Source organism: Gastrolobium bilobum, unplaced genomic scaffold (assembly GCF_033153095.1).
Source record: "Gastrolobium bilobum isolate Gb01-03AN ecotype WA unplaced genomic scaffold, APGP_CSIRO_Gbil_v1 utg22497, whole genome shotgun sequence".
Classification (NCBI taxonomy): Eukaryota; Viridiplantae; Streptophyta; class Magnoliopsida; order Fabales; family Fabaceae; genus Gastrolobium; species Gastrolobium bilobum.
Window position 1 is genome coordinate 4,586 of NW_026895676.1, and position 144,179 is coordinate 148,764.

General features: G+C 33.2%; 4 protein-coding genes across 11 annotated transcripts in view; 3 read left to right on the top strand and 1 right to left on the bottom strand.

The window, feature by feature from the left end:
- Positions 1-5,138: 5,138 nt before the first annotated feature.
- Positions 5,139-34,924, top strand: LOC133289161 (callose synthase 3-like). 5 transcript variants are annotated; one of them, XM_061487054.1, is made up of 43 exons: positions 5,139-5,376; positions 5,984-6,084; positions 6,712-6,836; positions 6,913-7,006; positions 7,163-7,273; positions 7,363-7,479; positions 7,607-7,699; positions 10,122-10,213; positions 10,507-10,633; positions 12,902-13,039; positions 13,161-13,237; positions 13,329-13,460; positions 14,852-14,954; positions 15,065-15,182; positions 17,528-17,699; positions 17,820-17,862; positions 17,995-18,047; positions 18,140-18,200; positions 18,901-18,982; positions 19,061-19,110; positions 19,186-19,272; positions 22,226-22,360; positions 22,452-22,546; positions 22,651-22,735; positions 22,810-22,970; positions 23,154-23,277; positions 23,369-23,469; positions 23,557-23,689; positions 23,778-23,929; positions 24,536-24,645; positions 24,746-24,877; positions 25,011-25,079; positions 25,210-25,396; positions 25,474-25,630; positions 27,353-27,472; positions 27,551-27,669; positions 27,789-27,872; positions 30,893-31,005; positions 31,108-31,337; positions 31,421-32,218; positions 32,303-32,353; positions 33,996-34,181; positions 34,504-34,924. In XM_061487054.1, exons 1-43 carry the CDS (start codon positions 5,181-5,183, stop codon positions 34,750-34,752), a joined length of 5,763 nt encoding a protein of 1,920 aa, XP_061343038.1. In that variant the 5' UTR covers positions 5,139-5,180; the 3' UTR covers positions 34,753-34,924. The 5 variants fall into 5 exon arrangements, with proteins under 5 accessions (XP_061343038.1, XP_061343030.1, XP_061343027.1 ...); XM_061487046.1 differs by having other exon boundaries at positions 13,329-13,422; positions 14,832-14,954; XM_061487043.1 differs by having other exon boundaries at positions 17,528-17,862.
- Positions 34,925-47,805: 12,881 nt separating this feature from the next.
- LOC133289189 (callose synthase 9) lies at positions 47,806-108,721 on the top strand. 2 transcript variants are annotated; one of them, XM_061487074.1, is made up of 53 exons: positions 47,806-47,904; positions 48,183-48,253; positions 48,532-48,736; positions 49,749-49,846; positions 50,490-50,653; positions 53,141-53,237; positions 54,858-54,968; positions 55,047-55,172; positions 55,933-56,022; positions 56,702-56,799; positions 60,005-60,122; positions 62,237-62,362; positions 66,436-66,512; positions 66,638-66,716; positions 67,817-67,933; positions 68,080-68,182; positions 68,434-68,557; positions 68,690-68,879; positions 68,990-69,042; positions 69,278-69,338; positions 69,509-69,590; positions 69,687-69,736; positions 70,744-70,830; positions 71,003-71,088; positions 71,233-71,257; positions 71,481-71,575; positions 71,676-71,757; positions 72,462-72,622; positions 72,742-72,862; positions 76,173-76,270; positions 76,434-76,524; positions 76,603-76,763; positions 76,836-76,945; positions 78,559-78,693; positions 79,708-79,776; positions 79,854-80,031; positions 80,153-80,267; positions 82,988-83,107; positions 86,738-86,853; positions 86,943-87,026; positions 87,117-87,229; positions 91,709-91,761; positions 91,823-91,999; positions 92,739-92,786; positions 93,198-93,356; positions 94,325-94,438; positions 94,512-94,600; positions 98,016-98,171; positions 98,246-98,348; positions 99,896-100,015; positions 101,432-101,482; positions 101,572-101,754; positions 108,297-108,721. In XM_061487074.1, the coding sequence occupies exons 3-53, from the start codon at positions 48,535-48,537 to the stop codon at positions 108,531-108,533; spliced, it is 5,703 nt and encodes a 1,900-aa protein (XP_061343058.1). In that variant the 5' UTR covers positions 47,806-47,904; positions 48,183-48,253; positions 48,532-48,534; the 3' UTR covers positions 108,534-108,721. The 2 variants fall into 2 exon arrangements, with proteins under 2 accessions (XP_061343058.1, XP_061343067.1); XM_061487083.1 differs by lacking the exon at positions 47,806-47,904 and adding an exon at positions 47,969-48,040.
- Positions 108,722-127,323: 18,602 nt separating this feature from the next.
- LOC133289203 (uncharacterized) lies at positions 127,324-135,192 on the bottom strand. 2 transcript variants are annotated; one of them, XM_061487103.1, is made up of 10 exons: positions 135,012-135,192; positions 134,725-134,904; positions 132,332-132,412; positions 131,513-132,142; positions 131,197-131,417; positions 130,808-131,068; positions 130,492-130,560; positions 130,254-130,326; positions 129,724-129,780; positions 127,324-128,402 (listed from the first exon to the last, which is right to left on the bottom strand). In XM_061487103.1, the coding sequence occupies exons 6-10, from the start codon at positions 131,061-131,063 to the stop codon at positions 128,372-128,374; spliced, it is 486 nt and encodes a 161-aa protein (XP_061343087.1). In that variant the 5' UTR covers positions 131,064-131,068; positions 131,197-131,417; positions 131,513-132,142; positions 132,332-132,412; positions 134,725-134,904; positions 135,012-135,192; the 3' UTR covers positions 127,324-128,371. The 2 variants fall into 2 exon arrangements, with proteins under 2 accessions (XP_061343087.1, XP_061343079.1); XM_061487095.1 differs by having other exon boundaries at positions 130,808-131,123.
- Positions 135,193-144,099: 8,907 nt separating this feature from the next.
- Positions 144,100-144,179, top strand: part of LOC133289216 (nucleolar complex-associated protein 2) — a 6,624-nt gene continuing 6,544 nt past the window's right edge. The window contains exon 1 of one of the 2 annotated variants that reach the window (XM_061487116.1): positions 144,100-144,179. This exon is cut by the window's right edge and continues 18 nt beyond it. The gene's annotated coding sequence lies outside the window, so the exon portion shown is untranslated. The other variant, XM_061487124.1, reaches the window with a different exon arrangement.

Below are 144,179 nucleotides of genomic sequence, written 5' to 3' on the forward strand. Positions count from 1 at the left end.
CAACACAAAATTGCATAAACTCATAAAGACCAACACATCACCTGCAGGTGCATCCTCCATCTCAGCATCGTGGTGGAATGGGATCTCAGGTGGTTCTGGTGCCTTCTTCCACGTCCAGATACCCGCTCTGTTCGGTAGGATCCCACACTGCTTCAGGAGCCTCTCACCAAATATAGCATTCCAGCCTCTGGCGATCTTCAAGGTCTCTTTTGCCATAGGCACTCCAAATCTATGTAGAATCTTCTGCACCAGAAATGCAAAAGGCAATTCAGCCTTCTTTGACTTGGTTGCCTTCCACATCAGTATGCATATGTAATGCCTCCAGTTCACCTGCTGACTGTGAAGGAGGGCCCACAGGATGACAAAGTACCCTTCCAGCACCTTTGAGTGATTATGCGAGCGCTGGAAAATAATATGTGTCACCACATAATGAAGAATGCGAGCAGAAACTGACAAGTTGCTAACAGGATAATGAGCAAAATGACCGGGCTCAGCGTCTGCCCTCCTAGTCTCTGTAACAATGGTCTCCCGGTTATAATCACCAAATATATGATGGCTGTCTCCATCATATAGTGCTGCTCCTGTGACACCATCAAAATCGAACCCTAGTAGCTCCGTCCAGATAGGAGCAGTCATGATGATATCAATCCCGCAGACACGGGAAGTCAGCTCGCCTTGCGAGTAGCCAATGTTCTGGTAGAAGGCTCTTACCATAACCTCAGAGTATGGGCACCGCATCTCCGCCAGGTGAAGTAAATGTGTCTGCTCAAGAAGCGGCACAATGTCAAAATGCTCTAAGTTGAAGAATGCCGAATCCAGTGATTTCGGTTCGCAGATCTTCCGGGTCATGAAAAACTTCACGAACTTCTCGTGTGAAGGTATGTCATCCTCAAACAAATATCCGAACGTCAAGTCCGGAGCCTGACTCGAAGCAGCCTGGGGCTGAGAGGATGACGACCCGTCGTGACGACTCTTGGTTCTTCTCTCGGAATGGGTCACTGGCAGCTTTGAAACACGTCGAGAGGTCATTGTGTCACACTATTAAACTGAAAAAATAACCAAAATCAGAAATTAGATACATGTTAGGGTTAGGGTTAGGGTTAGATTCAGGGTTAGGGTTAGGGTTAGGGTAAGCGTATGACATAGAAATTGATAAAATAATTCGGACAGAATCAAATGATATAAACGAAAATACAATGAATCAGAACAGAAATCATAACATAATTGAAAAAACTGAAGAAAAAAAATGCACCTTTGATCGATTTCAATCGGTAGAAGGCAGAGAGGTTGCAAGGTCCGCGAATGATGATCAGAAACAAGACGAATTGGTGCAAGATTATGCCTGAAATCACTCCTCCAGCAGCTCTACTCGGGTACCCCTTTTGTGGGTTTTCGAAATGGGGCTGCTGGGGTATTTTAAAACCCTACCGTCGATGTTTACCCGGGTACACTGCTCCATACCCGGGTAAATAATTCAACCATTTTCCCAGATTCAAGAACTCTACCCGGGTACACCCCTACATACTCGGGTAGATAAAAAGTTTCAAAAATTACCCGGGTAGGTAATGGTGTACCCGGGTAGGCTTCGTGGTCAACGGTCAAACAGGGGCAGATTGATGTTATGTTTGTTGGGGAGGGTAAATTTTCGAAATAGTTTTGAATGAAGGGCAATTTGGTAATTAGTTATTAATTAAGGGTCATAAGGGTCAAAAGGCCGTTATCTATGGACTATGATTATGAGGTATTCCTCCTAGAGCATTCATTAATTCATAACTTGCATATTCACGGTTGTCTTTTTCTTTTTTACAAACCATTTGTATCTGGTCACATTGAGTAATCCAGGTTTGAGCTGTGTAAGTTCACGAGTTGTATTTTTAGGAATTCAACTCGAAATTACTAATTAAGATAAAGTAATTTTGTGTCAATTAATCCACATGTATGGTAATTGAGCATCACCATTGATCAACTCGAAATTATCTAGTATTAACTTACATTATATATTTCCAATATGTCAATTGAGCATCACCATTGATCACCAAACTATAAGATCCAACAAAGTGTATTCTTGTATTTCAGATATCCTTGATAAACACATGTAATATTATTGTGTAGTGAAATATGTTTTTAAAGTATAATAATTAACTCAAAGTTCATAATTGAAGCTATGTATAAAAATTTCAATTTACCAAAAATTAAAAGTTTATTATCATAAACTTTTAAGAAAAAAAGTGATTAAAGGATGATGTTTTCAAATACTCACATTATAACTCAAATCTTATTTAAGCGAAAAAAAATTAATGCAGTATGAAGGTGCTTTTTAAGCTTCTAATTATTAAAGAAACTTGGAAGAACGTCACAATCTTGGGAGCAATTATGCGTATAAGAATTGAGTTATAAGAAAAAAATTAGATTGACAAAATATTAAAATCAGATGCACTTTATATAATCATCAAATTCTTTTAAGTCTTATTTTTAACTTTAGTTTAAAAATAACTTTTAGTTTAAAAAAAATTGATGCAATCATTAATCTTTATCCACAATCAATTCTTTTAGGGCTTGTTTGGAGCACTTATCATATCTTATTTTTATTTATTGTTTGGTGGATCAATATGATATGATTAGTTTATCATATTGCTTCATTTTATCCTATTCAACACATGATAACTTGTCATGTTGGGGAAGCTAGGTTAGGATTGGATAGAATAGCAATGATGTCTCATATCATCTAAAAAAATGTAAGTTTCACTCGACCAACAACGTCTAACCTTTCCACTTTTAGCAAACGACGATGAGCGACTAACTTCCGGTGGAGATTCTCTTTGTTTTAAGTCTCTTTATTTTAAGTTATCTCCGTTTTTCTTTTCTTCTTTTTTCTTAAACTTTTCTCTCTGTTTTCTACTCTATCTTTTTCTACCAATCTCTGTTTTTGCTTAACATGGATTTGGAGTTGGAACTCTGGTATTATGTCATGGAAGTATCTAAAGTTATATGGAATTTTTTTCTCAAGAACTTTGCCTATAGTTCCTTTATTATTGTTGCATGCCACCTATTTGAGAACCTTGGTTATTAATGACATTTTGCTCTTTTGGTAAGCTGGTTATTAGTAACTTTATTACTCTAATTACTTGAATTGAATGAAACATGATTTTTGAATGATACAAAAGTTAATAGTTAAATGAAACATCATTTTTGAACTATGATACATACAATATAGGAGACAATTTTTAATGCTTAATTTTTTAAATTTATTTAGTGAGGATATAATTTTTAATATTGTAAATTTTTTTGAAAGTTATTTATGTATTTTATTTAAAATTATAATTTTTAAATTTTAAAATAATTTAAAATAAGAAATAATATGTAAATAAGCAAAAAAAAAAGTTTAAAAATATCATCTGAAATTATATTATTGGGGGTATTTCTATCTTTTTGTGTGTGGTGTATTTCTATCTATTTATATTATATCATGCACAATATGGTTCACCCCAAACTCTAGATAGGATAACATTATCTTATCAAACTACTTGTCCAGTACACATTAGACTCATAAGATGTGCATGATAACTTTTTCGGAATATTTTTTTTTGTTCGCGGGAGCTGAAATGGATAGAAAACTCATTTGGTAAAATTGGTTTATTTTTTTGTTCTCCGGATTAATCGGTTTAATTTTTATGCTGGGGAATAGAAAAAAAATTATTATTTTTATTTTCGGGCACAAAATGAGATACAATTACTGCTCTCAGCCTCTCACCACCTATGATGCACGGACACGGTTACGGGACATGACACGCCGACACGTTAATTCTAAAAAATATCATATTTCGACACGTTAGGCCACGTTTTGCTATTAAATAAAATTTTTAATATATATAATATAATTTATATTTAATACATATAAGAGTCCATAATAAGTCATATAACCAATCAAATATTTAAATTTCATAACATAAATATAAATATAAATATAAATAATTTTTCGTACTCTGTTAACTTTTCATGTCAAATTTCATAAGAAAAAAATTAATTTATAAATTATTTCTTTTATATTTAGGTAACAAAATAAAATTAAGATTTAAGAAAAAAACGCGTCCGAGCATGTCCGAAAACGTGTCCGAGCGTTGACTACGTGTCGGAAAAAGTTGCCTGCGTGTCAGAAAAACATGTCAGAACGTGTCGGAGAGTTGACTACGTGTCAGACGCGTGTCCAAGCGTGTCCGTGTCGAATACGTGTCCGACAAGCAAATTTTAAAAAATTTGCGTGTCCGTGCTTTCCAGGTCACCACCACCACCATGCCATAAGCACGCGACCGCCACCACTGCCACCATTACCACCATCACACTATCGCCGCCGCCGCTACCACCACCATACCATGTGAAAAAGAAAATGATGATCCAGAAATTTTTTATGCTTGATAGGAATTATTTTTATTATATTATTTGTTGTGTTATCAAATGCAATTCTTATTTTCGGAATAAAAATAAAACATATTATTAAACACATTTTTTTTTCTCAAAAATTATTTCAAGACATACAAATAAAAAAAATTATTTCTTTTAAAAAATAATGCCACAAAACAGAATAATTGTTATGTATACCCATAATTTCATATCTTATCTAATTCTCTTTTTCTATCTATTACTATCATATTATATCCACCAAACCAACCGTTAAAATATATTAATTGAAAAAAGCCGTTACTGTTTAAAATTCGAATCAGGAGCTGAATGGCACAATCGTCATTTTGACAAAGATATTGTACATTTTCATTGGATTCCCAAAAGAACTGGACCCACTACTTGACTTGGCTTGACTCTGGTTCAAGCATCAGTGTGCTCTGTGTCCGCAATAGCAACTTCTTCACTAGCTCACGCGCACTATCTACTTTATTTTGTTTTGTTTCCACTCTCACGACTCTCTCTCTCTCTCTCTCTCTTAGGGCTTCTGCTTTCACTGCAATTCTTCTCGGTAGTTCTCATTTGTAACTAGTTACCTTCCTCAACGCAAACCATCATTTCTTCGCATTCATTATGCATTGTTATTTTTACATGCAAAGTTTTATTTTATTTTTCTCTCGTTGCAGGATGCTGAAACCAGAGTCTTATCTTTCACTTTGTGTTTGTATCTGCTCTCTGCATTGTTGTTTTTGGTGAATCGAAAGGGAGGTTAGATCTGTGGGAAAATGTCGTCGAGGGCGGGGCCGTCTGAGCCACCACAGGGGCCGCCGCAGAGGCGGATCACGCGGACGCAAACTGCTGGGAACCTTGGTGAGGCGACATTTAACAGCGAGGTCGTGCCTTCATCTCTTGTTGAGATTGCACCCATACTTCGCGTTGCTAATGAGGTTGAGAAGACACATCCCAGAGTTGCTTATCTATGTAAGTTATTCTTATTTTACATTCTCAACTGTTATGTTTTGGCTTTGCTTGATTGAAAGAAACTCGTGTTCACTGAGATGTGTCTCGTGGAGTTGTGGCTTTTGTTATGTTGATTAGGATGTAGTTTCAGTATAGTATAACTCACTGTCTCAATGCAAGCCACAGTAGCATAAGCTCATGCACGATTTACTATGTTTCCATGCAAAGTCCATTTACTATGTCTTTTGTGCGGTTTCATGCGGGATACAAATCCTTGTATTTTAGGAGGGATATCAATTCCCTTAATAGTAAAAGATTAATTATAATCGGTTTTAATATTTTGTCAATTAGAGTTGATTATTGGTGTAATCTCACCCTATTGGAAAATGGAATATACGAAATACCATTTTCTACAATAGTATCCTTAGATTTTGCTGTGTGCTTATGCTTGGATGAAATTCTATACGTGCTACTACTTAGTTTTGTATCTGTGCATTTCCTGCATAGGCTTTTGTTAAGTTTTCTAAACCTTTGTTTCCTGAATAACTCTTCATTGTGTGCCATATAAGCACCTTCATTATTTATTGGTGCTATTTCTATTTGAGGGATGTGTATTTTGCTCTTGTAGGCCGGTTTTATGCATTTGAGAAAGCTCATAGGCTGGACCCCACTTCAAGTGGTCGTGGTGTTCGGCAATTTAAAACTGCCCTTCTTCAACGTCTAGAAAGAGTAAGTGTTAACATGTTTTCTTTGCACAAGATACACTTATTGTGTTTCTTTTCCAGTAATCTTTTATGGTTTTGCTCCTTTACTCCACAATAATAAGGATGGACGAATAGATCATGGTTTTAAAACTGCCTTTTTGTTGCTCAATGCTCATGGAAGTTTTGCAATAATTTATTCCTCTATCGAGGAAAAGAAACTTCATAAATCAATGTGTGGTATCTTCTTGAAATTCAGTTGTTGTATCCTTTGGCATTATCATTTTTTATAACTGAGGAAAATTTAGTATTGAAAGGAAAAATGAATCAAGTTCTTCATTATTATCTAAGTAGTTGGATCATACAACATGTTTATAACCATGAGTGGAAAGTTGGCAATAGAGATCTAACATGCATTAGAAGTCTAACATTTAATGCTTTCTGTCTCGGAAATAGATCAATGGTATATCAAATTGAATTCAAACTGTCAAAATCTCCTCAACATCTAATTTACCACGCTTTTTTCCGTTATGTATAATGAGTGAGAATGGTTGCTCCTATCAAGATTCTGAGGTGGCAATGGCCTCAACATTAATTTAAAGTATTTCTTGTTAATTAAATATATCTTTTATCATTTTGTTCCATTTTTTGTTAGGAAAATGATCCAACATTGAAAGGAAGGGTAAAGAAAAGTGATGCTCGTGAGATGCAGAGTTTTTATCAGCATTACTACAAAAAATATATTCAAGCTTTACAAAATGCTGCTGATAAAGCTGATCGGTATGTTGTCTAGAATAGATAATGTGCAATAGGATATGTTCTGTGACTAGTGGTGACTTTGTCTTCTTACTTTCAGTGCACAGCTTACCAAGGCATATCAGACTGCTAATGTTCTTTTTGAGGTTTTGAAGGCTGTTAACATGACACAATCTATGGAAGTTGATCGTGAGGTTATCTTTTCTAGCTCCTATGATGTTATCTTCCTATTGTTGTTCCCTTTTATGTGAACCTTTATCTGTATTTAATTTAGCTGTTTATAATTTGCATTTGCTTTATAATTTTGATTTTCCTTTGTCTTTATGCTTCCGCCATTGGCATTGTAACAGATTTTGGAGACTCAAGATAAAGTTGCTGAGAAAACCGAGATCTTAGTTCCGTATAATATTCTTCCTCTTGATCCTGATAGTGCAAATCAGGCCATAATGAGATTTCCTGAGGTATGATCTCCAGTTTCATATATGTGTGTGATATTCTGGTCATCTTTTTTTCGTTTGTAATAAAAATACATATACATCACTCTTCACAGATCCAAGCTGCTGTATTTGCTCTTCGTAACACGAGGGGTCTTGCCTGGCCTAAGGACTCCAAGAAAAAAAAAGATGAGGACATTCTGGATTGGCTTGGGGTAATGTTTGGGTTTCAGGTAAATTACAGTCTGAAGCTGGTAATCTTTTAATGTATCTGAGTCTTGTATTTTTTAGTAGAGCATGACTTCTTCATCACTAACAAATCCAATGGGACTTGTTTGCCACCTCTTGTAAAAAATACAGAAGCACAATGTAGCAAATCAGAGAGAGCATTTGATCTTATTGCTTGCAAATGTGCACATAAGACAATTTCCCAAGCCTGATCAACAGCCAAAGGTCAGGGTTTAATTGGATCATTTTTTTCCTCTCCTTTTTGATTTAAATTTCTGTACAGAATGTTGTGTTTTTTACCTCCATTTTTTAATATATATTAAAGGGAGCACCTAGTGCTTTTAATGTGTTTTTTTAGTTTCATATTGAAGGTGGGTTCTCTATGGCATTCTCAATTTAGTCATAAAGTTGAATGATGAATACACTTTCTTACTGCTAGGAGGGTGGGGGAAGGATTTAGCTCTGGATGATTATGATGGAACCAGACAAATGCAACAACAATTTAACAGTAAATGAACAGGAAAAAATACTTCTATTACTCAATAAGACTTTGGAGATACATGTTGTGATAGTTAGTATCCATAATAACGAAAGAGAAACAGAACATTAACAAACTCCATATTCTTCCTACAAACTTCAACAGATAACGATTACAGACTCCACTACTGGAAAATGACTAAAGAAAATGGCAATGCAGAAAGATAAATCAAAGGTCTCAAATCACCCTCAAAGCCAAAGACATAGGTCTCAAGAGATCCCCAGAGATCTTTTTCCCAATTCCCATTTCAGTGAATACATACCTCCCTACACTACACACTGCCTACATTTTATCTTACTCACAGAATATTCTAGAATAACTAACTAACTGACCCACTTAATTTTAGGCCCATCAGATTTCAATTTCTATTGTTAAAATGGGCACTTTACACGAGCTGTCGAACTTGCGTAAATTAAAATAATCAGGTTTATAAAATCTTTGTAGTAAAATGTAAACCTGAATCGTCTCACAAGGAAATTGCAGAATGTTTATATCTCAATTTAAAAACAGAAAATAAAAAGGGGGATTTTTGTTCTATTCAAATTGAAATAAAGCAAAACGTAAAGATTGGGAATAAAACGAGATTAATTAAAACAATCAACCTAGAATTAGGATTCCATAGACATTTGTCATTGGACAATTGATTGCCAATTTCGTGGTTGACCCTAAACAATTTGGGATCCTTGCAATTGTTTAGGAAATCCCTCTCTAAGCAATCGCCTAGTGTTTGGTTGAATGCGGTGCGTCAATTTATGCGATCGTAAAATATTAGCCCGATTAATTTGAGATCATTGAGTTAATCAACCTAACCACTAAATCTAGTGATTATTCTCTTCCCAAGAACGCGATCGTGTATCTCAGATTGAACATCCACAATCGCGCGATGTCAACCTGAGTTGGAAAGAGAAACGAATTTGGTAAGGGGGAAGCACAGTTCTTTTGTATTAAACCCACATCCAAGCCGGGTTAGGGCTCCATTAATTTCGGTCCATAGACAAAAATAAAACTGAAACAATGGTTTTGGGCCTCAAAAGAATTGAGTTCTAATTACAAACTTAAATCCATGTAATTAAATAAAATTTCAGCAACTCGTTTTTGACTTGGGCTCTATCTTTGACTATCATATTGTCCGAACTGGGCTTTTATGTCTTCATAACATTTGTAGCTCTCTGAATTAGCTACAAAACGCAACAAGAATGGGGTCAATCGGACACCTGTGGAATGTGTTATGGTCAAAATACTGCAGTAACCCAAAGCTGGAAATTAAGGACGGAAATAAATTAAACCCAATAAAAAGCCAAAATTCCAATTTTACCCAAAAGACCATTATTTACATTCCAAATAATCTATGAAGCACCGACACTTCAAAATCCCTAACGTGTCGTGTCCGACACTTTTCGACACTCGCCGACACTTCGACACTTCCCGACACTCCAATACTCGTTGCAAAGACTCAAAAAAGGTTGAAAGGTTACATTGCGTTGTATTTTGAGTTCCAACTATTAGATTTGTTTGATTACGATTACTATTTTATTGAGTTTAATATAAACATTTGGGATATCTTATGTTTCTTTGCAAAATTGATGGGTATTATAAGTTTAGCTTTATTTTTTTGTTAAATTATTGAATATTAAATATAATATACACTACATAAATTAAAAATATTATATAATATCAAAATGTGTCCTAACGTGTCGAAATTTAACATTTTTTAGAATTAACGTGTCGGAGTGTCGTGTAGTGTCATATCTCGTGTCCCGTGTCGGTGCAACATAGCAAATAATCCTAAAATACTAATCAAGAGTAACACATAAGTGCAATAAATTATCAATTATCAGCACTATAAAGATGAATGGCGATATGTTACTATGCAGAAAATTATTTCTTCTTGGCTCTTGCTGGAAATGGTTTCCATGCTGCATGCATTTCATTTTTGAGGAGTTAAACAGTTGTGCAGCATACAGTTGTTGCTCCTCTATATTCCATTTTAATGGCAATATATCTTCGTCTGGAAACCATATACTTAACTAATCTTTTTCTTTCCATTAGAATATTCATATATTGATTTATGTTAAATCTGCTTGTAACTTTTACATATTATTTGCTTAGTTGGATGAACGTGCACTGACAGAAGTGATGAAGAAACTTTTCAAGAATTACAAAAAATGGTGCAAGTATTTGGGTCGGAAGAGTAGCCTTTGGTGAGAGTTTCTGATCTCATAATGTCGGAAGATTTTATAACTTCTCTTTTGTTGACTAGGAGCTTTTGTACTACATATGGTGACTAGAAACATTTTAATCTTGTTTTTCTATTTTAGTCGTACAGTTTATTTCATGATGTTAAATCAGTATATAGGCTCTTAAATTTAGTTGTGACTTTCAATTCTGAATCTGGATTCTTATTTGCAGCTTCTTTTAACTCTTGTTATCTAGCTTTTCATTATATGTTTATTTCAGCTTCTCATGCAACATATCTCATGGATGCATATTGCAGGTTGCCAACCATACAGCAGGAAGTGCAGCAGCGTAAATTACTATATATGGGTCTGTATCTTCTAATATGGGGTGAAGCTGCCAACCTAAGATTCATGCCAGAATGCCTTTGCTATATCTATCACCATGTAAGCTTTGTAACTTAAAAACGGACCTATGATGTTTATTTACTATTCCAGCACTCTATTTTTATAGTTGTGTAAGTTCCAAGTGAGGTTGTTAAGAGTATTTTTTTTGGCTTCATCTTGTTTTAATTTTTGTATATGTTTTGATACATTTGTGCTGATGAGTTAAAAATGGAGTTGCTATTGGATATTCAAATCCGTTGTCAAACAAAAATTCGCTAACAAATTTGTGTGTGCATGCGTGTGTACCCATGCCCGCATGTTTATGTCTATGTTTTTCCCTTTGATCTACCTAGGAACATAGATTTCAAATCTATTTCCTTAATTTTTTTGATCGTGTTATCCTTGATGTCCCGTTTATCCTCTTTGCTGCAGTCTTCTTGTACCCTTTTGTTCCATATATTTTAACTTGATAAAACCCCCTGGGTTTGGACTTTGGCCCATTAACAGTTTGCCAAGTTGGAGTTGTTGGGAATACTGTAAGCAGGTTGATAATATTGCGAGGGATGCAGTCCAACTTTGTTAATTTATTGTTATGCATTTGTTATAGTCAGTCTATGTAATAGACATGTATTTCAACATATGCCTCACATTATTCAACCTGAGAGCCAGGTTGATGAGAGGCAATTCTATTTGTCCTGGTGGAAGCACTGCCCACCCGGTGATAAAATCCATCTGAAAACTGTGTCACCATTTGGGTTTCCGATGTGTCTTGCTGTGAAGTTTCTCTGGCAACTGTCCTAGCTGCTAGCCACTGTTTGTTGCCGACCATCATCCACTGCATCCGCTGCCGAAATTTTTTTGTGAGATTTCCGTTTCTTTTTCAATGCTGATCACATTGAGGATATCCCAGTTGCAATCTGGCCCGTCATACCTTGTCCTGGCTGCAGCTTGGCCCATTGGTCGTTGTCCCCAATGCAGCCTTGCTCTGTCATTCAATGTCTTGGCTCATTATATTTTTATTTTTTATTTTTATTTTTTAAAATATTTTGTTCTCCCGGCATAAACTTTTCAAAACCCTGTCCAATCTATATATGAGCATTTCTAGTCTAGGTCTCAGCTTTAAGTAGATATTTCTAAGGATATTTCAATGGAGTGTTTGTGAGCTGTATTAACACTGTTCTCTAGTTAGAACAGTTTGAATTGCAGATTTCTATATCTTTTGAATGTGAAAGCGCTTTTTATTAAAGCTCAAACATGTTTTAACTGTTCCAATTGCAAAGTCCTCATTTTAGGCCCAAAAAATTCTGAAGCCCTTACCAAATGGCTTCATAAGAGCTTTGTAGATTACATTCATATTAAATGAACTTGCAAATACGTGTCTTTTAACTGGAAAAAAATAAAATAGAAAAAGAGTTTGTGTTAGTTGATGTTTTAACCAAGGTGTAATTTAGAAACAAGGCAAATTCCCTATACTTCTTGAGTCATTTAGCACTAAAAATTAATGCAGATAACCTTTCTTTTTATTTCCTAGTGATATTGTCATATGAGTCGAGCAGATAGGGAAATTCTCTAAATTCTCGTGTATAGAAATTTTCAAAGACCAACTAACCGAAAAGCCCAAGCTGTTAGTGCAGGTCCAATACTATTTTTGTATTTCTAGCATGCCCTCTCATATAATAGCGTTTTGGGTGAGTTTTTGACAATGCACAAGCCTCATTTCATGTTTTGGTTTTGGGTTTGGGGTTGAAGAATTTACAGGGCAAGATCCAATATAAACAAGAAAAAAATAGGAAATGAAAGAAAGAATGATTCTTTATTGATTAACAGGAAAAAGTACAAGGACAGAATACAAGAGCAAGCTCATCTCAAGGGCACTCCCCTTTACACACAGATTTCTCCGTCAATCTGCAATACAACCAAGATGCCTTCCTAATGGAGATAGACTCTTTGTATACCCTTACCCCTGTTTACCGCCTGACTTCCAACAAACTAACTGACTTGTCATCTAAGAATAACCACCCTACTTCTACTTGAGTATATTCCTGTGGGAATATACTTTTCAGACAGATAGCGTCTCCCTTCCTGGATTGCTATGCATAACATTTTATCTTGAAGAATGTGGCAGCATGAATAGAACTTCTTAGTTCTTATCACTTGGTCATAGAGGCCCAAGAAATTTTTTTCTCTAACACGTACATTTGTTTGTCCATATGATTTTGGCATTTCTGAATTCTGACATTGTTTGTATTGAATGAAATATTTTTGGTAACCTACTGCATTGTTGAATGTTGACATGCTTTGGGTTCTTTTTTATGGTGCTTCTTGTAGATGGCTTTTGAATTGTATGGTATGCTTGCTGGCAATGTTAGTCCAATGACGGGAGAAAATGTCAAGCCAGCCTATGGAGGTGAAGAGGAGGCTTTCTTAAGGAAAGTTGTAACCCCCATATATGATGTGATTGCAAAGGTGCTTTCTGCCATTGTTTATTTTCTTTTCCTCCATTTATGTTTGTCAGCACACACTACATATGATATTCATATTATTGATAATGTCTCTTAAAAAAATTGATAATTGCTTTGCTCAATAGGAAGCTGAACGGAGCAAAAGGGGGAGGTCAAAGCATTCACAATGGAGGAACTATGATGATTTAAATGAATATTTCTGGTATAATTAGCCGTTTCTCATTTTTTTTTTTGGTCCTTTACTGTTTATTATTTATGCCTGTCTGGGTTTTAGTTTTTAATTGCAATTATAGGTCAGCTGATTGTTTTCGGCTTGGTTGGCCAATGCGTGCTGATGCTGATTTCTTTAGCCTGCCAGTTGAGCAGCAAAATAGTGACAAATCTAATGTAAGCATTGATTGTGGTCTCTCTCATCTTCTGACTGTGTTACCCATTATAAACATTTATTTTCTCTCAATATGGGCCTGTGGGAATTCCGGGGAATTTATATATTTGGGGATCATTTGCAGACAGATTTTTCAGTATATATGCTCCAGAGCATGGTAGGCTGATGCTTTCCCATGTGGACGTAGTGGGAAATCAGCCTTACTTCTATTATTTGATAGCTGCTGTTGATGGTGAACATGGAGGGGAAACACAACAAAAAGAGAGAAATCTAGGGAGAGTGCGAAAGAAAAGAGAGAAGAAATCTTGGGTTTGATTGATTGTGTTCTAGTTGTTTTGTTCTTAAAACTATTTTGTAGAATAGTTATGGAAATAGATGTTTTCTGTGTTTTTTTTGTTTTGAAAGTTAAAAATCAAAACACAAAACAAATACAACTCAGACGTGTTCTCTAAATTTGATTTAAAAAAAAAAGTTACAATTTTACTTTTTTTACAAAACAGGCCTTGTCAAACAATTTTTTTTTGTTTTTTTGTTCTGAAAACAAAAAAACTGTTTTTAGAAACAGTATTCAAACAGGGTCTTTAGATCTGAAACTTATGATTTTATTTTCTCTGAACTTTTACATGGTTCTAGACTTTTTGGACCTGGAATCTATTAGAGTTTGTAACTGATTCTGTTAGAAGCAGTTACCGACCTTGTTACTCTTTTAGAGTTTGTTGCATACGTCAGAAATAGTTAGGAGATTCTGTTTGTAGTTTCAAGACTAAATTATTCTGAGTAAGCTTATTCTCTTACAGCTGCTGAAGAGATTCTAATATAACACCCCTCATAATTTAGTTGTAGTGCTATTACATTGGTGCTATATTTTTTCATAGAAGAGTTGAGCATTTCTGAAATTTATTTGCAAGTGAATGGAGATACCATTTGCTTTTATGACACGTTTGGTGAAGTATGATACTTAGGCTTTCTTTGAATTTCCTTCTGGGTGAAAGCCAACTTGTTGTAGTTAATGTGATAAAGCTTTTAAAGGAAATGATTCTTATTTTCTCAATCTTCATCCTCAACTTAGATTTTATTTTATTAATTGGGTACTTTTATGTTTTATAAAACTTATTTCTTGGAGAGAAAAAGTTGTTTCCAAAATTGACTGATTACTGATGTATATATGCATGATATATTGACTGATAACTGGTTATGATATTTAAATTCAATAGTTCTAGGCTTTAATGTTTGGCTGAAAATGGGAAGAATGTCTTATGTGCTTGATTATCATACTGATTTAAAATGTTGAATGGGTGCTTTTTATAATCCTCACTATCATATACGAGTAGATTCAAATAGTTACTGCTGAAAGCCTTAAACTTATATGTGCCACTGAATTTTAAGCCTTTCTGTTAACTTAAATTTACAGGATAGCAAGCCAGTTAATAGGGACAAATGGGTTGGAAAGGCGAACTTTGTTGAGATAAGGTCATTTTGGCATATTTTCAGAAGTTTTGATCGCATGTGGAGTTTTTTCATTCTCTGCTTACAGGTATTGATATTTTTTGCCTTGTTTTGCCCATCTACCTCCATGTGAGTGATTTTTCCCTTTAATGTCATGCTAAATGAGATCCACCTCTGAAAGAGCTAATTTGTCATTAGGCTATGATTATTGTTGCTTGGAATGGGTCTGGAGATCCAAGTGCAATCTTTAATGCTGATGTTTTCAAGAAGGTTCTTAGCGTGTTTATAACAGCTGCTATATTGAAGGTTGGACAAGGTACGTGATAGCCAATTTTACGAGCATATATATTGCTGGCAAATGCTATCCGATCACCAGTTTTATCCTTTTCGTATATATTAGATTATGTTGCTGTATAAAATTGTAGCCTACTGCACTTTGACCTTGATTCTGGAGCCATTTGTTCTTCTGATCTTGATGCTTGTCTAGCATGCAATAGTACCAATGGCCGGATGAAGATTAATTCAGTGAAAGTTTTTGGGTTTTGTTTGCTATTAAACAGGCTCTTGTAAAATGTTTCAAGACAGTACAGTTTCTATAGACAAGTGAAGTGAGTAGAGAGAGCCAGTGAAGAAGATTGAAAAAATGGTGCTAGAATTTACTAGTGGAGAAAATATGATGGGTTTTGGAAGCATTCTTCTCCTATTTTTATAATCCTAAAATTTTTCCCAATTCACAAGTGACCTCCTTGATAGGAATATGTAATGACTATAGGCTAGCCTACAGGCTGTGTAATTTTGATAAAATAGTGTTCATTAATTGAAAGGAAAAGGTCGTTGTAAGATTCCCAAATTTCTAACAATTTATAATAACATAAAATTTCTAAAATCATAAACAACTCCGAAATTTAAATTAACCAAATTTGGGAAATGTTACAAAAGACTAAAGTTTAACTAAGGGGGCGTTTGGTATAGGATAAATTTTTTTTATTCGGGAATCACGATTACTGGGAATATGGTAAGAAAAATAGTTTTCCGGGAATATTACCAAAAAGCTGTTTGGTAGGCCAAAATATTACGGGAATATTGGTTTAAGATTCCTGAGTATATGTTTGGTTGGTGATAAATATTGTTGGGAATATGGGGAGAATTTACAAAAGTACTTTTGTTGAATCCTGTTGAAAGCAATAGTACCAATATCTGACTTTTTTTGCGCAGAGGAAGATGAAATGGCGCATGTTGTTTTTTCCTATCCGAAAATAATCATCAAATATAATAATTTATTCATTATCTCTATTTATTCCCAAAATAATAAAGTTTCCAAAAATACTCTAAATACCACATGTATTAATTTAAATTTAAAATTACCTATAAAATTTTCATACAAAACTAATCTAAGAACACCTAGGGATTAGGATTACCTGTCTCCGTGTTTGATAACTTATAGAAGGAAAAGTGATTTGGGAAGAGAAACGCGGTTGGTAGCCAAAGAAAAATAACAAAATAAAATAAAATAAAAATTTGAAATAAAAGAAAGAGGAGAAGAGGAGAAGAGAAATGCTCACGATTGAAAGTGATTTGGTTTGGTTAGTCTGAGCCCCTATTTATAGCTGAAGTTTTGAGCTTAAGATATGGGCTTCGTAGAATTTATTTCCTTTTATTGGCTAGGATATTTCTGACTCATAGATGACTCATCTTATCTAATCAAATAAAGTATGCTAATTCATGATTGACTCATTCTCATCCATCAAATGAAGTATGCTGACTCATCCTAATACAATGCATTTAATGTTATGATATGCATAGGGATAAATACTATTATTATGTTCTTAATTATTACCAAAATAATCATTCACACTACCAATCAAATGATAATATCATTAAATGCATAAATTGCTATATATGACCAATCAATTAATAATTCAAATAATTATTATCACAATTTATCATTAGTTCTAATACTATATATATATATATATAAATATATATAAATTTACATTATTATTATTACTACTAATTTATAAATTGATATATTTATCATTAGTCCTAATACTATATATATATATATATATATATATATATAAATATATAAAATATATAAATTTACATTATTATTATTACTACTAATTTATAAATTGATATTATTATTAATTTATTATTATCATAAATTACTATTTACCCTGGGGTATTACAGTCATGCTAAATTGGATAATATATCCTCTAGGAAGTCAAAACTAAATTCTTTCATCTAGTACTTTTATCCAAAGTGTATTATATGGTAATGGTTACGTAAGAGATATTTCTTTGATTTACTGGGGGAAAATGATGGCTCTTTTGAGTAAGTATACACTTTAGTTAGTAGTTAATGTCTTGGGTTTTGTTGCTTTTGGAGGATTCTTTGTCCAATGCATTATGCAGTTGGACTTTTCTACTCTTGCCTGAATAAGATTATCTTGTTAGTCAGAATCTCTGGTTGCAATGAGTAGCATTATACTATAACTGAAAGCAGCCAATATGTGCAAGTAGCAAAATTTCACAAAGTACCGTACTTTCTTTTTGAAACCTTTTAACCTTTAGGTTTTTCCTGTTTGAAACAATCTTGTCATTTCATAAAGTGCAGGATGCTTATGGTTATCTATTCCTTTTTTATGTTCATGTCGACAGCTATTCTAGATGTGATCCTCAGTTGGAAAGCACAACGAAGTATGTCAATGCATGTTAAGTTAAGATACATTCTAAAAGTTGTTTCAGCTGCTGCATGGGTGATTGTTCTATCAGTAACTTATGCTAATGCCTGGGACAATCCTCCTGGCTTTGCTCAAACCATCCAAAGTTGGTTCGGAAGCAATTCAAGTTCACCTTCATTGTTTATTATGGCTGTTGTTATATACTTGTCACCAAATATGCTAGCTGCCATGTTGTTTTTGTTCCCGCTCATTCGTCGTTTTCTTGAGAGGTCGAACTATAGGATTGTAATGCTAATGATGTGGTGGTCACAGGTAGGTGATATGACAACTTTGTTTTGTATCTATATCTTTTAGTTTGGTTCACCAAACAACAGTTGTTTAGTGCCGTTGCAACTCAGATATACAGATTCTAACTTTGTGGTTTTGATGCTTTATAATCTGCAGCCTCGTCTCTATGTTGGTAGGGGGATGCATGAGAGCATATTTTCCCTTTTCAAGTAAGAATCTATAGTTTAAAAAGTTTCTTTGTTGTGAATGGTGTAACTTTACCAGGAATCTGATCTTAATGTGTCATCGATTATAATTTCAGGTACACGATGTTTTGGGTTCTCCTTATAATTACAAAGTTAGCGTTCAGTTACTATATAGAGGTGATTCCTTTTCATTCATGACTTTTGGATAAGTCTGTAATCTCCTCTACTTTTTCGTATTCATTTCCAGAGTTTCCCACAATTGTGGGAATGAATATGTGCAACTTTTTATTTGGGTATTAATCATCCTGTCTTGGATCTTGTATTTTTGATAAACCACCATTGTAAATTTGATTGAACTTTCAACCATATCTTTTATAGTAATCATTTAATTTAACTTGTTCTACTGTCTGTCTGTTGCTATAGCCAACCTTGTTTATGTAAAAAAAAAAATCTTTCATATTTTAACAGTTTGTATCTTTGCATTATTTAAAGAGGGCGAGTTTAGAGCATTAGTAAAATTGTTCCTTTATGACTGAAAGGTTACGGGTTCGAATCCGGAAAACAGTCTCTCTTTACTAATATGAAAGGGTAAGACTGCGTATAAGGATTGCCCTCACCCCTACCCTTTCTAGTCGAGATTTAATAGAGTGGTTGTGGTACTCTTTATATTTCTGTAAGATAAAACCTCTGGTGGGACCTAGAAAGCTATACCACACAAGCTATCTTTGTTTCTTTAAAAGAATCAACTAATTTTGCTTGTATAACTATCTTTATCATTTACTACAAAACCTAGACCACACTAGCAATCCTTGTTTCTTTTAAATAATTGATTAGTTTTACTTGTTTGAACGGTCTGTATCTTTCATTCTTATTATAGATAAAACCTCTCGTGGGACCTACAAAATCTATAATGAGTGTAAAAATCTCGACTTTCCAGTGGCATGAATTCTTTCCCCGTGGTAATAAGCTCGAACACTTGGATTTTTCATTTTATTTCATTTTTGCACAAATGAATTTATAAGTTTTGTGCTATGCAGCTCGAAAAAATCTTGGTGTTGTAGTTGCACTCTGGGCTCCAATTATTCTGGTATGTGTTTTGATTACCTGATTCAGTTACTCTTTTAATGTATATTACATTATGATCTACCCTTTTTTTTCTCAGGTATACTTCATGGATACCCAAATTTGGTATGCCATATTTTCTACTTTATTTGGTGGTATTTATGGGGCATTCCGTCGCCTCGGAGAGGTTAGTAGATTGCCCACTCCTATGATCTCTTTTTTAGTGGTTTGTTTTGGATCTTTTATTTTTGTTGCTTTTTTTATTGTTTGTATATTTTGGACTTGGTTGGAAATCTAAAGTGTGAATGCATTTTTCTATATGATATTTGCAAATTCTTTCCTCAGCTGACCTTTTTACCCTGATAGCTGGGCAGTTCTTCATGCAATAATTTTCTATCCATAGAGGCAGTCATTTCTGTTTGGTTGGATATAATCATTGAACATTCCTTGATTCTCCTTATGAGGGTATACCATATGTTTACCTCATTATTTTCTTTTCAAGTTACATCTGTCGTCGTATTAAAAAGCTGTAAAAGCGATAATGTTTCTATCCTATGGTTTTAAAGATTTTCCTTTGGTTTATGAATTTTTATACTAATATGCTGTGCACTTAAGATGTTTGTGGAGTGACTTGTATGTATGTATATATATTTCAAATTTGTTCCGAACATGGTAGAATTGGAGTTCATTTTGCTCCATAGTTATGATTTAGATAGATCTTCTCCTAGCATCTTTTGTTGCGATCATAAACTGGCGGCACATCGCCGGAAAACTCAAAGTCCGGCCATTGTTAAAGCTTGTTAGAGATATATAAAACTATTAATGTGGCCTCACCCAATAGCTTAATCTTTTGGGTTGATTTAGTTCTTTACATGGTATCAGAGCTTCTATTTCTCGGGCTTGATCCTCACCGCCCCCCACTTTCTATTGTGAAATTTCTGAGCACAGGTAGGTGGGCCTGTGCATTGTCCACCCTTCAAGCCTAGTGGGCTCTCATGTGAGGTGGCTGTTAGAGATATATAAATCATTAATGAGCCTCCCTCACAAACTTAAGCTTTTGGGTTGAATTGGTTCTTTACATGGTATCAGAACCTCTGTGTCACGGGTTCGATCCTCACCGCTCCTCACTTTCTATTGTGGAATTTATTAGCATAGATAGGCTGGACCTGATGCATCATCTACCTTTCAAGCCCAATAAGCTCTTGTGTGAGGAGGTGTGTTATAGAATAGTATAAACCATTAAAAAGCCCTCACCCAAATGCTTAAGCTGTTGGGTGAGGCTACATTAATGGTTTTATATATCTTTAACACGCCCCCTCACAAGAGAGCCCATTGGGCTTGAAAGGTGAATGATGCATCAGGCACAACCTACCTGTGCTAAGAAATTCCACAAAGAAAAATATGGGGTGGCGAGGATCGAACCCGGGACATCGAGGCTCTGATACCATGTAAAGAAACAATTCAACCCAAAAGCTTTAGCTAGTGGGTGAAGCTATATTAATGGTTTTATATATCTCTATCTCTGGGGAAATCTTGTGACCTGGAGAAGTAAGAAAGAAATAGTTGTTTCCCGGAGTAGTGCAGAAGTAGAATTTTGGGCTTTAGCCCATGGTATTTGTGAAGGAATTTGGTTAAGACTCTTTCACGAATTGGAGATATCTTTTTCTCTACTTGTCAGAGTGTATTGTGATAATAAGGCTGCTCTCAGTATTGCTCAAAATCTAGTTCACCATAACAAAACATGTGGAGGTTGATCGCCACTATCAAAGAAAAATTAGATGATGGAAATGTGTGTATGGTGTATATTCCTACCAAAGAGCAGACTGCAGATATCCTGACTAAGTGCCTACACCGGCCAGCCTTTGAAGACCTAATTGGCAAGTTGAGAATGATCAAATATACCTCCCAACTTGAGTGGAGGAAATTAGGATTAAAATCTTTTCGCTTTTATTTCCTATTAATTAGTGATTAGATAGGATAGGGCTGATGACTCATTGCTGAGTCATTCTTATCCATTTTTTCTCGTTTACTCTTTGTAAAGAACCAATTCAACCCAAAAGCTTAAACTTGTGGGTGAGACTATATTAATGGTTTTATATATCTCTAACACGCCCCCCTCACAAGAGAGCTCATTGGGCTTGAAAGGTGGATGATGCATCAGGCGCAGTTTACCTGTATTAAGAAAATTTCACAAGAGAAAGTGGGGAGCGATGAGGATCGAACCCGTGAGACCGAGGCTCTGATACCATGTAAAGAACCAATTTAACCCAAAAGCTTGAACTTGTGTGTTAGGCTATATTAATGGTTTTATATATCTCTAACACTCTTGTATATATACCCTATAAGTGTGTAACAATTCAGAAAAAACCATTTTTTTCATATTTCAATAGTTCTCATATTCTTTGGGTATCACATTCGTTTGTTACAAAATGATAGTGCTTTATTGTTATTATTTGCTTTTATTTCTACTAAAATTTTCTTGTGGCCAGTTTCATTTATGCTGCACCATCATCTATAGGGGTTGTGTGTTGTTTGTTTTCTTTGCTCTTTTGGTTTTAACACGTACAATGAGATGATACTTCTGATTATTATATTATGGATAGTTAGACTTTGTTATTTGGGATTTATGGTTTATTTATTCGTATTTTGGGATTTTGGAACTTAGTTGTTTGGGTCTTGGGATATCTTTTTCCATGTTGAATATTCTAGTTTTTGTTTGGTTTAGTCTCTGGTTTTCCTGCACTGGTAGAACTGGTGAGTATCTCTTGCACTGCATGGTTTTTTAATTTCAGCTAAAATTTAGGAAAACATAGAGTAAAAGAGAGGTGTTTGACATTGAAATGAGGATATGCATGATTAGATTGAATGAGAATTTGAAATTTTAAAGAAGAGAAGTTAAGAAAAGAACATATCATTATTTGAAGAGTCCAATAAGAAACTAACCAACTTTCAAGTAAAAGTACTATAATAGATAAGGGTGCATCAGGGTTGTTGTGTTTTAGGGATTCCAGCTTTAAGAATGAATTGTTTATCAAAGAAGTTGTGTGTTCCTGAGATTTTTTACATCATTCCATGCTGAACATATATCAGTTTTTCTTTTTTCAAACATTGGCAATCATTTCATTGTTTACTGATTTCAGATAAGGACACTGGGAATGCTTAGATCTCGTTTTGAATCATTGCCCGGTGCCTTCAATGACTGTTTGATCCCAGAGGAAAATAGTGAGCCAAGGAAAAAGGGATTGAAAGCCATTTTATCTAGCAGATTTGATCAGGTTAATCATTTTATCATCACTTTCGTAAGCTTGTGGTTGAAAATTAGAGCATCTTTACTTCAAATTACATTACCTTGGCTTATTGATGCAGATCCCATCTAACAAAGATAAAGAAGCTGCAAGATTTGCACAACTGTGGAACCAAATAATCACTAGTTTTAGAGAGGAAGATCTTATCAGTAATAGGTGATCTGCGGGATACATTTATGTTTCTGGTTTATGATCTTCTCTCCCTAGATAGAGTACCGTATTTTTTGACAATAATGTGCTGAGGTGGTTATACTATTCAGGGAAATGGACCTTTTGCTTGTACCCTATTGGGCTGATCGTGAGTTGGACCTTATCCAATGGCCTCCATTTCTACTTGCCAGCAAGGTTATTTATTTTGATTTATTTTTGAAACTTTCCTACGTTCATGTCCATTAAGCAATTCTGTATGTGCTCCATAGATTCCAATCGCATTGGATATGGCTAAGGACAGCAATGGAAAGGACCGAGAGCTGAGAAAAAGAATTGATCTTGACAACTATATGTCCTGTGCTGTTCGGGAGTGCTATGCTTCATTTAAGAGCATTGTTAAGTACTTGGTTCAAGGTGACCGTGAGAAACAGTAAGTCTATCAATGCAGTATAATGTGGTGGTTTGTGTGTAACAATACTTTCTGAATGATTTTCTTTGGTAGTAAAACTTTTTGAAGCGACTAGCTTCCTCAATTTGGATGCTTTATCATTACAACTTCTGATTTCTGAATGGTTCTTTGTTTATATGAATTTGTTGGTACCTTTTATTTCAGGGTTATTGAATACATTTTTTCTGAGGTAGACAAACATATTGAAGCTAATGACCTAATAAGAGAATTCAGACTGAGTGCACTTCCTAGCCTCTATGGGCAATTTGTTGAGCTAATCAAATATTTGGTAATGTTTGAACACCCTTTCAAATTTGAGTACATTATAGTTTGTAATATGTAGCTTGTCAATAGCTTATCCAGCTCTTTGGTTATTGCAGTTAGACAATAAGCATGAAAACAGGGACCAAGTTGTGATTCTATTCCAGGACATGCTGGAGGTGGTGACGAGAGATATAATGATGGAGGATCATATATTCAGGTGATGATACATAGATACCAATGTCTACTTCTTTAAAGGGCATCTTCTTCTTTCTGTGATTATGATTGTATCTTTTTGCTTGGATAGCTTGGTAGATTCAATCCATGGTGGATCAGGACATGATGGAATGCTTTTCCTTGAGCAACAACACCAGTTATTTGCATCTGAAGGGGCTATCAGGTTTCCGATTGAAGTAGTTACAGAAGCTTGGACGGAGAAGGTTTGTTACTAATTGAATTATTCTGCTCAGAGTTTGAATAGTGAAGTGCATATCTGATGACCTGTTTACCTCCATTTTATGTTTGTAGATTAATAGGCTTTACTTGCTGCTTACGACAAAAGAATCTGCCATGGATGTACCATCTAACTTAGAAGCCAAAAGGCGTATTTCTTTTTTCTCAAATTCACTGTTTATGGATATGCCTACCGCACCCAAAGTTCGCAATATGCTTTCATTCTCGTAAGCTTTCTTTTAGCCCTATTTCTTCCATGCTTTTCTGATAGAAGTTGTGAAGCAGTTAAGTTAAAGCTAGCAGAAACTCTCTTTCCAAAATGCAATTTACATTATGTTAATCTATTCCTTTCAATGCAATATTGTTGACCCAAGATTCAAACTATGTAACATATTGTTTGTTTTCTCACCATTTATGTATACTTATGCCATAAATTTGTAAGTGAAGCATTTAAAGATTTTAAATCTATAAAGTACCTATATGACAAGTTTTAGTGGTTAAACTTTTTATGGAATATTTAATTTTGTGAAAGCCAAGACATATTTTATTGTATGGTTTAGTTTGCTTGTCATAGTGTGCTTTTAGGAATAAAAAATTCATGGAAGATGGCCAAAGGAAGAAACAAAGATTGTACTACTAATTAAATTTTTTATGGTTGAAAGTTGTCTTAATTTTTTTCTTAGAATTTCAGCTTGAAATTTTACCCCATGGAATTATAAATTTAATGGGTATGTATATGAATTGAGACTGAACTACTTCTAAAAAGAAAAAAGTCCTTATAGTTTAGGTGCACGTAGATCTTATTTTAATATTTTGCGTTATGGATTTTGCAGGGTTTTAACACCATACTACACAGAAGAGGTTCTCTTTTCCTTGCCTGAGTTGGAATCACCCAACGAAGATGGTGTTTCAATTCTCTTCTACTTGCAAAAGATATTTCCAGGTTCACCCTTACCCATAAATTCATATGTTGCTTAACTGTGAAAGTTCAAGGGATGGGTATCAATGCATTTTCTTGGTATTTTTTGGTTTTTGGTACACAGATGAGTGGAACAACTTTCTTCAGCGAGTGAATTGTTCCAGCGAAGAGGAACTTAAAAGTATTGAATCTGATGAGTTAGAAGAAGAACTTCGTCGCTGGGCTTCATACAGAGGCCAAACTTTGACCAGAACTGGTTCTTTCTCTCTCTCTCACTTGCACACAAACACAAGTTTATATGCAAATTCCTTACACTTATGTACTACCCTAGAATGTCAACTGCTTAATGCTTACCATTGCAATTGATTGAAGTATTCATACTGATGCAGTTAGAGGCATGATGTACTACAGAAAAGCTTTGGAGCTCCAGGCTTTTCTTGATATGGCCAAAGATGAAGGTGACTGTTCATGATTAAATGATTTTTTGTTAGTTGCTTGTAATTTAGTTGAGAAATTATTAGTCAATGAAATTTGTTGCTTGAATTTTTTTATTTTTTTTTCCCTGAATGAAACATTGTGAATGGGCAGATTTGATGGAAGGCTATAAAGCAATAGAAAATTCAGATGATAACTCAAAGGGGGAAAGGACATTGTGGACACAATGTCAAGCAGTAGCTGATATGAAATTCTCATACGTGGTATCGTGCCAACAATATGGGATTGACAAGCGATCTGGTGCTGCTCGTGCACAGGACATATTGAGGCTTATGACAAGGTAAGTGTCCAAGGTTAACAGTACTGGCTTGATGTTTGGTGTACCTATTAAATGGTTCATATGTTTTTATTTGGCAGATATCCTTCACTTCGAGTTGCCTATATTGATGAGGTTGAGGAACCTAGCAAAGAGAGACCAAAAAAAATCAACAAGGTTTATTACTCTTGCTTGGTGAAGGCTATGCCAAAATCCACTAGTCCTTCAGAGACAGAGCCTGTGCAATATTTGGACCAGGTATGTGGATTTTGATAAATAAAGGCTGTAAATAATTCTTCCATCCTTTTTGCTACTAGTAATTTGTTTTTGATAGAAAAAGAGGTTTCTATTGCAGATAAAGGAGGGAAAATACAACCATAGGAGGATATAAAATCCTCCACTCTAAAACAGCAAAGTTTATCTGCAACATAGAACCAAAAAACTAAAAATGCAGCAAGGCTGCCAAACTCTTTGCATATGAGAAAATAGCAAATCCCTTGAAGAAGCACCCACATGCAAAATAACCAAAACAAACTTGACTTCGTAACTTCACACTCCTCAATTTGGGCAGAACTGCCAATATGCCACTTTTTTTTCATAATTTTTTACCAATATGCCACGAGATGGGAATTATTTCCCTAAATACTACATTTTTTCAATCCCATTGATCCCACGAGCAGGGTTGTTTTGCCACGTAGCATAACACCGTTCCTCCTATATTCTAATAATTACTAGTATTAATGACAATTTTACGATTGATTTATTTTTCTTTCCTAATTTGACGAGAAAAGAAAACTCATGCAAATAATTATTTTGATAAATTAACTAAATTGACATGAAATTTATTGAGTCAATAATTAAGAACATAAATAATTCTTGTTTGATGATTTTTTGAAATCACTGCAATTTCAAAAATGTAAATTGATTGTCAATAATGAGAACTTCATTATTATTTTATTTCTTTCCTAGTTTGCTGAAAAAAATGCTCACATGTAAACAAATTATTTGATAAATTGATCAAATTTACATTATTATTTTGGATTAAATTGAAAACTGGCATATATATTCATAAAGTCAAGTAATATTTAAAACAAAATAAATAATTCTCATTTGGATGCAATTTTTTGAAATCCCTGAGAAAATTAAAAATTCACATTTATTATTAATAATATGACAATTTGACGTTTCATTTTTTTCCCTGATTGTGCAAGAAAATTCCATCCCCTTGGGGGCAGTCCTTTTTCGGAATACGGAAAGAAAAAGAAAAATCAATAATCATATTGTGATTATTGATAATAAATGTGACTTTTTTGAAATTTCAGGGATTGCAAAAGATTGTGTTTGAATTCGAATTATTTATGTTTTAAATATTTCTTGATTTAAAAAATTTATCCTAACTTTCGTTTTAACTAAAATTTTCAATTTAATTGAAAATAATAATTCTGGTGGAATAAGTTTGTTTTTGTTAGCAAAGTATATGAATTATTGTAGATTCGTAGTTGACGGTTTTTAGTTAACTCCTTGATACTTTATTGATTGATAACAGATCAAGCGTCTAGACACACGGTTTCTATCAAACACTCGTTTTTATCAGGCTTTAACAGTGCCCAATGTCGGTCTAATTGTAATGTTGGGTTCAGCTTTTGACAAGCTAACATCCTAGCCACTCATTTTAGTTTACATTCGTATATGAATATTCTATTTTTATGTTTAATTATTATTGTGAACATTTATAATTATCCTGTGATTGTATAACAATATAACTTATAAGCGTAATAATATGTAATCTAACTTTTATAAAGAAATAATGGTTTCCCATTTTGTAATTTCAAGCTAGGAAGTAAATAGTTAATATTATTTCCATAAGCCAACTATTCAGGCCTTGAATTGTTGCATAAGCCAACATTCTTTTCCACTCCATAATATTTCGTTCATCAATCATGTCTTGGTTCATACTCTCCATTTGATTGTCTTAATCAGGTCATATATAAAATAAAGCTTCCTGGACCAGCTATTTTGGGTGAGGGTAAACCGGAAAATCAGAATCATGCCATCATTTTCACTCGAGGAGAAGGCTTGCAAACAATAGATATGAACCAGGTATGATACTTGTATGACAAGAGATTAAAGTTGTTAGGTCCGATATCATTCCATGTGATTAAGTTGTCTTTTTAATAGGACAACTACATGGAAGAAGCTTTAAAAATGAGAAATTTGTTGCAAGAATTTCTTAAGAAGCATGATGGGGTGAGGTTCCCAAGCATTCTTGGACTTAGGGAGCATATATTTACTGGAAGGTAAAAGCATTTTTTTTCTTATATTTATCTATATTTTGTGCTGATTAATTTTTTTTCTTTTGTAACTAAAATTTCATAATTTATGTGTCCCTGACTATTGTTTTGCTCTGAGATTTCAGTGTTTCTTCTCTTGCATGGTTCATGTCAAATCAGGAGACCAGTTTTGTGACAATTGGTCAGAGATTGTTGGCTAATCCACTCAAGTAAGTTCTCTTTCTTGTGCTTCTTTCTTTTTTGTTTTTCTTGTTACAAAGAGGTCTATGACTTAAAAAGATGAGTAGGGAAATTATGGTCTATGCACGGGACAGAAAAAAAAAAAATCACGTGGCCAGTACTAGTGGATTTGAGTCTAGTGACATGGGTGGTGAGTGGTGACCACCGAATAAATGCCTTGATCATCCTCGTTGGACAACATCTAGAAGCTTGAGCAACCTAATACAGATAAAATACTACTCTTTAACCCTCCTCTCAAGTTGGACCATAGATGTTGTTGTAAAACTTCCACATCTTTTACTATTTTTTTTTGGTGAAATATTCACAGTATATCATTATATTTATTGTAAATATTTTGTTTCTATATATTAGTTATTATTTTGGGTAAGCAATTATTTAATTAGGTTTATATAATTGTAACACCCAAAATTTCTAACAATTTTAACAATAACAAAATATTCCTATAATAGAGAAATTGTCAAAAATAACATTTAATTATTTATTCATATTACATAAATATTGCGGAAGCTAAATTAAAATTCAATTTGGGAAAATGTTACCGTCGCACCTGTAACAGGGACAAGTGCAAGGCTGACTAAAGCATAATCTTATTTCAAAATATATTCGACGTAAACATTTAAAATTAAAATGTTAATTCAGAATCTATATATCTCATACACTATATATCTCGTACATTTATAAATCTTAAGCCTAGTTTGAAAAGTATGAGATGTTATTCTCACTTCTCACTGCTCTTCCCAAAGTATCATAATTTCTAGAATTATTCAATAAGATCCATATACATAATCAGTATTCATATCATAATCATAATTTTCAAATTTATTTAATAAGATCCATATATTGGACATAAATCAATTTTCATATCATATATCGCACATAATCATAATTTCTAAAATAATAAAGTTTTCCAAAAAAATTCTAATTATTACATGTAATAATTTAAATTTAAAAGTTACCTATAATACCAAACTAACCTAAGAACACCTAGGGATTAGGGTTATCTGGTGTCCGTGTTTTTGGATAATTTCTAGATTGAAAAGCGATTTGGGAAGAGAAGCCCGGTTGGTAGCCGAAGAAAAATAATAATAATAAAATAAAAGTAAAAATAAATTTGAAAGAAGAAAGAGGAGCAAAAGAGAAAAAGAGAAGAGGAGAAATGCTGAAGATTGGAAGTGATTTGGTTTGGTTAGGCTAGGCCTCTATTTATAGTTGAAGTTTTGGGCTCAGGGGTCTCGTATAATTATTTCCTTTTCTTTCCTACGATTATTTTCCTTTTCTTGTTAGTTTTATTATGGCTCAGAATATCTCTGACTCATTTACTGACTCAAGGTTGACTCATGACTAATTCATCATATCTAATCAAATTAAGTTTGTTAGAGTCATCGTAATCCAATCATATTCCCAATCAAATGATACCAATCAATTAATAATTCAAATAATCACAATTTATCATCAGGCCTAATAATATATATATATATATATGGGTTCGCTTTTTCTGCAGTTATTGCAGATAAGTTATCTGTAGTAAGCCCAATATGATATCGTTTTGGGGTGGAAATCATAGTGTTTTTGTAATTTTAATTTTTTTCAGGGTTATTATAGTTTTTATAATTATAATTTTTTAATATTTCAATCCCATAACGATGTCGTTTTAGAAGTAAATGCAGATAATTTATCTGCATTAACTGCGTAAATATTTTTCTGTATATATATATAATTATTACTACTAATTTATAATTTATATTTATTATTATTTTATTGTATTATAAATTACTATTATTTTCATGGGATATTAAAATAATAGATCAAAACTCATATAATATTATTAAAAAAAATATTCAGTATTTTCTTATTTCGACATTCAAGTTGGTATCTAGCTCCTAATCTAGGAGAGCTCGCTTCTACAAAATAAACCTTGGTCCGCCTTGCATTGTAGCAGCCACGTTTGAAGTCGATTTTTGACTTCCTAGTTGTTCCTTCATTGCGCTCAAAAACTCTTATGTTTTTGGACTTCATCGAACCCTACAAGATATAGCCACTTGTTATGAATTGAAAACCAGAAATTTTTCTACCAAACTGGAACCATTTCTATTGCAGAATACTATGGGATCCTTAATGGGCAGTGGATTGAGCTGGACCAATAACTAAATATTATTTTTTCTGAATAGTTCTGTACATGGGCTCAATCTATTATATAGACCTAACTAAATAATTACTTGCTAAAACAATGTTTAATCTATATAAACTGAATATTTACAAAAGTTACAATCATATACAATGAATATTATGCGGTAAGGAATAGTAAAGATGTGAGACTTTTACAACACTCTCTTAAGTTAGTGAATAGATATTTATCATTCCCGACTTGTTGGTAAGATCTTGGAACCTCTCCACAGGAAGTCCTTTACTTAACACATCTGCTAGTTGCACCCCTGAACCGTGATTGGGCCATAGTTGAGTTTCTCCTCTATGAAATTCAATGTGTTTTGTTCTATTATGTTGAACTGGGTTATGAGCAATGCTAATGGAAGATTTGTTGTCACAAAGCAATTTCATAGGAGTTTCATATTTTATTGTAAGATCATCCAATGTAATCTTCACCCGTGGTAGCTCAAATGTTAACCATTGCTAGCTTCTTTCGAATATAAACTATTGTTATGTCGAAAAGCTTTTGAGAAGAGGTCTGCTTGCTGTTCTCCAATCCGAGTACATTTTATGCAATAAGTTCCTGCTCAAGCTATTCACAGACAAAGTGACAATCCGTGTACATAGAATAAAAACAGACCAAGTACTAACTGATCAATGCCTTTAAGTAGTCTTCGATAACAAAATAGGCATATAAATGTCAGGAAAATTGGTGCAGTTATTTTGTTACATTATATTTTTAGATCTCCATTTCTCAGCCTTCATTAAACTTCTTTTTTCCATTAGGGTACTCATATTTTTTATGGAAATGTGTAATCCATTTTCATTTTATATGGTTATTTAGGGTTCGGTTCCACTATGGCCATCCTGATGTCTTTGATAGGCTTTTTCACCTCACAAGAGGGGGTGTTAGCAAAGCCTCAAAGGTTATCAATTTGAGTGAAGATATTTTTGCTGGTAAAGTGATGCCCATTTCTCCTCTTTCTTTGCTTTATGCTTGATTCTTTCCTTTTCTTTTTAGGTACAATCTCCATTTGAATTTTACTGTGTTATTTGCAGGGTTCAACTCTACACTCCGGGAAGGAAATGTTACTCATCATGAGTACATACAAGTTGGGAAGGGGAGAGATGTGGGTCTCAACCAGATTTCCATGTTTGAAGCGAAGATAGCTAATGGCAACGGAGAGCAAACACTGAGTCGAGATGTATATCGACTTGGGCACCGTTTTGACTTCTTTAGGATGTTGTCATGTTATTTCACCACAATTGGATTTTACTTCAGTACTCTTGTAAGTTACCACCAAAGTTAACTCCTACTTAGTTCTTATTTCACTAACTTCTGATCTTTTTTTACTCTTTAAACTTTGAGCAGATAACTGTTCTCACTGTATATGTGTTCCTCTATGGTCGCCTTTATCTTGTTCTTAGCGGCCTTGAAGAAGGTTTAAGTACACAAAAAGCCATTCGTGACAATAAGCCTCTTCAAGTGGCTCTTGCTTCTCAGTCCTTTGTTCAAATTGGGTTTTTGATGGCCTTGCCCATGTTGATGGAAATTGGCTTGGAAAGGGGTTTCCGAACTGCACTTAGTGAGTTCATATTGATGCAGTTGCAGCTAGCTCCTGTTTTCTTCACATTTTCGCTTGGGACAAAGACTCACTATTATGGAAGGACATTGCTTCATGGGGGTGCAAAATATAGACCTACCGGTAGAGGGTTTGTGGTTTTCCATGCTAAATTTGCTAACAACTATAGACTTTACTCCCGTAGCCATTTTGTCAAGGGTATTGAGCTCATGATTTTGCTTATCGTATACCAAATTTTTGGTGATACGTATAGAAGTGGTGTTGCATATCTTTTGATTACCATATCGATGTGGTTTATGGTGGGCACCTGGCTTTATGCTCCCTTCTTGTTTAATCCTTCTGGGTTTGAGTGGCAAAAGATTGTTGATGATTGGACTGATTGGAATAAATGGATTAGCATCCAAGGAGGAATAGGTGTAACACCTGAAAAAAGTTGGGAATCCTGGTGGGAGGAGGAACAAGAGCATCTCCAATATTCAGGAATACGCGGAATCATAGCCGAGATATTGTTATCTTTACGCTTTTTTATCTATCAGTATGGTCTTGTTTATCACATGAGTTTTACGAAGAAAACAAAAAGTTTTTTGGTAAGTTTTTAACTCGTGTTGTTCCCTTTTTCGAATTATTTCATAATTTGGCATATTGAATGGATATCCTTTTCTTGGCTACAGGTCTATGGCATATCATGGTTGGTGATCTTTCTAATTTTATTTGTGATGAAGGTTAGTAACAAGCTGCTATGTATCTTACAAGACATGTTAAAAAATTTCGTGTAATGTATGATTTCTTAATATAAACGTTGTATACATTTTACTATAGCCTTTGCTCATTGGTGGACAGTGTGGTAGGGTATCTCGTATAACTTAGCAATGAAGCAATAGGTTTGTTCGCTGTCTTGTCTATATAGACAGTGTTAGAATCCTACAATCTATGTTGCATGGACACTTCAAAAAACTTGAAGTGTCGATGTACACGACACACTCTGACAAGGTTAGTAACAAGCTGCTATGTATCTTACAAGACATGTTAAAAAAATTCATGTAATGTATGATTTCTTAATATAAACGTTGTATACATTTTACTATAGCCTTTGCTCATTGGTGGACAGTGTGGTAGGGTATCTCGTATAACTTAGCAATGAAGCAATAGGTTTGTTCGCTGTCTTGTCTATATAGACAGTGTTAGAGTCCTACAATCTATGTTGCATGGACACTTCAAAAAACTTGAAGTGTCGATGTACACGACACACTCTGACATGGTGTCCGACACATGATCAACAATCCTGACACGTTGACCAATCCAACACGTGAATTTGACCGTGTCCGACACATGAAAATGAACGTGAAAGTGAAAAAAGGTGGAAATGTGAAACTCCTTTGAAAAAAGGTGGAAAAGAGTAACATAGTAACTACACCTCTTTTGCCTTTGGAACAACGAAACGAGGCTGGATTGAGACACAAAGGTCGGAGCTTGTGGCTAGAGAATGGGGAGGAGGCGCAGCTGATAACTGCGAAAGGAGCGAGGAAGTCGGTGGAGAGAGATTTCCTGATAGAGGGGGAGGAAGAGTTCATGGCTCGGATAGGGCTTGTGATTCGAGATGGAGACGGCAACGCCAGCTTTGGTTTATTGAGTGCGAAGCTAGAAGCTGCAGTTGCAACCTCTCCATGGCTCAACTGTGAGATACTAGAGCTCGAGCAGAATGGGGAGGAGGCGTTGCTGATAACTACGAAAGTAACGACGAAGTCGATGGAGAGAGATTTCCTAATAGACACGGAGTAAGAGTCCATGGCTCAGATAGGGCTTGTGATTTGAGATGAAGACGACAACGCCAACATTGGTTTGTTGTGTGTGAAGCTAGAAGTTGCGGTTGCAATCTCCATGGCTCAACTGTGAGAGATTGGAGCTTGAGCAGAAGCAACCCACAACTTTGAAATACGTGTTCTTGGGCTCATTGAATTGGGCCTCGCCCCTTTTCAATTAGGCCTCAAGCTCTATTTTATGGTTTGCCTCATTTTCTTTATGAACATGACCTTGTCACTGGGGCTAGCTCACTATTATCTTTGTATTAATATATGAATATTTTTTGGTTAAATTGATGGGTATCATCAGTTTTATTTTTTTTAAATTATTGAATATTAAATATAATATACATTATGTAAATTAAAAATATTATTTAATATTAAAATGTATCTCAACGTGTTGAAATTCAGATTTTTTTAAAATTAATGTGTCAAAGTGTTGTACAGTGTCGTGTCATGTGTCGGTGTCGGTGCTATATAGTCTACAATACATACAACATTTCTTTCTTATTATCTAGCAAATTTTTGCTTTCTTTCTGATTTTCATTTTTCCATATTGTATCAGACGGTGTCTGTTGGGAGGCAGAAATTCAGTGCAAATTTTCAACTTGTCTTCCGGCTGATCAAGGGATTGATATTCTTAACTTTTGTCTCGATTCTAGTCACCCTGATTGCCCTTCCTCATATGACAGTGAAGGACATTGTTGTTTGCATTCTTGCCTTCATGCCAACTGGTTGGGGAATGCTACAGGTGAATGTTCTGTCCTTGTTTTTTCTCCGTACTAAATAATTTACTAACTTGGAGTGTATGCTATATCCTCATCTATGAAATGATGTCTGAATATGAGCCAGAGAGAGATTGAGCTCATTAACTTCTATGAAATAAACTTAGAAAAATGTAGAGGATGAAATTGTGCACATCAAATTAGCGAAGCGCTTGTATGCAATCAATGTTAGTATAGTATAAATTATTAAAGTTAGATTTATTGTACAAGTGCATTACTTTTTTTTCCCTCAACTTGCTCGTGTTTGGCTGTGGTTTTCCTTTTTATTGTTTTCATTTTATTCTGCAGATTGCCCAAGCATTAAAGCCTCTAGTACGCAGAGCTGGGTTTTGGGAATCAGTAAAAACTCTAGCTCGTGGTTATGAGATTGTCATGGGTTTGCTTTTGTTCACTCCTGTTGCCTTCCTGGCTTGGTTTCCTTTTGTATCAGAATTTCAGACCCGTATGCTGTTCAACCAAGCATTCAGCCGAGGTTTGCAAATTTCTCGTATTCTTGGAGGCCAAAGAAAGGGGCGCTCTTCTCGCAACAAGGAATAGTTTGTCTATTCACTGTAGTCGCCATTTCCTTGATTGCAGTAATAGCTCGATCAACGTTTCCTGTAACAATGGTAATTTTCTGTAACAATGGTAAGTAATTTGTAAGTTGTAATTAAGAATGGGATAAGTCTTATGCTTCAATTATGTGACAGTCATTTGATGATTGCGAACACCAGTTAAAGTTTTTTCAATTTAAATTTGTCCTGAAAAAAGAAACCAAAAGCAGCATAGATGAATGCAAATTTCAATGACCCGTTTACAAAATTAGTTTTAAAATACTACACTTGTTGGTCCTATAGACAAAACTGCAAAAGATAGTCAATATCCTAGTTTCCATGACAATCAAGGATAACTAAACAGATGCTAAGAAACTCGAACCGAGTACCTGAGGCTAAAGCCTGGTGAGGTGATCCGGTTCCCCGAGTCCCTGGGGGCCTGAAACTTGAAAAAGGATCGTACAAAAAATATTCAATAAATTAGTAGGAAAAATAAATAAATTGAAAAAACCAATGCAGGGAACAATTTTGGGGCAAACATTACTGTCGTTCTTGCACATTTTTGGAAAACTGAAAACAACAATGCATTTTCGAAAATCAAAATATGAGCTCGTGGAGAAGAAATTGACATCAAAGCAAGAACTAACAATCTCCAACATTTGTCCAAGTGGGATTTATCTATGGTGCAATTTAATTAATTTAAATGTTAAATTGATAAAATTAATTTAAATTTTAATATTGAATTTGAAATTTAAATTTAAATATAATCATGAAATTAAATTTGATGAGAATGGAGAAAATTAAGGAAATTAATTAATTAATTAGATTGATTAGCTCAAAATAAGAAAATCAATTATAATTAAAGTCATTATGTGGAAAGTTTTGTCCCTGTAATTCATACAATGATTTAAATTTGAAAAGTGTAAACTTTTCATCTTAAGCATGTTTTTAAAAAAAATTAGTCTGGGCTAAGTGAGATTTGATCCATGGTGCAACTTAATTAATTTAAATGTTAAATTAATAAAATTAATTTAAATTTAAATTTTAAATTTTAAATTTGAATTTAAATATAGTCATGGAATTATAATTGATAACAATGGAAAATATTAAGGAAACAATTTAATTAGATTGATTGTCTCAAATTAAGAAAATAAATTATAATTAGAGTCATTTTGTGAAAAGTTTTGCCACGTGTAATTCATATAATGATTTGGATTCTTTTGAAAAGTGTAAATTTTTCATCTTAAGCAAGTTTTTTTAGATATTAAATTTTATGCGTCATTGGCCAAGTGAGACTTGATTCATGATTCAACCTAATTAATTTTAATTTGAATTTGAAAATTGAATTTAAATATAGTCGTAAAATTATATTTGATGACAATGGAGAAAATTAAGGAAACTAACTAATTAGAATGATTGGCTCAAATTAAGGAAACCAACTATAAATAGAGCCATTTTATGGAAAGTTTTGCACGTGTAATTCATATAATGATTTGGATTCTTTTGAAAATTGTAAACTTTCCATCTTAAAAAGTTTTTGAAAAAAATTAAATTATATGCGTTAGGGGCCAAGTGGAACTTGATTCATGGTGCAATCTAATTAATTTAAATGTTAAATAAAAAATTAGTTTGAATTCTAATTTTGAATTTCAAATTAAAAATTTGAATTTAAATATGGTCATGAAATTAGATTTGATGAAAATGGAGAAAATTAAGAAAATCAATTAATTATATTGATTGGCTCAAATTAGGGAAATCAATTAATTAGATTGATTGATTCAAATTAGGCAAATCAATCAATTGGATTGATTGGATAAAAAAAAAAACTAATATGATTGAAATGTGATGGGGCGCTAACCAAGAGGTTGATTAGCCATCATAATTAGTTTTCATTTTTTCTTAATTAAATGAGACACTTTTCTTATTTTGTTGCATCCAAAACCCTAACCGGAAATTACTCCATTCTTTGGAAAGTTGGCTTCTGTGCACATATTTCTTCTATTCTCTGTCTCTTTTTCTTTTTCTTCTTCTCAAATTGTTGATCTTAATCTTACCAAGGAGGATTGGAGGATTAAGGTTAGGGTGGTTAGGAATTGGAAGGTTTCTAATTTGTATCGGAAAGATTTTGATGACAATGTGGACATGGTTCTATTGGATGAACTGGTAATACTTTTGGTTTCAATTTGGCATAACTGTTGCGAAATAATATAATTTGGTTTTCATTATTTTATTAATGTGTGCGTTTTGTAGGGTGGAAAGATCCATGCTACTGTGAAAGGTTCTTTACAAGCCTGGAATAAAATTCGTGAAGGAGATGCCTATTTTATAAGAAATTTTGGAGTTGGTTTAAATAGTGACAATTCTAGGCCAACTAGGCATGATTTTCGTATGTCTTTCAACTTGAGGACGAATGTTAAATTGATTGTTGTACTTTTCCTGCCAATGGATTCGATTTTGCTGATTTTTACATTACCGAGAAAGAAGCACCTGCCTATCCTTATTTGGTAGGTAATATGTTTTTTTTCTCTGATATTACTCACTTATTTATTTTGTTTTCTAGATTATCATTGGTTTACTTTCACGAATTAGGGAAGTTTGCGGGCATGTTGTCTCTGGTAGAAAAACAGTGAAGGACATTGTTGTTTGCATTCTTGCATTCTAGTCACAATATCCTTCCCCAACTTTATTTTATGTGAGAAGAGAAATAACTTTCCGATATAAAAAACAACATTTATATATAACAATTGAGGAAAGATATTGTGACAACCAAGTTGTGTTACTAACAAGTGACTACCAATCAATCTCACCGTTAGATTGATTATGTTGATCTAACGGTTATATTTATTTCCATCTTTGTATGGTCATGATTCTCCATATTTAAAGTGAAAGCATTAAATATGGGAAATCATAACCATACAAAGGTAAAAATAAATATAAAGTATTAAATTTGGGGAATCATGACCATACAAATATGGAAATAAATATAACCGTTGGATCAACATAATCGACCTAACGGTGAGATTGATTGGTAGTCACTTGGTAGTAACACAACTTGGTTGTCACAATATCCTTCCCCGTAACAATATGCCAGACTTCTATTCATAAAAATATTTCAGACTTTTTCAACTAATATAGTTTTCTCAAGTTGTAATAGGACTACGTATGATGGGGATTTTAAATTTATATTGTTTTCATTACAATATATATTTTTGCAATCCAAGTTGTCAAAAATCAAAAATAAAAAAAATTCTCCTCCATTATTATAAGCCCATTTGGATGGTTTTTTTTTTTAAATTAACTTTTTATTATTTTCTTTTTTACAATGAATTTTTAATTTATTTTTTTTATGTTTGGATAAAATAGATAAAAAGGACTTTTAAATAAAAAAATTATTTGTTTGTTAAAATTCATAAGCATTTTTATATATTAAATTACTACAAAGGATACACAATGGTAGTGGGATGGAGTAGTTGGAGTGAGTTAAGATAAAATTGAATTTTGAAAAAATTATTTAACTTTTAACTTCTCCCTTTTTTTTTCTTTCAGAAGCAACAAATCCTGATTTCTAAATTTTTTTTTTTTAATTCAAGTTTTTTAAAAAACAGCTATCTGAATATATGAAATCAATGTTATAAGAATCAGACCGATCCGGAAACCGGTGAACCGGTCATGTAATCGGTTTGATTTTCATATTGGACCAGCCATGTTACAGAACCGGTGTGACCCGGTCGGTTTTCGTAAAAAATCGGTGACCCAGTCGATTCAACCGGTGATCCGGCCCAGTCTTTAAAAAAAAATTAATTTATTTTCATTCATTAATGTCTTTTTTTATTTTACTCTCAAACACAAATGGTTTGTCTCCTTTTGAAATATTTGAGCGATTTGTATCTTATTAACCTACATAGATTATGTACCTACAACACTAATATTATCTTGATTATGCAATATGCAGGAAATTTTGATTTGATTTATAGTTAGAGATGTCGTTTACTGAACCTGAAACACTAGTATCACAAATATTACATGCTTGATTGATCTTTTGTTAGACAATAATGTGTAATTTATTATTTTCATATTAAAATTGTAATACCCCATATTTTTATTAATAAAATAATAATAATAATATAATAATATTAATAATACACTATAAATTAGTAGTAATGATATATATATATATATATATATATATATATATATATATATATATATATGGTGATAGATAACAAAGTATAATATTAATTTTATTTTTGATAAAATTATTTTGTGCGATATGAGTGCTATTGGAAAATGATTTTGATACTTTGTAATACTCTAGATTATTTATAATAAAATAATATTAATATGTACACATATATATAAATGGGTCAGGATCATTTTACACCAGTGTAAGTTACACTCTCAATCTTATCCGTTGATTCCATTTATATCTAACGGCTAAATTTTTTTAGTAATGTGAGCCATTGAATACAAGTGGATCAATGGTCAAGATTGAGTGTAAGACTTCTAACTCTTACACCGGTGTAAGAATATCCTGCCCCATATATATATATATATATATATATATATATATAAGATGATAAATTGTAATTAATTGGATTATTAATTGATTGATGACTTAAGCATTAATGATTGATTGGTAATATTTGATTGATAATGATTGATTGGTAATGTTGATTGGTAATTTGATTAGATATGATGAGTCAATCATGAGTCAGCCTTGAGTTACCAAATAAGTTAGTTGTATTCTGAGCCATAAAAAAAAAAAATTAATAATAAAATAGTGTATGAAGCCAATATCTAAGCCAGATACATCAATGAAGAATAAGGAAATAAATGCACGAAAACCCATATCTGAACCCAAAAATTCAACTATAAATAGAGGCCTAGCCTAACCAAACTAATTCACTCTTCAACATTTCTCCTCTACTATTCTCTCTTCTTAGTTCAAAAACTTAGTTTATTTTATTTTACATTCTTCTGGTTACCAACCAGTTCTCTGCCCCAAATTACTCTTTTCTTCTAGAAGTTAGCAAAAACGGAGACCAGGTAATCCTAATCTCTAGGTGGTTGTAGATTTGTTGTATATGAAATTTGTTGGGTATAATCCTAATGCTTTAGAAATAATAGATTAACTTTTATAAGAAATTTTGTCTAATATAATATTGATCCTTAGGGCGTATTAAATTAGGTTTAAATGAAATTTGGTATACGTAATGCTCTAGGTGAATGTAAGATAATTTTATATTGTTACAAAAAAAAAAGAAAAAGAAAAGATAATTTTATATTAAATTTGTTGAATGTAATCTTAATCCTTAGAAAATCTTTGGATGCTTTTATATATTATATGTAACCCTTAGGGTATTTAAATTAAATTGTTTTAACCTCTAGAAATTAATTGGATTAATTATTGGATTTTGGCTTTACTCTAATAGATGTGAATATTTGAATTCTGATTCGAAAAATTATGATATGATGATTGGATTTGGGTTTTACTCTGGTAGATGTTAAATATGAAAATTATGATATTACTGGGTAATGGATTTGAAAATTATGATGGATTTGAAAATTATGATATTCTTGGATAATGGATTTGGAAATTATGATGATATTGAAATATTGAATTTGGAAATTATACTATTGGTAAATTATGAAAACTATTTAAGGAAATTTTCCAATTATGAGAATCGTGACAAGATTGAATTGATTATGTATGTGATTGAATAAATTAATAGTGGGAGGATAGCTTTGGGATGGTAACTCCCAAAGTGATGAACACAACCTTTGGGCTTTATGCCTCTGATATTTATTTGATGTGACAATGATGTTTCTGTTCTTCCCAAAGTGGTATCCGGCAACAGTGGTTATTTCCCGGGTACTAGTAGCAACTTTGGGAAGAGGTGTGCACACTAGGATTTGATATTTTGATGATGGCCAATTTTGATGATACGTGACTGGCAACCATGGTTATTTCCCGGGTCACGGGGTAGACTGGCAACCGTGGTTATTTCCCGGGTCTACCATGGTTCTCTTCCCACTAAATATAACGAACTTAAATATTATTAATAATGAAATTTGTTATTTGATTTGATTATGAAGAATGTCATTGAGTTGTGAATATTATCATATTATGACTAATGTTATGCTAAATATGTTAGTTGATAATTACCAAATACATCAAATGAACTTAATAAAGATAAATATTATATAATGGAATTTTGATTATTATATTGATATTTGATTTGATTAATGTGGAATTGATTTGAACACTATTTGATATTTGATTTAATTTGTTATTAATTACATTAATCGTATTTTGATTGGGATTATCAGCTTTGCTGACTTTTGTGTTTGTTTGACTGCAATGATCCTGCGACTGCGGGGGAGCAGATTTTCAGTGAAACATGTTGCAAAGGATGGGGCTAGCTGTGGGCAGTGAGGATCACGACTCGGATATTTCTAGCTAGTTTCTAAGTTTAGAAATTTTATGAGATTTAAATAAATGCATAAGACATATCTCCTTTATTTAAACTTTAGTCTTTGGTTTTATTTGAATGTAATAGAGTTAGCCTTGCACTTGTCCGGTTGTCCCTATACAAGTGCGGCGGTAATGTAACACCCTGTATATATCCGGTAATGTTATCATAATATCGTATTAAGCTGCGCTTAATTAAAATGCGGAATTACTTTTTCTTTTCAATTATGATGCCATTAACATTACCAACTTGCTTAATAATCAATTAATAAAACTTCGCCTGTATGTAATTGCAATAAAACAGCTAACTGGAATACCTTATAACATAGATAATATAAATGTGGCTCTTGTCACGGAACTACAACAACGTAGACCGGACCATCTAACAGTTTATACAACTCCAAACTACAAGTACTAACAGAAGGTGTCATGGACAATCCCCATGCTCACTCAAATAAGACAACATGCCCAACCTCAGTCTCAACAACATCATAACATAAATAGCGGAAAACATAAACAGCATCCAAATCCAGACATGCTAACAAATAAGCAGAAACAACAAAATCAGCTAAGCTCTGACCTCCCGCCGCCTGAGGCATCAGTACCCATATTACCTGATCCTGAAATAAGCATTCCCCAAACGTGGGGTAAGATCTCTAATCTAGAAATCTCAGTAAGTCAGTGAGTCCTCAAGGATCTTCCACCCCAAGCTCACTTACATGCGCAATATAAGTTCAAAAGCAGTTTATCATTTATCATTTCTAAAACAATGCAATGCAGCAGATAATCATGCCATGTGTGTCAATACTAATCTACTGGCCAGAGACAGTGCAGGTATACGTCTATCACCTACACACCGTGCAAGTACCACTTGCATTCACCCCGGTACACCGTCTTGTATGGCGCTACATACTCAGGCTTCCCGTCAAGATGAAACAACACATGCATATTAAAAGCCATTACATGTAAAGTTCAATCAACATATCAAATATCCAAAAGCATGTACACAACATGCATAAACCATACCCCATGGGACATGGTGGAACCACAACATGGCTAAACCGAGGACACGAAAGCTTACCTTACAAGCTAACTCCAAAAGCCAAGAGTCAACAGCTCAAAGTCCAAACACAGCAGATTCACAATCTGTTATGGACCAACAATACATCAACAACATGCACCACAAGCATACAATATTAAGACAACGCCTTATCATTACGTTTTCACGTCTTAAAGCTTCTAACAAAGCCACAAGCCCTTAATCCCATGATTCTGGCTTAGTCCATTAAATACAGAAGTTCAACTTCATCAATCTAGGGTCCACAAACCCCCAACAGCCTACTGTACACACAACACAGCTACTGTTCTACGAAATCCCAGAATATCCGGATATTCCTCGGGGCCATATCCGGATATCTCACTGGACATATCCGGATATGCAATATTCGGATATCCAGAATCCCATATCCGGATATCTATTATCCAGATATCCCAAAACCCCATATCCGAATACACATATCCGGATATTCCACGGGCTGATATCCGGATATTTCACGACAGAATGCAGTTTCTGCATTTTCGTGAAGATATCCTTCCAAGGTTGGGTTTTTACCGATTTTAAACACCTAAACATGCATTTCTAGGTGTGTTCAACATTACCCCACGACAAGTTATCATCTTTTGACCTTAACATGCATCAAGCTTTCATTTTTAAGCATTAAACTCAAGATCCAAGGTGACAAGGCTTACCAAAGCTCAAGACAGAGGTTGGAGGTGCTCTTGGAGCTCACAATCAGCTCCCAAGGTGCTGACTTCAAGGGTGTACGAAAATACCACCCAAGCAAGGATCTTTCTTCACAAATGAAGCTCCTTGAAGCCTCACAAGCCAAGCACAACACTCCTCAACAAGAATGCCACCAAACCAGAAAACACCTCAGCTCCCACAACCACCACAACTCTGAAAAGGTGCTCATTTCACACTCACAATGACCACTCACACAAGGCTCAAGTGTTTGGAGGTGAAGAAACCAAGTAAGATTGACACTTGATCTCCAAAATGGTGAAGAAAGCTCAATGGAACAGTAGCAACTGACCAGCCACTCCAGTATTCACGTAGCAACAGAAAACCTAGGGCTTTGTGCCCTTAACAAGGGTATTTATAGCCACTTAGCCATAAAACACACAGTATTAACTTAATTGCTACGCTTAGCATTTTAATCCCAAACTTTGGATTATGAAACTACATAATTTTCTAAGATTTATCTATAATTTTCTGAGCACTTTTCCGGTACTCGCTTTTCCAAGCCAATACCGATTTTCAGCACCAGTTCTCATTATCTGGACTTAAAACTCGTTTTACAAGTCCTACATATTATTCTAGTAATTATCATGCACTTACATTAATTTTTCGGGATACTTTTTCGGCACGCATTTATACCGACTAGCAGAACCGGTATCTGCACTTTTCTTTCGAAAAACGACTTTCAGCATTATTACTCACTAACTATAATTATTAAAGCCTCATAATAATTATTAGAGTCAATTATGGAATCATTTCCTATTTTCTCGTAATTTATTAATTAAATACCTTAATTAACGGTGCGGGTTCTTACAGGTAACACTTCCCAAATTTGATTATTTTGAACTTCCGATGTTATTTATAAAATTATTGAATTTATTTATGCTATTATAAAATTTTAAAATTTGGGGTGTTACAAAAATATTTGAAATTTGTATATTTTTTACAAGTATTTAAGTATATTTATGGATTTTTTAATATAAATTGTAGATTTACATATACTTACCTGGTCATACAGTTGAACCAGTGACCAACTGTTTGAATCGGTGACTCAGTGACCCAATACCTCGATCTGGTCAATAACCGGGTCGGGTTTAATAATATTGTATGAAATAACTCAAATTTTTGTTTTTTGAAAAAGCAATTCTTTTTTAAAAAAACCCATCCCAATGCACACATGTTATGTATTAAAGTGTTTTTTTCTACGAATAAATATCATAATTTCCCCATATTTATATTATATTTTATGCCACATGTAGGATAAGATTTCATGTAGATGCGGATACATGTATATTATGAATAATTTGAAATACTGATAAAATGTAAAAAAATATCTTAAAAATGAAATCGTAAAAGAAATATACATGAGTAATTAAAGTAGAATCTAAATAGTTATAAATTAAAAGAAAAGTATTTAAAATTGAACAAGTTTAGACTTATAAGGAAGACATGTATAATTCATTTTTATATTAAAAATTTAGTATAAAGTTAATTTTAAATTAACGCATGCCACTTTATTATTTCTTTTTTTTTGAAAAGAATACACTACGAGATCAAAGATTAACTTTTGCTTTATTATATAAGGGTATATTTATATATACACGAAATTAATATATAATTAAAATATTATAAAATGAAATGATTTAATGATTCTCGAAACAAACATATAAAAAAAGGAGAAGGATATTGTGACAACTAAGTTGTGTTACTACTAAGTGACTACCAATCAATCTTACCGTTAGATTGATTATATTGATCCAATGGTTATATTTATTTTCATCTTTGTACAGTCATGATTTTTCAAATTTAATACTTTATATTTATTTTCACCTTTGTATAGTTATGATTTCCCATATTAATACTTTCACTTTGAATATGAGAAATCATGACCATACAAAGATGAAAATAAATATAACCGTTGGATCAACATAATCAATCTAACGGTGAGATTGATTGGTAGTCACTTGGTAGTAACACAACTTGGTTGTCACAATATCTTTCCCCATAAAAAAATATACTGTTTTTAAAAGAAGTTGTGCTCAAACAAGGCAACAAAAATTATATATTACTATTTTAATAAATAATTATAAATATATAATTGTTTCTAAACTTTTTACATATCTATTGCACTCATTTACGCCTAAATCAGAGTAATCATTCCTCTTAAGTTAGGCGTGGCTTGTCTAGTGTTGACACGTGACATAAAAATATCAACTTACGAACCGTTAAACTTTGAAAAGCCATAATTTTTGACTTAGATATCCAAATCAGGTAATTTTTTTTTGATTCCGCATGACTTTTTAAGATCTACACAATGACATCTCATTTGACATATTTTATCTCTCACAAACATAGTTCAAGTTTGCAATAATGGTATTATTAAATGTGAGCAATGTGTTCATACAAATATATATACATGTTATCAGCAATGTGATTTAATATCAGATTGGATTCTGAGTTTGTGATTTAATATAAAAAATAAACAAAGATTTGATTTGTGATTTAAATTAAAAAAATCAGTTTTTTAATTTTTAATATAAAAAATAAATAAAGATTTGATTTGTTATTTAAATTAAAAAAATCTAAAAATTTATTATTAATAAGGAAAACAAAATAAAGATTTGATCTATGATTTTAACTCAAAAATCAATTTGAAAAATCTGTATTAATAAAAAAAATAATTAAATAAATATTCTGAATCTCTAAGAAAGAAGGATTTTATTTTTGAAAACCATTCAGAGGATATAAGCTTCCATCGAATCCAGCCATTGATTCGTATCAGAGATGTTTCCAAATTTTAGAGTTCAGGATTCAATTTCAGGTTTAATTTTCTTTTCTTATATCCATTAGTCCCTTTTTTATTTTTCTTTTAAATGTATTTATTTTTTCTTTCTCTTAGACATACATAATTTAAAGGGCTTTAAAGAAAAAAAATCATAAAACAGAAGAATGTAATTCACGATATATTCGATAAAAGTCATAAAAAAGTTAGATATGATTCACGATATGAAAAATCGGTCAAATAATACACGATATGTATTGCAATTCAATAACTTTATACACTATTTTTTTTAAACACTTGGAAGAAAGTATATATTTTAATATGATATTAAGTATCCTTATTTATAGATGGACTAATTCACTTTGGTGCCATCTTTTCTAGTACCATAGTTGTAAATTTGAACTATATTTGTTATAGATAAAATATATCAAATGAGATGTCATTGCGTAGATCTCGAAAAGTCATGTGAAATCAAAAAAAAAATTATCTGATTTGGATACCGAAATCAAAAGTTATGGCCTTTTAAAGTTCTACAATTAAACTGTTAATTTTTAGTGCCACGTGTCAACATTAAACGAGTCATGCCTAAATTCGGCGTGAATGCCTTGTTTATGCCTAACTTAGGCTTAAATGGTTACGCCTAATTTGGACATAAATAAGTGCAGTATATTCATTATTAGATTTAAAATAATAATTTATTAAAAAAGTAATATTTTAATTTTTTTCCGTTAACTCATTTAAAATGTTACTTTTAATTTTACAAATTGAATCAGACAAGCACCCATCCAATTGTATTTAGCTTAATCTTTAAGTTACCCTGGTCCGTCATCATCGGGTTTAAGACACGGATTCTTTTATAGAAAATTGTTTGTGATTTAAAATGACAAAAAATTATGTCATTTTAAGACAGTTATAGACACAGAAAATTTGAATTTTAAATTAAAAAAACTACCCACTTTCTCTCACCCATGATTTCCATTTTTTTATCTCTCTCTTAAAATGACATAACTTATGTCATTTAAAATGACAAACAATAGACCTTCTTTTATTATTTATCTTCGTTTCTTTGTGAGTTTTACTTTTGACCTTTTATTATCCGCGTCGTGGGTTTGATTTGTTTGACAATTAGACCCTCCCCAACCCAAACGCCATTGCGTCTGCGCACGACGCGTAGATCCAGTTTCCCACTCCTCCGAAGAGAGCACACGAGTTGTGCAATAGCATCTTATATTATATTAGAGTTAGTCTATTATAAATAATTAAATAGAATAAATCAAGATTTTTAAAAAAATTATTTAAAGAGTAAATTTATTTACAAGCTGACTTATATTATTTTATTATTTTAAATAAAATAAATAAAATTATTATATTAATAATTTTAAATAAAAAATAATATTATTTTTTAATTATTAAATATTTAATAATTTTAAATAAATTAATAAACTTAATTTTTTTTTAAATATTAATCATATCACACTATGAAGCACCGACACTTCAAAAAGTCTAACGTGTCATGTCCGACACTTTCCGACACTCCGACATTCCCCGACACTCCAACACGTGTTATAGAAATTCAAAAAAAGATTCAAAGGTTGCGTTGCGTTTTTAGTTCCAACTATTAGATTCGTTAGATTATAATTATCATTTTATTGAGTTTAATTTAAATATTTGAGATATCTTATGTTTCTTTGCAAAATTGATGAATATTTTAAGTTTAGTTTCATTTTTTTAAATTATTAAATATTAAATACAATATATACTACATAAATTAAAAATATTATTTAATATCAAAACATGTCCAAATGTGTCAAAATTTAATATTTTTTAAAATTAATATATCAGAATATCATGTCACAATTCCGTGTCAATATCAGTGCTACGGGACCTAAGTCCAAATGAAACATAGGAATTTTTTATACAAACCTAACTATTTAAGTAAAAACCTAATCTCCTAGCCTATTTACTCCCAATTTCGCTTATTTTCTTTCCCCGTTTTCTATATCTACGCGGCTTTTCAAACAAAGAAAGCAATAACCGCTTTTCTTTATTCAGAGACTGATTCTGCTCTTTTTCTACTCGGAACCCTACCCTCAGGGTTTTTCAGGTTCTCCATTTTCCTTTTCTTTGCTTATTCTTCCTTTTCGCTTCGTTTTCTTTTCCATCATAACATTAACTGCGGAGATGGAAGATGTTCGATCTTGTGTTTTTTTCTTAAAAAAAAAAATTTAATTTTCCCAAGGGTATGAAGCTTATTTCAGTTTGAATCATGTGATCTCGTGTTTATATAAGGAATGACGGTTTTTGAATTTTAATTGTTATGCTTATAGTTTCCGGTAGCATTTTATATGATTTATAAAATATGGAAGAAATTTTTTCTTTCAGCTGATTGCCTACTGGTGCCACTGATTTGATGTGATTGGCTGAGGTTGAAGTGGATCCACTTGATTCAAGAGGTATAAGTACCGTCAAGCATGTGACACTCATTTGATGTTTATTTCTTGAGTTCAGTGGACTCTTTCTTTCTCTCTCTTTCTTGGTTTTGGTTATTTAACTTTCTTGAAAGACACCTCAGAAAAGTTTATTTCCTGTAAGCAATTCAATGACCGAACCTTTTAACAAATATTTCACTTTCTTTACGTTGCTGGTCCTTTCAATTTGTACGGATGCTCTTTCTGCAAGAATGGTTTTTTGTTTTATATTGTTTTCTAAATTATTGTTTTGTTTTACGTAGACAATGTCTCGAGTTGAGGAACTTTGGGAGCGGTTAGTCCGTGCTGCATTGAGGAGGGAAAGGACTGGTGGTGATACATATGGGCGACCTGTTGGTGGAATTGCTGGAAATGTACCATCCGCGCTCGCAAAAAATAGGGATATTGATGAAATTTTAAGAGTTGCAGATGAAATTCAAGATGATGATCCTAATGTCTCTAGAATATGTATGTTCTTCACTGCGTGCTTCATTTTCCTTATGTATTTTTTTTACTTTAGCTGATTTTTATTCCAAATTTTATTTTTGTGATACATAGGATGGGTTATTTGACGTTGAAACTATTGTCAACTCACTGAATGTTTATATCAGCAAAACAAGAAAAAAGAGGAGGAAAATTAAAAACAAAAAATAAAATTACCTTCTTTCTTGGCTGATTCAATATAAAATATTTTGAAATTGAAAATAAATTCAACCAACGAGCTACTGAAAGTAATGCAATCAGAGGCTTTCTGAAAGTAATGTGGGTTTGAAAAACTTGGTAGTTGGATATGACTAAATTCAAAATTTCACTGTGTTGTGGTTCACTTGGGTTCGAATCTAGGAGCAGTGGTAAAACTGTTCCTTCATGACTGAAAGGTCATGGGTTCGAATCTAGGAAACAACCTCTTTGCAATTATGCAAGGGTAAGACTGTGTACAAAGATTTTCTCCATCCTACATTCGCTAGTCGGGTTTAACGGGAAGTGGTTTTTCAGGAAACAGTCTCTTCGCAATTATATAAGAGTAAGGCTGTGTACAAGGATTGCCTCCACCCCACACTTGCTAATTAGGTTTAACGGGGAGTGTTTTTTTTTTTTTTTTTTTTTGTGTGGTTCACTTGGGATCCATTGATGACAGCTTTATATAAGCTGTAAATTTCTTGGTGTTGTATTTCATTATCAATATTTATATTTTATACGTTTCACTATCAGTACTTCTTTGTTCATGCTATTTCATTTCAAGTGCTCTATCTGGTGCCCATTTTTCATGAAAAGGCAGCTATTATAAGGTCTTTGCTACCTTCCTTGCAGCGTCATGGTTTATAAGTCATTTGAAGTTTTATCTCTGTTTTCTCAGCTATTATAAGTCCTTTTGATTCAACTATTTTTGTTTGAGAATGCCAATATATACTTTAATTTGATCATTGAAATTTTCTATATACCTATTCTTTCTTTTAAATAATTCATATTTTTTTTGCAGTATGCGAGCATGCGTACTCGCTCTCGCAAAATTTGGATCCTAACAGTGAAGGCAGAGGAGTTTTACAATTCAAGACTGGTCTGATGTCTGTCATTAAGGTATGTTTTTATAGTCTGGTTTTATGTAAAATAAAAAGTTCTACTTGGAATACTTGGGTTGTGCATACTGGTATTTTTATCTGTCTGTGACTGTGTGGTGCTCGATTGATATGATACAATTTTGCTGCATGGTCTCTCAAGGCTGACTTTGATAAATTTATGTCATGTAGCTTCTTATCTAATTGCAGGATTGGTATTTCAATTTATTGCACAAACTTTGCCTCATAGTCATTTTATTAAATAGTTCACGGGCTGCTGTTTAGTGCAATGTTGTCAGGATCTTTAGATCAAACTTCCTTCATTTTTTTTTCTTTCTGTAGCTTTTTTTTTTAAATGTTTCTGACTGAACTTTGCTTTACACTATAGTTTGGGGTGAAAGCTCTACCATAGTTATTAAGATTTCATCAATTTATTGAGATATGCATACCATTCTTGTGTAATTGTTTTACAATCTACACGTCTAAGCTGTAATGTCACTACATATGTATTTGATCTTTTTTTTTCCTCTCCCTTTTTTATTTTTTATTTTTGGAATGATTCACTGTCCTTTTTTTAAGTTTCTTTTAACTCAGTGAACCTCTTCTTCCATCATTTTTTTGGTTGCTATCATTTATTATAATCTGTCTTTTGTTTATATTTTCAGCAAAAGCTAGCTAAAAGAGAAGTTGGAACCATAGATAGAAGCCAGGACATTGCCCGGTTGCAAGAGTTCTACAAGAGTTATAGAGAGAAGAATAATGTGGAGAAATTACACGAGGAAGAAATGAAGTTGAGGGAATCTGGTGCTTTCAGTCGTGATCTTGGCGAGTATGTTCATTGACTGAAAATGGGTGTAATGCCCATTTAGACATCCTGTGCTTTCTCTTTCCCTCTATCCATGGGGCACCTCCTGCCCACAAAATTAATAAGTTCTAGAATCAAATGGTTGACTGACTGTTCATTTTTCATTTCTCGTTGTGATATTGCATTTTCTTCTTGTGTTATTTTTTGAGAAATTTCTTGCAATAGAATTTACTGAGTTTGATAATTGAGTTTCATGTCTTTTATGCCTTAGCTAGTATAGCCAGAAAATTAATGATGATGGATTTGTTATTATCTTGCTTTTAGGCATCCGGTTTTTGGGTTATTTTTTGTGATGGATTTCTAGAATCAAATGGTTGACTGACTGTTCATTTTTCATTTCTCGTTGTGATATTGCATTTTCTTTTTGGGTTATTTTTTCAGAAATTTCTTGCAATAGAATTTACTGAGTTTGATAATTGAGTTTCATGTCTTTCATGCCTTAGCTAGTATAGCCATAAAATTAATGATGATGGATTTGTTATTATCTTGAGTTTAGGCATCCGTTTTTTGGAGTTGAGTTATATTGTTTAATTTTAGTTAGTTTGGATTTTGTAACAAGAATGCTACAAATCATCCCAAAATTGAATTTGAGAGTCTGCTAGATTCTTATTCGTATGTAATATGAACATCAAAAGGTTGCTTGAGTGAAATTTACTCCAGTTTCAGCATCCGAAGAACTATCCTCGTGAAAATATACTTACTCTATTAGAGTTGCCATTGTTACTATGCAACTATCCCCCACTGCTGTGTTTAGAGTAACTAATGTTACTCAGCTGTTAGAGTTGTATGTAGCTATCTCCTGCTGCTGTGCTTAGATTAACTGATGTTAATCATCTGTTTGACTAGTTAGAATTCATTTGTGCAGTTAGGCTTAGCTTGTATTCTGTTATGATGTTAAATAACAGCTATCAGCATGTCTAGCTTGTATCACAAGCTTATATTGCTTTTTATATAGTTCATCTCTGTATCAGAGCATTTCAATTTTTCAATGATATCAGTTTATCAGTCCATTCAGGATGTCTGTGCTCTCTCTCTTGTGCACTGCTTTCTTTCCCTCTCCTTCATTTTCCCTCAATTTCCTTGATGGTATCTGATGGGCCTTTAAACTTAAGAGTCTTTTAAGGAGGTGTATAAATGTAAGTATAAGGTGCAAGGATGGAAAATTAGGAATCCGGAGGCAAAGAACAAATTTTCCTAGGAGAGTGAGTGATGTGAAGTTAGTTAGGGAAAACGCCATGTGGAAAGCAGTGAATGGAGATGGGAAATTGGGAGAAGGTGTGAATGAGGATTCGGTTAGAGGGAAGGAAATATAAGGGGATGAAATGGGTGGTATGAAAAGTCTATGTTGAGTATGGTGGGTGTAGTTGGCTGAGAATGGAGTCTTTCAGCAGCTGGAGTTGTGTGTTATCGAGTCTTGCATTTTTTATCTTTTGCAGCAGTGTGTATTTATCGTGTTCTTGTATTTCTTCATATTCTGAACCGAGACTTGCATTTCAGTTAGTATTGTGTAATTCAATTGTGGTGTTTCCAGTAAATTGGGGTAAATTTTTTTGTTTCTTTAATCTAAAATTTCTGGTGCATAAGGCCAGGAAGCAGGCCCTCATTAGGACAAAGTTTAAACTCCAAGACTATCACAGGCTTTTTAAACTCTAGTTTAAATGCCAGTCTGGTCCTCCTCCTCCGCTTTACTTTTTTAGCAGTTTCAGGTAGGCAGATCATTTTAGCAGTTTCATTAGGACAAAGTTTTGCATAAATGATCTGCCTACCTGAAGCAAAAGTACACCTGGTACTAGAATTAGTATGGTGCTAGTATTTATTATTGCCAGCTGGTCAGTAAGATCCTGAAACCTCTAAATGGGTAGTCTCTTAGTTAATGCATCTGCCAACTCATATCCTGAAGGAATGTATGCTGTGGTTATTTAGACCATTATACAACTTTCCTTGATGAAGTGCTAATCTATCTCAAAATGTTTTGTCCTTTCATGCTAAACTGGATCATGTTCAATGGTAATGACTATTTTATTGTCACAAAACAGTTTTAGAGGAGGTTCATACTTTGTTTTGGGGTCATCTAGTATGATCGTCATGAGGTGTGTATCAGAATGAAGAGGGGCAAATGATTAGACACTTTAATTTTATCTAGAAGAATATGTTGTGCGATGGAGTTTAGCAAACTCACAAACACCATAATGAGTTTATACCTGAAGGAGTTTGCCCAATTATTCACACTCGAGTTTGAAATAATTCCCAACTGTTCCACTTTTATTATGTTCTTTCTTTCTTCTGTCGAGAATATTTCATCGTTTATAAAAAATAACTCACTAAAACTTCATTCACTGACTTCTTAAATCATTTGTAATATTTTCCGTGGCTTTCAATTTATAGCTGCTAAATTATTTATGCTGGTTATGCTTATTCCGTTCCACATTAAGTCTTTTCTGCTTAATACAGGTTGGAGCGCAAGACTGTGAAGAGGAAAAGGGTTTTTGCTACCTTGAAGGTTTTAGGAACAGTACTTGAGCAGCTGACTAAAGAAATTCCTGATGAGGTTGGGTTTTTGGCTCTTTTAAATGTACTAACTATTAAAGTGTTTCTTGCTTTGCTCGTTATAGAATGTGTTTTTTCAGGGATTGGTTTGGATTTTGAGCAGATTCTCCTTTTTTTGTCATATTCTTTTCTTTTCTTGTTCCTTTTCTTTTTTTTATAAATAAAAAGAGAAAATAATGGAGAAATGTGTGGGACAGATCCTTTAGGGGAACTAGTGATAGATTTGTAGACAAGGTGGTGACTCTTTTGGAGACTTTTTGCTTGTTATTTTCCTTTACTTTGTATTACGATTGATGATCCCCCTTCCCCCCTAGTGCTGCTATTTTTTATTTGTTTCTGTTAAGAAGATCCTACATCTGCTAAATATGTGGTCAACGTACCCTTTTTAATTCCCTCAACGATCCTCCCCCCGGAGCTAACTTTTATGGTTTGAGTTAGGACCAATCATTTTAACATGATATTAGAGCTTATGATAGTGTTTATATTAGGCCACACACAGATGTTCATTCCTGCAAACTTCATGCTCCAGTTACCTGTCCTTGGTTGAGTTGGACTCGATCATTCTGACAGTTTCCACCCTCCTTTCTTTCTTATTGTTACTTGTTAGTGTTTCCTTTATCATGATTGTGTATGATCTATTGAAAGTCGGATATTTTGCTGTACCACAGAAGACAACTGCCTAGTGTTTTTATAGTTATCAAACTGGGTTTCAGTTGGTCGTGGGGTTTGTGTGTTTTAGCTGATGGGGATTAAGCAGGGTAAGATGAAATCATTCACTTTTGAAATATTTTTTTTGGATGAAATTATTCATGCACCAAAGATTATATTTTAATTGCACTAGGATAAATGAAATGCATGTGTTAATATACAAGATCACAAGTGTTACTTATTAGCCTTCTATTCCTGTATGTTAGAGGATTTTGGAATAGAGACAAAAGTGTTCTAGTGAAAGAAGCTAGTGTTTGCAGTATTGGTATATTTTTGGAGCATAATGCTAGAATTCATTAGATGATTAGTATTGTCGATGTACTTCTGATGCACCCGAGCTGGTTGACTTGGATCGGGCTCAAATTTGGATAGCCTACTCCAAATGGGCTTTTGAGCAAGACTCGTCGCGTTGCCATGGACATCAACAGTTTTGGGCTTTTTTAAAGTTTATTCCGTAACTCAGGACAATTCAATAATTGTTAATTATTTTCCTTTTTGTTATTCTTAGATTATGTTAGAGTGTGCGTTATCATTGTGCGTGATTATAGTTATTTACCTTTTTTGTTATTTTGTTTTGCCTATTTAAGGGTTGGAGAACACTATTGTTATTAGGTTTTTTTTGGTTAATAAAATTCAGAAAAAGAGAAATAGTATTTTCTTGCACTTCTTGTGTTCCGGCATCAACTTCCATTTGGATCATTGTTTTGTTTGTATTGCTTTTTATATTTTTTTGCGAGTGTAATTGGCTTCTTTAGGAGTTAGTTATAATGATTTTATAGTTAAAAAGAGTGAGCATGTGGGTTAGAACTTGAAGTGTGTTTTATTGTGTTCATTCTGCTATGTTTCTCTTTCAATCAGAAAGGAATAATTTGTGGACATGAGCATTTCTTCAACTTTTTTCTCTTTGTTGCAGCTAAAGCGGGTCATGGATTCAGATTCTGCTATGACAGAGGACCTGATTGCTTACAACATTATACCCTTAGATTCTTCTTCTTCAACAAATGCTATTATTTCTTTCCCAGAGGTATTTGAGTTTTTTTCTTTAAGATCCCAAATCTTTGTACATCCATGTTTATTTATTACGTAAAAAAATTATTGCTAGGTGCAAGCAGCAGTTTCAGCTTTGAAGTATTTCAGTGGCATGCCGCAGTTGCCTCGGGATTATTTCATTTCTCCTACAAGGAATCCTAACATGTTTGATTTTTTGCAGTATACTTTTGGATTTCAGGTCTGTATATTTTTTGTCATGTCATGCAAAGATTGGTGTGGTTTTTTCAACCGTTCATAATATGTTTTGGCTTCTTGAACTAAGTTTGCTTTATCTCTGATATGAAGTGAAACCAAATTGTCATGTTTATTAGAACATGTTAGTGTTGGTGGGCTAATCTTAGTATTGGCTTGGTAGTTGTATGTACAACACTTTTACTGCATTTTTATAGTTCTTTTGCATACACACACATTTAGGGAGGCCAACAAAATTAAGTTATTACATCCCATGTGCCTTTCTCTATTCTGTGTCAATAACAAGTGATTAAGTTACTGGCTTGTCGTGTCCTCCTGTAATTTTTTAAATCATTTTACCTCCCTTTCCTTTTCACTTTAAGCTGAAAAATATCTTTTCTATACCAATTTCTTTTTGTGATTACCAACTAGAGGCACATAAAAAATCCTAAATAAAATAAAATAAAACTTATAAGCAACCTGGAACAGCATGTATGTCCAAAGAGAAGAACAATAAGAAGCCATAAACATAACATGTTTAGGGAACACATTTATTGATGTGACATTTTTTTCCGGATCATGCACACACCAAAGGACTGCGTAAATTGACTGGTATTTTTCACAATTGTGATTCTTTGTTACCTCACTGATTAATTTGATCTGTTTTATAATTTGATCTTGTTTTATTATTGAAAGCTGTTTGATTCGTTGGTGTTCTTGTCATGTCCTTTCTTCTCTTGTGTCTAATAATAATTTGTTGCTGCCAGAAAGATAATGTAGCTAATCAGCGTGAACACATAGTTCACCTGCTTGCAAATGAGCAGTCTCGGCTTGGAATTCCAGATGAAACTGAGCCTGTAAGTCATTGGTTCTTTGCTTTATTGCATTGAAGCTTGATTAAATTGTCAGTCAGGTAACCACATGATGAATATGACAAGTTTCTCGTGGAGTGTTTTATTTGCATATGCTATATCATTTACTGAGTGAAATGAGGAAAGTAGATATTCACAATTTAAAAAAATGTGGGGTGTGGGCTAGGATGTTCTGTTTTCATTTATTGACTGACAAAGTGGATGTATGCTACGAGAAGAATGCTGAAAAGAAGATGCAGAAGTCTGACTGTTTTGGCCATGTTTTGAAAAGAGTGTTCCTTTCAACATTTTGATGGTGTTTAACACATTGGGGTTATGGTGTATTAATGGGTGTCTATGTGTTCCGGTTGAGATTTTCTGAGGATATCTCTGGCATTGTATTTTCCCCCTTTCCTAATAGATTATTTCTATCCCAATAAGAAAACCTATTATGTTGTTTATTGAATAATACCATTTCGATGTTATAGTACATCAATGGTGCGTGCAACGTCCTCCTCCTCTCCTTCTGATTGAACATGGTTACAAGGAGATACTTCTACTTGCATAGAGTTTCAATTACAGTGTGTTTTAGTGATTAAAATTCTAGTTGTTTAATTACACTTTATCACTTCTTGAAAAAGACTACTAGTTCTCTCTCTCACTGACACATACACTTTGTTTCCAGAAATTGGATGAAGCGACTGTGCAGAAAATATTTGTCAAGTCCCTTGAGAATTACATAAACTGGTGTAACTACTTATGCATTCAGCCTGTTTGGAGCAGGTACTAATACCATCCTTCTTTTGTTTGAAAACTGATTGATTTTTTGTGATCTATGGTTGCTGACTGTTAGAAATATACACCATGAGTGCTTTAGCACACTATTGGTTGCAGCAGTTAGTTCAGTAGAGTTTGTTTGTAATAGAAGAATAGAAAATTCTGATTCACTCAAAATACACTATTTCTCAATTCTCACCATAATGGACTTGTTGCTTACTAAATAGTTAGGTTGCGTTCATTGGTTGCAATTGTGGGATTGAATCCCCAGTCACATCAACTCTTAGACTCAAGAAGTTTGGCCACTAGGATCTGAACTGCACAACATAAAGAAAGTCATGTGATTCATCTCCTCATGTAGTGGTAGTCATTGGTGGCATATTAATTGGCAGAAGTTCTCAATTGGATCGGATTAGAAATCCATTTGTTGATTTGGTATGGATAAAGATTTGGTCATGAGCGATAGTTCCAAGGACACTGCTTTCACTAGAACCAGTTCCATTTTTCCTTCTCTTAATCAAAGGAAAGGAAAGCGAAAATGTGATGTAGGTGATGGTGTTAGTCAATTCCCTAATCTCCATTGGTTTTCCTATTTCCTACAGGAACAATTGTTTGACACCTTGGTCCTCCACCGATAGTCAACTTGATCCCTACACTATAAGTGAAATAGAGTCTCTTCTGCTTGCTCCTAAGCAAAGTCTCTATGATATTGTAGTGTTTGCTCAGGATTTGTAAAAGATTAGCACAAAGCTAGCCCGGGTGGGCGCCGCGGTTGCGGAGCGTGGTGGAATGTTACGGTCCTACTCTAAGGTATGGGACTTGAAGTCCCACATTGGAAACATAAGGTTCTGGTGTGGGGTTTATATGAACTTTGTGCTCTCCTACCTCATGGGCTAGCTTTTGGGGTGAAACTTTCCCAAGGTTCGTATTACATTCACAGTAAATGTCAACCTTTCAAACTGCTGTTGAATCCATGGGTCCTAAGTGACAAAAGAAAGAGGAACTCATCTTCTTTCTTTTTTGATTACCTTCCTCGCGTATGTATAAGACCGAATCCATTCAATTTAGAATTTTCAAAAGGATTACTAATCCTTAACTTTTCGAGAAATCCTTCACCAGTGGTTGTGAATGACCGATTTTTTTCAATCTTTATGATTTGTCCCTATGGAACCGAGTTCGAAAAGATTGAGAAATAGAACCATCTGATTTGATTCGTTCTCAATAGCCACGAGATGATCATCTTAGGGTGATCTTTTTGTCGACGAATGCTCCTATTATACTCGTAGTCTCTGAAGGATGAGAACCAACTACGTAGCATCTACATTGAGAATTAAAGTATTGTCTACGTCATTAGTCCGATCATTTGTAGGAACTACTCGTAATAACGAACTTGCAAAATAAATCTTTTTTTTATAAAGGGATTTGTTGTTCCTGACTCTGCTTCACCTTAATTGTTATTTGAACAAGTAAAGTGATGCTTCGGAGCGTGGTGGAATGTTACGATCCTACTCTAAGGTATGAGACTTGGAGTCCTATATCGGAAACATAAGGTTCTGGTGTGAGGTTTATATGGACTTTGGGCTCTCCTACCTCATGGGCTAGCTTTTGAGATGAAACTTTCCCAAGGTTCGTATTACATTCTCAGTAAATGTTGCTTTGAAGCCTTCGGATTCCTAATCAGTGGCCTCCAATTTTAGTTTTTTATCTTCATCGTTGCCAGCTCAGCCTTCAACAAGTAATTCTTATTGCTCCATGGTCCTTGCTTCATAGAATTACAACTGTCTCAACTCTCCTTAGGAGCAGAAATCTGAGTTTCAACAACATTTTTTGTTTGCTGCAAATATCTCTCCCTGCGTGTTTTGTCCACCTAGTTATGGCTGAGGTGGCTGCTATGGCTCTAGCAGTCACGTGCTGTCACACACGACTAGAGAAGAGAATTGGCAGACCAGAGCTGAGGCGCTTGAGGGTGCGTATGGTGGGCTGTCAATGTGGGCCTGCATGCGATGGGCTGAACAGGGGAATTTGCTCTAGATTTGGGTCACCGTCCTTAGGCAGTGGTGGCAGAATGAGGAGCAGAGGCGGTCAGAAGGATGACACTGCCAAAGAGACCAGAAACCAGAGTGGGAACACCACATCATGGAAGATTTTGTCACTTGCTAGCAATGGGTCCACCGGGTAAGCACTAAATAGGGTTGTCTATCATCAGGTTCTAGATAATATATTAAGTGAGGAGGAAATAGAGACATTTGGTGAAATGACTACACAATTTAGACTAGATTGTAAAAAGAGAAGAAATGAATACAGACATTATGGTTAAGTAAACAAGGCAGCTGATTACATTAAAGATACTCATTTGTATAGGTCTGGTGGTGTTGCACTTCAGTATGCAATTAGTTATCAGCTACAGGGTCAACAAAGTTTGTCAGTTCATGTCTTAGCCATTAATGGATCTCAGGAATGCTGTTGTACACATCCTGCGGAAACAAAAGGCACTCTAATCTATGCTCTCCTTGTCCAACCTGCTCAGCCTGACAATTGCCTCTCCATTAGAGCCTTTTGTGATGCTAAATGGGCATGAGATCTAGATGATTGTTGGTACACCTTTGGTTCCTGTGTTTACTTGGGTCCAGACTTGATTTCTTGGCCGGATTCAGGCCCTTCCACTGAATTGCAGAGTCCATTTTCTACTCCTGTAACCTACTGTGCTAACCTCAGCACTGCGGCACTCTCACGATCCAGTTCTTTTCTCTTGTACTATTCATATGGAATTGGGCATTTACTTTGTTTGGGACAATGTCGTCGGCGAAAGCCTTATTGCTGCTCATATTTTTGCTGAAGGCCAGATAGCTGATGTGCTCACTAAGGCTTTCTAAGCTTAGATTCTGCAGTGTAAGGGACAAACTCGGTGTTTGATCACTTTCTTCATCCACTCTGATTTGGTGGGTGGGTGCCGTTAGAGATATACACCATTTGTGTATTAGCTCACTAATGGCTGCAGTAGTTAGTTCAGTAGAGTTTGTACTGTCAGTTGAGACAGTTGTCATCAACTGTCTTAACAAACTATATATTATTAGAAAATTCAGATTTACAGAAAACACATTGTTTCTCTCTACTCTCTCTCTCTGCATCACTTTCTTTTGTTTTCTTCCATTTGCTCTGGTTTTCTCACTTTATAGCCTGACATTAAAGGAGCTATAATGGTTTTGTGCAGTTTGGAGGCTGTTAGTAAAGAGAAGAAATTGCTATATGTTTCTTTATACTTTCTAATATGGGGTGAAGCTTCAAATGTCAGGTTTCTACCAGAATGCTTGTGCTACATATTCCATCATGTAAGTTTATTGAACAGAGTCTGAGTCATAGTTCTTTTTGTTTTGGTCGGTAAAGTTTTCGGTTGTTAATTTGCTGCATTAGTATTTGTAACATTGGCATCTAATGGGCCTTTTTTTTTTTTAAATTAACTTAACACTTTCAATTAAATTTTTAGTTAAAAAGAAGATATGAAGAGTCCCTTATTATTGATATTAAACTGATCCCCTGTCTGCAATATTTGTGCCAGCTTCAAGGTTATTGAATCTCAATTCAATCATGAAAAGTAAAATCGTATGATTTAGAAACTTTTAGGAAAATAGCTTAAAATAAACAATATAAATGATGTTTTGAATTTATAAGCTAAAAAGAACACAACACGTAAGGCTACTTTGAAAAAAAAACACACCAGAGATGCTGGAAAAAAAAAAAGAACAGAGACTACTTTGAAATCGTGATGACGTGAACAGAACAGAGACCACAGGAAGGGTTGTGCTGTAATGTGTGAAAGGAGGCTTGGCCGGGAACAATACTGGATTGCTCTGGGTTGGCTGAAAATGATACCTGAGAGCTGTGGATAGTGGCTGGAATAGGAAGGGGTCAGCTTTTGTTGTGTATTTCAGTGTCAACTCTCCAATATGACTATGAAAGAAAGATGTGTTTAGTCTTAAATTAGAATCACCAAGGGTTTCTTATGTAAACAAGGGGAAATATAAATAATACCCGCAAAATGGCTTCAATAATGCACAAAAAAGGTGGCTAAATTGGGGATTTCTCCCTATAAAGAATAGCTGAAGAGCCGTGATTTTTTTGCTACTCGCTATTTCAAAATACTCCACCACAGTGAATGGATAGCGGCTTGAGGGTGCTCCGTGATAGCAGTGTTGTAGCCTGCTGTTGATAACTACAAATAGAATAACTTTAGGTCCCCAAACAAGTATAAAAGTAGCAAATATAAGCAGGCACTAGATTTTGGCTAAGTAGCTAAAATTCAAACCACATAATGGAAGGCAAAAAGGATAACAGCAGGGGAGATCAGTACCAAAACAGAGCATACTAGAGGGAGAGAAAGGATTACTCAGAATATAATAATGAAGTGGCTTGATGCAATAAATTCTGGGAATGTAGTGGCGGAATTTGTCATGACTACAGGAAGGGAAAATACAGTCGCTGGAAATTAAGGTAGGGTGAAACAGTATGTCAAACAAGAGTTTCATATTTTAGGGAACCAGGCAGCGGAATAGTAACGGGATTGATCATGGAGGTTGGTAGTGTCCTAATACCATGTGGAAATTATCAGTTTTAATTAAGAAAAGGGAAACAAGGAGAGTACAGACTCAGTCTAATATGATATTAAATCGTTAGTGTATCATGATGTGATACAAAATACTAACCTAACAGTCCTATTTATACGGACTCTTAATTAAATAAGGAAATAAATAACTTCATGAAGATAAGATAAAATTCGTAAAAATAAGATAAAGTTCCTGAAAATAAGGTTGCTCAATTATCCGTATATCCTGATCTATAGTGCATGGTTCCCTGCCTCTAAAATATTTTGTAGGTATTTGTTGAGATATATAGTCCCACATTGGTTGTATGTGCAACTAATGTGGAGTTTATAAGGTCTTGGGCACTCCCACCCTTTGAGCTAGCTTTTGGGGTGGTGTATCCCAAGGTTCTTTACATGGTATCAGAGCCTCGCCGCCCCCCACTTTCTCTTGTGGACTTTCTTAGCACAGGTAAGCTGGGCCTGTTGCATCTTCCACTCTTCAAGCCCAATGGGCTCTCGTGTGAGGGGGCGTGTTGAGATATATAGTCCCATATTGGTTGTATGTGCAACTAATGTGGAGTTTATAAGGTCTTGGGCACTCCCACCCTTTGAGCTAGCTTTTGGGGTGGTGTATCCCAAGGTTCTTTACAGTATTTTAATAGATCCATTAAAATTTGACGGGTTTGTTTCTCGACAGTTTTTTTTTTTTATATAATTATTATGCAATACATATAATCCTTTTTCATACCTGAATTTTTTATTTATAATTTATCTCTTGCTTTATTTTTTTTCCTTCAATGTTGTCTATGATTTCTCTATTTTTTGCTCCCCCACGTCAATGTGTTGTGAAAATATGATATGCAGATGGCTAGAGAGATGGATGAGATCTTAAAACAGCAGAGTGCACAGCCAGCTAATAGTTGCACTTCCGAGAATGGTGTCTCATTTCTTGATCATGTTATTCTTCCTCTCTATGAAATTGTTGCTGCAGTAAGTTTCAGAATATTTGATTAGACTTTACAATCTAGAAAGGTGAAAAAGCTCTTTACATCAAGATTAGATGATGACAACAAATTTTTTTGGTATAAACTGTCCGGTATCAGATCGCCATTGGGCGTCGACTAATCCGGATGTGTTGATGAGATAAATGAGGAAATCTTATATCTTTTAAGTAAAATTGACTAACAAATCCAAGAAATATAGACAAATTATAAACAAGTACACGCCAAGTCTTGGAGTGTGTTTGGATTGCGTGTTCTTTGTTTTCCTTTTCAAAAAATAAAAATAAAAATAGAAAACAAGGTTGCAAATGTGTTAAGTCGGGTAATAAGTTTTAGTGAAAACATTTCTCAGGAAACCGGAATCCGGAAGTTAACAACACTAGCATCTTTCTAATTCTGATAATTTTTTTTATTAAAACCTATGAAAACAAATCAATATGTTTTCAGCTAATTTCCATTTCATTTTTGTTTTAAGCTTTTGGTTTTTGGGGATGTAATAGCATCTTCCAGATGTACTTTAACAAGGAAAAAATAACATCAACAACACCTTCATCCCAAACTAGTTGGGTCGGTGGTAGATGAACCTAAAAAAAGTTACGAAAAGATTGAGATAAATGATAAAAATAAACTTTTAAGTATATTATCCATAAAATGTAGTACAAGTGCAAGGAAAAATAAATTAAAATAAAATACAAATAAGGATATATAGGAGGATAGAAAAGAATCCGAATAAGAATAAGAAGAAGGTAAGAAATTAAAAAAAATAAAAGTAAAAAATAAATAGAATAAAAATAAAATAAAATTTAGGGAAAAAAAGAAAAAGAAAACACAAACAAATAGGTAAAAGAAAGAAGATTTAAAGGAAAAATGAAATAGAAGAAAAGAAGGAAAGAGAAAGAGGAAGGGGGGAGATAAAGAGGAAAAAGACTAAAAAGGGACCGTCTGTAATATAGGAATAAAACAGGGTCTAACTCTCTACCATGCTTATAGCTTTTCTTCACTCCGTCTTAAGACACACCGTCCACCAATCTATAACCCACTCTATTAGGTCTTGTTTTGCTACCTTTTCCTAAGTAAGTTTCGGTCTACCTCTACCTCTCTTTGTGTCAAGCTTTTGTTTTAACTGGAGCATTGAGGGGCCTTTTCATTACGTGCCTAAACAACCTCAATCTATGTTCTTTCATCTTTTCCGCCATTGGTATTACTCCCACCTTTCGGCGAATATCATCATTTATTATCTTATTCATTCTTGTTTAACCACACATCCACCTTAACATTCTCATTTCCACTACTCCCATTTTATGCTAACGTTGCTTCTGTGCTGGTTAACATTCAGCTCCATATAACATAACAGGCCTTACTGCTGTTATGTAGAATTTTCCTTTTAGGTCAAAGGGAATTTTGCGGTCACACAAAAACTCAGATGCACTAAGCCATTTTATCCACCTTGCTCTGATTCTATGATTTACATCCTCATCAATCTCTCCATCTTTTTGTAAAATTGATCCCAAGTATCTAAAAGCATGTTTCTTGGGTACTTCTTTACCAAGTAGATGCATGGGACTTGGTCTACATCTTTTACCATAGAAAACTCACACATCATATATTCAGCCTTGTTCTGGCTTAACTTGAATTCTTTAGACTCCAACGTGTTTCTGCACAATTCAAGTTTTCTGTTAATACCATCTTTAGTCTCATCAATGACCACAATATTATCTGCAAAAAGCATACACCACGACACTTCCTCTTGAATATCTTTTTTTAGTTCATCCATAACTAAGTCAAAAAGATAAAGACTTAGAACCGAACCTTGGTGTACACCTACCGTGATAGGAAAATAATTTGATGTTCCATTACAAGCTTTCACACATGTAGTAGTCCCATCATACATATCATTGATTGCCTGTACATACCATATGTAAGTCCTTCTTTTATCAATATCTTTTCTTGAGACCCTATCGTATGCTTTCTCAAGATCTATGAATACCATATGTAAGTTTTTCTTTTCTCGATATCTTTCCATTAATTGTCGCATTAAGAAAATGGCTTCCATGGTACATCTTCCTGGCATATAGCCAAATTTATTTTCAGAGACCTTCGTCTCTCTCCTCAAGCGGTGTTCACAACTTTATAGTATGTCTCCCGAGTTTACTGCTTCTATAGTTAGAACAATTCTGAATATCTCCCTTGTTTTTGTAAATAGGCACAAGCAAACTTTTCCTCCAGACATCAGACATCTTATTTGTTTGAAGAATCTTATTAAAAAGATTGGTCAGCCATCTTATTGCCATATCCCCCAAACCTCTCCACACTTCAATAGGGACACCATCGGGTCCAAAACATTACTGGTCTTCATCCTCTTTAAAGCCTCCTTAACTTCATGTGCTTGGATTTTGCGCACAAATCTTCTATTCAAATTGTCATAACCGTCCTCGAAATCCACCTCGCTTTCATCTCCACCCCCATTAAAAAGCTTGTGAAAGTAGTTCAAACTCCTTTCTTTTACCTCTGTATCTCTTACTAGTAGTTTTTGATTTTTATCTGTGATGCATCTTACCTGGGTGAGGGCTTTACTTTTCTTATCTCTAGTTTTTACAAGTTTATATATACCTTTTTCACCACCCTTGTTCCCAAGATTTTATATAAATCTGCAAAAACCTTGCCTCTAGCTTCTCGCACTGCTTTCTTAGCATTTTTTCTAGCCATACGAAACTTTTGCAAGTTCTCATCATTAGGATTTTTATGCAAACATATGAAGCATTCCTTCTTCTTTTTGATTTGCTTCTTGCACCTCTTCATTCCACAACCATGTTTCCTTTGTGTGAAATCCATTCTTTTTGCTTTCTCCTAGCACCCTCCTTCCCACATTTTGAATACACATGGCCATCTCATTCCACATTTCATTTGCTCTTTCGTCTAACTCCCATGGTCCTTCTTGTAGCATTCTTTCCTTGAACTTGATATGTATTTCCTCCTTCAGCTTCCATCATTTTATCGTTTGGTTCTGCATACTCTTCTGCAATTTGGGTACTTTGTTTAACCGAACCTCTAGAACTACCCGCTTATGTTGTGTAGCGTCACATTTTTCAGGGTAGACCTTACAGTCAACACAAAAAGTTCTATATTCTCTTCTAGTCAGGAAGAAATCAATCTGACTATGATTTTGGCCGCTATGATTTGTGATTAGATTTGACTTTTTTTTTCGAAAAAAGGTGTTCGCTAGCATCGAATCATAAGCTAGTGCAATGTTCAAGATATCTTCTCTAGCCTCATTTCTCGTCCCATAACCAAAATCCCCATTAATTCTATCAAAACTTTCACTGTTTTTACCAGCTTGACCATTTAGATCACCTATGAAAATCTTCTCCTCTCGTGGAATCCCCCTCAAAACCTCCTCCAAATCTTTGCAAAATTGGTTCTTATCATTTAAATGCAATCCAACTTGGGGGCATACACACTTAGGAATTCAAAATTAAACCACCCACTATAAGCTTAACCCAAATAATCCTGTTGCCTTTCCTTTTAACAAGGAAAAAATACTATTATATAAATCTGTGCTTTGATTGGGAAAAATGTTATGTGGTAGTGTTGGTCAGCAATCAAGTGTGAGAATATGCATGATCATTGGTTTTGTTCATTTGAGTAGAAGATCAGGAACATTTCCTTTGTTTTAACTTTTTATTATTTATTTATTTATTTTGGAATAAGTACTCAAATTAGTCCTCTAAAGGTACATGGGATAACAAAAATGGTCCTCTAAATATTTTGGACATCAATTTGATCTTCCAAATGTTTAAATTGACATTAGTTTAGTGCTCCGAGGCATGTTTGAAAATCCGTTTGTATCTTAATTTGATGATTATTTTATACTAAGGAGGACCAAATTGATTTCCAAACTCCAAAATCTTTGGATGACCAACTTGATGTCCCACATATGTTATGAGGAATAATTTGAGTATTTACTCATCTTGTCTAAATGTAGAAATGCATATTATTGGAACTTGGATTTTATTCTTTTGGTTTAAAAAATGTTATTAATTACTTATTTACATGGACTTTCAGGAAGCTGCAAACAATGATAATGGGAAGGCACCTCATTCTTCTTGGAGAAATTATGATGATTTTAATGAGTATTTCTGGTAATAATTCTTCGTTTAAAATCCTTGTTATTTCTTATTTCAATTGTTTCTTAAAATCTCTAATAATTCTTCGTTTAAAATCTCTGAGTATTTCTGGTAATAATTTCTTAAAAAAATTGTGTTAGGTCACTCCATTGCTTTGAGCTTAGTTGGCCGTGGCGCAAAAGTTCTTCATTTTTCCAAAAGCCGCAATCCAGAACAAAGGTTTATCTCATTTTAGTTATGTTTGATTCCCTTCTGAAAAAATCATGCAGCTTCTTTTTATTTCATTACTGTCTTGGATATTGAGTATTTACATGCATTTTGGTAGCATTAAGTGAGCGTTTGGTAGAGTAGAATTTTTTTTTTTATCTGGAAATCACGATTTCTGGGAATATGATGGGAAATTGAGTTTTCCGGGAAGTTACCAAAAAGTTGTTTGGTAGGTCAAAATATTCGCGGGTGTTGGGCTATTTTTCCTGATACTATGTTTGGTTCTTTTTGTTTGAAAATTTAATCCATATTTTTCCGTTGTATGGGATTCCTGAAATACCACCATTTGGATGGTATTTATCAGTTTAGAAAATACACACAAAAAACGGAATCCTGAGAAAATAACTTTCTCGGGAAAACTTTCTCCAATGTGCTACCAAACATGGGATTCTAGGAAACCCACCCTAATTTTCCCGGGCATCTAAAAATAATCCTCCTATCAAACATCCCCTAAAAGACGGGCGAATTAAAACATTTAACTGCCGAATTAAGAAAAAAATTGCTGCCTGTTCGTATTCTTATTTCTCAATAGATGTCTGTTAGTAATGAATTGTTGATTTCTAGGGCTTGGGTAACGGTGTTTAAAGAACAAATGTTCCATGGTATGGGATTGAGGAAACTTGTATTATAAGGCTCTCTGTAAAGAATCAATTCAATCCAAAACCTAAAGTGTTTGGTGATGGTCTTTTTAATAGTTTATATTATCATCTAACATACCCCATCATACAAGAGCCATTTGGACTTGAAGTGTGGATATTACATTGCCCAATTTTTTTTTATTGGTTTACCTTATGCTTATTTAATTCCAAGAGTGGGGGGAGGTGAGGATCGAACTCATGACCTTATGGTCACTGAAGCTCTTATATCATGTAAAGATCCAATTCAACCCAAAACCTTAAGGTGTTGGGTGATGGCTTTTTTAATGGTATATATTAAGTAAGCTATGAGAGCCCATGAATGATTAAACTTAATTTCTTATTCAGTGCTTGATAATTTGATATTTTTTAGGTTGACGTCCTTGGTTATTTTTGTATTTTTTCTGTACAATGCAGAAAATGCTTGGCAGAAGTCAGCATCAAGGAAAAACATCTTTTGTGGAACATCGAACTTTTTTCCATCTTTATCATAGCTTCCATCGACTGTGGATATTTCTTTTCATGATGTTTCAGGTTTATGCATGCATTTATATACTATTTTTAACAGTGAATTTTTCTTATTCACTTATATTTCTATTTATGTATTCTTAATTGGTCTTTAGTTTATTCGATACTTATTTTTGCAATATAATGATTTTCATTTTATTCTAAATTTTCAGGGTCTAACCATTATTGCTTTCAACAATGGACATCTGAATGCCAAGACTTTGCGAGAGGTTCTTAGTCTTGGACCTACATTCGTTGTGATGAAGTTATTTGAGAGTATGTGTTTCGGTTGTGAAGTTATGCTATATCTTTCGTCATTAGATTTGCTACTTGTTTTGAATGTCTTCCAAGGATACAATAACTTTTTATTGATATTAATTTATCTTCTTCCTGCCATCCAGTATCTTTTTTACGTTTTAGTTTTTTTTTTTATCGTGTCATGGATGATTTTGTGACTTTTTGTCGCTAGTATTATATTTTCTTGCCAGCATCTAGTATATTTTTTCATGTTTTCATTTCTTTCTTAGGTGTCCTAGACATTTTCATGATGTATGGTGCATATTCAACAACGAGGCGCTTAGCTATCTCCCGAATTTTTCTACGATTTATTTGGTTTAGCGCTGCTTCAGTTTTCATAACATTCCTTTATGTGTAAGTGTGCCCCCAATTATGATAATTTTATTCTTATATTCTCAGCTCCGTGTTGTTTTCTCTATTTGTTTTGATTTTTTTTAGTATGTATTAAGTGATTTTACTTTTCCAACTGTTTGTACATGGCTGCAGAAAAGCACTCCAGGAAGAGAGTAAAAGAAATGCAAATTCAGTTATTTTCAGATTGTATGTGATTGTCATAGGGATTTATGCTGGTGTCCAATTTTTCATTAGTTTTCTCATGCGGATACCTGCATGTCATCGTTTAACGAATCAATGTGATCGTTGGCCTTTAATTCGCTTTGTCAAGTGGATGCGTCAGGTTTATGTCTTTAGCTGCATTAACTGTTGTGTTAGTTTATCTTATTTATCTTGGAGTTTTGGTGACTGATTGGTTTGCTTTTATTGTCTTTTTTCTGTTGATTGATGAAGGAACGGCATTATGTTGGACGGGGAATGTATGAAAGGAGTACGGATTTCATAAAGTATGAACTAGATGTCTTTTAGCTATTTTTTTTACTTGTAATACATGTTATAGAAAAGCTAGGATTTTTGCTTCCCCACCCTCTACATATTAAATAATGTTTTTAATACAAATGTTTCTTGAAAAAGATATTACTGATATATAAGTGGCGTATTTTCCTTAATTAATTTGACGAACAAGCTGAAGTTCTTGTTTGGTTGGACAGATTAGTTTGATACTATGCTCCTTTTTCTCAGGTATATGCTGTTTTGGCTTGTAATTTTGAGTGGAAAATTTTCGTTTGCTTACTTTCTTCAGGTTAGTGATACATTCATTGCTGTTTCCTTGAGTTGCTATATATAGTAGATACACGTTTGGAAGTTTACATCCATTTGTTTGTGTGTGCGTGTGTGTGTGTGTATGAAGGTACAAATTCATACTGATATGCTTATATGCATTTATGTTTGTCTTATTTGTGTGGTTTGTAGATCAAGCCACTCGTGGATCCAACAAGGGATATTATAAAAGAGAATAATATAATTTACACTTGGCATGATTTTGTCTCTAAAAGTAAGCACCGGTCTTATTAATTTTGTGGTTATGACTTATGCCTTTGTCAATTCTTGCTTGATACTATTGGTTATTAACGTGACTTTATTTTTGCAGATAATCATAATGCTTTGACAATTGTAAGCATATGGGCTCCAGTGTTTGCTGTAAGTGCATTGCCGTTATTTGCTTACTCCCCCCTTCCTTTTCTTGATTAAATTTCAGTTAATCTTGTAAACTAGTCATAAGGATGGAATTTGGAATACAATTGCATTTTTTCAAATAATGTCAATTAAGTGGAGGATTTCTCGTCCCCGGCTGTTGTACTTCTATCTTTCTCTTCAATGAGTTTTCATTTCTCATATGTAAAAATTTTCCGTTCTAGAGGTTCTTGAAGATTGATGTAAAGTTGCATGGATATTTATTTAGTATTTCTTCATGGTAATGCTTATTTGATATTGCTGGAACCAATGTCCTCGTGTTGCGGCGTGTTTGGATTAGCTTCGTTTTGCATTAAAAAGCTCTTTCTTGAGAAGTTTGAAAAAAGCCTTTTTGCAAACAAAAAAAAATCTATTTAAACACATTTAGTTCTTGTAATTTGAATAAATATTTTATCTTCAAGAGGTGCTGGACTGATATTCAGTTGTACCATTTTCAGCACTGAGGGAGGTATATTTCCTGGTTTAGTAGTTAATAAATAATAGAGTAAATACCCTTTTGGGTTCCTAGCAAAAAACACTGTCCCCATTTTAGTCCCGTACAAAAAAAAAATTAGTCGGTTGGTCCCTATGAAATTTAAAGTGAACTCATTTTAGTTCTTTTGAGGGACTAATGTGAGTCTTTTTTGAATTTGTGAGGGATCACGATTTTTTAGGGACCTCGAGACTAATTCTTTTTTGTAAGAGATTAAAGCAGGGATCGTGTTTTTTGTTAGGGACCAAAAAATGTTTTTACTCTAAATAATGTAGAAGCTTTTAAGTGATTGACAAAACATATAATAGTCTCCTTTTTTGGTAATGAACTGATTTCTAAAAAATGTGATTCCCTGTTCCATAATTTATAATTATTTCCTTTACTTCAACCGTTATGCATTATTTATTTATTTCTCCATTCTCTTCCTTTTTGGGACGTGTTTTGGTTGCCATATTCAATTTGCTAATTCCCATTCTTTCAGATTTATCTTCTGGATATTTATATTTTTTACACACTTGTATCGGCTGTCTGGGGATTCTTGCTTGGGGCAAGAGATCGTCTGGGAGAGGTATGTGGTGTTTTTTTCTGTTGTTGTAGTGACTGGCCAACTGTAAATCCTTTTGATAATATGCTCTGTTATTATTAATATCTTTTACCTGTTGCTTGTTTTGTCCTACTATACATGTTTTGATATGAAATTGGTTGGTATGATTTTTTTCTTGCCTGTATCTGGTCACCAGATTAGGTCACTGGAAGCAGTGCACAAACTTTTTGAGCAGTTTCCTGGAGCTTTTATGGACACTCTTCATGTTCCTCTACCCAACAGGTTCTGCTTGTGAAATTTGCTTTTTTCCTGTTTTGCCTGTGATTTTCATTCTGTACATGTTTCTCTGTTCTTTCAGTTTTCCCCCTTGAATTGTGGTGTTGTTTATATTAGTTTATTTAGTTTTTCTCAATATTATTTTTTCAGGAACTCCCGCCAGCCATCTGCTCAGGTCAGCCTTTTGCTATGGAGAAAGGAAAAAATAAATTAGTTTTAATTGATATGATTGTTTGCTGGATACTAACATCATCACATACACATTAGCTGCGTAGTAGCTCCTGAATAACAAACTTATTCATATTGATGGGAAGGCTATAGTACACTGGTCACATGTTGGCTGAATCTTTTTTGAAGTTGAGGAAATATTTACTTATCCAATTACCCTTCATCTGAAGGTCGTGGAGAAGAAAAAGGTTGATGCTGCCCGGTTCTCCCCCTTTTGGAATGAGATCATAAAAAGTCTGAGGGAGGAAGATTATATAACCAACTTGTTAGTCATGGAAGCTGCTATATATTTTTCTTATCTTTATTTATTTTTTTATTTTCTTTCTTATCTGATACCTGTATTGTAATGATGTCCTTGCTTGTAGCGAAATGGAGTTGCTTTTAATGCCAAGAAATTATGGGGATCTACATTTGGTTCAATGGCCACTTTTTCTGCTTGCAAGCAAGGTAGTTCAGATATTTTAACCACAGTTGTCAAATTGTGAATTAGGTCATTTTTTAGTCTTTAATTGACTACACCGATATATATATATATATATATATATATATATATATATATTTTAATTTTATGTTCTATTTTAGAATATCTAGTTTATATCTCATAATATCTTTATTATATCGAGAGTATCTTACATTATTTGATTAAAATTAGGAGTCTAGTACTAGTATTAATACATGTTAATGCTTTGTTTTTGTGTCACATTATGATACACCCTAGCAATTTAATATCCTCTTATTCTGAGTCTTTGTTCTCTCTTCTCCTTTCCTTACCTAAATCCTATATTTTTAACATTAAAATTCTGTATAATTGTTACGGTCAGAGAATATTAATTAGTTAGGACAGTTAGATTAGTTAATTCGTTAAGATAGTTATGGTAGTTAGAAGGGAATGGGGTTTGAGCGGGAAGGATTGTTAAAATAATAAGAAGACAGACGTGAAAGGCAGATACTGATTTTGTGTAAACCGAGTCTAGAGACTCTGTAGAAATGGGGAAACCCTTGTGAAGGGGATCATTTCCTTGTTTCTTTGTTGTAATTTAGTAATTCAATTCAACAATATAAAAGTCTTGTTTTTCTTTCAGTTTTCTCTGTTTGTCCACACTTTCTTTTTGTTATGATTCATTGATTAGTTCTTGTGTATGATTATGTAGATATTTTTGGCTAGAGATATTGCTGTTGAGAGTAGAGATACTCAAGATGAGCTTTGGGATAGGATTTCACGAGATGACCATATGAAATATGCTGTTCAAGAGTGTTACTATGCTATTAAACTCATTTTGACAGAAATATTAGATGATGTGGGAAGGATGTGGTACGTATCAGTTGTAATGCTGAAGTAGATTGGATCGTGTTTCCTGTATTTGATGAGCTTTATTTTTTGTAATTGATTATTTGCTTCTTGTTTGTCTGTAATTGTTGGCACTGGACCAGGGTTGAAAGGATATATGATGATATTAATGCAAGTATCACAAAGAAGAGTATTCATGTGGACTTCCAACTAAATAAGTTGGCTCTTGTGATATCAAGAGTAACTGCATTGATGGGGATTCTGGTATGTATCTAATCTTTTAATTTCTTGTTTTATTTTAGAAATGTTTGCTTGTCCGTTTCTGTTCAGTATAGTTTTAATTTGAAGTATACTCCATGTAATCAATCCCACCTAGTGGGAAAAGTCTGTATTTATTGTTGATTAATTGCTTTGTATTAGTGTTTGGTCAGTGAGGGAGAGAAAGTGAGAGAAAATGAGAGAGATCCATTGAGTATAGATTTCAGATACTATGAACAGTTACACTGAAGCTCTATTTATATAGCTGAAGTCTGACTCAAATCTGAGCCAGCTTCTAACTAAAGCTATAACAAACTAACAGATCTATCTAGGCGGTAATCCTATACAACCAGTAGTACAAAAATGAATAACCAGAAACCAGAAAATGAAATAAAACAAATTGAAGTATAAGCTACAGAAACTATCTCTAGTATCCTCCCGCAAACTCACTAGTCTTGAGAGGCTGAGAAGTGACATCCAAGATGGATTGTAATTTGACAAATCGAATTGGAGATGATGCTTTGGTGATAGTATTTGTTATCTGATCTGAAGCTGGGATATAGGAGACAATTAACCCGTCGTTGATGACTCACACACAAAAAAGATATCCAATTTCGTATGTTTCTAACAGGCATGGAGAATCAGATTGTGTGACAAAGCAACAGTGCTCAGATTATCACAAAGAATGAATTGGGTGGACAAAGGAACCTGGAGTTCTCAAAGGAGGGATCGAGCCTGCAGGATCTCAGCGCAAGTAACAACCAAGCGTCGATGTTAGGCTGCAGTGCTGGAATGAGCAAAAAGAGTCTGCTTTTTCAACCACCAAGACACAAGATAGTTATGCGGGCATCTCAAAGGGCTGTGAGGGACAAGGGATTAGAACGGGGAGCAGCCTGAAGAACAATTCCAAAGGAAACAATCCCTCAAGTACCTCAAAATTCTTTTGACAGTGAGCCATTGTTTCTCTAGAGGTTGGGCCATAAATTGGCAAACCTTTATCTGAATAACTATTCCTAGGTCCTTATGTAGATTTTATTGGTGTTGGTCCCCAAAGGATACTATAAATCAGCTCAAGGGGGAATTATAGATAGTCATTGAATGGGAAGAAGAAAGTCTGTGAGCTTTACCAAGACAACATGAAGAGCAAAAGTCCAATCATGGGTATCTTACATGAGTTGAGTATATTTTTGAGAGCTATATGGTGTGGATGTCCTAAGTGACAATGCCAAAGGAATATGCTGTATCAGATATTACAGTAGGTTGATTACATGAGTTGAATTGAGTAGTATTATAGCTAGACATTACTGGAACAGAGTTGAATTGAGCAGTATTACACCTTGAGGAAGATTAATACTTGAGAAACTATAAAGCCCAGCCTTGCGCAGAATGCCTTACGGGAGTGTTCTATGAGACTCTTGCGATTTAGGAAAGCATTTAGTGGATGAACCCAAAATAGACATGGTCATCTCTTGCAAACCGACTTACACAGCAAACTTTTCATGATCGAAGGAACTAGGAGTAGATTTTTAAGATTCAGTTCTGTTTTACAATCTTAAGGAGATAATAATTTGGAAGAACCAAAAGCAAGAATTGGCAAACCTTGGCTGTTACCAATGAGAACTTGATCTGCTCTTTATAGTTGCTGACCTTGAAGGAGATTCATTGGATTTGCTGTGACATGATGACTTGTACTAGAGTCAAGTTCCAATCGATGGAAGGTGCATCAATGGGTGTGGTCATAGTAGGTTGAACAACAATCATCGCTTGTGGAACTTGATTTACAGAGGGTTGTTGTGGCTGTCGTGTGTATTGGTAAGGTCTCTGTTGCAGCTGGGGCGTGAAAAATTGTGTATTGTTGGGAGCTGTTTGAGGGGGAAGAGTTGGCACATAATTTTCATCAAAACTGTACCAACATGTTTGGACATCATGTCCAAATTTGTAATACAGTTGACAATACACATTTGAATGAGTTCCATTCCCTCTCCCTCTGTTGCTATGACCTCTAGATCTACCTCTGACTCTATTTGCAGCATTTGAGGAGCTAGGGTCATGATAACTAGGTGACTGGTTCTTGCTTTGTTCATTGTTCTGTAAATTAGGGGCAAACGGAGCTTTTTTGTTGTGTTTGGTTCTACGTCTGAGTAAGGTTCACAAAGGTTGGGTCACCAAGTAATGATTCACTTTGCTTCGGTAGCAGCTGCTCATGCGCCATTAGCTCAATTGCAAGATCATGCATACCATAGGCCTTCTCGCTGCCATGAATGCTTAGAATGAAGGAATTACGTTCAGAAAGCAAACCTTCAAGAATGTACTGTATCTGCTCCTCTTTTGGCGTTGATTTCGGATCGCTTTTAGCGAGTTACAGAATGTATTGATCCTTGACAAGTATTCTAGAATCAATTTGGAGCTTTTCTCGATCGAACAAAATTTAGATCTGAGATGCCTCTCTTTGGACTTCATGATTCCATGAAATAGCTTGTGGATTTTATCCCAAGCTTCATACAAATGCCTTACTCCCAGTATTTTGGTCACCACTGACTCAGCAAGTGTCGACAGCAGCTAGGTGAGTTACATCTGGTCCTGGGTAAGCCATTCGACATACTCTGGATTGAGCGTTCACTATCGCTATCTTCGTCAGAGAGAAACTTAAATGGAATCTTTGGATTTACTGGGAATCAGTGGAGCTGATGTGAGGTTATGATTGGTTCAACTATTTGATTCCAAAACAAATAGTTATATTCAGGGAGTTTAACCGAAATCTGGTAGTAGAACTGTGCTGGAGCTTTGTTCTCCATTGGTGCACTGCGAGAGTTGCTGTTGCATTTTTTGAGACGAAGATGTTGCGGAGGCCATGAGTGGAAGAAGAAATGGGTCAGGCCTTTAATAAGAAAGCTCTGATACTATATTAGTGTTTGGTGAGTGAGAGAAAGTGAGACAAAACGATAGAGATCCATTATGAATATAGATTTCAGATACAACGAATAGTTACACCGAAGCTCTATTTGTAAAGCTGAAGTCTGACTCAAATCTGAGTCAGCTTCTAACTAAACTTATAACTAACTATCAGGGCCTATCAAGGCAGTAATCCTATACAACTAGTAGTATGGTAACCAATAACCAGAAAGCAGAAAATGATATAAAAACAAGCTTAACTACAAGCTATATAAGTTATCTCTAGTAATTTGATTTGTTTGTTCTTGTATATGAATTTTGGCTGTGCATATCAATATATTTCTCTTTGCAATTTGGTGCCTTTTATGTGGTAGTGTAATTAACATTTGAAGTTTGAACTTATCATTTTGTTGACATTTTATAGAAAGAGGCTGAAACACCTGAACTGGAAAGAGGCGCAGTTAGGGCTGTTCAGGATCTGTATGATGTTGTGCGACATGATGTACTTACAATAAATTTGAGGTTTGTCATAGTTGCTGTTGTATGGTTGTGTTGATTTTTCAAATAGTCCACCCCCCCTCTCCTCCCTCTTCTTTCTTCCTTTTCCTGTGTCAGGTTTTTCATTTCTTCTCCCCTCGTTTCATTAGCTGTTATATTAATGTTGATTTTTTTTTTTTTTATCTAGGGAGAACTATGACACATGGAGTTTACTGACCAAAGCTAGGGATGAAGGGCATTTGTTTGAAAAGTTGAAATGGCCAAAGAATATGGACTTAGTATGCCCTAATCATATTTTTCTATATTTGTGTGCCAATACCTTGTCTACGAATTTACTAACTATTGGGTATATGCAGAGAGTGCAAGTCAAAAGATTGCATGCACTGCTGACTATCAAAGAATCTGCCTCAAGCATTCCTAAAAATCTCGAGGCCAGGCGAAGGCTGGAATTTTTCACAAATTCTCTTTTTATGAAGATGCCAATTGCTAAGCCAGTTCGAGAGATGTTATCCTTTAGGTAGATGTTTTATCTTGGAATAAATTATTCCGCGTATTGTTTCTGTGCTTATCTTTTCTTCACTTTGTGCAGTGTTTTCACTCCTTATTATTCTGAGACTGTGCTTTATAGCATGGCTGAACTGCTAAAGAAAAATGAGGATGGCATATCAATTTTGTTTTACCTTCAGAAGATATATCCAGGTAGTTTTTAATTCATTCTGCTTCAACCTGAATATCAGATTATAATTAGATGACCTTGTTGATTTTATGTTGCTTTCTCAAAACTAATTGGGTTGGCTCTATCTCTGCTCCAGCTATATGTATTACCTGCTGGGCATAATCTAGAGAGAGAGAGAGAGAGTATTTTGAACTAACTGAGATCATTACATGAAAGCTCTATTTATAGAGCTGGAGGATGACTGAAGGCCGAGTCATCAGTTCTAACAAATTTAGTAACAAGAAACTAATTACAAACTGACAAATAGGAAATGATCTAATATAACTAGTAGTAACATATCTACATACACCAAACACTAGAAATAAGGCAATAAAGCAAAGCTTATATCTCTAATATTTATCAACCTGTTATCTCAAGTAATTTTTATCCGTTGAGATACGGCCCTTACACTCGGCACTATTGGATCACTAGGGCTGACTTTTGTCCCTGCTCGAAAGGACAAAGGTCTTGCAATCAAGCTCCCTTCTTTCTTCGCACTCGACGGCCAATATCCATATGGCCCAAGAAAACCTTTGCACACCTCAGTTACTTTTGGGGATTAAATGTTCTTGCCTGATTTAATTTTGGGCTGGCCGGATTTAATTAATTATTATTTTTCTCACAGGCCAAAGAAGGGTGGTCTGATTTCTGCCTGAAAATAATTATGTTAAATTAATATGTTTGTGCCTATACTTTTTGGGAATGCTCAGAAAGGTCCTTTTACTTTATAAGTTTACAAATGGGCTAATATAATTTTAAAAACTTCTAATTAAGTCCTGTTAATTTTTAAGAGCTTCTAATTAAGTCCTATTGTTAAAGTAATATTATATTGCTGTAATGGTAGGTTGGATCCGGGTACTCAGTTAAAGGTTTCAATAACCTAAGGGATTTTAAACGTTTGTGATTGGGTCAATATGGTTTTTTTTTTTTTAAAATAAAAATAGTTGGGTCCTTAATAGTTTTGAAATTTTTTAATTGGAGTCTCTAAATCCAACCTGCTGTTAGAATATTGTAACAGTAGTGATATTAGATTGGGTTTATTTTTACGTTATTAGGGATTTTATTGTGTTTTGGATTATCTTATTAAATCTTAGAATAAGAATTTCTTATTAGGGTGTTTAGCTATGTGGGGGCTGACAGCTGTAAACAGACTTTCAGCTTATACATTGGTGACGCTTTTGACTTTTATATGAATTGATATTTTTCTTTATATAGATATTATTTGATATTTGAGTGGAAGGAACATTCTAAGCTGGAATAACCTAATAATTGAAAAATCCTTAAATGAATAATAATAAACAATCCTGAAATGAAAAACCTAATTGCAAAATGAAAAAGTCCCAATTACAAACTTAAATATAGGCACAAAGACCTACGGATAAATTAACCAAAATATTAATTAGAACTTGCAAGCTGGAGGGTTATAGGGCTGGCCTGTTTCCAGCACAATTATTTTGGATCCCTAATTTTAATCTGGCGAGTATTAATTAATAAAATAATCTATATTACTTCCTCCTCAAATTGGAGTTGTTATCTAATAACTTTTATATTTTTTTATTTTTATTCATTAATTGATTCTCGTTACTATTCACTGCAGATGAGTGGAAAAACTTTCTTGCCCGAATTGGCCGTGATGAGAATGCACTAGAATCTGAGCTTTATGATAGTGATAGTGATGTCCTTGAACTGCGATTCTGGGCTTCTTACCGGGGGCAAACATTGTCCAGAACAGGTAATGTTTATCAATATCTTTGCTGCTGTACTTAATTTTATGTTGTTGCTTTTCTGTATTTCTTAGACGCCGGATACCTTATTTTGATCGAGCCACTTCTATCCTTAAAAAATTTCAAAGGTAGTTCAGTAATGTTTTATATTCCTGTCAATCTGAGCTCTTCAAATTTCTTATTGCACTGCATTTCTGCTTTAAAACTGCTGTCATTTTAATTTTCAAATAAGCATAAGTAACGCATCATAGTTATAGCAAGATAAAAGAAGGAAAGCTTCCTTATGCATAGAGTCTAGGAAAGGGTGCTTTAAAAAAAAAGTGTCTAGGAAAGGGCAGACCCACTGTGTAGGTCTATAATATGCAGCCTTATCTTGCATTTGCAAGAATTGGACATATGACCTCTAGGTTATCCTATTTAGTAAAACACTTCTCATATCTTCTATTTAGGATATTGTAAAATAATTAGGATGTGATTTGATGTTCAACATCAATATTAACAACATTTTATCCCAAATTAATTGGGGTCAGCATGGAACAGAGGAGGGTTGGCATGAAAACACTTATGAGATGTGATTTGATGTTATTTTTACTAATTTCCTAGTTTCCTTATTTTCCTATTGTCAGAGGTTGTAAATTATCCATAAATTCAAGGAGCTCCCTCAAGCTTTTCACAAATCCTTTTCTACAATAAGTATGAAGTTAGCCCAAACGTATTATGTCAATAAAATGGAAAATATTGTTTAACAGTGTTGGTCGAGTAGACTGCTGCTTTTAGAAGGGAGAAATAAGAAAATTTGTGAATACTGTGATATCAAAAGCAAGTCAGGCAGCGTAGATAAATGCTATTATACAATGTTTGGAAAGATAATAAGGAATGACCTAAAATAACCTCGAACTAGTGTTCTATGTAACATTGCCTAAGTCTTTGAACTTAAGCCTCTGAAAGTTTGTCTTGAAAGATTTTTGTTCCCAATCTTATTGAAGGTAATTTTTTTTTTCTTTATTGTTTGAAATGCACAGTTCGGGGGATGATGTATTATAGGAAAGCACTGATGCTTCAGACCTATTTGGAGAGGACAACAGCAGCAGGTAAGGACATAAAACTCTTTCATATTTTTCCTTTATGTTACTATGTTTATAATCTATTTTTTTTTCATTTAATTTAGATTTGGAAGCTGCAGTTGGTTATGATGAAGTGACTGATACCCGTGGCTTTGATTTATCCCCTGAAGCACGTGCTCAGGCAGATCTTAAGTTCACTTATGTTGTGACATGTCAAATTTATGGTAAGCAGAAAGAAGAGCAGAAGCCCGAGGCTGCTGATATTGCTTTACTTATGCAAAGGTGGGTCCGGCAATTTCAGGGATTAACTTTCATGTGTTAGCTATTTACTGCTTGATTTCTTAATTATTCAAATGCTTAAGTCTATAGCTTCATCTAATTTTTCAATTATTTTTTCTTTTAGAAATGAAGCTCTTCGTGTTGCGTTCATTGATGTTGTTGAAACTTTAAGAGATGGAAAAGTGAACACAGAATACTACTCCAAGCTTGTGAAATCTGATATCAATGGGAAAGACAAGGTGCCATTCTTCTTTACTTGTTATATACTTCAGTATGTCCTCCTTCTGTTCATTGGCTGGTGTTTTCACTATGAACTATCTACCTGGCTTTTTTTGCTTCTGCTTCTTAGTCTAGTTTTTTAATCTTTTTGAGAATGGGTTAATGGTTCAATCACTTTGTTTCAATGCTTATTGTTTTTGTTGAGATATATAATCCCACATTGGTTGTATGTGCAACTAATGTGGAGTTTATAAGGCCTTGGGCACTCCCACCCTTGGAGCTAGCTTTTGGGGTGGTGTATCCCAAGGTTCTTTACATGGTATCAGAGCCTCGCCGCCCTCCACTTTCTCTTGTGGCGTTTCTTAGCACAGGTAGGATGAGCCTGTTGCATTGTCCACTCTTCAAGCCCAATGGGCTCTCGTGTGAGGGGGCGTGTTTAGATATATAAACTCCATATTAGTTGCACATACAACCAATGTGGGATTATATATCTCAACACGCCCCCTCACACGAGAGCCCATTGGGCTTGAAGAGTGGACAATGCAACAGGCTCATCCTACCGTGCTAAGAAACGCCACAAGAGAAAGTGGGGGGCGGCGAGGCTCTGATACCATGTAAAGAACCTTGGGATCAGAGCCTCGCCGCCCCCCACTTTCTCTTGTGGACTTTCTTATCACAAGTAGGCTGGGCCTGTTGCATCTTCCACTCTTCAAGCCCAATGGGCTCTCGTGTGAGGGGGCGTGTTGAGATATATAAAACCATTAATGTAACCTCACCCAACAGCTTAAGCTTTTGGGTTGAATTGGTTCTTTACATGGTATCAGAGCCTCACCGCCTCCCACTTTCTCTTGTGGCGTTTCTTAGCACAGGTAGATTGGGCCTGTTGCATTGTCCACTCTTCAAGCCCAATGGGCTCTCGTGTGAGGGGGCGTGTTGAGATATATAGTCCCACATTGGTTGTATGTGCAACTAATGTGGAGTTTATAAAGTCTTGGGCACTCCCACCCTTTAAGCTAGCTTTTGGGATGGTGACCTCAAGGTTCTTAACATGGTATCAGAGCCTCGCCGCCCCCCACTTTCTCTTGTGGCGTTTCTTAGCACAGGTAGGATGAACCTGTTGCATTGTTCACTCTTCAAGCCCAATGGGCTCTCGTGTGAGTGGGCGTGTTGAGATATATAATCCCACATTGGTTGTATGTGCTACTAATGTGGAGTTTATAAGGCCTTGGGCACTCCCACCCTTGGAGCTAGCTTTTGGGGTGGTGTATCCCAAGGTTCTTTACAGTTTTTCTTGGGCTTAATATATAATCCAACTATTTGTTAGTAATTAATTTGGAAACACGGTGCAGTTTGTTTGAACGAAGACCTGAGTTGATTAATATGCTAGCAACTTTAAATTTTCTTCCTAATTAGATCATTGCAAAACTGAATTGAGGCTACTACCTGAGTTTCCAACGGCCTTTCTTTCTGTTGGATGTGTTTCTTGCCAAACTGAACTGTAATAGCTTTCTTGGCATATATACGAGAGGACTGTAGAATTTTGTATGTTGAGTGTGTTTCTTGCCAAACAAAAACATAATATCTTGTTTGGCAAATATGCTAAGGGACAGTAGAATTTTGTTGTTTAATGTGTTTGCATATTCCTTTAGAGACTATCTAATTAAATTTTCTTCCCTTGTTAATTGAAACAATAAATAGTTATTATGGTTAATTTGAAATTTAATTTGGTGAATTAATGTCAAATAAGGTTCAAAGTAACAATGATATCAATACCACCTACGGTCAATTGTTTTTGTATAAGCTGCTGATCAGAACTCCTTGCGGTGATTTTGTTTTGATGAAAGAAGTAACGTGGCAAAATAACCTGTAGAGTACTCATCACTATAGGCACCTAATGTGGTCTTTTTAAGAGGTTTCCCTAACAGATATGTTGAGAGATTGGGCCTAATGAATTTCTTCTTTTATTAAAAAATGTGGAAAAAAGGTTTTATTTTTCTGGTGTGAAAGTACAGGAATGGTGGGTAATATAAAAAATGGAAAAGTGGATGATTTATCAGAATTGTGCATGCCATATAATCTTAGAACTGCTCATGTATAATTTTTGTCAGTGCTTTTTAGTTTTTAGATTCAACTTGGCCTACCTCGTATGCTTTATTGATGGCCTCTGGCTTCTATGTGCTAGGTTTATCTGTATTTTAGATTCATTTATTTCAAAAATAAACAATTGGTATATAATTTTTTCATGTGTATCATTTTTGAAATGCATAACAATAAACTTTTCATTGGTTGGGTTGGGATCTGTAGGTTGCTTTTACTATTGTTGCATAACTGAAATGCATAACAATAATTTTCTTAGGTTGTGCTGGAGATATATAAAACCATTAATATAGCCTCACCTAACAGATTAAGCTTTTGGGTTGAATTGGTTCTTTACATGGTATCAGAGCCTCGGTGTCACGGGTTCGATCTTCACTGCCCTCCATTTAATTAATAATTAATTAAGTCGTGTGGAGTTTCTTAGCTCAAATAGGCTGAACCTGATGCATCATCCACTCTTTAAGCCCAATGGGCTCTCGTGTAAAGGGGCGTGTTAGAGATAAATAAAACCATAAATGCATCTTAAGCTTTTGGGTTGAATTTGTTTTTTACAGGTTGCTTTTACTATATTTGCCTCCCTTTATTGAATCAGATTGCTTTCAATATTCTTCACTCCCTTAATTGAAGTCTTTTCATGTTTCAGGAAGTATACTCAGTGAAATTAGCAGGAAATCCCAAACTTGGTGAAGGTAAGCCAGAGAATCAAAATCATGCGATTATATTCACCCGTGGAAATGCAGTCCAGACGATTGACATGAATCAGGTAATAGCAGTTTTAACAGCTGTCTATATTTGATTAGTTTCATCCAAATAAATTATGTTGATTGATAAGGATTCGTGTTATACTCTCTTTATTTACGCCTGTCCTTAAGTCATTTTGTCTTATGTGGTTTATTCCATGGCTTTGACCCACTACACGATTAAGGATTTTTCTTACTTATAATTTATGTGATATTTTATAATTATTTTAGGGTTGCTATTTTATGATATATTGTAAATAAGTTTTTGTTGGAGGAGATAGTACAACCTACCTGTAACACCCACAAATTTCTAACAATTTTTATAAATATTTTTGTAATAACATATTTGCCAAAATTCACATTTAATTATTAGTTAGGATCTTATAAATACTGTGGAAGCTAATCTAAAACTAATTTAGAAAAATGTTACCGCCGCACCTATAACAGGGACAAGTGCAAGGCAAACTTTATCATAATCTTGTTCCAAATTATATTCAATGTAAATATTTAAAACTTTAAAATGTAAATTCAAAATCTAAATATATCTCATGCATTTATTAAATCCTAAACCTAGTTCCAACCTTTGCAACCTGCTTCGCTATAATTCTGCTCCTCCGAAGGATCATTGCACACACAAAACACAAACAGTCAGCAAAAGTTGATAATCCCAATCCAGAACACAAGGAGGATAGTCATTAGTTAATCAATAATTATAATCATGTTTAAGTTCATTTAGTGGGAAGAGAATCATGGTAGACCAAGGAGTCCCTATTGCCAGCCTACCCATGCGACTCGGGAGACCCTGTTGCCAGCCACGTATAGTCAAAATTGGCCATCATTAACACATCAATCCTAGTGTGCATACCTCTTTCCAAAGTTGCTACTAGTATCCCGGGAGTCCCTGTTGCCAGATACCACTTTGGGAAGTAAGAATAACATCGTTGTCACATCAAATAATATCAAAGGCATAAAGCCCAAAGGTTGTGTTCATCACTTTAAGGAGATACCATCTCAAAAGCTATCTTCCCACCATTATTTTTTTTACAATCACACATAATCAGGAACATTCAATCTTGTCACAAATACCATATTTGAAAATTTCTTCTTTAATATATTTTCTATATCAGTTGCTCAAGGGCATCATAATTTTACAATTTATTCAAGAATATCATAATTCTAATATTCAACATCTAGAAAGGCCCAAATCCAATCATCATATCAATAATTTTTGAAATTATTCAAGGATTTCATAATTCAAATATTCAACATCTATTAGAGTAAAGCTCAAATCCAATCATCATGTCAATTACAAATAATCCAATCATATCAATTATTCATTATTTCTACTTGTTATCATTAAAGGGTTATACCAAAAATAATTATATAATTTATCCTATTAATTTCTGGAGATTAAAATAATTTAGTTTAAATATTCTAAGGGCTACTTAACATATTTAAAATGAAACCATCCTGAAATCCCTAAGGATTAGGATTACCTGGTCTCCGTGTTTAAAAATTTATCCCTTGGAACGAGAGTGATTCTTGAGGGGAAACACAGATCTTCAAGTTTTAAAAATTTATCCCTTTGAAGGAGAGTGATTCTTGAAACACAATTGGTATCCAAAAGGAAATAATAGAAATTGAAGAGGGTTGGGAAGAATAAGAAGAATAAGGAGAAGAGAAGGAATAAGAATAAAGAGAAGAGAAGGAGAGAATTGGGAGTAATTTGGTTTTGTTAGACTAAGCCCCTATTTATAGCTGAAGTTTTCCTTTCTAAGTTAGGCTCACGATATCGGCTTTGTAGAATTTGTTTCCTTTTCTTCCTGAAATTATTTTTTTTTCTTTTTCTTCTTAGGATTATTTTCCTTTTCTTTTTAGGTTTCTTATGGCTCAGAATATCTCTGACTCATGATTGACTCATTTGTTGACTCATTCTTATTAACTAAGATATTGCTGAATTAAGATACACATACTAATATTATTTTATTTTTATTTTTATTTTTATTATTACAATTAATTTTATTACATTTTATTATTATATTATTATTATTAATTTGGGGTATTACACTATCATGTTTGTGATATCTTCATGCAGTCCTTATTCTCTTGAGATTTTAATTCTTAAAGCAATTCACATATAAAATCCTGCGACAAACTTTAAAGAAACTCTAGAAATTGTTAGAAGTCTTGGCCTCACTTGTTTGTTATAATCAAAACTAGACAAGGTGTTGGAACCAACATGATTTACTAGAATCAATGAAAGAAGCAATAAAAGATTGATACCATATGTTCTTACTAGTCTTAGCATGAGAACAAGCGTCGAAGTTCTTTATGAATGATTCCATAAGGTTCTTGAGTCACCCCTACTCATCTCTTCCTAGAGTAGCAATTCCATTAAACTCATTTGAGGCCTCACCAAGAGTGGTTTATTTTGGTGATGTAAAATAGGCTTGGCCTCTTTGGTTACTTTTGAATCCACCTTTTCTTTTTAAGAACTTGTTCCTTTCCTTGAAGACAGAAACAAATGTTGGTCGTCGTGACTGTATTTGTTAGGTCTAGAAGAGGTGGGGAATAATCCTGTTTAGTGACTTGGCCGTTATCAAGGCATACCCTTCCGTGGGTTTGACATCTAGCATGATTGCTCGATAACTCTTCTCCGAATAATGTAGAGCACTGTAGACAGGGTAGGTAGCTTTTGCTTTTCTTGAATCTTAACATTAATAGGTTCATACATAGAATTTAGCCTGGAGTGAAACTCGAATATGCGATCCTGTCTAACAAAGTTGGACAAGGTGGCACCATCCTTACTACACTTCATTTTTAGATTTTGGTATTTGTCCAACTCGATTCACAAGCCATTAAGAGTGTCGTGATAGTCAGTCATAGAAAGGGAGCCTTGTTTGGTAGGAAAAATCCTTGTTTTCAATTTGTAACAAGTAACAATGTCCTGTTTCATAGAGTAAGTTTTCCAGAGGACGTCCCAAATATCTTGAGGGTTGGGTAAGAACATGCAATTATGACTAACCTATGATGTCATGAGTTTCACAATTCTGTCATGATAAGCAAGTCTTCATCCCATTTGTCAAGCTGTGGGTATGTCTTACGTGGGGCTTGCCCTTCGCTACGGTTTTGTTTTTGTTGTCCTTTAGAGCGGTAGTCTGAATGACCTTTGACTCCTGTATAAACATATTTTCTATTAAGGGGGTCGCTCATATGTAGAACTGGGAAGTAGCTAAGAGGGAGCGGCGTGGTCATAAATGACAAAGTGGGCTGTGTTGTCTAAGCGGTCTAGGTGTTGGACATGGTCACGGGAGCATGCTGGGCAGCTAGGCTGTGATGCAGATGATAGAAAGTGTGTGTAGGTGATGCTGATGGTGGCCTCCAGTGAACCTGGGAGGCCTGGGCATAGCAGTTCTGCTGGTGCCTTCAATGGTTGGAGCTACTTATGAAATTTCCCAGTGTAATTATTCAAGGTGGTAGAGCCACCTTTGGATTTTTGTGCCAAAAACTCTTGGATTTTTGTATCAACATTATTAGTCTTAAATTGTAAATATTTATACGAGTTAAAATATTAAGATTCAGAATTCCAAGTTTCAATTTATATTTTGGTTGCAGTTGCTTGAGTTGCGAAGCTTACTAGAATTTGGTTACAGGATAACTATTTTGAGGAGGCTTTGAAGATGAGAAATCTTCTCGAAGAATTTCATTCTGATCATGGGCTTCGTCCTCCTACCATACTTGGTGTTAGAGAACATGTCTTTACCGGAAGGTATGTGTGGCTTAAATCCTGTATATTGTTTATTTTTTTGACTTTTTGGTGTTTATATTTTTGAGTAATTTTTTTGTTACTGTATGCAGTGTCTCATCTTTGGCCTCATTTATGTCCAATCAAGAAACTAGTTTTGTGACTTTGGGCCAACGGGTTTTAGCAAATCCTTTGAAGTAAACCCATCTACATCAAATAATGGTTTTTTTGTTTTTCCGAAATTGAAACTAATTGAAGCTAAAATATGTTAATTATGATCTGTTCAGGGTCCGTATGCATTATGGGCATCCTGATGTTTTTGATAGATTGTTCCACATAACCCGTGGTGGTATCAGCAAGGCTTCTCGTGTTATCAACATTAGTGAAGACATCTACTCAGGTATGGCTGTTGCTTCTGCTCCATAGGATTTTGGCAGTTCTATTGAGGAACAAAATGTCACAATGTTGTACTTTAGTTACCAATCCTACCATTAAAATGAAAGTTTTTTTAAACAGTTGAAATTATAATTATTACAACTACCTTTCAATTTTATTTTGAAAGTTATCTGTATTTGGTGATTATAGTTATGTTACTAACCAAAAAAAAATAGTATAGTAATTCAAATACATTGCCGGTGGTATGGTATTTTATAAACTTGGTGGAATATAAGATTTTAGGCTGACTAACTCTAACTTGGTTTTTAAAAAAAGGGAAATGAGTATGGTTGCTCTGCCATATCTTCTCCACCCCGCTCTGCCCTTGGTTAGTTCGAAGATCTGTTGCATCTTTATTTTGACTCATGGGGTGTGAGAATTTTTGTTTGTCTGGCATGAGCAAACACAATTGTATTTTGGAAGTTGTGCTACAAACCTAAAATAGATGCGATGTTGTATGGTCTTTTGGGTAAATGTGCATGACACTTCTCTTCATAGATTACTTATTATGCCATCAGAATGGATGGGATCGATGTTAAGATTGAGATCTTACGCAAGATCAGGAAGGGGTGGTAGGATCGTAAATCGTGGGATTGACACGGATCGTAAGATCGTATTACCTAAGATACAAAATTAACCATATATATGTTTGTAAAATAACTTATTTCAATTGTCAAACTCATTAATATAATGCAAATGTCCTAAGACTCATTACCTATAGCATAAGTCAAGGAAGATAAGTCCCAATAACAATAGAGTTAACAATACATAAAACCAAAAGTCAAAAACAACAAAAGAAAGAAAAGAGTTCAACATCTCTAATTTAAATAGTCATTCAAGTTAAAATCATGAATGGCAGTATCCTCTCTTCCACTCCTCCTTTAACAAGTTCATCAACACAATTAGGAATGTCCAAATCATTCAAGTGAAAATGCTCCCGTTCTTCAACTTCGTTCAAGTCTTCTTCATAAGGAGCATCCAAATCAAATTGGTCTATTTCTACATCTTCCAAATCTTCTTTGTTTTCCACAATCTTATATTCAATAAATTGTCTAGGTTTCTTCTTAGCCAATCTTCAGTTAGCTATCACAAAAACAAAACCATTCATTGTCTTCTGCTTTAAATTATTTCTTTTCTTTGTATGGACCTAAACAAATACAAAGCAATTAATACACAACTCATATCATATGTTTCATGTTTGAAACGAAATACAATCCATACTTAGAATTATTGAAATTAATCAAATTATACCATCTTAAAGGCACTCCAACTTCGCTCACACTCAAAGGATTTGCTTATCAAGCTTAGCACACGAATAACAAGTTTTCAGAGCTATGTAACTTTATTCCCATAAGATTCCCACCATGTTGCTTGACTTTTGGACTCAACTCCCTTCCTTGCTAATGGCTTCACTAAAAAACCTATTTGATACTTGAATTTTTAAAGTTTCTTATCACTCACACTTACACCATCAAGATCCCCCACCATCCTTTGTATACAATCATATAGTACAAGTTTTACTTCAAGTTCCATTTCAAATGAAGGAGAATAATGAAGTTTGGGTTTAAGGAAATAGCGTGCACCATTCAAAGGCCTATGGAGTCACTTGTCGACACAAATGACAATGATTTTTCAAAACTCTTTGTCCATAATCACATCTTCAATAAGCTTTTAATCCTTTAACTTTGCAAATAGGCTACTATAAAAAACCAATTCAACCCCGAAAGCTTAAGCTGTTGGGTGAGGCTACATTAATGGTTTTATATATCTCTAACACACTCCTTCACACGAGAGCCCACTGGGTTTGAAAGGTGGACAATACACAGACTCACCTATCTGTGCTAAGAAACACCACAAAACTTAATTAATTATTAATTAAATGGGTGGCGGTGAGGATCGAACTCGTGATACCGAGACTCTGATACTATGTAAAGAATCAATTCAACTTAAAAACATAAGTTGTTGGGTGAGATTACATTAATGGTTTTATATATCTCTAATAGCTACCCTTCCATTAATCAAAGTTGAACATTCTTATCGGTGGAAGTTTGTTCTCTAGAGGCATCCTAAAGTCAAGTAAGATGTGGCAAAGCGAGTCTTGGCGGGTCTTATCAAATCTTTTCCTTTGGTGAAGCTCTGCAATAAAGAAATAAGAAAAGTCCTTGAATAAATATAAGTTGTACTTTTTTTGCCTTGGAAATTGTTTTGTAGTGAGCCAATATCTTTTTCTTTATATCCTCCAACATCAAGTCAATGCAATGTGCTGCACAAGGTGTCCAATACAACATTTTTCTTTTCTCCATCAACCCTCTTAACAGCTTTATATTTGTAGCATTATCTGTCACAACTTGGACACCATTTTCTTCACTAACCTCCTTAACCACTTCATCAATAATCTTAAAATTTTTATTTTTCTTCTTTTATTAGTCCACCCGTCAAACATTGTTGTGCATCCCGTTTTCTTCCTTTGAGCTTAGTGTTCTTCAATAGTTGACATTGTCATATCACATTGTTGCTTCAAATATTTTACTTTACTCATGGTATGATGCTGGCTTGAAACCCAATCCATGTCTTAAAATAGATTCACACATCTTTTTGAATTTATCACAATTTAACACATTGAAAGGAATGATATTGTTGTAAATAAAAGAATATATGTCAAGGCATTCCTCCTCTCTCACATTCTTCTTAAGTATGGCGTTGATGGTTGTTTGAGTAGTTTTTGTGCTTTTCTTGAAAATACTAGACCCACCACCTTCATCCCTTTTTCTTTTTTCAATTTCATAATCAGTCTCTTCTTCGTTTAGTTGTGTGATAAGTTTTTTTATTAATTTTTTTACAATCCAGTTATAATATCCAACATTTTTTTCTTGATTTCTTCGGGCACCACTTTGCGTACTCCAACGTTTTTTTGTTTTCCAGCCAAATTATGCTTTAGTTAGTAAATACCTTTGGTCACTACCTTCTCATAATATTTGCATTTTACTTTTCTTATATCTCCCTCAATTGGAACACCATGTTTCCATCCAACATCTTATCTATTCCCAACAACAGTTTTGTGCAAACAATTTCCTAAACTAGAGGCCAAAAGAGCTTCAACACAACATCACTACTTGAAGTCATACTTAATAAATAGCAATTCAAAATTTATTAAGAACTGCAATGAACCATAAAGATAATTAATTTTACCAATTAGAACAGTGCCAAAGAGTACTTTTCTTTTGGATAACAACTTTGGAATATAGAAGAAAGTATTTTATTAAAAAAATGTGAGCTATCCCCTATTGCAGCCATCAAATCCCTTCACATTTTTGTCCTAAACTATAGTATTGTGAAAATCAAATCCAATGAATTGTTGCTTTCACTAATATCGTGTATGCTGAATAACATATATACTTAATGTTGCTTTCACTATTATCGTGTTGACACAACACAAGACTAATAACCTTTAAGAAGATTAATGTGGTTTGTTAGAGATATATAAAACCATTAGTGTAGCTTCACCTAATAGTTTAAGCTGTTGGGTTGAATTTGTTTTTGACATGGTATCAGAGCCTTGGTGTCACGGGTTCGATCTTCACCGCTCTCTATTTAATTAATAATTAATTAAGTCTTGTGGAGTTTCTTAGCACAGGTAGGCTTGGCCTGATGCATCATCCACCCTTTAAGCCCAATGGGCTCTCGTGTGAGGGGGGCTTGTTAGAGATGTATAAAACCATTAATGTAACCTTACCCAATACCTTAAGCTTTTAAGTTGAATTGGTTCTTTACATGGGTCAATTTTGTGTTTCCGGGTTGACACGCAATGCGACATGAATTTTTTCATGTCAGTTTCTTTTTTAACACGAAAACAATATGAATTTGAAAAAGGATTGACCCAAACACCAATTTCTTGTGCCGTGTCAGTGGGTCGACCCTAATGGTATCAAAGCCTCTATCATCAAATGTTCTAGAATTTGATCCTTGTCAGTCCTGTTCTTTTAATAAACAATTGAATTTCAGTACAAGATAGGTAGGTCTGAGCATTGTCCATATTTCAAAAACAGAAATCATCCTAACAACATGACTTCAAGTAACACTGCATTGCACTGCATTAATGAGTAAGTTATAAAGAGAGTTTATTGCCAATGTAATTGTTAGAAAATAAGCTGAATTGCTTAGCTTAGTTATGTTCCATCTAGTACTAGGACTAGCTTATTCTGGAGTAGGTTTAGTCTGCTCCACAAACAGACTTTTAACTGTTTTCTAGAAGGTTGTAAGTGCATCTAACAAATTCTATTAGAGTTATTTTTGGACTCTAGTTTAGATCCTAGTCTACAAATATACAAATCCATGTACAGGATAGATCAGAAAATATAATCACACTTTCAGATTCACTGTCTGCAGTGTTTTCATTTTTGTTCCCATTCTCACTTTTCTTTTCTTGATCCTTGTTAACACACAGGATTCAATTCAACCTTACGTCAAGGAAATATTACACATCATGAATATATTCAGGTGAGGCTCGTTATTAATGATGCATCTGCAACAAACCCTGTTCTAATAGTAAAATTTACAGGTTGGTAAGGGAAGAGATGTTGGGCTCAATCAGATTGCATTATTCGAAGGGAAGGTTTCTGGTGGTAATGGTGAACAAGTTCTCAGTCGTGATGTGTACAGACTTGGACAACTTTTTGATTTCTTCCGGATGATGTCCTTTTACTTTACAACCGTTGGTTACTACTTTTGTACAATGGTATGCAATTTATGCATCATAGTTATTTATTGTTTTGATAGATTTATAAATCGGGAGCATCCCTCATTCTAGGCTCTTAGCACTTACCCATCATGCATCCCCACCTTGTTAATAATAAAATCAGTCCTAGCCCCCGTGAGAGGCTCCTTGAAGTTGAACAAATCTTACAAAGTGATGAGGAGATCGCTAGGTGGATGAAATGTAAAAATGCTTCAGTGACCAAAAAAAAATGCTACCTAACAATGATTCTCTATGGTAGTAAATTTTGGGCAAGAGTCACAACAAGTCCCAAAATCAAGCATAGCATGAATGCCAATGTTGAGATAGAGTAGCCTATTGAGGAAAAAATGGCAGAAACTTGTTTAAGGTTGTCTGTTTATTTGCAAAGAAAACTAATAGAGGCTCTTCTGGTTAAAGTGTCTAGAGGAAGATCTACTAACACATTAGTTGGTTTTGTTGAAAACTTGAGTTTTGATAGAGTAAGAAGGCTTGGTCGTTGTGATTGTTTTCTGCAGATGCAATAGTAGCTAATGATCAATTTTAATTACCATGTAGAATATGAGAGGGAAAGAGAGAGAGAGAGAGAGCCCAACCACATTACAGTAACACTGACGCTCATTCTAACACAATCTCATGGAATGAAATTTTTCCTGTCTTATAATTTTTTAATCATCAGAATGTATATTTTGTATCCAAACTTTTCTTCATCTGAGGAATTTTTTTATTTATCAAATTGCAGTTAACGGTGCTTACTGTATATGCCTTTCTTTATGGAAAAACGTATTTGGTAAGTTGGATTTCATTGATCTAAGCTTTTCATTATTTCAATATTATCATGCATTGTGCCAGATTGTCTTTTCCTTTTGTTCAAAACTTCCTTTATTTTTCTGGAGTTTCATAGTGTCAAATGTTTGTGGTTCACACCAGATCTAGGTCTGTGGTTTGTCTAAAGTGGGAGATGGTTTCATATCACATTTTTTTACTATTTTGTTCCTTATTTTAATGATATTATTTGCACCAATCTCTCAGTTTCAAGTTTTTTTAGCAATTTATAGTGGAATAGACGAAGGGGACAGCATGTAAAACAAGTGAATGGTAAAAGAACACAGCTAGTATAGCTTGGGACAAAAAATATAAACAAATACTTATGGCTGCAGTTATTTCTACCCTTATGAATGCAAGTGCAATCTGTTTCCAGGCACTATCTGGTGTCGGTGAAACCATTGAAGAAAGGGCTAGGATAACTAAGAACACTGCCCTGAGTGCAGCTTTGAATACGCAGTTTCTCTTTCAAATTGGTGTCTTCACTGCTGTGCCAATGGTCTTGGGCTTCATTCTTGAACAAGGTTTCTTGAGGGTAAGTGTGCGTTTGTATTGTTAAAATATATGAAAAATATCTTTTGATATCTTGGTTGTATCTTGGAAGAGTTTTAAATCTCTTAGATGATCTCTTAAGTAGAGTTTCCTTATTTCTTTATTTTTTCATGATTTATTTCTGTAAAGAACCAATTCAACCCAAAAGGTTAAGCTGTTAGGTGAGTTTACATTAATGGTTTTCATACTTCGCTAACATGTCCCCTCACACGAGAGCCCACTAGCCTTGAAGGGTGGATCCTGTGCTAAGAAATTTCATAAGACTTAATTAATTATGAATTAAATAGGGGGCGATAATGCACAGACCCACCTACCTTTAATATCATGTAAAGAACTAATTCAACCCAAAAGCTTAAGCTGCTGGGTGATGTTACATTAATGGTTTTTATACTTCGCTAACAATTTCATTATTTAATTAGGATTTGGTGTTTAATATCAATATAAATAGGAATTGATTCTTTATAGTATCTATTGCATCTTAACACATAATTCACAACAATATCAATATAATTTTATTATTCTGAATATTCATTTTCCTCTCTATACCTAAATCCCTATAATTTCAGCATGTTATTAGAGCAATACCATCATGTTTGACTTATCCTATCACTATTCAGCTGTCAACACTTTACTCTGTTATTACGATGTCATTTTCTCCATGATTATTTTCACCACTGACCATGTACAAATTCCGAGCACTTCCATTCTAAAAGGCCAAGACCAACTGTACATCCTGGTGGCATTATATTTATTTTGCTACTGTTCCTGCATGTTTGGGGCAATGGGTTTGATTTGGCAATAATTTCAATATTATTAATAATGAAATTTCTTCTTGTTTAAGGATGCATGCAAGGATTTCCTCAACTCTATCCTTGCAAGTTGGGGGGTTTAATGAGGAGAGGTTTATTTTTGTTGATTCTATCTTGAACATTTTTTTTTATTGCACTGCAGGCCATTGTCAGTTTTGTCACTATGCAGTTCCAGCTCTGCACTGTCTTTTTCACATTTTCTTTGGGTACAAGAACACATTATTTTGGTCGGACCATTCTTCATGGTGGTGCAAGGGTTTGTCTACCTACCTTCTGTTGTCTCTTTTCTATTTCTCTTCTCAACTGTTAATATTTTTATTTGTCAACAGTATCAAGCTACTGGCCGTGGGTTTGTTGTCCGCCATATCAAATTTTCAGAGAATTACAGACTCTACTCTCGTAGTCATTTTGTTAAGGGGTGAGGCTCACTGTTTTTCTAGGTGGACTATACATTAGGGGAATATATAGTGTGATTATTGAGCTACATTAAGTTTCCCCAATTCTAATTCATTCAACTATTGCTAATTCTGTCTCTTTCTAACATTTGTTGCTCAACTCATCAGTTTCCCATCTGTGCTAAAAAAATTCAAGTAGCATAGAATTTCAGGGAGCAAGATCAGCGTTTTATTTCTCTCTCTTGTTCTATATTTCTTGATTTTTTTGAAAATCAAATATGGCAAATCATGTTTTTATCTTCCTTAGCTTACTCTGTCAGTCTGTAAGACAAATTAAGCTTTATTTATTATCATGTTGCATTTCTAGCACAACATGATTATTTAGTACAGTTGTATGAATAGGAAAATAATAGATTTCAAGAGTTTTGGCTTTAGATTGTTTCGAAGAATTAATGAGTTAAAGATTCGATCTAGAGCGAGTCAGTAAAATGGAGACCTGAGATTCCAATTGGTATGAGGGGTTTAAAGTAGAGTAAGGAAGTAGTGCTACTTCATTGAGAAAGAGCTATATGTGCATGGGTTGTTTGAGAGGACTTGAATTTGAGAATTATGTCTAATCAAAATACAAAAGTATCTATATTTATAATAAGAAATTATATGTGCTTGGTCCCGATTTACACAATGTGATACTTTAATATAAAAACCTATATATATTTTAACACTCCCCTCAAACTGACATATATCATAGGCACTAAGCTTGTCATAAACTGGTGGACATATATCTGCAAGTTAATTATGAGAAGTAACAAAAGCTATTTTAATTTCCCCAGACTGGATCTTCTCTCGCACAAAATGACAATCAATTTCAATGTGCTTGGTTCTTTCATAAAAGACTAGATTTGAGGAAACATGTAATGCCACATGATTGTCACAAATTAACTTCATTGGTTGTTCGCAGACGCTCAATTCTTTAATCAACTACTTTAACAAAATGTGATAAGGAACTTCATTGTCTAATACAGAGAAAGACATGCAGTTTATAAGATAATATGATGTAAGAACAACCTACCCCCAATAATGAAGAGGAACATTGATATGCAGTTTTAGAATTCCAGTTGTTTCAATTAGGTGTCGATTTTTAAGTTCAACTATGTCATTCTATTGCAGAGTATGAGGACAAATAGTTTGATGTAAGGTACCTTGCTAAGTCAAGAATTCTTGCAGATTAGAGGCCTTATTTTCTCGCACATTGTCTCTACGCAAAACACGAATAGTGGTTCCAAAATTGGGTACGAACTTCAGCACAAAAATTCTTATAGACAGGGATCAATTAGAGCAGTTCTTCATCAAGAAAACCCAGGTGCAACAAGAGTAATCATCAACAAAATATGAGAATCCCAAATTGGACTTGACCTGACTTGAGCACCAAATATCTGAATGAACAAGAGAGAGAGGAACCTAGAACCTTTGCCTTTTTGTTGTCACGACTAGCAAAGGAGGAGGAACACGTGTGTTTCCCTTGTTGACTAGACTCACTATTCAAAGACTGTAAACGAGACAGATGAGGGGCCATCTTATGGAGTTTGGACAGACTTGGAAATCTAAGACGACTGTGAATTAGGCCTGGAGAATTTGTCATGGTATGTGCCACTGGAGAACTAGGCATAACAAGATGGTAAAGGCCACATGACTCACTACCAACTTCAATCGTCCTTTTAGTACCCAGATCTTGCTTAAGAACAATTTTTGCATGAAAGGTAAAGAAACAATGAATAGAGCAAATGAGTTGACTAACATATATTAAATTAAAAGAACGACCAAGAATATAAAGATCCGAGGTTAAAGATAAAGAGGGATACGACTGTGCTTGTCCAATTCCGCAAACAACATCTTGGTGCCATCGAAAGGGTAACTTGAGATAAATATTTTGCATAGATAAGAGATGTGAGAAGATCCTTATTACCACAAAGATGATTGGAAGCACTAGAATCAATTATCCACGGTCTAAGAGATGGTTGAGAAATGGAAGCAATAAGATTACTGATTCGTGAAGAATAATTTGAGCGAAAGAATGTTTCACAGTCTACACCTGAAATAGGCACAAAAAGAGCTGAAGATGGAGGTATGTGAAATAGAGTGACCCCCTGCCAAAGAAGGTCAAATTTGGGTGGAGGAGATTTGGGTGGAGGAGATTTGGGTGCTCTTTTATGTCCTTGGTCAACGGCGAACAACCACCAGAAATAGCCACATGCATCGGTAGAAGATGACGCATGGCGTTCATGCGCAGAGATAACGAAGGCAAGTGGGAGCGCATGAGCTGTTTTCTTTCATCGCAACTTCAATGGCTGCATAGATCGGTAGCGAGCACTCCTTTCTTTATATGCTCATCGATTGGAACTTTGCCAAAGAATTTTCCTGCGTGTTGGTTGGCAGCGTTGACAATAGGAAATGTGGTGGATGGAGGAGAACAATGGCTGGTTGGATGCTTGGCCGATTAGAGATTGCCAATATAAAGCGTGGCTGGGGTTTAAGGCCACTGCAACGTGGGCAGAGCTTAATTAGGATTTGGGTTTAGCAGAAGCTAGATGTAAAGAACCAATTCAACCCAAAAGCTTAAGCTGGTGGGTGAGGGCTTTTTAATGGTTTATACTATTCTCTAACACGCCCCTCACACGATAGGCTTGAAGGGTGGACAATGCACAGGCTTACCTACATGTGTTAAGAAAATTCCACAAGAGAAAGTGGAAGGCGGTGAGGATCGAACCCGGGACACGAGGCTCTGATACTATGTAAAGAACCAATTCAACCCAAAAGCTTAAGCTGGTGGGTGAGGGCTTTTTAATGGTTTAATTATTCTCTAACACTAGACTCCCAAATCAAGAGCTCTAGTACCAACTTGAATCTTGGAATCGTGTGTCTAATTAAACTACACAAGGATCTATATTTATAATAAGAAATTATATGGGCTTGGGCCCTATTTACAGAATGTGATACTAAAATATAGACAGCCTATACCAATATATATTCTAACTAGAAGGTTAACATGTTAGTTTTACTATTTTGGTAAAAAAAGTTTAGATGAAGATGAGGTTGTCCTATTCAAAGCTCAGGACAAGCCATGCCATGACCTACCAATGAAGGACCACGAGCAGGAATCACATCCAAGACCTTTGTGTGAATGCAGTTTGATTATACCACTTTAGCCAATCCTTATTGACATTGGATGTATTAATATGAACCATTTAGTTTGGGCTGACAGCTGTAGAAAACTCTTGTCACTCGCATGAAATCAGTGCTCTCACATTATAGGTGTTAGGATAGCTCACATATTAGGCCACCCAGTCTTTAAGAAATTATTATCTTATTTTCCTTAATTAGTTTATTATTTTCCTTCATCTGAAATGTAATCATTATATTCCTATATCTTCTTGTCTTCAGGTTGGAAGTTGCACTTTTGTTGATAGTATATCTTGCTTATGGTTATAATGAAGGTGCAATCTCGTACATACTTCTGAGTATAAGCAGTTGGTTTATGGCTTTATCCTGGTTGTTTGCTCCATATTTGTTCAACCCGTCTGGATTTGAGTGGCAAAAGTAAGTTTATCTTTGTAACTTTTCAGGTAGACCTCTCATATTTACTGATTTTTCTTGTTATGGTGTTATTTTAGGGTGGTGGAAGACTTCCGGGATTGGACAAATTGGCTACTTTACAGGGGTGGAATTGGTGTTAAGGGAGAAGAAAGCTGGGAAGCTTGGTGGGAAGAAGAACTGGTATTCCATATTTTGCCTTGATTGTTTTTAAATGTTTTTCTTGCTTTTATATTTCTTTTTAGGGGAAAAATATGTGTCATTTTAAAGGATGTAAAGTTGTGTCATTTTAAGAGAGAGAAAGAGATAGATAAAGGAGAAGAGAGAGTTGACAAAAAAAATAAAAGTGTGGGTCTCGCCTCTTTGTGAGAGTGAAATGATATAAGTTGTGTCATTTAAAAGGATAAACATTTTTCCCTTCTTTTTATGCCTGGCTATTAATAAATTTGGTACTTGATATTTAAACTCACAAAAGATTCCAAACTCCCTCTGAGGTTATAGGTAGAGTACAATGACATATTACAGATTCGCAGACCTCTATTTTGATATGTTTGTTATTTGCAGTTCTTATTCTAAATTGACCAATTTATTTTTACATTGTTGGGTTGCTGCTTTCCTTTAGAATAATGCTTGATGTGCTTAGTGAATGTTGTGTCATTGCTTTCTATTATGAACCCACTCTCCCAAAAGCTTAGGTGATGATGCATGAATTGTTTTATATTATAATTCTAATACATCCCTTCGTGCAAGAGTTCTTTAGACTTCAAGCTTGAAGAATGTGTAGGCCCACCTACATTGTTTTGAAACTTCACTTTTTATTTGAAAAATGGAGTTAATAAGGATCGAATTCTAGACCGCTTGGTCATAAAGTCTCTGTTACCATGTCATGAACCTGCTTTGCTTTGCCAAAAGCTTAAGTTGTTACGTGAGTTAAGAATAAATGATTTTATATTATATTTCTAACAATTTCCATTTGAAGAAGTTTCTCAGATGTTTTAATGGTTTTTGTAGAATCCTAAATTTTGTTGCAATAGCAATTTAAGCAGTTCTGTAGGGTTTTGGTTGGAGCAGAATGCCTGTGTCTTTAAGGGCATCTCTATGCCCCGCCCTTAGATATGTAATGGGATAGGATTGTTGTAATGGTGTTACAATTGTCTATGTGGATTCTTTCTGTTTCAAGAGTTTCCTTTTCTAACATGCATGCACAATTTTGTTAAGCAGTGTGCGTGAGTATTTGAATAACATATGGCTCTTCTATTGTTCTTAAAGTTGCTGATCTTGAATTGCTGTCAAAATAAGATAAAAAAAACTAAATTACAATGTCATAAACCCTCCGCACCCCGCACCCCACAAAAAAAAAAAAAACCACAAGCCCAAAATAATAATAATAATAATAAAAAAAATGCATTATAATAATAACTATTTTCCCCTTAAGATAACTCTGTTTTGGCTTCGTCTGTGTTTATCATGTTTATAGATCTTTTTTGCATTCTGTTCTTAAACATATGGCTCTTCTATTGTTCTTAAAGTTGCTGATCTTGAATTGCTGTCAAGATAAGATGAAAAAAAAAGCTAAATTACAATGCCATAAACTCCCCCCCCCCCCAAAAAAAAAAAAAAGAAAGAAGAAAAAAACCATCTTCCCCTTAATATAACTCTGTTTTGGCTTCGTCTGTGTTTATTATAGATCTTTTTTGCATTCTTGATATTTATAAATCATTTGTCTACAGGCTCATATCAGGAGCTTGGGTTCAAGGATAGCAGAGACCATCCTGAGTCTAAGATTTTTTATCTTCCAATATGGTATTGTGTACAAGCTTAACGTGAAAGGAACAGATACTTCATTGACGGTATTACATCATGTTTCTTCCTCTGTTTCCTTTTTTCTGTCCATTTGGATAAATACTATATCTTAATTATATTTTTTTAATAGTTTCCAGCTGTTTTAACATTAAAACTGAATTTGGTTTGCATAATTTTGCAATTCAGTACGCAGATTCTCGTGTTTAATTTTTTCATTTAAGATATAAGCAGAAGTAAATTTGTATGCTTTAATAAGGTTGTCAAATGTTAGAGAATGCCGTTAGCTCATGCTTCTTCAGAAAGTAGCTTAGCCTGTTCACAAACAGACCTCTACTTTGTAACAGCTGTCTCAACTCTGAATCTGCTGAAGTTCAGATCCTAGCCTAGCATATTCTCTATATTACACTATTGTATGAACAAATCATTCATAGATGAGTTATTGTTTCTGTTTCAGATCCATCTCTCTCTGCCCCCCTTCCCCCTTCTCTCTCTCTCTCTCTCTCTCTTTCTCTCTCTCACTTTCTGCTCTCTGTTTCGCATATATACTCAGATCTTTTTCTGATCCTTCACATTGCATCAGTGCACATTTTCTACATGGCATCAATGCACATCATGTAGGCTGGCCCAATTAGCCCACATCAAGACGGGCCAATTAGGCCAGAAATTTTTTGTTTTAATTTTGTTATTCAGGCTTGATTGTTGGGCTTGCCCATTTTGACCCCCTAAAAACAGAGGGAAAAAATAGCCCTTGGTTTTTTTATTTATCCCCCACAACCATTTCATCTCTTGTTGCCCTATTTCTTTTGTTTTCTTAGTTGCAGTGTCATAAGGTATCTTCGAAAAATCTCTTTAATCTTGGTAACATCTTTTGAAGAAAAAGTAGTGTTTTGGAATCTTGGTTCAGAGCTTTGTCCCTCATGTCCACATGCATTTTGCAGGCAAGCTAGCAAGGTAATATAAAATAAGAGGACATTATTCATTGAAAAAATAGTCAAAAAAGTTCAAAATGACTTATACCATAAACTATTATTCTATAGAAACAAATTAAATAGAAGTTAGTAGGTTAAAGGTTTTTTTTTTCTAAGTTGAAGGATTTAGGTTTCTATAGTTAAGATGTACCGTTTTATGATTATAATATCTTTTGTTTTATTACGTAACATCTCCTAACCATGTCTTGTCCTATATCATTAAAATGTGCCATGTTGCTATTTCCTTGTTCTGGATCATATCTTTGCTTCCTAAGTACCAGCAGCGGCAGATGCCTTTTCTGCAGTGATGTTATTTATTTATTGAGAATTGACATCTTTGTTTATGTTTAAGCCAACCATTTATGCACATGCTTAGGAAGCAGTGGCTTGATTTGTGTTTATATTTTACCATTATTAGTTTGCAATTCTTTTTACATATTTACATGTACAGTGCAGGTTAGTCAACTGACTGCTTATGTTTCGCATTTTGCATAGGTATATGGACTCTCATGGGTAGTGCTGGCTGTGCTTATAATTCTTTTCAAGGTGCAAAAAATGCATTATGTGTGGTCTTAGATTACATGTGTATGTTGGTACTTTTGTATCTTAAGGCTGTCTGTATTCTTGCTCCATAGGTATTCACGTTTAGCCAGAAGATATCGGTCAACTTCCAGCTTCTTTTACGCTTTATACAAGGAATCACCCTCTTGTTGGCACTGGCTGGATTAGCTGTAGCAGTTATATTGACCAATCTGTCTGTGCCGGACATATTTGCTTCCATGTTAGCTTTCATTCCAACGGGATGGGGAATTCTGTCTGTGAGTTTTCTTTTCCTCTGATCCATTAGTGCTATTAATTATTTCATCTTTTGCAGTTGGGATTGCATGCTTACAATATCATTAGTGTAAAGTTTGAAGCCTTCATTGTAGTTTGATTCTTTATGTATCAAAGTTGTGTTGCCTTTTGGATTATGCATGTGTTTTTCTTTTGGATTATGCATGAACTGACTCACAATACTAACAGCATAAGCTAGGTCTAGTCTAGTATGAGCCAAATATATCAGTATCCCAACAAACTGCTGATATTGTCCTTTATCAACTGGAGGACTCTCCTCTTCATAACCCATCTTGTGATTCTGCTCAATAGGAGTACTAGAAGGTTTACACCCCAGTTTTCCCGCTTCTTTAAGAAGATCAAGGACATATTTCCTCTGGTTAATAAAAATTCCTTCATTTAAATGAGCTACCTCTATCCCTAGGAAAAGATCTCTAATTTCAAACTCACAGGCTAAAACAGAGATCTGGAACCGAGAGGAAGAGACGATCAGAAAACAGGTGGTCCGAGGTGAAACCTCGCCGTCACGCGCCGGAGAAGTGGTCGGAGCGTGGGTGTCACGCGTAGAAGAAAAGATGGTGCGTGGGAGCGCGTCCCTGGTCGATTGGAGCTGGGCTTTCGCTGGCAAGGTTGCTCGGAGGTGCTGATCCTGTCTGTGACTGGTCGGAATCATAGTTATTAATAGCGGGTAGCGGCCGATAGCGGCCAAGCTCAAAATTGCTATAGCGGATAGCGGTATAACCGCTACAACGAAGTCCATAAAAAAATTATTTAAAATTAAAAAATTTATATTATACTCAAAGGCAAAACGTGGAGGCCATGGGCTGAATAAATCAAATACGTGTAATGTTATATGGAGGTTTCATATTTTATGGGTTCGCTTTTTCTACATTCAATGTAGATAACTTATCTACATTGAGCCCAAACGACGTCGTTTTGAGGCGGAAATCAAAGTATTTTTGTAATTATAAGTTATTTCAGAGTTATAATAGTCTTTTTCATTATAATTTTTTAATTTTTCAACCCAAAACGTCGTCGTTTTAGCAGTGAATGTAGATAACTTATCTACATTCACTTTAGAAACATTAAAGCCATTATATTATACCCCAATTCTTAATACTCTGGCCATGTCCTTTTAAAATTATATATAATGAATAATATATTCTGTAATATACTAATTATATCATATTCAGAGTGTTCATGTAAAATAAAATTATAATATATAAACAAAATATTAAAAACATTAAAACATAGCAGTGCCCAACATCAACATCAACAACACCTTTATCCCAAATTAATTGGGGTCGGTGGTAGATGAACCCACATGAAAGATACAAAACGGTTGAAAAAAAAATAAAAATAAATAAATAAATAAATAAATTAATAAATAAATAAATAAATAAATAAAAAAAAACACAAATAAAATAAAATAAAAATATATGTATATATAAATAAATAAAAGTAAAAAAGAAAGGGACAAGAAGAAGTGAGGGAAATGAAGGAGAAAAGAACTAAAAAGGGACCATCTGGAACATAGGAATAACAGCGGGTCTAATCCTCCACCATACTTATAGCTTTTCTCTATTCCTTTCTAAGACATACTGTCCGCCAATCTATATCTCACTCCATTAAATCTTGTTTTACTACTTTCCCCCAAGTAAGCTTCGGCCTACCTCTGCCTCTTTTTGTGTTTAGCTTTTGGTAACAAACTTCTGTTCTTACAGGAGCATCCATGGGTCTTCTCATCACGTGCCCAAACCACCTCAATCTATGTTCTCTCATCTTCTCGGCTACCGGTACTACTCCGACCTTTCGTCGAATATCTTCATTTCTTATCTTATCCATCCTTGTGTAACCACACATCCACCTTAACATCCTCATCTCTGCTACTCCTATCTTATGCTCATGTTGCCTATGTGTTGGCCAGCATTCCGCTCCATATAGCATTGTCGGTCGTACTGCCGTTTTATAGAATTTTCCTTTTAACTTCAGGGGAATTTTGCGGTCACACAAAAATGCAGATGCACTACGTCATTTCATCCACCCTGCTCTGATTCTGTGATTTACATCCTCATCAATCTCTCCACCGTTTTGTAAAATGGAGCCCAAGTATTTAAAAGCATTTTTTTTGGGTACCTCTTGACCATTTAGATGCACAGGTTCTTGGTTCTCATCTTGTACCAGAGAAAACTCACACTTCAGATACTCAGTCTTGCTTGGACTTAATGTGAATCCTCTGGATTCCAATGTGCTTCTCCACAATTCAAGTTTTCTATTAACACCCTCCTTGCTCTCATCAATAAGCACAATATCGTCTGCAAAAAGCATACACCATGGCACTTCCTCTTGAATATCTTTTGTTAGTTCATCCATAACTAAGGCAAAGAGGTAAGGACTTAGAGCCGACCCTTGGTGTACACCTACCGTGATAGGAAAATAACTTGATGATCCGTTACAAGCTTTTACACATGTAGTAGCCCCATCATACATATCCTTGATTGCCTTTACATACTTTAATGGAACCTTTTTCTTCTCCAGGACCCACCATAAAACTTTCCTTGGAACCCTATCGTATGCTTTCTCAAGGTCTATGAACACCATATGCAAGTCCTTCTTCTTTTCTCGGTATCTTTCCATTAGTTGTCGCATCAAGAAAATGGCTTCCATGGTACATCTTCCTGGCATAAATCCAAATTGATTTACAGAAACCTTGGTATCTCTCCTCAAGCGATGTTCAATAACCCTCTCCCACAACTTCATAGTATGACTCATTAGCTTAATGCCTCTATAGTTTGAACAATTCTGTATATCTCCCTTGTTTTTGTAGATAGGCACAATCATACTTTTCCTCCATACATCAGGCATCTTATTCGTCTGGAGGATCTTATTAAAAAGATTGGTCAACCATTTTATTGCCACATCCCCCAGGCCTCTCCACACTTCAATAGGGACACCATCAGGCCCCAAGGTTTTATTAGTCTTCATCCTCTTTAAAGCCTCCTTAACTTCATGTGTATTAATTCTGCGTACAAATCTTCTATTCATATCATCATACGCGTCCTCTAAGTCCACCTCGCTTGTATCTCCATCCCCATTAAACAGCTTGTTGAAGTATTTCAACCATCTTTCATTTACATCTTCATCTCTCACTAGAAGTTTTTGATTTTCATCCTTGATGCATCTAACTTGAGTGAGGTCTTTACTTTTCTTATCCCTTATCCTTGCAAGTTTATAAATACCTCTTTCACCATCCTTGCTCCCAAGATTTTTATACAACTCGTCGAAAACCTTGCCTCTCGCTTCTCGCACTGCTTTCTTTGCATTTTTTCTCGCCAATCTAAACTTTTGCAGGTTCTCTTCACTGGGACTTTTATGCAAAGATCTAAAGCACTCCTTCTTATGTTTAATTGCCTCTTGCACCTCTCCATTCCACCACCATGTTTCCTTTGTATGAAATCCATTTCCTTTGCTTTCTCCCAACACCCTCCGTCCCAAATTTTGAATACACTTAGCTATCTCATTCCATATTGCATTTGCTCCTCCATCAAACTCCCAAGGTCCTTCGTGCAACATTCTATCATTGAACTTTCTCTCTCTTTTCCCTCCTTAAGCTTCCACCACCTTATCCTTGGATTTTGAGCCCTCTTCTTCATTGTACGTACTAACATCCAAGACTACCCGCTTATGTTGCATAGCAACACACTCTCCAGGGTAGACCTTACATTCGACACAAGAAGTTCTATCTTCTCTTCTAGCCAGGAAGAAATCAATCTGACTACGATTATGGCCACTATGATAAGTGATGATAAGTGATCAGGTGTGACTCCCTTTTTTGAAAAAAGGTGTTCACTAACATCAAATCGTAGGCTAGTGCAACATCCAAGATATCTTCTCCAGTCTCGTTTCTCGTCCCATAGCCAAAACATAGCAGTGCCCATTATAAATAAAATAATAAAAATATTAAAAACATAAAGAAATCAGAAAACATAAAATTATATATAATGAATAATATATTCTGTAATATACTGATTATATCATACTCAGATTGTTCATGTAAAATAAAATTGTAATATATAAATAAAATATTAAAAACATTAAAACATAGAAGTACCCATTATAAATAAAATAATAAAAATATTAAAAATATTAAAAACATTAAAAAGATAGCAGTACCCGTTAAATATCGTTGGTGAGGAAATCAGTGTTGCTAAATATCAATCCGAAGAGAGCTTGAAGGCAGAAAATAGAAAGGCTTGTCCGTAGAAAAGAGATTGAAGGCAGAAAATGTAGAAGAGAGAGAACAAAGGTAAAATATGAATGAAATAGAGAAGAAAGGCAGGTTAAATAATTAACCTAGCGGCCGAATGGATAAAGCCCAAGTAGGTTCTGATTTAAAAATCTGTTTTACCCTTATAATTAAAGTTGTAGACCATAATACCCTCCATTCCTCCTTTTCCATCGCTTTCTCACTGTAGCGTGCAATTGCCCCGCTAACCACGCTATCCGCTACTGCAAATTGTTGATCGCTACTGCCGCTACATTAAACAGTAGTGTTGCGTGCCTTCTGTTGCGGCATATGGCCGCTACCCGCTACAATAGCGATATTGCGTGCTATTGCGGCGCTATTTTCATCTATGGTCGGAATCCAAAAAGTCACTGGAACAGTGTTCACTGGTGAGAACAAGTGTGGTTCTAGCTTTTTGGAACAGTTTGGGTCGTGTGTTGGCCGGGAAATGTCCATAAAGGATAGATCAGATAAAAAGAAGTTCAATAATGGTTGTCTCGGTCCAAAAGGTCCTCGGAAAAATTTTCCGATGGCGGCTGGTGTCGTCGAGAGGCAAAGTAAAGGTTTTTGCTCTAATGGCGGCGGTAGTTGAAAAAAAGGATAATATTATTTGATAATTGTGTATTACATCTGTACAATTGCTCTTTATTTAAAGAGACTAATGGGCTAAGTCCAAAGAAGATTCTAGAATGGAAATAAATAAACAAATACAATTATTTACAACATTCTATTTTTAGAATTTGTTAGAGATATATAAAACTATTAATGTAGTCTCACATAATAGCTTAAGCTTTTGGGTTGAATTGATTTTTTAGATGGTATCAGAGCCTCAGTGTCACGGGTTCGATCTTCATCACCTCTCACTTTCTCTTGTGGAATTTCTTAGCAAAGTTAGGTTAGGCCTGATACATCATCCACCCTTCAAGCCAAATGAACTCTCATGTGAGGGGGCGTAGGAGAGATATATAAAACCATTAATATAGCCTCACCTAATAACTTAAACTTTTGAGTTAAATTGATTTTTTACAGTATTCATGCAATTCTCTATCAGAATTGCAAATTAAAACTTGCTCAATTTGGTTTAAATTTGTCCTTAACTGCCGCTGCTTACGTGTTAAGTAGCATATATAGCATGTTAGAAGTGACTAATTATTGATATTAGAGTTTCTTGCGCTGCCTCTTATAATGATACCATTGAGTATCTTTGACATCACAAAATGTGTTTGCCTTATTAATGGTATTTTGCAAATCTCCAACTCCAGAAGGAATGTCTATGCATCTAAAGAGTGGGAAAAAATGAATTAGAGCGTCCAACTGACAGATAAAAGCAAACGAAAATTTTGGGGGTTTAAGGTGTCTGGATCTATGGCTGTTTGTTTGGGTTATATGCTGTGTTTGATTTGGGTTAAACTTAGGAGAGGTATGATGTCACACGAAAAACATGTGATCTTGTATCTGTGTCAAGTGCTAACATGACAAAATGGTCAGTTGAATGTCAAATTACATTAGATCTGTCAGACTGTCACATCACGTGAAAAACTGGTCAATTGACGATTAGGCGATTACATTATGCGGGATGATGGTGGACATTGATAGTGTTGGTCAGTGGCATTGCATCAACTGAAACGGAGTGACTATATGACTTGATTTGGAAAACTAGAGGGATGAAAAGTAAAACTGGGCAGTAAGTTGGTGAGCCTGTGGTATCTGGTTTGGCCACTTTGAACCCCAATATAAATTGAGATTATTCTTGGCCAAGATCTAGCTTGTATGTATTATATCAGGGCCTTGATAACAAAGGATGCATTCAAGATTTCAATCTTCACACTAAGTTAAATTAAATTTTAGCAGTGCTTGGGTGGGCCTTTGCTTTTGCCATCAGTAATGCCTAGAGGTTTGGTGGAAGTAAAAACCATTTTTCAGCTTGTACCTCGAATCTGAAGATTTTAGGGTAACTGTATCCTTGACACATTTATTGTCTCATTTTTATAAAAAGCACGGCATGCCTTGTCTCCTTTACATCATTGTCTTTCATTTAATGAAATTATATCTTGCCCCATATGGATGTCGTATCTCATCTATTTAATCTATTTCATTGTTTGGCATCTAGAATCCTACACACATGTCCAAACACTATTTAATGTGCTGAAATGGAGCTGATATTGTATACGATTGTTTTAATATCTCATAGTATGTAGTGTCACTCTTTGATTTTTGTACACATTGACTGTCCTTGTATAGATTGCTGCTGCTTGGAAGCCTGTGATGAAGAGGCTGGGACTATGGAAATCCGTTCGATCGATTGCTCGTCTATATGACGCTGGCATGGGAATGCTCATCTTTGTACCCATTGCATTCTTTTCTTGGTTTCCTTTTGTGTCAACATTCCAAACTCGCCTCATGTTTAACCAGGCTTTTAGCCGAGGGTTAGAAATTTCTCTTATCCTTGCCGGGAACAATCCCAATAGTGGGATATAGTTGTGCTTGGATCATGCCTTGTTCCTGAATGATCTATTTATTTTTTTCGTGGGGAGGGTGAGAGTACGTAAATTTTCTTGTATGAAGCCTAAATTTTCTGTAGAACTTTTCAGAGTTGTGAATAGCGATGTATCATTATTCTTCTATTGTATTCCATTTATAAATCGTTTTATACAAATGGATGTAATATTTGCAATTTAAGTTTTGAATTCCCTTATATTCTGCTTAATTTTTATTTCCTGCAATGGAAGACAAATGTTTCTCCTGCTGATTTTTTTTATTTAAGTAGGAATTGAATTTATAACTTAATACAACTTATTCAAATCTCTCACTATTAGATTAATCCTAATGGCTTTTCCTTGTTGATTTTTAAAACTTTTATTTCCTGAGATTTTTTCTTTGGTTAGGCTACGTGAAGTGGGAAGCTTGCAAAATCTTTTAAGATTTATATATGAGCCAAACTTTAATAATATCATAGTTGGACGATAAATTTTTGTGGGGTTGGTATAAGTATAACAATGTAAAAAGATGAGAGGTATTCATTGTACGTGGAAAAAAACTATAAAAGATGATAATAACTGATTTTGATCGAATTGGGAATGAGGTCTCTGATTCACCGTCTGTTTCGAAATCTCTGCTTGGGAGAAGTACTATGCATAGGGATAAAACAGTAAATTGTGCAGAAAATTTTAATATGTATCAAATTATCTCTCGATAGATTAACCTACCATATTCCACCCTCAAGACTTATATTTAGGGGTGAAAGTGGATTGGATTGAGATGAGTTTTGTCCTAAAAAACTTAAGCTTTTGTCAAAAAAAAATTAATTTTGTCTGGCACTAGTCTAGTACGAATTTAACTGTTGCTTGACTTGATTCGTTTATAAAAAACAAATGGTGTAGCTTGGCAGTTAGCTTGTTAATTTTTAACTTCTAAGCATAATTATGATTTAATTTTACAAAATACTCAAATTATGTTGCTAAAACAAAAATTACAATTTTTTAACTTCTAAGCATAATTATGATTTAATTTTACAAAATACTCAAATTATGTTACTAAAACAAAAATTACAATTTCAATGTCCAAACAGAACCATGAATCACAACAAAACTCATCACAATATGCATTTAAGTCACTTTCAAAAGCAAAATTCTTAAATTAAATAACATTTTTCATCAATATCCAACAAACAAATCTATACTATGTAAATTAAAATAACTACATGAATCCAACAAACACTTCATGTCATGATGCTTGTAGTAGCCAAAAACTTCTCTTCATCTTCTCTTCCCTACAAATATAATTCCAAGATTACATAAGTTGACAAACAATTTGTAAATGTAGAAAACAAAAAACAAGAATAGACAATAGAAACAAAAAAATAAGATTAAGAAACAAAAAATATTTTAATAGATTCAAATAGGCAATCTCACATGTTGAGATATTAGTTCCTCTACATAAAAAATAAAGTCAAATTTCTATTAAAATTTAATCGAATATAATTAAATTATAAAATAATTTTAATTGATTAAATTTATACCTTCTGTTTTTTCTTCAAGTCATATCTATTACGTAGCCAATCTCCGTCATATATTAAAGCTTGGATGATATCTTTAGCCAAGCTAGAACAATAGGCATCAATAACTCTTCCTCTAACTCTAAATGTTGATTCTGATGGTACTGTAAAGATTAGTACAGATCTTATGTTATTCTCAAAGATAGTATTGGTGAGGGAATGAACCTAGGTCCTTCCACCACCTACTTAGCTCACATGCACAAACTGAACTATCATCATTTGGTACTATTATGAATAATATTCTTTTATTTAATTTAAAATAATTAATATGATATAGGTCGGCCTGTAGGCTTATAGGCCCGACATGTCAAAAAAACATATCATTTACTTTTTAAATAGGATTCTTTACGAGCTTGAGCCTTTTCTATATGACTATGGGCCTGTTTGGAGCACCTAATAAAGAAGATTGGATAGGATAACTTATCATATTCTACTTTTATCTCTTGTTTGATGGGTCGATAGGATATGATTAGCTTATCATATTGTCTCATTTTATCCCATCCAATACATGATTTCCTATCCTATGGGGGGAGCAGGGTTAGGATTCAACAGGATAGGATAACAATATTGGATATCCAATATATCTCCACGCTACCCAATATATCCCCATGTTACCCAATATGTTTGTATTTATTGCATTATATTTTGTTTTTTCTTTCTCCTTCTACATAATCTTATCAGATTGATAATCAGGTGCTCATCAAACACAGGACATAATATAGGTTTATCAGCCTCATATCATATTCTACCCTTTTCAGCCCCATATCATATCCTACCATTATCCTATCATGTCCATCAAACGAGCCCTATATGTAATAGGCCAAGTTCAACCTAATATATGCTAGGTCGTAGGCCCATGTAGGCTGGCCCGACCCACTTTCACCCCTACTTACACTCATTTATGAAAGATGGATTAAATGATCAATCAGTTATGTATGATTAGGGGTGTAAATAGGCTAAGTTAAATTAGGTTTTGAATTAGATAGGTCAACCTGTGTAAAAATAATAATAATAATAATAATAAGGTTGGCCTGGCCTATTAGCCTGTTAGGCCCAAATTACCAATCTATTTAAAAAATAAAAGTCTTCCCCTAGGCCTTTTAGCCTGCTTAAGCCTATTAAACATTCAATAATTCAAAAAAATAACTAAAATTATATTGTTTTATTATTCAAAATTATTAAAATAATAATTTATTTATTTTATTTAAAATAAATAATGTGATATAGATCGGCTTGTAGGCTTATAGGTCCGACATGTATAAAAAAAGCCTATGGTCTGCTTTCTAAATAGATTGTTTTAAAAGCCTAGCTATTTAATTATTTACAATAGGCTAAGTCTGGCCTAATATAGGCAAGGCCATAGGCTCCTATAGGCCGACCTAGCCCATTTAAACCCTTATGTATGATGGCCCAACCTGTGAAATTTGATTAATTAACCTCTAACATGGATTAAAACCATTAATAACTACAATACAAGATTATACAGTAAATTTTCAAATGGATTAAAAGATAACCTCCGCAATTATGGGTGTAAATGGATTAGGCCAGCCTACAGGGGTCTACGGCCTAGCCTATATTAGGTCAGACTTGACTTATTACAAATTTTCAAATAGAACATGCCTAGCGTTTAAAAAAACCTATTTAAAAAGCAGACATAGGTTTTTTTGTATATGTCAATCCTATAAAGTAGGGGAATAATGAATTAGGCCGACCTACAGGGGCCTATGGCCTAGCCTATATTAAGTCAGATTTAGCCTATTATAAATAGTCAAATAGAATATGCCTAGACTTTAGAAAATCTTATTTAGAAAGCAAGTCATAGGCTTTTTTATACATATCGGGTCTATAAGTCTACAGGTCGGCCTATATCATATTATTTATTTTCAATAAAATAAATAAAATTATTATTTTAATAATTTTGAATAATAAAGTAATATTTCTTTAATTATTTTTTAATTTGATAAGAATGGGTGTTTTATGCTAAAATGACAAATAAACTGATTATATGAAGAGAGGGTGTTCTGAGGCACAAGAAAACAATTCAAAAATCAACCTTTTTTTTTTTTTTTTTTTTGGGTTAACAAAGTTTGGTGCAAGCGGATGGGACTCACCTTAATATATTGTCCTAATTCAATTTCATATCTCATACAATGTTTATGAAAAAAAAAATATACATATATCATTCAGAGAAGTTTCCGCTTTCTCGCATATCAAATAAGGAGATAAAACCAGAAGAATCAACTTCTTGAATTCATTAACCTCGTTTTATTTCAAATTCATTTGGTTCCGATGAATTTTATTTTACTTTAAAATTTTCATTCCTAGCTAATTTTTTTTTCTTTTTTAATTATCAATTGCTCATACTTTGAAAATAATTACTTTTAAATCTATCTTTTTATATTATTATTTTCCAAATCTTAACTGTTATATTCTCAAATTAGTTTATTTTATTTTATTTATTTAAAATTTATTCTTTTTCCTTCAAACCATTAGTTGTTTCACTTATATATATTAAATTAAAATACGTTATCTGGAGAGTAATTTAATTGTTTACTCTACTTTCTCTTAAAGCACGATACTTCTCATTCTTAACTTTTATCAATTTAAATTTAAATTCTCTAAAATTAATTTTGTATATATTTCTTTATAATTTTAAAAAAATTATTTATATTTTTTAATTCTTCTTAAATTAATTGTTTATATATTTTTAGAATTCTACATTTAAAAAATTCAACTTATAATATCCGTACAAAAAAAAACCGTACAACGTGGGACACTTGCTAATTTGTAATCAAAATCTATCCAGCAATCTTTGCTTCGTTGATAGCTAATTTTTTTTGGGTTCATTTTTTCGCTAATTAATATAGATAAGTTATCTGTAGTAAGTCTAATATGACATCGTTTTAGGGCATAAATCATGGTATTTTTGTAATTTTAATTTATTTCAGGGTTATAATAGTCTTTATATTTATAATTTTTTAAGATTTCAATACCAAAACGACGTCATTTTGATAATAAATGCAGATAATTTATCTGCTGCAGAAATATTTTTCCCTTTCTTTTTTCTCTCTTGTTTTTTTATTGAATCAGCTATGTTATGATCATTGATCATAATATGAAACATAAAATATGGAGATAATTATTCAAAATTGTTATATTAATTAACCTTTGCTAGAAATAAGAAAAAAAATTGCAACCGAAAAATGGTAATAAATGCTCCATTGATTTGATTTGTTTTAAAATTCGGATAAAATATATTTATAATCCATATTTGATATTTAAAAGAATAATAAAAATGGGTCATCATGCGAGCATTTTTCAGCCATCTCCAATGCCTTTTGAGTATGGATGGTAGGTGTTCGTTGGGCAATGTTCATGTAAAGATCGCCCAAAAGAAACTTAGGTAGTGTTTGGTTAATGAGCAGAATTATATTTATAAATTTTTTATTTATAAATTCTAATAAACTATATTCTATAATCGAATCACACTATATCGGGAGAACTTACTACCCAATAATTGTTGGTCTAGAGACCACCCAATTAGATTATAGGATTGACCTGCTTAAAGGATAATAAGTTTGATTTCTGAGAGTCGTAATTTTAAAAAAGATGAAAAGATTCAAATTCGAAATCAAATTAATCGAATTTATTAGAATTTTAGATACCAATTATATATCAATTAGAATATCCCTGTTTCAAAGTGAACAGGAACATAATACCAACAAATGTCCCATGCTTCATATGATTATTCTATTTATATGTACTTTTCATTTCAATTAGCTTCTAACTCCTTTTCTTTAAATCTCAATTTGATCATTTCTATTTGTTATATTTTGCCAAAAAAAAATTGGAATTTTAGGGTACAAGGGTCGTCTTGAAAAGTTCATGAAGGACTTGCTTACAAAAAAATTGGGATAATTTTTTATCTGGATAAAATATAATAGGCCCATAAATGATGAAAGCCCAGAATAGGCCTAAAAGTATGCAGGTCCAGAGAAATGCACAATGTCTCCATTGCACATAAAAACATGAAGACATAATGGCTTCTTGCACCTAAACCGCCTTATACTACTTGAAAGCTAAAGCAAGGACTCTATAACACACAAAGATCCACCGCACCATAAATCAAAACACTAAAGACAGCTCCAGCTTGCCACCACTCTAATATGGTGGTCTGACATATAGATGTATAGCCAGAAAAGCACCAGCTGAGAACAGATAAACCTGCAGTCCATAAACGGTCAATCAGAAGACATACCACCTACTAAAGATTAAAAATATTAATAACTAAATCAAAACCCAAACCCTAATGTTCTTCATTACATGAAACAATATCAATAATTAAAGACAACAAAAATCAACCAACGTTCTGCCATAAAACACACACAAAAAACAGAAACGAAATCATGTAAAAGAGAAAGAAATAAAAAAAAAACTACACATAAAACACAATGCAAGGGTTTAATCGTTACCTACCAACTCAGATTCACAAGGTAGATGGTTGACTTGGTGTAATCGGACGGCCAATAAGAGGGGCTTCGATCGGTTCTTCAAGAGGTGGTTCCTTGGTGTCTCTTAATCGACTAGGGTTTCAAAATAACTCCCTTCGCGAAATGGGGGGTTTTTTTAAAAACGTAATCCGCGAAAAGTAGTCGACTACATAATATATTTAGTCGATTAAACCTTCATGACTTTTAATCGATCAGGCTTAATATGTAGTCGATTAAAACGCGGGGTTCATATTTCCTGAGTTTTTGTAATGTAGTCGACTAAAAATGCAACTTAATCGACTAAAGGGGGCAGGATGGTGATAGTTCTGGGGGAGGGGCAAATTGGTTATTAATTAATTAATGAGGGGCAAAAGGGTCAAAAAGTCCACATACTTATGTCCAAAAGGATAAGTTTTTTTATTACCAAACCCCTTATTTGTTGGAAATAGTGATGTGAAGTTTCACATTATCTAGACATAGACCAAGTGAACACTATTTAAATGAAAAAATCCATAAACCTATATAGCTTTAAGGTTTTGGGTTGAGATGTGGTGTCGGCCCACTTTGTGATTTATCTTTTGGACCCATTGGTGGATGTATCCTTTACAAAGGGCTTTGCACACCCATACCATTCTTAATAGTGATTTCAGAGCCAAAAGTTTGGTTGGGGCCGAGTATATGGAGATGGTGATGCACCTTAAGAGGCCTCTACAGAAGGATGGTGTGAACCTAATATTTGAAGAGAAAAAATTTCCGTAGAAGTTGTCCTTAGGGAAAATATGATGTTGGGTCTCGCACTTGAGGGGAGGATGTTGGAAATATTCAAGTGTAAATAGTGATGTGAAGTCCCACATTGTCTAGACATAGACCAAGTGAACACCATATGATATAAGTGCAAAAGACTCATAAACTTACAGCCTTAAGGTTTTGGGTTTTCTTGTAGTTGGGACATTCATAGGTTTTTCCTCGATTCATTCTTCCAGGAATCGCTAAAAATAAAAATTCATCAAAATTCAAGATCTACAAGATCTAATAAATTGAATAATTCAAAATGATTTTTCAAATTAATTAATTAATCTGTGATTCTCGAATATTCAACTGAGTTATTAAGTTTTTATAATGTATTCCATTTTTCTTTGACAAATAAGACAGTAATCGTTGTCATTTTCTCAGAATTTGACGTTATCATTTGGAGCTATTAATAGATGTATCTCTTGCAAAGGATTTAAAAAACAAGACAAAAAAAAGAAACTAAGCACATAGCCTAGACCAATGGACACCAAAGGTGTCATTATACAGCCTTTCCATACAGCTTGGTAGAGGATGATAAAAAATTTGAACTGCCCAATAGAAGCCATACGAGTATGAGGCGAAGAAGTCAGCCATGCTATTCCTTTCACGATGAATGTGAGACATCTGGATACACCAGCCTTGTTGCATCATGTTCCTATTACGCTGTACCAAATTAGTATGGAGTTCTTCTAACTTAATCAATGATCTCCTATTCAAATTTTAAGTAGTCAGTTATATTAAAAATTTGGTTGGAACTTGTGAGTAGTTTCATAACTTGTTCAAAAAGATAAAGTTTTTGAAAATATAAAAAGGATCGACTCACCTCAAAAAGATAATTAAAGTAAGTATAAAAAAAAAATTCAGCCCTTGTCTTACCCGAGTCAGATTAACCTAATAATCAATTAATTATTGTGAAATAAAAAAAATTCACCATATAGGCAAATCGGATCGATTGCGTAAATGTGAATTAAACATACAACTCCAAAAACAAAAGGTGAAAATTTGATAAATTCGAAATGATAAATTTGGACCTCTGTAAAAAGGAATAAAAAAAACTTTAAAATCTGTATTTTATCTCTTTAATAAATGGGGTTTGATTTTTTCATGTTGAATGAGAATTCAATTCTCATGTTGTAGAGATAAAAAGCATGTGGGACCCATGTGTTAGAAAAAATTATATGTAGGACCCATGTCAACACGGAAATCGAAGGGTGTGTAGGAAAATTTTAATTCTCATGTTGAATGAGAATTATAAAACCCTTAATAAATATAGGATAAAGCTACCATCATGTAACATAATCTAACCAATTTTTTCTACTAAAAAATAAAGATGCATGTGGGTCCCATACATATAATAAAAAATGCTATTACAGAAACCAATAGGTTAGTGGGTAAAAAATTTTATATCATGTTAAGTAATATTAGTTTTCCCCATAAATATATGCCTAAACCAGCTATAGTAACTGTTGCCCGGCAGTGTTGACTATTAATTCCTGAAATAGAAAAGTCATGGCTCATTAAAATAAATTCGAATTATAATTTTTTAAAATTATTTTATATATTTATTGTTTAAATATTATTTGAACCCGGTAAATATTTTAACCATCTTCAAGGCTTTGACCGGCCTTTAATGCACGACCAGCATTTAATATAATAAATAAAAATTTGAAAAACTTATTGATTATTAAGTGTTTAAATTTTTAAAATAATATAATATGATTCAAAAATCTTGCCAGAAAATAAGCAAAAATAGTTAACTTTTTTTTTATCACATCATTTTTTATTAATTTCATCATTGCTAATATAGTAAGTATATCATATTGACTGATTTTGCAATTCATAAAAAATTATTGTCTGACAGATTATAAAAGTTTAAAATTTAATGCAGAACTAAAAACAGACAGTGGGTAATAATCTAAATATATTAGGAGAAATTATTTATTGTCTTCGTGGCTACCTAAATATTGACGTAACCGTACCTATTATTAGTGAAGAATAATATTGAAAGCAAATATGATAGCGGTAAACCACAGTGTTTTGAGTAATTATTTATTTTTGGTACCATATTTTTGATAATTTTTCACTCATGATTTAAAGGTAAACCAAGTTATAATATCAACCACTATAGGGCATGTTGACGCCTATGTATCTTCATAGCAGAACAAATTATGTATATTCGAACACTAATACTTTAGTCTTGAAAAAATTCAACAAACAATTCAGTCTTGATTTTCGGTATATGAGAATAATAGTAAAATATATATATATAAAAGTGTAGTGATTTCAGCCATACTCAGAGGCTATTTGGATGAGCTTTTCCATTTCCAAAATCATCTTTTTTTTAAGGGAAAACTTTACTTTCAACCATATTATGGTTTGTACTATGTGTCTCATTTAGCACCATGTGGTTTGAAAATTATTACTTATACCCATTGTGATTTCACTATACTCTCATAATATAAACTAATTCCTGAATGACTAAAATACTCTCGTAATATAAAATATCAATAATACTCTTAATAAATAAAATATTAAATTGAAAATAAAATATCAAAATTATCCCTAATTAAAATTAAAAACATAATACCCTTTCTCTTTTCTAATTGTGCAGAAGGAGTCGTACGTCTCTATTCTTATTTGTCGCCAAGTTAACTCAAAGACTCCATAGGAATGTTATAGTATGACAGGACGGATCTGAGAGAATTTTTTAGAATGATTATGAGCTTATGTCTAAATTATATTAGAGATTGCATTAGAATATTAATCTAACAGAAAAGAAAACATTTCATCAGTGCATTTGTTTCTAACAATAAAATAAATCTTACATAAAATAAAATATGCTTGAGGGACAAACGCCATGTATGTAGTAATTTTTTTTAATCACTTATATATAGAATTTCAGCACAAAGTGCTAACGGTTATAAAATTTGTTTTCATTGTAAAATAAGGGAATGATTGAAAAAGTGAGTATGTCAGCAAGAAATAGAAATAAAATTTTGGAAACATACACATGTAAAGAAGTTATGCTTGTAATAACTTCTCTCGTTCATGCACAAGTACTCAGAAGAAAAGGAAAACTGTGATATGCAAGGACAGAAATATGGTAAGAAATGATCAATAATATGCTTGTTAGATTTTTATAAGCTACGTACATTGAGTAGAAACAAGAAATTTGTCCTTCCAGTATGTGTATTGAGAAGTTGAATTCTTCCATTTTGGTTCACATAAACATGAAGCAAACAACTATAAAACAACAGGAAAATGAAGGTACTGACATTAGGGTAAAGAACAATCTATTTGTTTTATATAAGCGCCTTATTGTAAAAGCATTTACTGTTGGAAATTGAGCAATGCTTTATTCAAAAGGTCAAATAGTATATTAGCTGATTTTGAATTTTGTTGGGCTTCTATATATTAACAACAACGCTGATAAGTAGGTAGCACTTGATTAGAAGAGTGTATTGTTTTATGATTAATTACATTATTTGTTATCATTGGTATCAGACGGCCAAAGGAAACAGAATTTTCTCCTGATTCAGGAACAATATATCCCATTTGTTATTGGCGTGCAAAGCATATATATCTCATAAATCATTGCTTGTTGTCAATCTCGAAGGGACAACGCTGCTTTGGACTTAAAAGAATAGACATATAAGAAAGACCCAAACCAAAGGTAAAATGGATGAAGATTACAAGTGGATGAAGATTAGTTTGATAGCAAGTCTTGAATAGCAATAAGATTTTTCTTTGTAATTGAAAGGTCATAAATTCAAGTATAAGAAACAGTCATTTTATAAAAATGGATAAGGTTGTGTGCACTATTAGATGTATCACCATTCTTCCGGTGTATGCCATTTATAAATTGTTTGACGTTTGATGTACTATTAGATGTGATATTTGCGATTTTAATTTTGAATTCCCTAAGAGACAGGATCCTTTGACACCGGTGTCAAAAAAAAAGTTTGACACCTCATCTGAGAGCTGTTAGATTAAAAAAAAATCAACGATTCTGATTTGTAAGCATGTGACACCATTGATTTTTTTTAATCTAACGGCTCTCAGATGAGGTGTCAAACTTTTCCTTTGACACCGGTGTCAAAGGATCCTGCCTCATTCCCTAATATTTCGCTTAACCACATTTTTTTCTAGCAATAGAAGACAAATGTGTTGGCACTGCCTAGTTTAAATAGATGTTGTGATAACATATATATAAAAGTTGGCATTCACGATTCCTTTAATTTGTGTTATGCTCCCATTTCTCCGTAATTTTTTTTAAGAGCTAAGGCAATGATATTGGACAGGGATCACAAAATATTCAATATACACTTATTGATTTAACAACACAACGAGTAGTAGCTTTTGGCTGTATTAAAGTAAGCCAATTGAGCTAACACCTAAAAGACTTAATTACATATTTTGATGTGGCTAGTTATTGCAATTTGCAAGTCCACTCGGTAACAATACATGTACTTGGTGGTGAGCATTGTTCTTCTACAATTTACGTTTGTCATACCCCCGATCTACATTCCTCATACCCAATAGGAGAATTATTTCCTTCAGATAAATGTATTACATACATATTTAATTTCCACTGTAACATTCTCATGATTAAATTAACATGATGCAAGGCATGTTTCTTTATGAAATTTGTTTTGCTAATAACAGTTACTTTCTTTACGCTATTATATTTTTCTTTGGCTTGCTGAGTTGGGCATTCAATGTGATATAACATCTATTAAAATCCTTAACTTACAACAAAATCTAATCTAGTAGTTATTGTTTAAAGTGGATTCTATGAGAGTGATCTCCATTATTAACAAGAATGATAACAAAGCTCAAAGTCTCATTTAGTGACTTGAATTCAAGCATAGATTGATGAAAATAGATTGGAGTTATTAAATTTTAGCCATATCCATGGCAATGAAAATGGATGTGCAGATCGGTTTGCAAATTAACTACGCCATCAACAATGGTTAAAAGACTTCAAATTTACCATGACCATGCCTCAAGAGATTAGGTTTTTTATTTTTATAAATCCTTTAGGAAAATCTAAATTTATATTGTTGAATTATGTGTGATTTATAACTTGTAAAAAATTAAATCAAAAAATAAGAAATGCTCTAAGACATGGAATCCTCTAAAAAGACGATAGACACAAGTCGGTTGTGAGTTATTATGGGTGAATCATTTAATTAATGAGATAAACGTTAAAAGATCAATAAAATTACAATTCACATCAACTTAAAATATGGTATAATTTAATGACACGCAAAAAGAACTAAAAATTAAAAAAATTGATAATTAAGTGCTTAAAAGCACAAAAGATCACCAGACAACAACTAATTAACATAACAAAATAAAAAAAGGACTAGAGATATACCATAACTCTATAAACATGACTAAAATCCAAAAACAAGACCATGATTAAACAACACATAATTAGTTATGCATTAGGCTCAAATTTGATGTTAACACGAGTGAAGCCATTGCCACCCGCTACTTCCTTTGCAAGAGGAGGAACCTGATCATGGCCCCGATGGTCAACATCGTGTTTAACATTAACTTGTTCAGTTTGACCAAATGTTGTTGTAAAACTGTTTCTTGCAACCTCAGAAGAAACCGGAACTAAAGTGAGTTCATCATTAACCTTTTGTATGCGCAGATTTCTGCGTCGGATTCTAGTATTAAGTCTTTTTCTTCTCTGAAGTTCGGTTTCATACTTGTAATGACTAGAAACCACATGACTTGCAAAAAATTGTGAAGTTGGGAACACTTGCTTACACTTTGAGCATGTGTATGGCCCATTTTTCTTGTATGGAATGCTGCGAATTCGACCATCACCATCAATTTCATCATCATCACCATCATCCTTATCATTGGGAGCTGGGTTATTATGAAAAAGATAAGCAGGCATTAAAGGATAAGGACTAAAGGGGGGTATTGTTCCAAGAGAATAGCCTAGATGATAAGGCTTCATTACGTCTCTTATTTTTGCACTAATTAGTGTGCTACTGATGTCTTTGTTAGGTTGAGATGGTGGTGGTGGTGATGATGCTGCATGGACAAATTGAGGTTTCATCACATTTTCGATGACATTTGCCTCATCATCATGACCAAGCAAAGCTGATGAATGGTTTCGAACCCACACCCCATTTGTTGTGGCCACTGAGCTTTTTCTCAACTCAGCCACCCTTTGGTTCAGGTCCAGTTGGCCTAATCCATTGATGGAGGATGAGGATTCATTAGTGGTGGGGTTTTGAGAACCTGATCCTGGAAACAGAGAAAGGAGGGTAGTGCTATAGTAATTTGCCATGAATTTTTTTGAAATGGGGTGAAAGTTGATGGATTCAAAGGCTTTTTCTCTGTTAAAGGGTGCTTTGTAATGAAGATGGTGTGTCATTTTATAGCAGTTTGTTTGAATTCTTTATTATTTTTTGTATTAGGTTAGCATTAATTGTTCGAGTAAAATAATTTATTAGGCTCATAAATTTGAGCCTTGTCAAATTATACCATTGACAATTTTCAATGAGGGAGTATCTACCAATTTGTAGAATATGGAAAACTTTTTTAATGGATACAAAAAATGTCCAAAAGACTACTTGACGGTTTCGTTGAAGATAATTAAAAACCTAGGTAGGTTAAAAAGGTGCACAAATTATTTTAATTGGTTTCAAAACTCCACTTAAATGGAAAATATTTACAACTCGACCAATCACATTGTAATGTGCGGATATATTTAGCCTTTTAGTGTCGAGGTATTTTTAGAATAAAATATATTTTAAGATATTAGTCAACTTACTCTTATTAATTTAATATTTATATAAAGAAGTACTTAATTGAGTTTCTATATGCGTATTTCTTTTTCAATTTTATCTTTATTATATATAATTGTTCTTATATTAAAAAAATGACATAGAATTATTGTAAAATTAAAAAAAGTAAAATAGGAATAAAGGTTACAGAAAAAAATATTATTCCTTGTCTATATATTTAACACTCATTTTTTAATTTAATTTTTATATTTTAATATGTTATAATTTTAGTAAATAGATAACTTTGCAATATCAATAAATGGTAAAAACCAAATAAAAATAAATATACGTATAAAACTGCATTTTAAAAATTACATATAAACCAAATTAAAAATAATAGTTATATTTATGGAGAATGCTAAAAAGATTTTAAAGAAAGAGAAAATGTTGATCCAATAGTGATTCGAATAGGTAGTGAGTTGGTAGTAGAAGATTTTGGTAGTAAGAATATCTCTCCTCATATTTATATACCATAAATATATTTTACCCACAACATAATGATAAAAGTAAATAAATTTCTGGGCTTTTATTGTCATTCTTCTGTTGACTTTTTTCTACTTCTAGCAGAGTGTCATTAACATGACAATTTAGATTATTTTCATCATTTATTCTTTGTATTAAGGTCAAAGCCCCGCGACGCTTATTAAGAGAATTTGAAGTTGACTAAAAATGTAAAAGATTTTAAATTTTTAAAAAAAAAATTATCTGTTTTAGCATTCGCATAAAGGAACTAAAGGTCTTACAGATTTATTTTTTTCTTGCAGAAAAGAAGCCTTATAAAATTTTTATTATTACAATATTTTATCATTTATTCACTTATTTTTTAAATTTATAATTTAAGTTTGGACATTTAAGTCCATTTACTCACACATTGACTATTTCGAAAATTTATAATTTAAGTTTGAACATTTAAGTCCATTTATTCATACGTTGACTATTCTTCTTTTTAAGCACAAGTCTGTAACTATTTATATTTCATTTACTTTTGTGATTGACAAGTATATTTATGTTGTATTTTTAAAAAATATATAATATATGATCTAACAAGAATATATTTTATAGAAAATTAATAAAATATTTTTTGTTTATTTACCATACTATTTTTTTGTTACAATTTTTTTATTAATTAATTTATTCCTAAGATAGTATATTTTATTTACAGATTTTGCAGTTCCAAAAAAAATTATTGTCTAACGGATTATAAAATTTTAAAATTTAATTCAGATCTAAAAGTAATTAGTGGATAAGAACGTATATACATATATTAGGGGGGGGAAACCTTTATTGTGTTTATGCACCATAATTATTTACGTCGTTATTATTGATGAAAAAAATATTGAAGAAAGTGTTTCTTATTCTAAATAACATAAGGTTATGTCATTAAGAAAGAGATAGACACAAAATAATATTTTTTTATTTAAAACTTAAATTAAAAAAAAAACCACTCACTCTCTTCCTCATAATTTTTATTTCTTGTGTCTATCTCTCTCATAAAATCACATAATTTATGTCATTTAAAATGATAAATATAAAATCCAAAAATATTAAACGTAAATATAACAGGTGTAATCATAAGGGCTAAAGATTTTTCTATTAACTTTTCATCAGAGCCTGCATATTGAGAGTCTGAGACTGAAACAACCTCGTATCAATTCATCCACATGTGTGGTGGTATCTTTGACAATTTTGTTTTAAAATTAATTAAAATGATTATTTTAAAATTATAAACAAATGAGATTTGAAAGGAAAAGAATTAACATAAAATGTTAGGGGCGTTTGGTACAAGAAAAATTTTTATTTGTCCGGGAATCTCGATTTTCAAAAATATGATTTTTGCATTCAGTTTACGATAATTCTGAAAATTTAAAATTTAGAAAAATTCAGTTTCCCGGGAATCCCTCAAAATCCCGCGTACCAAACGCCCCTCATGTAGAGTTTTGAATTAGTGCACTGAGTCTGAGATATATATCCTCTTAAAATGGAAAAAAAAAAATTCCTATTATATTCCTTATGTAGTTGTTCTGTAACAACTTCTTGAAATAAAAAATAACAAAAGGGATGAATTTATTTATTTGGTGAAGCCTATATTTTCAATTGAGCATCACTTCGTGATAGACAATTTGAAGTCAGCTAAAAATTTAAAGTATTTTTATCTTTTATATTTTTTATTTGTTTTGGCATTCCAAGAAAGGAAATAAAGGTTTTGTAATTTTTATTTTATTTTCCTTGCATCATTTATTGTCAATTAATAATTAATTTATAAATTTAATTTGCAGAAATCTTAACCGTTGATTGGCGGAAATCAACTATTAAGATATGATTGTAAAATGTTATAAAGAAAAATAAATAATAAGTATAATATTCCTCATGTAAAAATAAATAAATAAAATCTTTAAAATCCATGCATTCTCTCTAATAAATATAGGGAAAAGTGACTACCAACAAAAATATATAAAGAAAAACAGTTATCTTTTTAAATGACACAATTTGTATAATTTGACTCTCACAATGAGGTGAGACTCATACATTTATTTATTTTTGTTCATTCTCTTCTCTTCTGATCTATTTTTTCTCACTTAAAATAACACAATTTTACATCCTTAAAATTATAGACACTATTCCCATAAATATATGCCAAAACCAACTATAGTAACCGATGGCTGGCAGGGTTGACTGTTAAGTCGAGAAATAGGAGATCCATCACCCATTAACAAATTTTGAATTATAAGTTCCTTTTTAAACTATATTTTGAATTTATTGTTTAAATATGATTTGACCGCAGTAAATATTTTAACCATTTTCAAGGCTTTGACCAGCCTTTAATGCACGACTAGCATTTAATATTTTTAATTAAGTCTTGTAGTTTTAGTATATCATTTATTTTATGAATATATTGATTCTTAACATTGATTTTTTTTTTTTTAAATATATTATATGATCAAACAAGAATATGCCATACTATTTTTTATTAATTTGTTTATTTCTAGATAGTATATTATATTGACAGATTTTGCAGTTCATAAAAAAATTATTGTCTAACGGATTATAAAATTTTAAAATTTAATTCAGATCTAAAAATGATTAGTGGATAATAAAGTATATACATATATTAGGAAAGAAATCTTTATTGTGTTTATGGCAACTTAAATATTGACTAATGAAAAAATATTAAATGTAAATATTACAGGTGTAAGCATAACGGAGAAAGATATTTCTACGTTTTTATCATTGCTTGTATGTGGAGATTGAAATAGCTTCGTACTAGTTCATTCACATATTTGGTGGTATTTTTGATAATTTTTTAATTTGTGATTAATTAATTCTTTGAGTCTTCTTTATTTCAGATAAATTTAACATATAAATTTAAACTAATTTTAAATTTTCATTATTAATTACACTTATATTAACAAAAATTTATGTGTAAGAATTTAAATATAATATCTAATGTTACCACGAAAATAAAATAAAAAAAGCTTTATGTAATGGGTCATATTGTTTTGCAAATTGATCTCTTGATTGACCCTAACTTTGTTATTTGGTATGGGCTTTTTTCGGCTCGGCCCAACATTTTTAAAGTAACAGCAGTAATTAATTTTAAAGAGCGTTTGGTAGCCGGTATTTTTCAAGAATTTTGAAAATTAAATTTTTTAAAAATTTTAATTTTTGAATATTATCAGAAATTGAATGTTTTCATCATATTTCTGAAAATCGAGATTTCCTATAAAAAAATTTCCTCTACCAAACACTCTCTTAATGAAAAGTATTTGTACTTTTTAAAAAATGTATTATTTTAAGTGGAGAAAAAAATATAAATTAATACTTTTTATTTAAAACTTAAATTAAAATAAAAATTACCAACTTCTTTCCCATTATTTTTATTATTTATATTTTTTTCTCATTTAAAATAGTTCAACTCCAGGTACTTTAAAAGGATGAATATTCAACCCTTCATTTTATTTTATAATTGATTTGCATTTTTATTTTGTTACCGACCTAAAAAATAAATCCAAAAATTGCGAAAAAAATATGAATAGAAAATAAAAAAAAAAGGTTTGAAGTTTGTCATTTTAAATGACATAAGTTATGTCATTTTAAGAGAGAGATAGACACAAAAAATGAAAATCATGGAAGAGAGAAAGTGAGTAATTTTTTTTAATTTAAATTTTAAATAAAAAAATTCTTGTGTCTATCTCTCTCTTAAAATGACATAACTTTGTGTCATTTAAAATGACAAACACTTTTTCCAAAAAATAAAAGCAGCACGTCTTGGGGAGAACTGACTTCAGGGCAAGAAAGATAGCCCTCACATTCTTTTCACTAATTTTTTTTGCTCCGCCGCTGAAAGCAACCACCATCAGCAGCAGCATAGCCGCCGGCGACGAATAGGTATTTTTTTTTTGTTTAACTTACCTCTGTATCTTTGTTCACTTGCTTTGTGCATTCCTTCTTCTACTAGCTTCAGGATTTTTCAGTTTGTAGATTTCCTTTTCAACTTTCAACTGTTACGTGCATTATTACATGGCTTACATATATACATTAAACTTTTCATCTTTGGCCCTGAAAAGTGTAAACAGGTTTTTGTTCACAGCAAATGATACAAGTTCTGTGAATTATTATTATTATTATTATTTCAGTTATGGTTTTTGAAATTGTCTCAATTATTTATTTTCTGTGAATATAACAATCATGAATTATTCTTATGACGATTATTTTTAATTTAGTTCTTTCTGTGAATTATTATTATATTTTTTTTCAGTTTTGCAAATTAAATTTAAATAAAAATCATGAACTTTCTTACCACGTCATTTTTACTGCACGACGGTTTAACAGAATACAACAATAGTTTGTTACTCAATGGCAGTTATTCTATCTGTTATTTAAAACCGATGCGGAAATATTTGATGACCCCAAATTCAGAGTCATTTTCGAAAAGGTCAAAGAAATTTTCTCCAGCTATTTGACGCTAAATGTCGTGTTTGCTGTAGAGTATAACCGGACATCAACTTGTTCTTTGTGTCATTGCTTGAGCCTAACTTACACATATTAATTTCTTTAACACAAGATCGAAGCAATAGTCTTCATTGATACTCATGTTATTACAATTGTAGAGTATTGGCATTACAAAGAGGGAGCATAACATAAAGACCAACACCAACGATGCATATCACAGCACTTCATTGATACTCAATGTTATTACAATGGTACTGTATTGGCATCCCAAAGAGTGAGCATAACATAAAGACTATAATGGTACTGTATTGGCATCCCAAAGAGTGAGCATAACATGAAGACCAACGATGCATACCACCACAAATGCAGCTGCTCCAGCCTAGGTTGTCAGCAGCGGCCCGTAGCGATGCTAAACCGCTACCGTAGCGGGTAGCGGCGGTCGGCCGCTACAAACTGCGACGCTACACGACATTGGTCGCAGCGGAAGGTAGCGGCGTAGCGGTATTACCGCTACGGTGAAGTATTAATTCCACATATATTATAACTAACAATCAAGAAACGAGGCAATACCGCTTTTAATATTAATGCTCAAACATAAGAAGTCACACAAAATCAAACACATAATTCCACAATCAATGTCAAATACAAGGAACATAAAGGAAGGATCCAAAATTAAACACAACTGAACAATAAAATTGTCAAATAGACTCCCATGTTGGAATTTGATGGAGAATCCGGAGATGATGACGATTTTCTTTATTAGTTCACTTCTTGTACTTGACTATTTGACAATTTTATTGTTCAGTTGTGTTTAATTTTGGATCTTTCCTTTATGTTCCTTGTATTTGACATTAATTGTGGAATTATGTGTTGATTTTGTGTGACTTCTTATCTTTGAGCATTAATACTAAAAGCGATATTGACTCGTTCCTTGATTGTTAGTATAATATATGTGAAATTAATACTTCACCGTAGCGGTAATACTGCTACCCCAAATTTTTGTTTATTTTGGGGCTTTTGTTTATTTTGGGGTTCGATAAGGGGGGTTAATTTGGGGCTTTTGTTTATTTTAATGTTATATTTGTTTAATTTTTAAAAAAATATATATTTATTTAATTTTTTTATAATTTAATAAAATTGATAAAAACTTCTCTCAGTAGTCCGCCAGCAAGAACGGTAGATGAAGTACTATTGTTGGAAATCTTTGAGATGAAGATGTCAGCTTGCAAAGGTGTTGACTGGGACATGCCTACATGGAATTTAATGACCAAGATGTATCATGATTCAATTACCGGCATGCATGTTGGTGCGGAGTTTATTAGAGATATTTTTTTCAGCTATGTTGCTAAATACGATGTGATAATGATATTACTTCATTTTGGAATATCTATTGATTATGAATCTGATTTTCTTTTTGGCCCTTCTACTGCTTGGGATAGAGCTGAATCTGTAAGTTAGTTTTTTGTGAGAGTTTACTTTATGCATTTCAGGCATAAAATATAATTTTTGTTTGTTTTTGTTTTCAGCAAATGCCTTCCCGAAGCAGAATAAGAGATTTGAAAAACCGTAAGTTTCCGAACGTTACTTTATTTATAAATGTTTTTTCTTTGTATAAAGAGCTAAATAAATTCGGTAGTGCTTGCATCCATGTGTTACGAACCATCGCCGTCTATAGTTCTCGAAACCCCCCTTGAAGATAATGATTATGTGCAAGCAACTCAAGTTGTCAAAACCTTCCCTGAAGATAATAATCTGAAAAATCAACCCCACGCTCAATGTCGGGCAGAAATGGGTGAGATTGAAAATCGTTTGAATTCGAGAATGGGTATTGAAGATAAATTTGATTTCAATGAGAAGATATGGGAAGATCAATTTGATTTGAATCAAAAGGCAATTGATTCAATCAAAGTTAGTATGGGGCATGTACTTGAATCTTTAGAATACAGAAAAATGTCCCAGGGAAGTAAGAGGAAGCTCAGTGGCGATGGGGGTTGGCAATGATGAGGTAGGACTAGGATCTTTTTTAGTTTTGAATTTTACATTGTTTAACACCAATATTTTGAGTTTTGTTGTGTTGTTAATGACTCAATTTGCAAGTGAAATAGCCCCAAATTATAAAGAATTGGCCCAATTAAGTATTTGCAATTTTGTGAATATTACTAATGTTCTGATTTGTTATTTCAGAAACATTGAAGCCACGAGAACAAAAAGTGGGGGGGTTTCGGGTCACTCTGTCTTGCCACGGGACTTGGGGAGGAGATGATTGTTAGCATGAGTTTGAGGACCCGAATACATTGTTAAACTATTGATTTCATTACCAAGCCTTACTTGTGTAATTTGAATTGTCTATGTTTTTTTATTTCTGCAATGTTCCTTGTCTACGTATTTTTCTCTCATTGTTCAAGAATGTTCTCGTGGAGTTTCAAAATAGTGCTTCACCGTGTACACTATGTGACATGGACAAAACGGCGGAGAGATTGAATTAAAATAAATAGTCTTCTGCAGGTTAGAAATACTTTTTTGTACCAAAAAGAAAACCAAGAATGGGGCCACTGGGCAGTGAATGTCACCTGGTGGTGGTTTTGGTTGTACACCTGGTGGGGAATCTCATGCTGGACAAACCTCCTCTGGGAGAAAATGACATGAAAGGAAATTAAATGTGACATGTGAAATAAACTCTTGTATACACAAAATGTGAACATACTGAAAGTTTCCCATTAAAAGCAAGTAAAACCATGTCTGTTACATTATCAAATTAAAAATATATGGTTTCCAATTGATAAATAGCAAATGCTAAACAAAATGCTATTCAGCTCAAGATACATTTATAAGGTGAATTGGAAGCTATTCAGCTCTAACCAAAATGCTAAACATCAGAACTTGAACTCAAGCACACACAATTTATAAATGAGATCAATCACAAACCTGCATTCAGGACTAAGAATATAAGGTAATAAATTATTATAAGAAGTTCAAAAGTTAAATATGGAAGCAAGGGTGGAGAAAACAAAGCCAAGCAAAACAACAAAGAGTTTGAGTAATAATATGCAGCATAATCACAACACAACTAACTGGAGCATAGTGATTTTCTTATGTATACCTTGCTTTTTCAACTTTTGTATCCTTATGGAGCGTAATTCTTGAAGCTTCTCCACTATCAAGACAAGCTCGAGCTGTGATACAAAACTGTGAATGAATATCACAGGCCCCAGCTACACACGTTTTAATTATTCCACCCCCCTTCCTCCACCCCAGCCAGCATATTAATTATCCTTCCTATTCATTTGATTATATTGGAGATAACATGTTTTTTATACAGTACAGAAGATGATAAATACCTGCATTATTCTCCTCTTCTTCGGGGTTATTATCATTTACAATCTCAGTAGGAAACATATTGGGGCATCCTGAGCAAGAAGAAACACGAACTACATTACAATTAAATCAACAGTTTTTTTTTTTTTTGCTATAAAGTGCATCATTTTTGTTTTCCTTGTCTACTAATGCGCATGATACTTTAACATGAAAACAAATAAAATGTAATATAAGTTCAAAGAATTAAATGAAACAAAAAAAAAATTAATTTGTTTTTAAAAAATGCAAGCATTTATGAACCAACAATTCCCTATTTCTACACTACATACAACAAAATACCTTGAAGATCATCATGAAAAATGCATCTTCTGTCATGGGATTCCCAAGCTTCCACCTCCTCTTTGAACTCAGTCCGCCAATTATTTGTACGTGGACCTTTTCTATTTTTCTGACTAGGCTTTTGGGGAGGGAGTGGCCAGTTGAAGCAAGTGGGATTCTCATCATACGTCCTGTATTGATTTGGACTTTGATCAGGACAGTTATAAGCTATTTTTTGATAGCATATTACAACTGTCCTGCTATATCCAAAATGCATTTGAGCTGCAAGATGAGCAGGAAGAATGTCAATCTTCCTTGAAAATGCATCCCACTGAATCTGTAAGAAAAAAAGAGGCAAATTAATTAAATAAATAAGATTTTTATTTGGTAAATTAAGTTCAGAAACTTACTTGATTGTCCTGGAGGTTATGAAAAAAAAATTCATATGTGATGCGCTTGGGCTTGCCTTTGGCATTGAAAGTTGTTGTTCGCAACTTTTCATACCAACCATTTATTAGCGGAAATGACGGGGAAACAAAGTTTGTTGAAAGAATCACATCTTCAGTTTCAGACAGCCCAGCCTTGAAAGTAAGAAGCCGAAGGCTGGGTTTATGTACTCATAAAAGAAAATCTGCAAGAACATAAGACAAAAATTAATAAATCAGAAATAAAAAATAAGTATTCAAACCCTACATTATATAACTAAAAAAATATACAACTACTTACCTCCAAAACCGACGATGGAAAATTTATAGAATTTCTTTTGTGTCTATCAATGGTTACTTCCCTCAGGCACTGATGCATATTGGCCAAAAAGGCAGCTCCCCTCTAGGAGAGTAAGATATATGACATCAACACAATGGGCAGTAGGGCAAATCAATGATCCTATAACATAAAGTAGGTATGCCCTAACATAGTAATTAAACTCTTCTGACCCGGGGGAAATACCAACAGGAACTTCTTCAAATGTTTCCCTCAACCACTTTAGTCGTATGGAGCCTTTTTCTGAGGTCTAGCTCTTATTGTTGTTTCCATCAACCCGGATGATGTTCCCAAATACTTTATACAAACTTCAATGACAGAAACATCGGAGCCGGTTACAGGTTTGCCTATTATAGGCAAGCCTAGTAGAAACAATATTTCGAAGAGTCCAAAGTGGAGAGAAATGTTGTTGAAGACAAAGGAGTATGAATCACGGTTATAGAAAGGAAGCACAGCATCTAGAAGATGGAAGTGAGATCCCTCTCCTTTTATTTGTGATACATGTTTAAATGATGTCTCATCAAGAACAGCTTGGACAACAGCATTTAACTTCCATCTTGACAGATTAGAGATGGGTGCAGCATTTCTCAGTGCCTGAAAAAAGAAAAAAGTATTTATTAGTAAAGAAGAAAAAAACTTCTCCATGTGTCTCTGTCCCAACTTTCACAATCTTGACAATAAGGCTAGCCAAAAAAAATGCGACAGCAACATTAGACATGGTTTTAGGAAATTGACTGTAATAGAACTCTATTTAAAAAATCATTATCAATGTCACATTGTTACCATCACACTATCGGGATGGATGAAAACCCTTTTGGTCCCTCTTTTTAACCCAAAATTTCTGCCGTAATGCAATGAAACAACCTGGAAAAAAATAATCAATCAAAGGCAAAAACAGAGAGTGAGAAAGTACCAATAATAGGAAGGGAACCAAGGAAAAACAAAACTGCAAATAGGGAACAAAGAGCAACAGAATATGGGGAATAAAGGCAAAAATATATCTCCCAAGTGATCAATATTTGTTCCTTGTCCGGTAATAACTCACAAGTGTCCAGAAGCATAGCATGATCATGGATGTTGTATAAATGTAAAATTCAGTAGCATTAACAAAATCATAACCGATGTTGGGAATATTATTACACATGAGATGCTTAGAGTAAAATATAGCAAATAAAATAAAGGATTTAATTAAGAGGATCAAGAATTCAAAGACAGATAGTTTCTATTTGCTAGCACATATAGCTAAATCATTCATGAAGTCAGGAATTTGTGTTATTAGTTAATGTGTTTACAGGTAAGGTTATATGACGTATGGCACTAGGAGTATGTGGGAGATAATTGATACTTTATTTCATGCAAGAAGCTATAGATCTACCTTACATAAACATATATGATTTTCTTTCTTCAATAAACATTGAATTGGATATACATTTTGCGGAGGCAGCATCCAAAATAAAATATATGTTGTAGCTTTAAACAAAACTGACTATTCAGAATGACTTACAGATACTACTAAGACTGTTGGATCATAAGCACTCACTTAGTGATACTTAAATATAGATCAAGTTCCGTTTCATACATTAACATATATACAAACCTTAGGAGGCGGAGAATCCTTTATATACCAGTTTGGAACTGAAAGATGCAAGTGGTTTTAGTGTTGAAGGTCTCTGACAAATATGGAAATTTAGTCGGTTACTTTCTTTAATAGGAAATGTTGGCATGGTTTTTTTCGGAAATTGGGAACAGAAACAAAATTGAGAATGAACTGTTAACATTTCCCAGTTTTCACAGGAAAAATAAACAATTAAAGCATGGGCTATTAAGAATTATGAGTAGTGATAATACTTTTATTTTTAAAAAATGATAAATAGTAAAGGAGCAGGATTGACTGATACACATACACAGTGCAACACAAAGAGACATTTTGAATATGGAAAAAAAAATGAAAAAAAAAGAGGTGAGGACAACTAGTTCCTCAATGATAAAGCTTGCAAACGGAAATGACATCAAGCTGAAGAGCAAAGTTATGTTTTGATCAATACTACTGCAGGTAATAAGATCATTCTCAATGTCCTTTATGTTCCAAACCTAGGTCTTAATCTAGGACAAATGTTGGAAAGCAATTATAGCCTAATCTTTAAGGACCGTACCTGCAAAATCTTAGATTTTAGTGGTTCTGAATTAATGTCAGTAGCAATGAAAGTTGGAAGTTTTCACTGGGATCCTAACTATGATGAAGCCATGTCTAGTATGCTAGATGATGACTCAAACATGTGAAACAAAAGGTCTAAAGCCTCAAGAATCAGCTTGGAGAAAATAATCTCCAAGAGTAAAATACTAAAGGTAAAGAAGAGATCTAAGTTTAGAACCTACAAGTACAGCAACATCAAATCAAAGCTTAAAAAATTTTCAAATTTTGTATTTTAGTATAGTGATAGCAGCTTTTGGGCAAAACTGAAAGACCCTTTACATCAGTGCAATACATGTATTGCACTACGGGAAAAAGGGGGAGGATTGAGTTTTCAGCATGAGAGGTGATGTGGGTTCAGACTTCAGCATCGTGGGATAAGGCACCATAACAAAAATTCCAATTGAAGGTACCATAATCAAATGTGTTATGTGAAATGTGTTATTTGTGTCAACAAAATTTTTGATCTTTTTCGTCCGGTTAATGCACTAGTAATATAAGAAGTCCAAGAATGTATTAAACACAATCAGAAATGGAAAGCAATGCGTTAAACGCAATGTGTGAGGATTTGTTTTTAGTATTTTTAAATTTTTTAAAAAGACAGCAATTGAATCAGCGCTTTAAAAAAATTTAAATCAACGGCTTTAACACAACAGCCTCCAGGAAACCGGCGTTGGATACCAAATTTCCTGTAGTGTCAGCCTCGCTCTTATATTAATTCAACTCCTTTTCTCAGCTGCCAGTTCATTTAAGCTTATGCGATTGTCTTTGTTATGAAAGAAATGCAGCCAGAATTAAATAATAAAATATATTAATTGCAATAATAATGGTTAACATGAAGCAAATGTCATATATTATATATTTAACATATATTATATTCGCAGATCTAAAATAGAACGTATGTTAATTATAAAATTAAATTATTAAATAAAATAATTTACCATGCTAGAAGATAAGTTATGTCCGCGTAGATTGAAACTCTTACCTGTGTTTAATCAAGGAAATCACGGTCGTTGAAGATCTACACTGACCCATCATCAGGACTAACAATAGAGCAAAGCATAACAGAAAAGGCGAGGAAATATAAGACATCATTAACGATTTCCATCTGACGAGACCTGAAACAATGATCCATGAACTGGGTACTGTTGCCTCGCTCGTGGATCTAGTTAAGACAAAACAACACAGTAAAACAGCATAGAAGTTACCTACCAAAATACAAAAAGATGCAATCAACGGAAAAAAAAGGCAAGGAGAGTTATCAGCAATTACCGATCTGAGTAGAATGAAGTAGCAACAGATGCAATTCTTCCGAACATCATATCATCTTACAAGTACTTATCTAAATGATTGATAGAAAAATGAAATGGCACCTTTCTTCAACTCTCTGAAACCCTAACAGTTCTATGCGTAGAGGGGTGAAGGCAGCTGTAACTTTATTAAGGGGCTCCGTGGGCTTCCATTATTTTTTACTTTTTGACCATTTTATTTTGTCGCAGAATATATTATTAGTACGAGTTAATTCAATATTTAAATAAAAAGTATATAAAAGTAGACATCATTTATTTTTAATCATGAGTTTCTTTAAAATTTAAATTAAAGATGTCTTTATGATATAGATTTTAAAATAAAATATATCAATTTATAAATTTATTTTTCTCTCTAAAAGCTGTTTTTAAAGAAAAAAAGCATTTTTTATTATAAATTCATTTAAATGTCTGTTTTAAAAAAAAAAGTAAAAGTTACAAAAAAAGCAAAAATTTGTTTTTTTTAAAGCTCAAAATTTTAACTTAAAAAAAAATAAAAAATAAAAGTTAAATATTTTTTCCAAAAATTAAATACTTTTTTAAAAATTTAAATAATTTTAATATTTATAAAAAATACTTTTAAAATAAATAAGCAGAAAAGCTAAATTTTTTTAAAAGCCGAACAAACGGGCTCTAAATTCTACAATACTTACTTTTTAATACATCAAAACACAATACTATAGTGTAGCTGCCTCGCACATTCCTTACGCCAATGTTGCGAGGGTATTATGTGCTGTGTCAGTGTTCGTGCATCATAGGTATATAGTATACTTTGTAAAAAAAAAAATTATAAAAGGATTTTTCCGTAATTTAAATATGGAAGTTATTAATCTTATGTCACATGAGCTAGTTATTTGATGTGGAGAAACAAAGTTGTGGGCCCATAATTTATAAAAAAAATAGACACAAGATTCCGTGAGTGTGTAATATAAGATAGTTGTCTTATATGATATAAGACAACTATTTTTCTTTAAATATATTATGATATGAACTAAATAAAATTAAAAAAAAAATAAATACATGCAACATTTTTTTGTCCGAACTCAAATTTAAGCTCGGCTCCGCCGTTGGTGTAGCTGCCTCGCACATTCCTTACGCTAATTTTGCGAGAGGGTATTATGGGCTGAATGACTGTGCACTATCAACTCTCCTTTAGGCTTGTTTTTGTCGGCAAAAATTATATTAGACATTTAGACAGACTTTTGTGATTGCAACTTGAGACAATAGTGCACATTTATTTTCAATTACAGTCCCAGGCCAGTTTTCAAGTTTAGGTTGTCGTGTAGTTGATTGAGCGTAAGCACTTTGTACTTGACAAGATGCTGGTTATTTTTGTTTTGGGAGTTGAAATGTGGGGGAGAGGTTCGGTAGTTTCCATCAGCCAAATTAAAACCAACAAGTTGCTCTCTGAAATCTGCCTTCTTTGAATTTGACTTATGAAGGGAATATGAAAAAGCTGTTTGCATTGGTTATGGCAATTTCAAGTTATATAATTATTTGATTTTAAATATAAATCGTTCTATTTTGGAATAAATATTTATTTATTTTTTAAAAAAATATAGAATTGAGTCATTTTAAAGAAGAAAAATATACAAACTAATATTTTTTATTTAAAATTTAAATTAAAAAAACTTCCCTTTTTTTATGAGCAAAAACTTCCCTTTTTAATTACTTGTATTTTTCTCTCATTTAAAATAACACAACTCTACGTCCTTTAAAAACCCTTCTATTATATTTCATACGTTTCACTCGAATAGTTTATTTGAAATAAAAAAAAAACTTTCTCGTAAAGTTTCTTTAGAGAAATTTATAAAAAATATTATTTCTTAAAAAAATGTACTAGGTATGTAGAAAAAATCTATGGGCCTGTTTGGAGCACCTGATAAAAAAGATAACTTATCATATCCTACTTGTATCTCTTGTTTGGTGGGTCAACAGGATATGATTAGCTTATCATATTGTCTCATTTTATCCTATACCATACATGATTTCTTATTCTATTGGGGGAGCTGGGTTAGGATTCAATAGGATAGGATACCAATTTTGGATACCCAATATATCCCCACGCTACCCAATATAATTGTATTTATTGCATTATATTTTATTTTTTATTTTTTCTTTCTCCTTACTCTTTCTACATAATCTTATCATATTGCTAATCAGGTGCTCATCAAACACAGGACATGATATAGATTTATCAGCCTCATATCATCTCCTACCCTTATCAGTCCCATATTATATCCTACCATTATCCTATCATGTCCACCAAACGAGCCCTATATATATATAAATGAAACTCATTTGTTGGAAAGTATGATGATATGTTACTCTCTCCTTAAGTCTCACATTTGTGTTCACACTACAAGTCATTCTAAAACTTTCTTTCTTTAGTAAAAGTTTAAATTAAATAGATATAAAATAGAATCAAAATTTGTAAATAAAAAAAATGAAAAATTATGTGAACAATTTTTTGTAGCAGACAACTCATTTAATATACAACTGCTTTCTACATTGTATTTCCCAAATTAATAATAACTCATTAATTTCTAAAATATTTATTTTAAATTTTGAATTTCATTTAAATTCCAATTTTAAATTTGAATTTTGAATTTTTAAAAAAAGTGAATATTCTGAAATATTTTTTTCTTGAATAAAACAATTCGAAACTATAATACAAAAAGAGAAAAGAATTTCGTACAAGTAATTTTTCAAAAAATATTTAACATAAACATCTTTGAAAATATTTAATCATTTTTTTATGATTAATATCATATTTTTATGTTTAAAACCTCATTATTTTTTTAAATTTCAAAATTCAAACTTGATATATGTGGGAAAAGAGTTCAGCATTAATTGGTGGCAAATATTTTTATTTATATCCCACTACTTTTTTGAAATTTGAATTTTAAATTGATATAGATGGAAAAATAGTTCAACATTTTTTAGTGGTAGACAGTTGTATGGTAGACAGTTGTATTAATAACTCATTACTTTCTTCATGGAAATTGTTAAGTATATTTACAATATTTATTGGAAAAATTATTATTATGGTTAGGTTTAATATAAATAGTTGAAATCAAAAAAATTAAAATTTAATTTACAAATCGAAATAAAATATAGGAAATTTAAGTGAACAATTTATGGTGGCAGATAACTCATTCAATGTCCTACTGCTTTCTACATTGAAATTTTCAAATTAATAATAACTTAACTCCTTTAAATTTTGAATTTATATTTAAATTTGAATTTTGAATTTGAATTTTTAACTTTGAATGGTGGGAAAAATCTTGGAAATTTTTTGGTGGCTGACAGCTCATTAAATATCTCACTACTTTTTCTTTTGCTGTATATTATGAGTAAAAAAAAATCTCTTATTTTTTGCATGGGTAATTGTTAACCCTATCAATGTTGCATAAAAAAAATATTAAAAAATATATTGTAAAATAACAAAATTATTTATATTGTAAAATAAATTTGAAATCTGAAAATAAATTAAGGGATAGGATATTGTGACACCCAAGTTATGTTACACCCATGTGACACCCAGTCAATCTCACCGTTAGATCGCTTATGTTGATTCAACGGTTATATTTATTTCCATCTTTGTATGGTCATGATTTTCCAAATTTAAAGTGAAAGCATTAAATATGGGAAATCATAACCATACAAAGGTAGAAATAAATATAAAATATTAAATTTGGGAAATCATGACCATACAAAGATGGAAATAAATATAACCGTTGGATCAACATAAGCGATCTAACGGTGAGATTGATTGGGTGTCACATGGGTGTAACATAACTTGGGTGTCACAATATCATATCCCATAAAGTAAATGAAAAATTATGTGAACAATTTTTGGTAGCAAGCAGACAACTCATTTAATATCACATTGCTTTCTAGATTGGAAATTCTAAATTAATAATAACTCAACTCTTTTAAATTTTGAATTTATGATTAAATTTAAATTTTGAATTTGAATTTTGAATTTGAATTTTTAACTTTGTAATAGTGGAAAAACTTTTGGAAGATTTTTGGTGGCAGACAACTCATTTAATGTCCCACTACTTTTTTTTGTGGATGGGCAATGCCCTAAAGAAACAAAAAAGAAAGACTACAACAAAGAGTGCCTAGCCCTATGAACAGAGCTAAAATCAGAAAAATATAGCCATCTAATTTCATCTTGATCGAGGTTATGCAATGGAAGATTAGCTAACCAATCAGCATAGCCATTGCCTTTTTGGTGGCAGACAACTCATTTCATGTCTCACTACTTTTCTTTTGTTGTATATTATGAGTAAAAAAGACATCTACTTTTCTTTTGTTGTATATCCCACTATTTTTTGCATTGGTAATTGTTAGCCCTATCAATGCTGCATAAAAAAAACAAAAATATTAAAAAAATTACAAAATAACAAAATTATTTGACATGAACATTTCAAATATACATGTATAACCAATTAAAAAAACGCATAAAAATCATAAATTAAAAGAGAAAAATAATATAAAAAATGTATAATTAATACAATGACCTCTATCATTTTGTACAAAAACTAATTATAAAATTTAATCACTATAAAAATAAAAAAATTAGTTTAGTATGTAAGAAAGAAATTAAACTTTTATTTTTTTATTGAAAGAGTATAATTAACACAATTTCCTATGTCATGAATCAATAACTAAAAGTTATTATTTGGAGAAGGTACACAACCTTCTATGGATATTTTTCACTACTTTTTGTATGAAAAATTATTATGTCTATTAATAATATTTACTATTGGGTGAGAAAAAAATTAATATTTAAAATTTAAATTTTTTAATTTGAATTTTGAACTTGATAGGTGAAAAAAGAGTTCAACATTTAATATTTCTGCATTGAAAAATATATATATATAATAAATTCGAATTTAATATAAAATTATAGATTAAACAAAAAAAGTATTCAAAATTATAAAATTATATTTATAGTTGATAAAAAATATTTTAAATTTTAAATTTAAACTTCATAGGTGGGAAAAAAGTTTAAAATTAGATGTCAAACAACTATATTAATATCTTACTACTTTTTGTATAGGTGATTGTTAAGTCTATTAATAATACCACAATTTACTGCATAGAAAATTGTTAAGCCTTTTAATAATATTTTGTTAACCTATTAATAATTTATTATTATATAATTAAAATAATGAATGGTCTTTTGATACCTATTCAACTTCAATTATAAAGTGTTTGATAAAATATTAAACGTACGAACTCAAATATTTGTCAACTCTTTGTCTCTTATATATGTCACAAATACACAAACTACAAAGAGTCGGTTGAAAGACAGCTATAAAAAATATACATATATATAATAATCTAGATGCAACTATAAGAACAATTTTGTGTGGATAAATATATAAAAACACATCACATTTTTATAAGTAAATTAAAATTTCATCCTTCTACTTTTATAATTAAATTCATAAATTTAATTTTAATTTTTGTAAATACAAATTTGTATAATTAAAAATACTAATGACACAAATTCTTGCAAAAAAGTAATTATTTAAATAAAATGCTGATAGTTAAAGGTTGCAAACTGAACTTGGCCGAGAGAGCCTGCCCGCCCCGCCTGCCAACACGTTTTTATAATTAAATTGTAATTTTACTATTCATTTTTTATAATTAAATTCCTAATTCAGATTTCAATTTTTATAAACACAAATTTATAAAATTCTAAATACTAACGACACAAATCCTTGCAAAAAAAATAATTATTTAATATTATTTTGTAAATCTAATTGTAATAAATGAAAGTTCATCTCTGAGATAAAATATAAAAACCTAGACGCAACTATATGAGCCTTTTTTGTGTGGTTAAACATAAAAATATATTAGATGCTAATAGTTAGAGGTGGTAAACTGGGTTCGGCCCGGAGAGTCGGTCCACCAACATATTTTTATAAGTAAATTAAAATTTCATCCTTCTTCTTTTATAATTAAATTTCTAAATCTGATTTTAATTTTTGTAAATATAAATTTGTAAAATTCAAAAATATTAATGACACAAATCCTTGCAAAAAAATAATTATTTACATAAAATGCTGATAGTTAAAGGTTGCAAACTGGCTTGGCCCAGAGGACTTGCCTGCCCCGCCAGCCATCACATTTTTATAATTAAATTAAAATTTCACTATTCTTTTTTTATAATTAAATCTGTAATTCATATTTCAATTTTTGTAAATAAAAATTAATAAAATTCTAAATATTAACGACACAAATTCTTGAAAAAAATAACTATTTATTATTATTTTGTAAATCTAATTGTAATAAATGAAAGTTCATATCTGAGATAAAATATAAAAATCTAGACGCAACTATAAGAGCATTTTTTTGTGAATAGATATAAAAACTTATTACATGCTAATAGTTAGAGGTGGCAAACTGGGCTATCAACACATTTTTATAATTAAATTAAAATTCCATCTTTCTTCTTTTATAATTAAATTCCTAAATCTGATTTTAATTTTTGTAAATACAAATTTTTAAAATTTCAAATACAAATGACACAAATCCTTGCAAAAATAATTATCTATAGTTATTTTTTAAATCTGATTGTAATAAATGAAAGTCTATCTTTGAGATAAAATATAAAAACCTAAATGTGACTATGACGTATTTATTTTTTACATAACTCATCGAGTAGATAACTATATTTGATTTGCATAATATTGATCACTCTGGATAGGATTTTTTGTATGGTTGATATTTGTAAAGTTCTGAGCTAATACTGTAATTTTTTTCACCTGAAATATAGAACAAGATAGCAACACAGTTTTTTTGTAAGTATAAGATTTGTAGTGCGATTAACCAACCACAGTGGACGACAAAAAAATTGATCTTTTTTCCGCATGCATCGCACGAGTAATATACAAACATATAATAAAAAAATCCCGAGGACAAATAATTTCCTATCAATTCATCCACTTATTGGAAATATTTTTCTATTAAATTTTTATCACAGCTTGCATATTGAAACTGAAATAATTTCCTATCAATTCATCCACATATTTGATGGTATTTTTGATAATTTTTGACTCGCGATTAATTGATTCTTTGAATCTTCTGTAATATATAAATTATTGATTTCTGATAAAGTTAGCATATAAATTCAAACTAATTTTAAATTTTCACTATTAATTACACATATATCAACAAAATTTTATATGCAATAATTCAAATACAATATCTTATGTCACACAATAACAATTTAAAAAGTTGTATATAAGAATTGTGGTCTTATATGAACAATTACTTTTTGATAAATTATAAAGTTACGGTTGGAGGAACAAATATAACAATTTTTTAACTTTTCTTTTTCGTAATTTATTTCATACATGTACATTATTATCCTGTAGCAGTGCTTTTAATCGAAGCTACAAAACATGATGAAAATACGGTACTTGTTTTTTTTTTTTTTCATCTTGTTTCGGTGAATTCTACAGCTGAATCGTCAAGTGATTTATCCATTCTGTAAAAAACTTTGGGATACATCATCTCAAAAGCTAGCTCAAAGAAGAGTGAGAGTGTCCAAGTCTTTATAAACTCTCCATTGGACTTGAAGAGTGGACAATGCAACGGGCCCAGCCTGGGCTTGAAGAGTGGACAATGCAACAGGCCCAGCCTACCTGTGCTAAGAAACTCCATAAGAGAAAGTGGGGGACAGCGAGGCTACCTCATGTAAAGAACCTTGGGATACACCAACCCAAAAGCTAGCTAAAAGGGTGGGAGTGCCCAAGTCTTTATAAACTCCACGTTGCTCATACAATAATGTGGGACTATATATCTCAACACATTCCATCTCCTATGCGTTGGTCCAACTCAGTGATTTTCTAGTATGCCCATCTGCCAAAAAATATGTGTAATCTTGTTTAATAATACCATTTTTACAACCTCCAACCTGATAAAGTAGTTGGTGTTTTTAACAAATTACCAGAATTGTGTTTATGGCAACTTAAATTTTGACTAATGAAAAAAATATTAATTGTAAATAATGGAGAAAGATTTTATCAGGTGTAAGCATAATGGAGAAAGATTTTTCTAAATTTTTATCACTGCTTCCGTGTAGAGATTGAAATAGTTTCTTACCAGCTCATTCACATATTTGGGGCTACTTTTGATAATTTTTTAATGGGAATTATATCTCTCATGTTATATGAACTAATTTTTTTATCATGTTAAGAAAAAGACAATTTATATAATATTAAAAAAAGTGAGAAAACACATTATTCAATAAATTAATTTTGTCTTTTTTTTAACATGACATAAAATTTGGTTCATCATGAGAGATATAAATCTCTTTTTTAATTCATGATTAATTAACTATCTGATCTTCTTTATTTCAGATAAATTTAACATAAAAATTCGAACTAAATTTAAATTTTCATTGTTAATTACACATATATTAACAAAAATTTATGTGTAATAATTTAAATATGATTTCTAATGTTACCACCAAAATAAAAATAAGCTTTATGTAATGGGTCGTATTGTTTTGCAAATTAATGGCTTGATTGATCCTAACTTGTTATTTGGTATGGGCTTTTTTCGGCTCGGCCCAACATTTTTAAAGTTACACCAGTAATTTGAGAACCTTTAAATAATTTCGCCTTACTCAGATTTCAAGAATAATTTAACCATAGAAATTAATTTGTGGAAAATATTAGTACTTTTAAAAAAATGTGACATTTTAAATGAAAAAAATACTAATTAATATTTTTTATTTAAAATTTAAATTTAAAAAAAATAATGAACTTTCTTTTCTTATCACATAATTTTTATTATTTATCTTATTGTCTAAATATTTTATAATTGCTTTGCATTTATTCTCTAAAAAAATACCCCATGTCTTTTGAAAGGAAAAACATCACACTCTTAATTTTATTTTATAATTGATTTGCATTTTTATTTTGTTACCGACCTACAAAAATAAGTCCAAAAATTGCGAAAAAATATGAAGTTGAAAATAAAAAATAAAAGCAGCACGTCTCGGAGAGAACTGGCTTCAGGGCAAGAAAGATAGCTTCAGGTTTTTTCACTAATTTCTTTTGCTCCGCCGCCGAAAGCAACCACCATCAGCAGCAGCGGCATA

Bases quoted from the DNA above. Each gene is read 5' to 3' on its own strand.
- LOC133289161 (XM_061487043.1), top strand. From the start codon at position 5,181: ATGTCGTCGAGGGCGGGGCCGTCTGAGCCACCACAGGGGCCGCCGCAG. The intron at 13,040-13,160 runs GTGCTTTCTGCC...TTTGCTCAATAG, and splicing joins TATATGATGTGATTGCAAAG to GAAGCTGAACGGAGCAAAAG. The intron at 18,983-19,060 runs GTAATAAGCTCG...TGTGCTATGCAG, and splicing joins GCATGAATTCTTTCCCCGTG to CTCGAAAAAATCTTGGTGTT.
- LOC133289189 (XM_061487074.1), top strand. From the start codon at position 48,535: ATGTCTCGAGTTGAGGAACTTTGGGAGCGGTTAGTCCGTGCTGCATTG. The intron at 78,694-79,707 runs GTAATGTTTATC...TGAAATGCACAG, and splicing joins GCAAACATTGTCCAGAACAG to TTCGGGGGATGATGTATTAT. The intron at 94,601-98,015 runs GTGAGGCTCACT...TCTTGTCTTCAG, and splicing joins CGTAGTCATTTTGTTAAGGG to GTTGGAAGTTGCACTTTTGT.
- LOC133289203 (XM_061487103.1), bottom strand. From the start codon at position 131,063: ATGCATTTTGGATATAGCAGGACAGTTGTAATATGCTATCAAAAAATA. The intron at 130,561-130,807 runs GTATTTTGTTGT...CTTCTTGCTCAG, and splicing joins TTTTCATGATGATCTTCAAG to GATGCCCCAATATGTTTCCT. The intron at 129,781-130,253 runs GTATACATAAGA...ATTTTCTCCCAG, and splicing joins ACAAAAGTTGAAAAAGCAAG to AGGAGGTTTGTCCAGCATGA.